Genomic DNA, 140,991 nt, shown 5'->3' on the forward strand with positions numbered 1-140,991 from the left:
AACTTTCTGTCACATCAGGGTAAGGAAACCAAGGAGTACTGACCGGTGGTCCAGAGCACATTAACAAAAAGACACAAGAATGGATTTGACGAGTGCAAAATGTCTGGGACAGAACTGTAAATTCAGTTCGATACTCAAAAGCCAACACTAGCACTTGGCATCACTTCCAAAATAGCTCACTGAAGTAGTATTTCATACTATTCTAAGTGACCAAAAGGTGCTAAGTGAAGTTATTTATAGATAAAATGGTTGTACAGTATCTTTGAAGCCTGCAATTAGAGTTTCAGATTTTCCATTAGAAATTAACTGCCCTGAAATTCTACAAACTGTACTTAAGCAATTCAGCTATGAGAGTTTACAGCTAAGAGCTATATCCTGCTATCCAAACTGTTCATCGCGGTTTAACAATCATCTCAACATCGGCAACCACTGTTGTTACCATCAGACTTGTCTGGGCATCTTCTAGTCTCACTTTCTTCATGGTTCACAAACGCATCACGGGCACAGGAAAAGATCCAGCTTTCATCAATGAGTAGACTGCACGTACTAACCTAAAAAAATCACACACAGGACCACATTGCAGCTCTTCCCAGTGTGTTTTAAGTTAAAGCACTCATTCAAAAAAAAATTAATACCTAAGGCCTTGGGATAAAATTCTACTACCAGCTTTATAAGCCTGAATTTTTAGGAGCAACTGTCTAGGAAACTTGGTTTACTGAACAGTACCTTTTGCAGAAGAGACACGAGATTGACTCCAAATTCAACACTTCGGTGAACTTCACTGTGCCCTTGTGGCCAGGAAATTGCATTTTTCTTTTTTTCTCAAAGGAAGGCAGTCTTTATCTTTTGGACTCCCAAAGCGTGATTTATAGTAACTACAAACAGCGCTACTGTTGGAAGGCTGTAGAAAAATTCTTCGAAAAAATAACAATTTCAAAGATTAGTCACACGGTTGAAATACTCATCCAATAGTAATAATTTGTTCTTTAGTAAGAAATAGAATTCTTTGGGGCACGTGGGTGGCTCAGTTGAGGAAGCGCCTGCCCTTGGCTCAGGTCATAATCTTGGAGTCCTGGGATCCAGCAGCCCCTCGCCCTGGGCTCCCTGCTCGGTGGGGAGTCTGCTTCTCCCACTCCCTCTGCCCCTCCCCCCTGCTTATGCTCTCTCTTAAGAAATAAATAAAATCTTAAAAAAAAAAAAAGGAAATAGAATTCATCACAGCAAATGCCCCAGAGTTGTTTCACTCAATTACAACCGTCATTAAAAACCAAACTGTTCGCTCAGTCGACAAAAAAAATGTTTTTTTCAGCCTTACTGAACACTCTGTCTTCTGTTGTCTCAATGGGCCCCACATTTATCTGAGTAAGTAACAGCAGATTGCACCTGACAGATACTAACACTAAGCCTATACACTGTACTGGAAAAACCCTAACGCGGATACGCGTCCTTGCTATGTAATAGCACATGGTCTGATGCACATAAAAGTAGATCAAGTTAATGCCCTTCGGGGACATTCTTTGCCTTGACTGGTTCTCGTTCTAACCAGTGAACTCTTAACTTTTTGGGCACAATGATACTCTTTCAAAAAATCCTGCAGCATGATTGGTAAAGGGAGCCATCGGTTCCATCACACGTAGGGCACCTACAGACCACTGCCCGGCAGATATATGGCAGGCTGAAAGGGAAAGTCCTCTTTAGTGATAGAGTAAGCAATGGTTCAAAAAACATGCAAGAACTGGGATCTTCATAACGTTCCCAGAGTCCCGTTACAGTGGAGGCCTGAAATATACACGGGTCTCCGGCACCCAGACTGCACTTGGGACTCCAGTGTTTTTTTGTTTTTGTTTTTTTAAATATTTTATTTATTTATTTGACAGAGAGAGAGATCACAAGTAGTCAGAGAGGCAGGCAGAGAGAGAGAGGGGGAAGCAGGCTCCCCGCCGAGCAGAGAGCCCGATGTGGGGCTCGATCCCAGGACCCCGAGATCATGACCCGGGGACTCCAGTGTTTAATTCACGGAAGCTCACAGAGGTTCTGTGGTCTCAAGAGGTCGTCCTCTTGCGTAGAATGTGCAAGAACCTGCCTTCAGGTTTCCCTTCAAGGAAGGCTTCTGCTTCGTAACGGTCCATCTCTTCCCAGGAACAGGGATTCCCTTGAATTCAAAGCAAGTCGGCACGTGGCAGTGCCTGTAATCAATTTGCGGATGGACTTTCCAACCCCCTGTCTGCTAACGTGGACACGGCTGTCTCCAGACACCTGATGTGGCTTCTGCCTACGTGACTGCAGGCACAGAGTGACTGTCCTCTTCTGAGTCATGGTTAGCTTCTAGAATCACAGTAATGTCCCCATTTACTTCAGTCATTCCAGGAGCTGACTTTGGTCCCAATTTATATAACGGGTTAACCTGTGCGGTGCCTTCAAATGTGTGTCTTTGTGCCTTGGGAGGAGGGTCACCCCCTCTTCGATACTAAGCCATCTTCCCTCTCGAAGCCTATCTTCTTCATCTCCTGCACAAACCAACGATGGATCGAAGAGATCAAAAAAGTTGAGTGTGGGCTCACGAGGGGCTCTGTGCTGTTTAATCAAATGCCATCGGGGAGCTACATCTGAGCCAGCAGGAAATGGGCATTTCTCAAACCTTAATTCAGAAATATGTTTTTGTTTTTTATTAGAGAAGAAGGGTCTGGACTGCTGGCTGTAAGTTCTCATGAGGAAACACAAGCTCCCAGTGTCCTGCAACCTCTGTCTCAGAGAGTGGCTTCCCACGGCTCTGCGGACACCTGTCCCCATCGAGGACAGAGCTTACGCCATACCGCCGCTCTCTCCTTTGAAGTCCGCAGAGTTCTACCCGGCTTTTTATCAGCATCTAATGAACTCTATGTCTTTGTAGAACAGGAATGTTTTCTCTTCCCACCCCACGGAGCATGTCCAGAGTGCGGATCTCTTCTTGCAAGTCTCTTTCCTGGGGTGACACATGAATCATGACCCTTTTCAGTGCTTACTTGAACAATCTAGCAATTTCGGTGGCACAGTTTTGGGTTCTCCTAGGAGGATTCTTGGAAGGGCTTAATCTCAGTTGCAAGGTAAGGTTTTCTCCTAAGGGGCTGCTTTGTTGTTAGGGAGCTTAGTACAGACAAACATCTGTCGGACTCCATGTCCACATCTTCTCCCTCCCTTGTGACCAAAGAGATTCTGACACCTGTGTTTAAAGTGATTCTGCATCTTCCCCACTTTATCTGTTGATTATAAGATCAGTTTGGGCACGTGGAAGGGCCTTACCTGGGGGCACCTGAGGCCAGGAAGAAGGTTCCGTCTGTCCCTTTCGACTGACCAGTCAAGCACAGTCTCGCTTCCTCTGGACTAAGCCGGGGGCTCCGGGACCCCAACTCTGCCAGATGCTTCCCCACCCCCTTCCCCAGCCACCTTTCCCCCTTCACCTTTTCCCCTCCCCCCAAATCTCACAGGAATGGAAAATACCTCCCCTCCATACCAGTTTTAGAGTAATTTTGTCTATCTCTATCCTCAAAACATTTTGCTGGAGTTTTAACAGGAATTGTATTAAGTCCATATGCCAGTTTGGGGAAAATTGACATTTTACTCTGCTGAGTCATCTTCATGAACATAGTATGTCTTTCCATGTCTTTGCCTTTGTTGATTTCTTTCATCAGCTTTCCGTCAGTTTTCAGCACGCCAAGCCCTGTGGACGTGTTTTGTTAGATTTACACCTCAGCATTTTATTTTATTTGAGCAATTGTAAATGGTATTTTAAATGTTTATATCTTTTGTTTCTTGGCTGAGACTTTTGTTTTCATTGGTTTCAGATGTGTTCGTAACACTTTGCTTATCTTGGTGTGGGCATCTTTGCTCATTCGGCTTGAGATCTTCCTGGCTTTTGGCTTGACGAGTGGTTTTCTAGTGAGACCTGGATATTTTGGGCATTATGTGATGAAACTCTGTATCTTGTGCAGCCTTCTGCTTTAGCTAGTTGCCCGGAATGCTTCTGGAGTAGGGAAGTGGGGGAAATGCCTCATTGCTGCCAAATAGGGTTAGAAGTCCGAATTCCCCACTTGACCTCTGTTCGTGCTAGAGTTGGTGAGTTTCCCTCTTGCTGCGTAGGTGGAGAGGCAAGTCCCAGCCCCCTTCTTGGCCTTTCCCCGATAGCATCCCGGCACAGAGATTGGAGCACCTTATACACTGCTGAAGGGAGAAGTCTAGGTTTCCCACGTGGTCTTGCTGGCACGGATGGGGCCACAGATTTTTCTAAAGGCTTTGGCTGGAGTACACCAATTATTGTGTAAAATTTTTCTGTCTTGCTAGCTGCCTCTTTTCTGGTTCTTTGGCTAGATAGAGTAGGCTTTGTTGTTTTTTGGGGGGGGGTGTGAATATCCAATCCCCTTGGCATTTCCAGATTGCTGGCTTCTTCAGCTTCAAGTCTGAGCTATATGAGGCAAATTAAAAAAAAAAATATTCCAACAACAGAAACTCATCGCTGTGTTGTTTCTCGGGTCCTGTGATCCCTGGCTAATCTGCCTTCTTCTCCCCTCCCTTCAGAGCCTCCTCAGGCTTGTTTTATATACTGTGATTAGGGTTTTAGTTGCACTTAGTGGGAGGAATAAGAAAAAGTACATCTTCTACTTCCTCTCAGAAGCAGTCCAGTTTAAATATAATTTTACTTTTTATGTCAAGTGGAGATTGTTCCATTAACTAAAATCTTTTGTTCTTCATATGCTCTCACTGTCCATGCAGGGCCTTTAAAAATTTTATATAAAGTGTGTGTGTGTGTGTGTGTGTGTGTGTGTGTGTGTGTGTGTGTATCTCCCCTCATCCCTGAACCAAACCCTATTCCCCTCCCTCCAAAGACTCCTCTTCAAATGTAGTCATGATATGTTCTTTTTTTGTTTTGTTTTTTGTTTTTTTTTAATTTTTTTAAGATTTTATGTATTTATTTGACAGACGGAGATCACAAGTAGGCAGAGTCTGGCAGAGAGAGAGGGGGAAGCAGGCTCCCCGCTGAGCAGAGAGCCCGATGTGGGGCTCAATCCCAGGACACTGGGATCATGACCCGAGCCAAAGGCAGAGGCTTTAACCCACTGAGCCACCCAGGTGCCCCACGATATGTTCTTAAATAAATACATGCCCTCGGCAAGCAGGCAGCTTTGGGGGAGTGTGTATATCCATTTTAAGTTTACACCAGTGGGATCATGTCCGACGCCCCATTTTATTTATTTCCTTTTTTCCCCCCTCAAAACCAGGTCTTCGGGTTTGACCCATGTTGTTTTACAGATGGGCTAAGTCTTCTCCCCTCCACCTGCATCCCCCACATTCCTCATCCATTTCCCTGGTGAGGGATGCCCGGTTGCCTTCACTTCACAATTGCCGCAAGCGGGGTCGCGGGAAACTTCTCGGGCATGGTCCCTGGAGGGCTGGATTGTAACGCGCTCCGAGTGTTACCCCGAGGGGAGGGCTGGCTGTCTCTCGGGGGGCACACGCTGTCCTAACTTGCTTCTGCGAGGACAGTACCTGCTCGTGCTCCCGCCACCAGTGTCTGGGACATCCCATGGGGAAGACGAAAATAGCATTGGGAATTCTCTGGTAAAGCAGACATAATTTTGGTGAGGTGAACCACCGCCCTCTAAATCATGTTCGGGCTTGTAAACAGACAGGCAGACAGTATAACCCAAGATTCCCTGGGATTTCCCCTGGTGATTGCGGGAGAGTCCTGCCTGGTCCAGTGCATAGGGACTGGGGTACGGGGTGGGGAAGCATCCAGAAGCAGGGAGAGACCTAAGCCCCCAGAAATCCCAGAAGTTGAAATAGTCCCTGGGAAATGGAAATGAATGAGCGGTGAAGGGAATAGCCCCTCCTATAGAGCCTGGCACACAATTCCTACTCAGTTAATATTTACCAATTGCGAGAACCAACCAAGGAAGGAATGATCGGCCCAGGCCTCTGCACGCTCACTGCTGGTGTTGGTGGGGTCTGTGCTTCCAGGAACCCCAAACTTTATTTCCGGTATTGACTCTCCAGCCAGAGGTGCGCATTTGTAAAGGGGAATCTGGTGTCCTGAAAGCCCCCAAACCCTTGCCTCTCAACATTCAGTCAGTCCCTCATTCACCCCTAAAATCCTCCCAGACACCTAATGGGCCCAACCCTGTGCTCCTGGGGACTGAGATGAGAAATCACGGACATAGATATGTCCCCCTCAGACAGCCATGGGTTAGAGCTCTCAGTCTGCAGGGTGCCCTCAGCCTAGAGACTCCCCACTGCAACCCCCCCACAGCCCCCCGAGCATTATTCTCCACTGACTTCCTGGACTTCCCTTCCCAGCATACATGTGATTTGTCAGTGTCTATTTCTGCAATCATTTAATTTTTATTAGTGTAACCTATTATTTATGACTGTTTATCCAAAGTGTTATGTGCCTGACACATAACAGGAGTTTGGTAAATGCTGTGGCTGGACCATCAGAGGAATTAGGGCCGAAATGAAGGTGCCCATGGCTCTTTGAGGACAGAGAAACCGCCTCTGTCTGGGGCTGGGAGGGAGGGCTTCCTGGCGGTGGTGGTGATCCCAGAGCAGAATGTTTGCCAACTGGATCAGGGAGTTCCAGGCACAGAGAACTACATGGCGTGTCCTGGGGACGGAAAATAAGTTGCTGGGAACCACCATGGGGGACTTTGGGCCGTGTAGGTGGAGGAATTTTTTTTTTTTTTTAACTTTGTATTGAAGAGCAAACTATGTAAAGAAAAATGCCTGCATCACTCAGTGTCCAGCTGGATAAGTTTTCCTAAACACACCAGCGTAACCAGTGCCTAGATCAAGAAACAGGACATCATCAGCATCCAAGAAATCCTCCTTTGCCCCCCACCCCACCCCAGGCACTGTGCCTCCTTTCCCCACAAAGATAACCACCATCTTGACTTGTTCGATTCTGTCTGTTTCTGAAATTCACATAAATGGAATCCCACGGTGCGGACGCCGTCGTGTCCAGTTTCTGCCTCTCAACACTTTTTGTGATGTGTCCATGTGGCTGCCGTACTTGTCCCTCTTTGATTTTTCCTCCCTTCCACTGTTGATGGATATCCGGGTTGTTTCTGGCCTTTGGCCACTGTGAATAAAGCTGCAACAAATGATCTTGTCCATGTCTTTCAATGGCCGTCTGCATGCATTTCTGTTAAACATAAACCCAGGGGGGTGGGATTGCTGGGTAGAGGGCAGACAATGCCAAACCACTTTCCCAAGAGCTTGTACCAGATACCCTCCCTTTTGCACCCGTGTTCTGGGAAGCCCCAGTTGTTCCACATCTTTGCCAACACTTGATAGTTTCTATACTTTTCCTTTTAGCAGTTTGGGTGGGTGTGCAGTGATACCTCATTGTGGCTTTATTTTGCATTGCCCTGGTGATTAATGATGTTTTTGTGGACTCATAGGTCACTTGCAGAACCTCTGTTGTGAAGGGCCTGCTCAAAGTCTCCTGCTCCTTTTCACTTGCTGCTTCTCTTTTTCTTATTGATTTGTAGGAGTTCTTTACATATGTTGGAAATGCGTTGTATGTTTTGCAGATATTCACTGGACTTGACTGACGCCAGGGACTGATACGGTTGAACTGCATTGCTAAAAGCTCCCCCTGGCTGAAAGGGAAGGACAGACTGTGAGACCCCAGGAGGGAGGGGGAGCTGACCAGGGCAGCGGCTGTGCAGTTGAATGGCAGGGGCCGGGGTCTAGAGAGACTTCAGCAGCACAATTGACAAGCAACATCTGTCATATCGTGTCATGACAAAAACAAGACGTGAGTGGTGATGGAGTGTGGGGGAGGGGCAGCGAGGCTGACTTCCAGGTCTCGCTGGCTGGCGGATGAGCTGACGCACTCTGCCCACCCAGCTGCCAGCGGCGAAAGGCGGCTTTGTCCTCCGAGGCCCCACCCAAGCCTGCTGGTCTGGGATGCTCTGGGGTCACCGTCGGGACACTGGACAGAGTGTCCAGTGGTAGAATCTGGGTCTCCAGTGGCAACTGGGGGACAAACACCACCTCCCCCCAACCCCGCATGGCTGGGCTGGTCCATGGAGACCCTGTGCCCCAGAGGGGTTGGCAGCGGCAGGATCTAACCCCGCCAGGGCAGACAATGCCCCCCGTGTCTGCAGCCTCCTCACCCCTGCTGAGTCCAGGCTCAGGGGATGAAAGTCCTGCTCGGGTCCTCAGTCCCCAGGGACAGGGTGGAAACAGATTCTGCTGTGTCTGGACTTCTGCCCAGCAGCGGGGGACAACGCTGGAATTGGGCCTGACTCTCTCCCAGAAAGCGAGGAACCCTGCGTCTGTACCGCAGGTTAATTTCTCACCAAAGTCCCACCCCCATTCTGTTTCTCAGTGTTTACTTGGAAGAGTTCCGCGGGCTCCATCTTGCAGCATTGGGCTCAGCAGATCACAGCATTTCTGCTATGATATTGTAATTAAACCTTACAAACTCCTTCCATGATGGGAGGAGGAATATAACACTCGCCACCGGCTGCACTGTGCTAGCTGCTATACATACATGATGTCAGTCATTCCTCCCCACGACTTCTAAGGGAAGTGCTCATTTCTTCATTTCGTAAAGAGTATACTGACTTGCCCACATTCACACAGCAAGCGCGGCTAGAGGCTGGACTTGAACATGGGCCAATTGGACCCTGCAGCCTCCCTTTCTCTATCTTCCTGCCTGGCAGACAGTAGGGGCCATGGGGGAATTGAACGTCCCCCCCCCACAACCGGTGGCCTCACCCTCATATTACTGTGTGTGGGATGGGCCTGACTCAGAGCTGAGCTATGGGAAGGAGGGTAGGGGAGGAGGCTGGCCTGAGAGAGCTCAGGTTCATATTCTGCCTTTGTCCCACCTCTCTGGGTGACCTTGGGTGAGCTACATTTCTCAGAGCCTCGGCCTCCCCATCTGAGCAATGGGGTAATCCCTGCCCAGCCTTGCTCCCTGGGCTCTTGGGTGAGCAAGGTATGGAAAGACCCAGCCGAGCTGAGCCCAGACGGGGCTGTCTGTTTTTGTCACGCTACTTGTTTGGATCCCTCCCGGAGCCTAAGCTGACCTTTCCTGTTCCCTTTTTTGGCGTTAGGGAAGAGTCGGATGGCTCCCCCGCCCCAGCCCTCTCCAGCCTGCACTTTTCCCAGCTTACTCAGTCCCCAGCTGCCCAAGTGTCCCAGGCAGGCCCTGGGTTCTGGCCAATGGTGGCTGTCCGCATCCCGGGGCTCCAGGCTGGCCAGATGGGCAGATGGTACTGGAAATAGCCTTGATAGGAGATTCCCCCCTTTCCGGCGCTCAACCACTTCCTCTCTGACAGAGCGCGCCCTCTCCAGGAGGTCCTGCTAGGCGGGCCAAGGGACTTGCCTGGGGTCCTCGTCTTTTGATCGTGAGTCTCGTGAGTCTGTCCTACCGTAGCAGGCGCTGAGTGGTTCCTTCTCTGGCACCCATTCCCTCCCCTCCCTCGGGATAGGACCCCAGGTTTCCAGGGCTAGACGCGGTCTCTGCCCCAGGTGGGCCCTGATTGCTTTAAACCAATTACGATGGGGCATCGCATGGCTACTGTGATTGGCTCATGAATGGACACGTGACTCAAGCCGTCCAATCAGAACAGAGACCTCTACTTACGCTCCCCGGGAGGTGGACCTTCTCTCTCTGCGGGCTGTGAAGACAAGGTAGACCCAGACCCAACTGGGGGCCAGACTGAGAGCCCCAAGGGAGAGCCAGCGTGGGACAGGAGCCAGAACATGGAGCCAAGACATGGAGGCAGAGAAACCAGGTCCTGTCACCCTGTTTGCAGGGCTGGGTCCAGCTCTGCTTGAAACCTCAAATACTCGTGTGCTTTTCACTGTACTACACAGCCCCCAGGTTTTAGTTTTCAAAGTCACCTTGAGTGGGGTTTTCTGTGACTTAGAACCTAAAAATCCAGAACAAGGCCTACAGCGTAATGACGGCCAGGCCTCCTCTTCCTGCCTGTCCGGCTCACATGATGGAGCCCAGGGCAAGACAGACAAGGTGTCCGTGGAAACATGTGCCTGTGGCATCTTCAGTCTCAGAAGCAGAAGACCACTTAGAGGCCTCGAGTGGATTTTCCAGATGGGGGAAACGAGGTTCCCCGATCTTCAGCCCTTCTCCACTCCAGTGTCTGTGTACCTCAGATGGGAAAGGCTGAAGACCCAGCCTGCCGCGTCCCCACGCCTGTGGGAAGGCTCCTGTCTTCCCCTCTCCTGCTTCATCTGAGGATAGAGGCTGTGTTCTGTATTGGTAAAACCAGAGAGAGCCTGGCAGGTGCACGGAAGGTAAATACCTCTGATTGGGTGTACTCTCAGTAGCCTCCAGGGTCAAGTTCAAACACCTTAGCCTGACATCCAGGACCCAATGCCCTTGACATTTCCTCTTCATCCTCTGCTCCTCCCTGGAGGCATGGACGGAAGCTTGGGGCCGCTGTGTTTCTGTCCCTGCAGAAATGTGTTGAGTGCCATCAGGCCAAGGGAGGGAGGGTGACCTGAATGTCATGACCATAAGTCTCAAGTTGGCCCTTAGTGTTTGTTCTGATGACCTATTTCTGGGTCATAAAGTAAAGGCTTAAGACAACTATGATTTTATCATCTCTTGTGGATTCTGGGGGTCATGGAGTTGGGTGGGGCTCAGCTGGGTTGTTCAGGGTTTCAGAGAGTGGCAGTCACGTGGTGGCTGGGGCTGAAGCATCCGGGGACTGGCAGGACATCTATCCCTCTCTGTGACCTCAGATCTTTTCCTTGTGGTCTCTCTGGATGGGCTGGTTTGGGCTTCCTCACAACGTGGTGGCCCAGGGCTCCAGCGGGAGTGTCTTACATGATGGGAGTGTTTCCTATGTCACTTCAGAAGCGTGGCAGCATCACTTGCACTGCATTCATTGCCAAGAACTGAGTCACCAACCTGCCCAGGTTCAAGGGGATGGGGAATTAGATTCTGCTCCTTAGTGGGAGGGTGGAAGGTTCTAGAAGAGCTTGTGGGATTCAAAATGTTGCTTTGGCCCTCTTGGGAGAATGCATCTGCCAGCATGCTGTTGGGCAGAGCAGCTATATTTCTCAGGTCCCCTGGCTCCCCTTCCATACATGAGGGCTCTTTCAAACCTTCTCCTCCCTCCGCAAACCTCCAGGGCCCTCTGCCCTTATTTGTAGCCCACGGTGATGCTCCTTTTGCACTGAAATAGCAGAAGGAATCATGGGAGAACATCCACGTGCTCCACCCACCCTCCTGCTGGGCCCTGCACCTGCTCAGGCTGCCTTCCCAGCTAGTCTCGTGGGTGGGGTACCTGTGAGTCTCCAGCGGGGCGATCCTACACACGTGCGCGTGCACTGGACCCCCAGCCCTCCCACAGTCCAAACTCAACCTGCTCCCTGGGTTTCCCCTCTCTGGGGCTCTTTGGGAGGGAACGCTAGTTCTTCTCCCATCTTAGAAACCAAACAAAACCTGAACCAAACCAAAAGACAACCCTGTCTTCCCCCCACCACTCATGCTGTCCGCTCCAGGACAACCCTAACACTGGCAGGCTCTGGGGCCAGGGTCCAGATGGAAGTCTGCGTACTGAAAGTCAGTATCCAAGTGGCATAACCGCGTGAAACACGTGTGAAGTCAAATAGAGGCTCTTTCTCCGTGAGAAGCAGATCTTTTTTTTTTTTTCTCCCCCTTATTCATACAGTATTGTCTTCCCTCTGTCAAACCCCGAGCCGAGCACTTTTCCCCGGCTGCCTGGGGAGGCATAGGAAAAGAATATACAGGGCAGACGAGACCTATGGGAGGTGGACACGACTCCTTCCTGTGGCAAAGAGGAGAAGAGAGTCTACCAGCAGGCACAGGAGCGCCATGGCCTTCGGGAGGGCCAAGCTGCTAGGCTCTCATCGGTCAGTGTCTCTGGTGGTTTTAGCACCGCCACAGACGGTGTGATGGGCGCAACAGCCGAGAGGCGCTCTCCTGACCAAGAAGGCGGTGGGGGCCGGCTTGGCCCAGGCGTCCATTTTCAGCGGATGCGGGGCTGTGGCAGGAGAGCTGCTCCCCAGTGCAGAGAAGACAGAGAGGGAGAAGTCGATCTTCTTAATGAAGCATTTGGATTCAGAATTCTCCCACTCCTAGAACATGGCGGCGCGTGGGGAGCCAGCCTTGGCCATGACCTGGCACGTGGCCCTGGCACTGGTGTCCGCTCAGGTCTCTCTCTTCTCTGACCCTTGGCTCCACATTGACTGGCCCTGAGCACCTGTGTGTGGACACCAGCCCAGACCAAGAGCTCTGGCCACCGTCCCCCGCCCTCCAGTAAACAGTGGCCCCTTGGCCACTGCTGGGGAGGGTCATGGGAGGATGACCTGTGGGGCCCTCTGAGCCTCTTGCTTGGGTTTTGGGACACCACTGAGGCTCCCCTGTATAGCCAGGTTCCTGGGAAGAGTAGTCCTGACTCCCCTTTCTGAGTTTCTCTCCACTGTTGCTAGCCTCAGCCTCTCCCACCAGGCTCGCACCCACCTCTCTGCAGGAACCGTGTTGGTCCCACTCCTCTCTTGAGCCAGGGACCTGGACTTCAGACTCCCTGGTCTGGCTGCTTGCTCTGCTACACCGGGTGGATGTCTCAGGTTCGTCCCTGGGGTTCGCAGCCTTTGTCCATCCAGCCTCAGCGCCTGCTGCCTCTGTTCCCTTACTTGTCGCAGCCCCGTCCTCCCAAGAGCTGGGACCCACGTATTGGAGTCTGCAAGCACCATCACTCCCGGCTGCAGAATACACTGAGATTCCCGTTCCTTGTCCCCACCCCCACACTGCCAGCCCGGCCTGGCGCCCCCACCTCTCTCGGCCCCTCCCTGCCCCCCACCCCAGGCCGCCACAGAGTAGCTCAAGTCAGTTTGTGCACTTCTCTGTTCAGCCCCTGCCCAAGGCTCCTGCTGTCTCTTGGAGGAAAAACCCAGGTCCCCACCACAGCCCCACACAGACCTATGGGTCCCCCTCTGACCTCGTGTTCCCTGTGTTCCCCTGGGGCCCTGCATGCGCTGTCCCCCTCCCCTTTTCTGAGCCCCTCCTCCTCAGGATTCCACACCTCCCTTCCTTTTTCCTCCCATCAGATGCCCCACTAGGGAAGCCTTCCCAGAGCTCCTCACATAGAACCAACCCCCGCCTGCCCTGGCCTCGTCCTTCCTCATAGCACCTCTTACCATCCGGCATGTCAGATCTTTTACTCCTTAATTGTTCAATTGCCTGTTTCCCCTCCATTGGGATGGAAGCTGCACTGCAGGACTCCCCAGGTGGTGCGGGGCACATAGTAGGTCTTCAACTATTTCTTGAATGAATTGCTAATCAATCCTTGCCTTCTTTCCCTGTGAGTGCCCGCTTAGCTTCAGAAGCGCTGAACCCAGAGCTCAACCCAGCACCGCAGACTTGGGGTGAACTGCTGCCTGTGTGTCACGCCTGCTCCAGACAAAGGGTGGTCTTCTGGCCACCCACTGCGCTTCCCTCCATTACTGCATGCCCTCCCTGAAGCCCTGGGGGGCTCAGCTGATCACGTGGCTGACTCTTGATTTCTGCTCAGGTCATGATCTCAGGGTCCTGGGATCAAGCCCCGAGTTTGGCTCCGTGCTTAGTGGGCAGTCTGCCTGAGGACTCTCTCTCTCCCTTTACTCCTTCCCAACTCAAAGAAATAAATATTTTTAAAAAGTCACCTCCTCCCTGAAGCCCTCCTGATTCACCTGTCACTTTCTCTCTTTCTCTGGTGCCCTCTGGGGCTAGGGGGAACTGCAGTGTATCTGTGTCTATGTTATCGATGACTGGTGATTGTCCCACCCTCCTGATGGACAGTGCTGTCACCAGGGAGGGCTACATCTTGAGCATTTCCATAACTCCACACTCAGCGGAGCCTTGGTACTAAGTAGGTGCTCACTCAGTGTTCGCTGTCTTGAGTTGAATATTTGGCTTCGTTTTATACTTAACATTTTCCACTAGGCCTTCATTTCTTTTTATCTTAAATCATGTTTGTTTTCTGCTTCCTCTTTAATTTGTTTTTTTATTACCTCTTTTTCCTTTTTCTGGTTAAAAACAAGTGCGCCTTGCAGAAAATGTTGAAAATAGCCAAGAGTATAAAGGAAAGACAAGATTACTCATAATCTAGCAATCTAGAGATAACAATTATTAGCGGTTGCTGTATTCGCTTCCACTTCTTCTTTTGGGTGCACTTTTTTTTTTTAACTAACTCTTAAATTGTGACAATTTTTTATGTCTTCACGATTCTTCAAAGGCATCATATTTAATGGTTGCCTAGTACTCCGCCCATTCCGCTCAGTTTATCATAATCCATTTCACCAATTATTCCACACACACAAAATCCTGACACACACCCCGTGTCACCCTCCCCCGCCACACGCACACACCACGCCCGCAGACACGCCGGCGCACACTCGCGTGGCTCCCAGTCGCCACAATGGCGGTGATTTCCCAGCGGGGGTGAGGAGTGCACTGGTCACATGGACCCAGCGGGGTGTGTTCCAGCCTTTTCCTTTTGTGGTCCCTCAGACAGACAGAAGTCGGGACAGACACACACAGGACGAGCAGGCAGGAAGCAGACAGGGGCCCCGGCCACGTGGCGGCAATGGCTTCGGGGGTGTCTGGGCTGTCAGGGGGATCGAGTGATGGGGAAGGTGGGGTTGTTGGGAACAGGACCCTGGCTGCACTGTGAGGGGCAGGTCCCGGACAAGGGCAGGTGGCAGAATGGGGCTTCCTCTGTTTAATGCGGTCAAGGGTATGCAGGGAGGGGTGGGGCATGGGAATTTGAATCTCAGAATCCTGGGACCACCGCGGGTCTCAGTGGGACTGGCCCGGAGGGGCCACCTTATCCAACTCTCCAGCAGTCATGCAAGGGCTGAGGTCCAAGCGTAGGGATGTCTTCCGACTCCTAACTTGGGCAAAGAGCTTTTTCTTCCTCCCCATGTGGCCTGGACCAGGTTCCCCAGTCTCTGTCCCCAGAGTCAGAGTGAGCTCTTGAACTCTGCAGTGGGCATCGAGGGCAGTGGAGAGCCTCTAGGATGGGGCCAAGGGGCTTGGGGTGGTCCTTGAGCCGCAGGAGAGGAGATGGGGAGGGAGACTGGCACCCAGGCAGGACCCCAGAGGTGCCCACCCCAGAGCAGCCGCTGTGCCTTCCCTGCTGGGCCCGTGTGACTCTGCCGAGCCCCCCAGCTGCAGAGAGCAGTGCAGGGAGAGGAGGGGGTGCCTGTGTCTGGGGCCACCTGCTCACAGGCTTAGCCTCCCCGGGAGAGGAGATTTCTGACATGGACCCCTGGGGATCTGCCCTGTTGGGCTCCTTCCCAGACTGCTCCGGCTCTCACGGTCTGAAACCAGAGACTGTTTGCAGGGAAACGTGGAAATGAAAGAATCAGCTCTGGGTGGCTTCCGGGAGGAGCAACAAATGCGGGAGGTCCCGAGTCAGCTCAGCCCGGCTGAGTGGGCCCGGGATCTTGGACGAGTTATTTCCCTCCCAGGAACCCCAAGACATACCCAGGGAGGAGGGTCTGGATGGAGCAAGACCACCCCGGGACTGTGTTGTTTCCGGTTCTCTGGGTCTCAGAAGCCTGCGGACCGTTGCCGTGGATGGAGCGGCAGGTGGTCCCCGGTCAACGGTCAACAGTGAGAACCACTTAACCTGCACTAGGCCAGGCTCCAGGCAGGGACCGACTGGGTTTCTGCCCTTGGTCAGGGGAAGAGGCTCTCCGGAGTGATCACTAGATCACGACACCACAGTGTAGCAGGGCCGAGGTTGCTTAAAGGAGGGAGCCAGCCCTCCCCTTTTGTAGATGGAGAAACTGAGTCTCAGAGAAGGAAAATGACTGTCCCAGCCACGGGAGGCTGGAAGCCAGGTGCCCTCTCCCTGTCCCTTCTTCACCCATCCACCTCTGTCCTCTGGCAACGCTCCAGAGTTTCCCTGGGGGGAGGAAGCAGGCTGGGGGAGATCCCAGAAGGTAGAACCAAAAGCTGAACCCCTCTCCTGTTGACACGACTATCCCCAGACCCCCCAAACCACTCTTTACAGAGTGGGGGTTTATCTGCTTCTGGGACGGCATGGGGTGAGTGGGACTGGGACCAGAGGGTCCCCTAGTACCCCTAGCCCAAGGGGCACCCCAAGGGGGAGGCCGTCCCGTCATGGTCATGCCGAGACAGCCTGGACCCGGGCCAGTGCCCTGCAGTGGCAGCTCAGGGCAGCTGGACGGGGCTGTCGCCAAGAATGCCAGGAATGTGGAGCGGCTGCATCCTTCCCGCTCCTCTTCCTCCCCCCACTCCCAGAACAGGATATTCCCCGTCAAGGGAAGCCCAAGTCCAACCCCCTTATGGGAAAACCTCAGGGCATGTGTGGAGCATGGCTCCTGCCCTGGGGTGGGCACCCGGGGCCGAGGGAACTCAGGGCTCTGGCGCCGCAGGGCAGGACACAGTGGGTCTGTGTGGGTTCAGCATGGTGCTGAGGACCTACTATGTGCTAAGTCTCCTCCGTGTATTCGCTCACGGAATCTCACAGCAAACCCTGGGAGAGGCCGTTTTCCAGATCAGGAAGTTGAGGCTCAGAGGGGCTAAGGAACTTGCCTGAGCGCCCCAGCTGGCAAGCGGCAAAGCCAGACTTGATCCAGGCCAGCCTGACGCTGACGTCCTTACTCTCAGCCATGAGGCTAGGTGGCCTCAATGCCACTGTGGCTGCTAGGGACCATCTCCGGGTGCCGCCCCCTTGGCAACTGCAGGGGTTGGGGGGCGTGTTGCAGAAAGGCAGCCCCTTCCTCTTGGCAGCTGGTCTGTTTTGCAGCGGAGGCTTGTCTCTGAGACACGAGGGCTGGAAGGTCCGCTCTAGGCCTCTCCCTGGCTGATCTTGAAGGATCCCAGCACCAGTGAATCCCAGAGTTTGACAGGGGTACATCCCCATGGCTCAGGAGGGGCTCCTCCAGACCTGTTGTGATGAGCGGGGGAAGCTGTCACTCGGGGGGTTCAGGAATAGGAAGTGGGGCTCTGGGAAGACTGGAGGGAGACGAAGTGACTGGGGGGAGAGCCTGAGCTGCCCTGACTCCAGCCCTGTGACTTTGCAGGAGCCTCGACCTTTGCCGCCGTGCACCCATCTCCTCCTTACGGAGCCCAGCTTGTCCCTGGCCCTTCGGCGGGGCTGCACCGTGGGGGGCATCACCCCGTGGGTGCAGTGCAGCCCTCCTCCGCTGGCCCAGGAGTCTGGAGTGCCTAGCCCTGGACAGAGGTCTGTTGGCAGGTGGGGGACAGAGAAGCCTGCAGAACATTAGGCTGTGCCCAGCCCCTGGCCCACCCCATGCCAGCCCCCATGGGACTGGAGAACATAGCCATCAACACAGGGGGATTAGCCCATGAGAAAGAGGGTAAACTGAGGCTGGGGGGAGTAGTCCAGGTGACCCGCTCAAAGGCACAGAACCGTCACTTAGCAGAGCTGTAATTTGAATCCCAGTCTTGTCTTGGCTCCCACCAGCCCTCTTGAAGGGTGTCTGGGCTAGAGCCACTGGCCCCTCACCTTCTCCTGGCCTTCCCTCCTGTTCCCTTAGCCCCCGAGGTCTGGCTGGTTCTGTTCCAGTGTGTTGTCCCGCACTGGTTCCTGGTCCCCCGGGGGGCCAGGGTCAGGTAAACAGGATCCCAGCCGCACTCCCTGACCTTGTTTACCTCCCAAAAGAATGTGAGGGCATTCTTCCCCTTCCCAGGCTGTGAGTCACCCCTCAGCAATGCACCAGGCTCCCGCCACTGCCTGCCCGGCCCCCATTCAACCCCCTCCGGACGGGACCCTTGCCTCCTTACCCGGTGATGTCAACCATGTTAGCCGCCCCCCCCCCAGGCTCCCCCCCTACAACCCCATGGAGCCCACCAGGGCCTTGAGTCGTCATGGTGACTGCTCACAACAGGAAGCAAGGCCCCACGGAGGCCTGTGCTGGGGCAGAAACACAGGAAGCAGCGCCCGAGCACCGTGCAGCATTGTCAGCCTCGTAAAAAACAAAACAGGACAAAAAGATTTAATGAGAACAATTAGCCCGAAGAAAAAGGAAAAAAAAAAAAGGCCAAAAAAACAAACAAAGCCAAACAGGCTGAAGGCAGGAGGCTGGCTGAGTTCCAGGGACCCCGTGTTTCCCCTCCCAACACAATGTCGGTTAAATAATACTTCCTTCTCAGCAGAAGGCTCCTGGGGAAGGAGAGTCCTGCCCAATGGTGCCTCTGCTGAGTCGCCTCACTTCTGAGCCCCCCTCAAGGTTAGCCTGGCTCCCCCTGCTTCCCCTCGATAACCTTGACCAAATCCAGCTCTGTAACCTCCACTGAAGGCTTAGGGGGGACCCGATGGGTGACATCCCCATGTCTCCCCACGCCGTTGTTACTCCCCAGGTCCTATAAGGGGAAGCACCTAACTCAGTGCAAGACAGAGCACAGGCCCTCCGACCCTCAGAGGGAAGCTCACGCCTGCCTCGCTGCTGTGGGATTCTGTGCAAAGAGAGCTCTTGGAGGACGCTTAGTGGAGACTGTTGGAGGCTCAGGGCTGACCCCGGCCATCAAGGAGGCCACACGGAGGAAGAGGAAAAAGCTGATAGGAGTTTATCTGGAGGTGATGAAGTGGGTGGCCGTTCTGGTCAGGGCGCAGCTCGCCCAAAGGTTCGCTGATGGGAAAGCCCACCGTGTTCCCGGCATGGGAACTGGACCCACGTGACCGCAGTGGAATTTGGTGTCACAAAAGAAGAGGAGACCTGGTGGGAAACAGATGTGGGAGCCAGATCACAGGAGGCACAGAGGGCCACCCCCAGGAGCCAGCGCCTGGTACTCGAGGCACCCGTGCCCCCTGGTTGCCTCTGAGCAGGGCGGTGACGGGACAGTTGGATAATCTGGGGGCCCCTTCTAGACAGAGTAGGAACGTGGGGCGGGGACATACCCGGCAAGAGCCCAGAATGGGAGTTCGGGGAACCTGGGGTCTGCTGACTTGGTTTCTTCCTTTTTGAATTCAGCATCAATGACACATCGTAAGCGTTCAATCAGTATTTACTGAATAAATGAGAGATAACCGCCTTCTACTGAGATATTTAAGTTTGCGTACATCGTCTTACCCATTCTTACTACAACCCTATGAAATAGGCCTCGTTTTCCCCAGTTTTTACACAGGAGAAACAGAAAGCTCAAAGAGGTTGAGGAACTAGCCCTAGGCTGCACAGCATGTAAGAGCAGAGCTGGATTCCAGCCCAGCTGATTCCACTGCCATCTCAGGCAGGCCATGCTGCAGAATTTGCGCTGGCTCCATGCCAGGTCTTGGGGACACACAGAGGGTCAACCTCCAGCCATGCCCCCGAGGAACCCGTGGGTTAGCAGCCTCAGTCTGCCCACTCATAGACTGAGCGGTGGTGGAGGAGGCCCTGGGTCCCTCCGAGCTCCCGCACAACCGGCCTCAGTGAGGAGCTGTGGCACTGGGGAGAGAGGTGAGCACGGTGGAGAGCAGCGAGGCTGTCCCGGGCCGGCTGGGGGAATGGAAGGCTGAGACGGACAGGGAAGGAGGGGTACCTGAGAAGAGATGAGGTAACCGTAGTGTGTCCCTCAGGAAAAGGAGCAGAGACGTGGGCTTGGTGAGCGGCAGGAGCAGGTGTGCTCGGAGGCCGGGAGGAAATGAACATCGGTCCCAGGCCCGGCCCTTGCTTGGGCCCTCGGCCTTCTCAGCCGGAAGCTGAGCTTCGAACACAGCGGTTGGGGTTCTGGCTATACCTGAGGACCTCAGGTGCACCCCGGAAAGGACACGCTTGCCCACACCCCGTCCTCCTGCTTCCTCATCTGTGTCCCTCACCCACCTGCCGCGGGGGCAGGGCAGGACCAGGATGTCTTCCAATCCTGCTGGAAATCCTCGTGGGGGCTGTTGAAACGGGATGCAGGAAAGGGACAGAGTCCCGTGGGCGGTGTGGTGTTTCTGGAGCAGGTGGGCCACGCCGGGAGGGGCCCCAGGAGGCCAGATGGGACCCAGGCTGGCCTTCTAGGACAGAAAGGGACAAAGGGGGATCAGAAGTGGCTGAGGAAGAGGCAGTGGCCTTGAAGCTACCAGGCCAGAGTCCAGTTTTGGTTCTGCTCCACACCAAGACTGTTGAGTTATCCCCCCCTGAGACACAGTGTCCTCGTCTGTGGCATGAAGGGTTCTGTCAGAGGAGGCGGCAAGCTGGCCTCGTGCTTGAGTCTGGACCGTCAGGCCTCAGGCCCCTTCCGACAGCCTGATGGCGAGGGGTTTCCGTAACACAGGACATAATATGCTCACAGGGGGCTAGTCTGGCCACAGGAGTCACTAGCTGAGTGCCTTGGGCAAGATGCTTGGTCCGTGCCCCTGTTTCCCTGCTTCTACAAAGAGGATTGTGAGAGCACCCATCTTCTGGGGTGCCGGAGGACCCCGAGAGTTCACATACCCACAAGGGCACAACAGTGTCCAGAGAGCCATCCTAAGATGCCTTCTAACTGCCGGTCCCCAGGACAGCTCCGCTTCTGGCCCCTAGGCGTACCCCGGCCCTCAGGACAGAGGTGGGAATGGCCAGAGGAGGAGGGAGAGAAAGTAGGGAACTCACAGCTGCAGAGGTTGGAACCACCTCCCTTGGCTTCTGTCTCCTGGTAGTGATCTTGGTCTTGGGGCTCAGATATTGGGTCCTGCTGTGTTGTCTCCCTCCCTGGACTGGTCAGAGCTCGGCACCCAGCAGGCGCTCCAAGGGGAGCCGAGGTCCCAGGATGGAGAGCATGGCCCGGGTTCTCAGCGAGTCCCCCACCCTCTCCAGACTTCAGTGCGCGCCTCTGCAGAACAAGAGTGGACACCGGAGGACCCAAGGACATTACACTGCGGAAGCTGCTGGTTTTCCTCTCTCCTGCCTTCTCCTTCCGGAATCACCAGCTGCCCTTCCACCAGTCTCCACCTCTCTGTTGGTTCTCCCCCAGCAGTCCATCCTCAGTGTCTGCCCTAAAACAAACCAACAAACCCCTTGACCGAGCTCCGCCATCCTTCTCCCCCTCCCTCTTGTCCATACCGCCTCTCCGTCTGCCCCCTCACCCCCCGCTGTGGCCAGCACTCTGGAAATGGCCACATCTCCCAAGGGCCTTCAGCACCGCTTGTATCTCCCTCCTGCTTGGCTCCAAGAGCCTCTCTCTACTGGCTTCTCCTCGGTCTACGTGGCTTCCCCTGCCAGCCTGGACCCTCTGGGTCATTCTTGGGGCCTCGGTCCCACCCTCTTCTCCCCTCCCAGCCCGACCATCCATGTCTAACCCCTCCCTAGCAGGGGCTGGGGGTGGGGGGTGGGCAGGACCCACAGCCTAGCTGTGTCACCTTTAGTTAGCTACTTACCTTCTCTGTGCCTCAGTTTCCTCACCCGTAAAATGGGGCTAATGGTGGTTTCTACATCTTAGGGTGATGGAAGGATTAACTGAGTATTAAGTGTAAAGGGTCAGAATGTTCCCGTACATGGTGAGACGGAGCCTCTGAGTACCCACGTCACACAGCCAGTAAGTGTCAGGATGGGGACTGGAGCTCCGGTCTTCTGGACCCAAGTTCCGTTCTCTTCGATTTTCCTTGTGACACACTCATCACCCCCATCCTCCCTGAGGGGTTTGGCAGCCAAGGGCAGGCATCCCATCTCCAGCGGTGGAATCTCTGGGGCAGAAAAGGAAATGGGATAAGACGCCCTGAGGATCTGAAGTGACACCCAGGACCTGCGTAGGGGACCCTCTTCTGTTGCTGCTGTGGTCCTGAAGGTCCTGGCTCTGCCCTCTTTGGGGTTCCATCCCTGGAGGGAAGTTGGGGAGCAAAGCCTCCGTAGCCGGACGCCTGGGAGCCTGGCGCCACCTGGTGGTCACAGTGCATCCCACTGTCCCCCTGAGCTCAGGATGAGAACTCTGAAAAGGCACCTTGGACGTCCTGTAGCCGTCTCTCTCTCTCGGCAATCAGTTTTTCAGCTGAAGCTGGCCCTTTAACAGCCCTCCCAGCCCCTCTTGTGTAACTCCTCGTCTTCTGCCCTTTTCCCCATGCATTGCTTGAGCCAGCTTCTCCCTGAGCATTCATTCGCTCACTCAACAAACACTGACCCCCTATCTTGTCCTCACTCTAGGCAGAGCGGAGGCTGGTGAGATGAATTCGATGTGTTCCCTGTCCTGGAGCAGCCTGATGGGGAGACGCGCACAGACAAACAGTAGGATCAGAGCTGCGATTGGGGGAAGCCCGGGGGTGTTGCTGGGGGTCAGGGAGAAGGGTAGCCTGGGATGGAGGAGGGGATGTTTGAGCTTCATTTTGAAGGATGGGCACAACAGCGGCTGGTAGAGGTAGAGGTCCATGGGAATCACAGGAGGGGGTGTGGGGAATGTCAAGGAAGGAACCTGCATTGGCAAAGTACGGAGGTCCTGAGCCGAGAGCCACTGAAAAGCGTGGTCCATTGTGTTTCCCAACACCACCAAGCAATTAACTCAATTCTGTTTCTGTCTACCTGGAGATAGTGTTGGATCCCACAGGTTAAGGGTCCCTCAGTCCTACAAGTCTCCCCCACACCATACCCCACTTCAGATGCCAATCACAAGTCCAAGTTTCTCACCTGTGCTTCCGACCAACTGACTTGCTGTAAGTGGGAGGTTCTCATGACATCTTCCTCGGGTTCGATTAATTTGCTAGAGCGGCTCTCAGAACTACAGAAAATGGTTTCCTCACTAGATTACTGGTTTGTTGTAAAAGGATATCGCTCAGCAACAGCCAGACGGAAGAGATGCACAGAGCAAGGTTTGGAGAAAGGGGTATGGAGGTTTTTTAAAGTTTTTAAAATTTTTTTTTTTTTTAAATTTTTTTTTTTTTAAATTTATTTATTTGTCAGAGAGAGAGACCGAGAGAGAGAGTGAGCACTGGCAGACAGAGGCAGAGGGAGAAGCAGGCTCCCCGCCGAGCAAGGAGCCCGATGTGGGACTCGATCCCAGGACGCTGGGATCATGACCTGAGCCGAAGGCAGCTGCTTAACCAACTGAGCCACCCAGGCGTCCCAAGTTTTTAAAATTTTTAAAAAGATTTTATTTATTTGTTTGACAGAAAGAGACATAGTGAGAGAGGGAACACAAGCAGGTGGAGTGGGAGAGGGAGAAGCAGGCCTCCCACCAAACAGGGAGCCTGATGCGGGGCTCGATCCCGGGACCCTGGGACCATGACCTGAGCTAAAGGCAGACGCTTAACCCTGGGGTGTGGAATTTTTATGCTCTCCAAGCACACACTCTCCTGAGACCTCCAGGTGTAAACCAATCTGGAAGCTCTTTGAACCCCATCCTTTTGGGTTTTTATGGAGGCTTTATTACACACGCACAACTGATTAAGTCACTGGCCATTGGCTACCGATTCAACAATTCAATGTCCAGCCCCACTCCCCCTCCCCCCAGAAGTCAAGGGGCTGGGGCTGAAAGCTTGAACCCTGTAATCACCTGGCTCGTTCCTCTGGCAACCAGCCCCCATCCTTAGTTGCTTCCCCAAAGTCACTTCATGAACATAAACTCAGATGCAGTTGAAAGGGGCTCCTTAGAAATATCAAGACAACTTTATTGCTCTTATCATTTAGGAAATTCCAAGGGTTTTAGAAGTGCTGTGCCAGAGACGGGAAGAAGACCAAATCCATATTGCTTATTTGGAATCACAGTCTCATAAGTGGTTAGTAGGAAATGATGCACTGGCTGTAAGTGCTGGATGGAAGAGACAGCAGGGACCAAGGTGAGGGGTGCTGGTGGCTTGATCTGGGAAGGAAGGTGGTGGCATGGTAGTGACCATAGCGGTTGGGAGAAGAGGAAGGAATTGAAAGGTGGGCGGGAGCTGAGCCAGACGGAGGGTCTGAGACACCCTTTCGGAGGCTGAGAATCTGCATTTTTATATTTCAAATGCAAACTGTAGACGGTATGTCTAACTTTATTAATGATCTTAAAAATCATATGTTAATTCACCATAGTAGTTAACTTGATAAGAAAAACCATATGATTATCTCAATAGATGCAGAAAAAGCATCTGATAAAATTCAACACAGTTATAATGAAAACTCTCAGCAAACTAGGAATAGAAGGAAACTCTCTCGATCTAATAAAGTGTGCCTACCAAAAAACAAAAAAACAAAAAAACCCACCCCATAGCAGATATCATTAATACTGGTAAAACTCTGAGTGCTTTCTCCTTAAGATCAGGAAAAAGACAAAGATGTCTGCCCTTCATACCTCCCGTCGACATCACACTAGAGGTCTTAGCCAGTGCAATAAGGGAAGAAAAACAACGGCATTCAGACTGGAAATGAAGGAAAACTGCCTTTAATCTCAGACATGATCATCGATATAGGAAAGAGAGTGGAATTTATAAAAAAGATAATAAAACTAATAAGTGAGTATGGCAATTTTTGTAGGATACAAGGTTAAATTTAGTTCCGTATACTGGTCATGAACAATTGGAAAGTGACATTTAAAAATGCCACATAGTGCAGCAAAGAAACACTTAGGGATAACTCTGACATGACCGGGTAGCAACAATACACCCCAAGGTACAGAACACTGCTCAGAATGTCAACATTGTTGAAAGAAATTAAACAAGAACTAAATATTAACTGTTGTTAAGTGAAGAGTTATAATATTTTCATGAATTGGAAAATTCCATATTGTTAAGCTGTCAGTTATTTCAAAATTGAGCTATGGACTCAACATAATCTCAATAAAAATTCAATCAGTCTTTTTGGGGGAGGGGAATTGACAAGATGGATAACCATATGGGGAAAAAAATGAGCATGGATCCTCACCTCACATCATATACAAAAATTAACTCATAATGGATCATATACCTAAAAGTAAGAGCTTTCATTCTTGGAAAGACACAGAAATTAAAAGACAAGCCACAATCTGGGAGAAAATATTTGCAAGACATTTATCTGATAAAGGACTTGAAATGTATAAATAAATGAACAAATTCTTGAAACTCAGAAATAAGACAACCTGCCTTTTTAAATGGGCAAAAGATTTAAAAACACCCTTTACCAAAGAGGATACAGAATGACAAATAAAGAAGCGAAAAGATACTCAATATCATTAGTTGTTAGAGAAAGGCAAGTTCTCTACACTCTATCAGCACAATACAATAAACAGATAGAATGGAAAAAACTTACCATATCAAGTGTTGGCAAGGGTGTGGAGCAACCAGGAACTCTCCCGCAGTGTTAATGGAATATAAAATAGTCCAGCCCGTGTAGAAAACAGTTTGACAGTTTCTCTGAAAGTTGCCTTTTACAACCCAGTGATTCTGCTCCTAGGCAGATGCCCCAGAGACATGAAAATTGCTTAATAGGCATGCCGCCACCGGTACCCTTCCACTGGACTCCTGGATAAATCCCTTTGTTTCTTATTTCCTACACTTCTCTCTGATTTGATTTCGACCTCTTGTACTGACAGGTGCTCACCAGAGTCCATAAGCTCCTCTGGTCCCTCGGTGCCTTGACAGATGACTCAATCCCTTGCATCCGTTCTTTGCACCACGACTAGTTCTTGCCAATGAAATGTGCCTGGAAGGCGTGTTATTTCCATGGAAGTGACATGCTTTCTCTATCCCTTCGTGCAACGACTGGATGTTCCCATGGAGGGATCGGAGGCTCCAGGGGCTGGTAGAACAGCCAGGCAGAAGTCTGAGTCCTGAATGACTGTGTGGAGCAGCCTACCCTTCCCCGCACCCCAGCCCCACTAACCTATGCTGGATACTAAGGTGGTCGGGAGATGAACTCTTCGTGCATTTAACTACTGAGACTCTGTGTGTGTGTGTGTGTGTGTGTGTGTGTGTGTGTGTGTGTGTATTTGGTCTAAGAGCTAGCATTTTTTTTTTTTTTAAGATTTTATTTGCTTATTTGACAGAGAGAGTGAGAGAGAACAAGCAGGCAGGGAGGAGGCAGAGGAAGAGGGAGAAGCAGGCTCCCCACTGAGCAGGGAGCCCGACAAGGGGCGGAGGGCTCCATCCCAGGACCCTGGGATCCTGACCCAAGCCGAAGGCAGACACTTAACTGACTGAGCCACCCAGGCGCCCCGATAGCTAGCATTATTTATCCTGATCCACTGCCATTCTTGCGGAGGTAGATTCTGAAATAACTTCCTAATGAGGGACGTTCAGGAGGCGGGTTTTCAGAGCTCTTGCATGTCGGAAAAATGTCTTTATTGAGCCCTCATAGTTAAGTTTGGCTAACGAGGCTAATCTGCTCGTTGCCTACCTGATATCTACTCCCTGACTTATTTCTTGCTCACAGAACCCCTTTCCCAAGTACGGGGCAGCAATGTAATTTGGCTAACTACCTGCTTCCTTGGGCTCTTTGGCAGCCAGGACACATTTCTGGCAACTGAACTATAAGCAGAAGTTTTTTGGGGGTTTCCTGGTGAGCTTTGTTTCCCTGATAAAATCAGGGTAAAAGGGACCATAAGCTTGTGGGACCAACCTTTCTCTTCCTCCTCGAAAGGAGGATGTGATGTCTGGAGCTGTAGCAGCTATCTTGTGACCATGTGGCAATAAATATAAGGTAAAGGTCCGTGGAATCACAGAGAGGCTTGCCCTGATGTCTCTGATCTATGGAATAAGCAGACACTACTTCCTACATATGTCTTCTTCTTTTTTTTTTTAAGATTTTATTTATTTATTTGAGAGAGAAAGTGTGAGAGAGAGAATGAGCATGAGAAGTGGGAGGGTCAGAGGGAGAAGCAGACTCCCTGCAGAGCAGGGAGCCCAATGTGGGACTCGATCCCGGGACTCCAGGATCACGACCTGAGCCGAAGGCAGTTGCTTAACCAACTGAGTCACCCAGGCGTCCCCTACATATGTCTTCTTAGGTGAGAAAATGACCTCCTGTTCGTTTCAGGTGCTGTCAGTCATATTTCCTGTTACATAGACCATTTTTAACTGACCCAGAAGGTATATAATTTTTGGTTCAAAGTAATTTTCCCTTAGAATTTGAATTTCTTTCTCCGCTGTCTTCTGGCCTCTGTTATCGGTGATGTCAGACTGATTGATACTTCTTTCTTTGTGATTTTGTTTTATTTTATTTTACTTTTTAGAGAGACAGACAGAGTGGGGGTGGGGGGGAAGGGGAAAGGGAAAAAGAGAGTGGGAGAGAATCCCAAACAGGCTCCACATCCGGCTTGGAGCCTGACATGGGGCTCCATCTCACGATCCTGAGTCCATGACCTGAGCTGAAATCAAGAGTTGGATGCTCAACCAAGCCACCCAGGCACCCCCGTGATTTTGTTTCAAACAGAAAGTTTTTAATTTTTAAAATCCTAATGTTCAGACATTTCTTAGCATGTATAGGTGCCTTTTAAAAATTGTGGGGGTACCTGTGTGACTCAATCAATTAAGAGTCTGACTCCTGATCTCAGCTCAGGTCTTGATCTCATAGGGTCATGAGTTCAAGCCCCACCTTGGGCTCCATGCTGGTCATGAAACCTACTATAAAAAAAACAAAACAAAACAAAAAAAAAACCATCCTTCTCATCCGTTGACAAGCTTTTCAATTCAGTGATGCTATCTCTGTTTGGTGCTAGAAAATTCTTTTTTATTTGGCCATTTCCTCCCCGTTAGCCTCCTACTTTCTCTTTCTGAAACACCCGATAGCAGATGTTGGACCTGGATAGACCCTTTATACCTCTTGTTTTTTGTTTTCATGTTTTACATCTTTGTGCTATATCCTAGGATCCACTGGCTCTTTGTTACTTTTGAAAATTTCAGCAATGTTTTTAAACTTCCAAGAATTTGTTCTTATATCCTGATGGCTCCTTTCTCAAAGTTTTTTTTTTTTTTTTTCTTGTTTTGCTCATGGAGTGTGAGGAGCTTTCAACCCAAATATCCTGGGTTACTCTTATTTTCTTTTGAGTGAGTATTTTATTTTAATTTATTTGAGAGAGAGAAAGAGAGCAAAAGCGGGGGTGAGGGGCAGAGGGAGAAGCAGATTTCCTGCTGAGCACGGAGCCCCCGTGGGGCTTGGGGGCTCCATCTCAGGACACAGAGATCATGACCTGAGTCAAAGGCAGATGCTTAACCGACTGAGCCACCCAGGGCCTCCTCTATTACTCTTAGTACTTCTCTTTCAGCTGTAATTTCCCCTTAAACTATCTGGTACTTTTAGGATAAAGACAAAAATCCTCAACATAGCCTACCATGCCCTGTAGAGCATGGCCCCCTAACTACAGTTCCAGAAACATTTCTCTTAGATTTAATAGAATTTTTGGATTGTGACACATAATACATGTAAGGGTCTATAAAACATATGAACGTTCAAAGAATAATAATAAAGCAGACACCCACATAAACAACTTCTAAATCAAGAAAGGGTCCATCATAGGGAAGCTCTATTTTTAATTTCCTGAGGAATCTCCACACTGTTCTCCAAAAATAGAGCTTCCCTATGACCCTGCAATTGCACTACTGGTTACTTACCCCAAAGATACAGATGTAGTGAAAAGAAGGGCCATCTGTACCCCAATGTTTATAGCAGCAATGGCCACGGTCGCCAAACTATGGAAAGAACCAATATGCCCTTCAACGGATGAATGGATAAGGAAGATGTGGTCCATATACACTATGGAGTATTATGCCTCCATCAGAAAGGATGAATACCCAACTTTTGTAGCAACATGGACGGGACTGGAAGAGATTATGCTGAGTGAAATAAGTCAAACAGAGAGAGTCAAGTATCATATGGTTTCACTTATTTGTGGAGCATAACAAATAATATAGAGGACAAGGGTAGATGGAGAGGAGAAGGGAGTTGAGCGAAATTGGAAGGGGAGGTGAACCATGAGAGACTATGGACTCTTCAAAACAACCTGAGGGTTTTGAAGGGGCGGGGGGTGGGAGGTTGGGGGAACCAGGTGGTGGGTATTAAGGAGGGCACAGATTGCATGGAGCACTGGGTGTGGTGCAAAAACAATGAATACTGTTACGCTGAAAATAAATAAAAAATTTTTTAAAAAAAGAAAGAAAGGGTCCATCATCAGGACAACGTGTTCCTCTGGGTTCATACTTCCCTCGCTCCCCAAGGGGGAATCATTATTTTGATCTCTGCAATAAGAATTTCCTCATTTCCTGGGTGCCTGGGTGGTTCAGTGGGTTAAAGCCTCTACCTTTGGCTCAGGTCATGATCCCAGGGTTCTGGGATCGAGCCCTGGATTGGGCTCTCTGCTCAGCAGGGAGCCTGCTTCCTCCTCTCTCTCTCTCTGCCTGCCTCTCTGCCTACTTGTGATCTCTGTCTGTCAAATAAATAAATAAAATCTTAAGAAAAAAAGAATTTCCTCATTTCCCATTGGCTTTACCATCAATGCGTGCATCCCTACACAAAATAGTGTTAGTTTTGCCTGGTTTTGAGCTGTATATAAATGGTACCATATGGTTCGCCTTCTTATTTCTTTGATTAAACATTATTTTGGAAGATCCATCCAAGCTGATGCATATCGCTGCTGTTCCTTCAGCCCTGATGCTGAATAAGAATCCAGCGTGTGAATATTCCAGGCTTCACTTGCTCAGCCTCCCGGATTTGGGGGCGGGCGGGTTCCAGTTTCGGGTTTCCACAAACACCGTTGCTATGAACATCTAAAAACAGATTTGGGGTGCACGTGTACAGGCATGCCTCTGAGGCGTGTCCCTAGGAGACAAACTGCTTGGCTCATAGACTCTGGGCAGGTTTAAATGTAGCTAGGAGTGCCAACCTGATTTCCACTGTGATTCTCACCAATGGTGTGTGAGCCCACGTGGTTTCTACACTCCCATCAGGACTGGCCATTATAGGACATTTCAATTTCTGCTTACTGGGTGGGGGTGAAGTGGTCTGTCTCACTGGGGGTTTGTGTTTGCACTGCCTATGTGGTTGGGCGACTTGTCACGGTATCGGTCATTCGTGGCTCCTCTTGGTGAAGTTAGGGTTCAAGCTTCTTGCCCTCCTTCTCTCTCCCGTATTTCTGTTCCAATTGGTCTATCCTCCTTCTCGATTCATAGGAAGTCTTCACATACTTTCCTTTGTCAATTAATGAGTATTTTTTTTAAGATTTTATTTATTTATTTGACAGACAGAGATCACAAGTAGGCAGAGAGGCAGGCAGAGAGAGAGGGAGAAGCAGGCTCCCCGCTGAGCAGAGAGCCCGATGCGAGGCTCGATCCCAGGACGCTGGGATCATGACCTGAGCCGAAGGCAGAGGCTTTAACCCACTGAGCCACCCAGGTGTCCCAATTAATAAGTATTTTAAATACTTTCTTCCTCTTTTAACTGTCTAGATAGTGTTTGGTAGAGTTTATAACTTTAACGTAGTCGGAGTTATCAATTGTTTCCGCTGTGACTTGCGTTCTTTGTTTCTCATGGAAGAAATTATTCTCTACCTCACATGAATAAAGATATTGTAACATGTCATCTCTGAAAGTTTCAGAGTTCTCCTTTTCTCATTAAGTGTGAAAGTCATATAGGAAACATTTCTGTGATGTAGAAGACCTAACCGCATTTTTTTTCTCATAGGAGTAACTAATCATCTCAGCACCATTTACTGAAAAGCTCATACCCACTGACCAGCCATCTCGGTCTCTCTCCCTTCTTCCCTCCATATCTATTTGTTGAGTTATGTCTTGCTATCTGCTGGGGACAATTTCTCCTCCTGTCTTCTCCCTTCTCCTCCCTTCTCCTCCTTCAGGGGTACCCTGGCTAGTCTCAGCTCTCTGCACTTCCATATACATGTCACCTACAGCCTATCCAGTTCCAAGAAGTTGGATAACTTTGATTAGGATTACCGTGACTCTATAGATCAATTTAGAGAGAATGGACATGGCGCCAGTACTGAGGCTTTAAATCTATGAACATGGCTTAACTCTCCATTTCAAAAAAAGTTTTAATTCTGGTGTAGTTAACATACAATGTTAGGTTATTGTTGGGTGTACCTTATGGTGATTCCACGATTCTATACCTTACTCAGTGCTCATCGCGATAAGTGCACTCTTCATGCCCTTCACCTATTTCCCCCCTCCCCCCCTCCCCTCAGGTAACCACCTGTTTGCTTGTTTGTTAAAGATTTTAGTTTTAAGTAATCTCCACACCCAGCATAGGGCTCGAACTCACAACCCTGAGTTCAAGAGTCATGTGCTCCACCGACTGGGCCAGCCAATGGCCCCTACCTGTTTGTTTTCTATGTTAACCCTCCATTTTTATCTAGTCTTTAACGTCTCTTCCTATAAAGTTTTATTCCATAAGGACCTTGTGTATTTTCATTTGGTTTATTCCCAGGTACTTAAATATTTTTTTCTAAAGATTTTATTTATTTATTTGACAGACAGAGATCACAAGTAGGCAGAGAGGCAGGCAGAGAGAGAGGGGGAAGCAGGCTCGCTGCTGAGCGGAGAGCCTGATGCAGGGCTCGATCCCAGGACACTGGGATCATGACCTGAGCCGAAGGCAGAGGCTTTAACCCACTGAGGCACCCAGGCTCCCGGTACTTAAATGTTTTTTAAAAGACTTTATTTATTTGAGAGAGAGAGAGTGGGTGGGTGGGAAGAGGAGCAGAGAGAGAGGGAGAGAGAGAATCTTTATTTTTCAGAAGTTTATTTATTTATATTTAAGATTTTATTTATTTATTTGTCGTATTTGTCAGAGAGAGAGAGAGAGAGAGAGAGACACTGAGCAAGCAGGGGGAGGGACAGGCAGGGGGAGAAGCAGGCTCTCTGCTAAGGGAGGAACCTGATGTGGACTCAATCCCAGGACCCAAGGATCATGACCTGGGCCAAAGGCAGATGCTTAACCGGCTGAGCCACCCAGGTGTCCCAAGAAAGAAAGTCTTACGCAGACACTGCACTGAACATGGAACCAGACATGGGACTTGATTTCACGACCCTTAGATCATGACCTGAGCTGAGATTGAGTCGGATGCTTAGCCAATTGAGCCACCCAGGCGCCCCAACATATTTTTATTATGCTACAAATGATATCTTACTGTACTTCATCTTTTTAAAAAAGATTTTACTTATTTGTTTGACAAAGATCGGTAGAGAGAGCACAAGCAGGTGAAGCAGCAGGCAGAGGGAGAGGGAGAAGCAGAGAGCCCGACACGGGGCTCCATCCCCAGACCCCGGGATCATGACCTGAGCCGAAGGCAGACAATCAACTGAGCCACCCAGGCAGCCCTATATGATGTTTTTTTTAATCCAACAATTTTGTAAATTCTTTTATTAAGTTGAAAAAAAATCTGAAGAATTTCTTTGATTTTCTATAAAGAATCCAAAAATAATGACAGTTTTGTTTATTTCTAATCCTATTACTTTTGTCTTCTTTTTGTTGTCTTGCTGCCTAGCTAGGACGGCATTGTCCAGGAGAAACCTAATGTGAGTCCTATATGCCGGCCACACGCATAATGTGAAATCTTCTAGTAGCCACGTTAAAAAAAAATCGAAAGAAGCAGGTGAAATTAATTTTTATAATATATTTCATATAACCTTAATTTATAAAATACGTAATCAACATAAAACTATTAATGAAACATTTTATGATGTTACGGGTTTTTTTTTGTATTAAGTCTTTTTTTTTAAACTTATTTTTATTAACATATAATATATTATTTGCCCCAGGGGTTGTACTAAGTCTTTAAATCTAATATGTACTGAATTTTGCTCCTACATCTCAATTACGACTAGTCACATCTCAAGTTCTCATTAGTCACTACTTCGAAAAACACAGGTCTAGGATATCTGGTACAGTGTTTAATGGAAATGGGGATTGTAACCATCCTTGCTTTGTTATCAGTTTCAAGGGGAATGCTTTCAATATTTCCCCATTAACTAGGATATTTGCCGTAGGTTTTTTGCAGATACCTTTACCAGGATAAAGACATTCCCTTGTATTCCTAGTTTGCGACATACTTTAAAACAAACAAGATGTCAAACTCTTCCGGCATCTATAGAGATGACCATGTGTTTCTCCTTTAACCTTTAATGTGGTAAATTACATCAACTGATTTTCAAACGTCAAGCCAAACTTGCATTTCTGAACAAGACCCAATTTTCTCACAAGGCAATATCATTTTGCGATGCTGCCAGATTTGGTTTGCCAAAGTTTTGTTTAAGATTTTTCTATCTAGGGCGCTTGGGTGGCTCAGTCGTTAAGCATCTGCCTTTGGTTCAGGTCATGATCCTGGGGTCCTAAAACCGAGCCCCACATTGGGTTCCCTGCTCAGCCGGGAGCCTGCTTCTGCCTCTCCCACGCTTCCTGCTTGTGTTCCCTCTTTTGCCATGTCTCTCTCTTTCAAATAAATCTTAAAAAAAAAAAAAAAAGATTTTTGTGTCTATATTCACGAGAGACATTGGTCTATAATTTTTTTGTATTGTACTTGTTACAAAGCATTGGGAAGTATTCCCTCTTTTTCTGGTATGCGGAAAAGTTGGGGTGAGACTGGGATTATTTCTTCTTTAAAAAATTCATAGGTAGGGGCGCCTGGGTGGCTCAGTGGGTTAAAGCCTCTGCCTTTGGCTTGGGTCATGGTCTCGGGGTCCTGGGATCGAGCCCCGCATCGGGATCTCTGCTAGGCAGGGAACCTGTTCCCCCCACCTTCTCTGCCTGCCTCTCTGCCTACTTGTGATCTCTGTCTGTCAAATAAATAAATAAAATCTTAAAAAAAAAAAAAAGAACTCATAGGTGAAATTTTTTTTGTGGGAACATTACTGGTGATTGATTCAATTCTTCTAACTGTTATGGGGAAGTCTGATGCTCAGTTGGTACCACGGGACATCAGGGGGACATCGAGTTGCTAGAATATCAAGATGTTTCATACCAGCTTGTACAAAGCCACCACTCCCAACCCCCCAAGTGGTTGCGTCAGATTTCCCAGACCTTCTGATGACATACAGATTAAAGCATTAATGCCTGACATGGCCAGAGGTCTCTCGGACTCTGTTCAGTGCTAAGATCGGCCCCTGCTATGAACGCTCAGTGTTCTGTTGTTAGATTCATTGCTATTACGACCACGGATGCTCATTCAGGTTTTCTCTCCAGTCGGTTTTGGTAAGTTATGTTTTTTTCTAGGAATTTTCCCAGTTCATTAAGATTTTTAAGCTATTGTCATAAAATTACTCATAATTACCTTTTATCTTTTCTTTCTCTCAATATTTGCAGACTCTCCGGCTTTTCGTTCCTGACACTGGTTAATTGTGCCTTCTCTCTTTTTTTCTTGATAAATTTCACCAGAGGTTGTCAGTATGATTAGTGTTTTCACAGAAATAATTTTTGGTTTTGCTGATCCTTTTCATTGCCTTCTGCTCTTATTTCCCTCTGTCTTTCTTTCTGTTTTCTTTGTTTTACTTTACTGTTCTTTTTCCAGCTTCTTGAGATCGGCACTTACTACTTTCAGCATTTTCGCTTTTCTAATATAAGCATTAAAAGCCATAAATTCCCTTTAAGTCATGCTTTAGCTGTGTCCTGCAATTTAAAAAAAAGATTTTATTTTTTTTTAAGATTTTATTTATTTATTTGACACAGAGAGAGAGAGAGATCACAAGTAGGCAGAGAGGCAGGCACAGAGAGAGGAAGGGAAGCAGGCTCCCTGCTGAGCAGAGAGCCCAACGTGGGGCTCGATCCCAGGATCCTGAGATCATGGCTTGAGCCTAAGGCAGAGGCTTTAACCCACTGAGCCACCCAGGCACTCCGGGATCTTATTTTTAAGTCATCTTCACACCCGGTGTGGGGCTCAAACTCATGACTCCAAGATCAAGAGTCGCAGGCTCTTCCAACCCAGCCAGCTAGGCACCCCTGCAGTTTTTAATATGTGATGTTTTCATCCTCATTCAGTTACAATATAAAAGTATTTTATAATTTCCATACAATTTCTTCTTCCATTGGTTATTTAGAAATATACTTCTGAATTTCCAAACACATGAGGCTTTTGAAGTTATCTTTTTGTTATTAGCTTCTGGCTTGTGTTGTGGTCAGAGGATGTACTCTCTGATTTCAAACTTTACAGATTTCTTGAGATTTGCTGTCTTGGTAAACACTCCATATGTAATTCTGCAGTTGTCACTGCCGTGTTCTATGAAAGTCCATTAGTCAAATTTCTTAGACTCTTAGTGAATATATTTCTGTTTCTTCTACCAATTACAAAGGGGTGTGTTTTTAGGTCTCCCACTAGAATCGTGGATTTGTCTATTTTCTGTGTAGCTCTCTTCATGTTTCCTATATTTTAAGATTATGGAATTTGCACACAAATTTGAAATGGTTTTATCTTTTCTGGTGAACTGGATCCTTCCTTTATCTCTAGCGAGGGTTTTCACAGAAGTAATTTTTCTTTTTGCTGATCCTTTTCATTGCATTCTGCTCTTATTCCACTCTGTGAAATAAGAATTCCCCCTCGCCCCAGTATTAAAGGAGCTAGAAGAGCCTTTTTTTCGTTAGCCTTGGCATAATGTCGTTTCCTGTGCATTTACTTTCATCCTTTCAGTACCCTTACATTTTGGGGATGTCTCTTGTGGATGTCTCTTCTAAATTGCATGGAGTTGCATTTTTATCCAGTCTGATAGTCTTTGTATTTTAACTACAACATTTAGCCCACTTGCATGTATGACTCCTAGCACATTTGAATCTGTATCTGTCATCTCTTTGTCCCACCTGTCTTATATTGATTCTCCTCTCTGCTCTTGCTCAGTTTAGGATTGCTTGGGTGGATCTTCTCATTCTATTTTCCTCCTCTAATAATTCAGATAAATGTTATATGCTGCATTTCCATTCTTTTAGTTTATCCTGGTAACCACAACTTACATTCTTAACTCGGCCAAGTCTTAAGTGTATTTGGTATCTCCGCTTGCCTCCTGACAAATATAAGGATCTTAGAACTCTGCTCATCCAAGTTATATGCTATTGTTCTTGGGCATTTTAATTCTGTTTTTATCCAGGAGACATTGTTATTGTTTTATACTGTCAATGTTCATTGTTCTTTATTCCCTATTGCATCAGACCTCTGTCTGTGATCATCTTCCTCCTGTCTGAAGTTCTTCCGCTGGAATTTCCTTTAGGGAGGGTCTGATAGTGGCAAAGGCTTAGTCTTAGCATTTGTATATGTTATTATTTCTCCCCCTCCTGGACAGATATTTTTACTGGGCACATACTTTTTGAAAGAAATTTGCACTGGGTACGTAAGTCTAAGATCACGGTTATTTTCTCCCTGGACATTAGATAAATCATTCCAGTGCCTTCTGGCTCGCTTCCGTTGCTTCTGATAAAAAGTGGAGCGTAAATCTATCATTTCTTTTTTCTGTGCTCCAGACAGAGGCGTTTGGACTTTACTCTGAGGGGAATAAGGAGCCGCGGGAGGTGTTTAAGCACGAGGGTGACCCAGTCAGATCTGCATTGGAGAAAGCGCTCTCTGGCACCCTGTGGACACGGCTCCGAGGGGGCGGCAGCTCAGTGAGGAGGTTGTCGCTGCAGTCCCGCGGAAAGGACGAAGGGTGTCAGGGAAGCAGGGCAGGGAGGCAGGACTTGGGATCCATGCAGGTAGGCGGTGGGAGCGCGAGGGGCGCGGTGCCGGGCGGGCAGGAATGGTGGCGCCGGAGCGAAAACAGAAGGGGGATGGCGTGGGTGAGGCAGAGTCCGTCGGGGACCTCAAGATCCATTCATTCCACAAACAGTGGGACAACTCTTATGTGCCGAACGCCAAGTGCTTGGCGGCAAAGCCCGCCCGGTCACACCTGCCGCGAGTTACTGCTACCGGGGGCCTCCGCACAGCCGCCCACGGACGGACGGACGGACGGACTAACATGCAGGCGCCTGCTCAGGACTGGCCCAACCACGCCGCTCTGGAGCCCGGACCCACAGGCCTCGGTCCGCAGAAGCGAATCTCGGCCGGCCCCGCCCTCCCGCCGTTCGGGGGTCCGCGCCCCGGCCCCGCCCGCTCCGCTGTGGGAGGGGGGACACATGGCCTCCGCGCTCGGCCCGTTTCTCATCGGCCGAACCGGGGCGTGTCGTTTCCGGCCTCCCAGAGTCACCGGGAGCGTTTTAAGAAACGCGTCTCGGTCTTGAGATTTCGTTCCGCCCCGATACCAAGCGACGCCCGCGCCAAATAAGTCCCGCGGGCCGGCGCCGCGGAGCAGCAGCACGCGGCCCCCGGCTGGCGGCGGAGCGGGGCGGGGCTCCATCGGGGGCGGGGCGGGGCCCTCGGGGAGGGGGAGGCCCAGGAGGGAGGGGCGTGACCTGCCGGGCGCGAGCCGAGCCCCCGCCCCGCCCCCTCCTCGCGCGCTCGCTCGCTCGCTCGCTCGCGCAGAGGAAAACGTTGCGCAGGTTCAAAAATGGAACGTCGGCGGCGTGAGGGAGCGCGAGGGGGTGTGCGCGCGTGCGCGTGCGCGTGCGCGCCCGGGCGAGGGTGACGGGGTCCCCGCCGGCCCGAGCATCGCGCGCCTCAGCCGCGGCCCCGCAGCTCCGCCCCCGGCCCGGCCCGGCCCGGCCCCGGGCCCGCTCGCCCGCCGCCCCGCATGGAGCTGTCAGCCATCGGCGAGCAGGTGTTCGCGGTGGAGAGCATCCGGAAGAAGCGCGTGCGGAAGGTGAGGCTGCCTGGGGGCGGCTCCCAGGACCCCTGTGGGGTCCCCTGTTGTCCCCAGCACCGTCCCTTCCACGCTGGCGGCGAGGGGGAAAGTGGGGCGGGGGCCCAGGCAGCTCCACGCTGCTGGGCTCGTCTCCCCAGTCTGTGCCTCAGTTTCCCCTGCCACCTTGTAGGACGAGTAGAATAAAAGTTGTCGCCCCGGCATCCTGGAGGTAGCTGAGCCCGCCAGAGCTGGAGGTTGGGGTCAGACTGTAGGGATCCTGAACGCCATCCTTCCTCAACCTCCCCTTATTCTAAATAAGGGGAGATGGAGGCCCAAGTTAAGGAAAAGGCTCGCTGGTGTGTTAGCGTCGGAGCTGGGTCTCGAACTCAGGACTCCGGGCTCGGTACCGAGACCTTTGAAGTTGGAGGCGGAGCTTCAGCCTCCTGCCTCTGAGGTCTAACTCTGGACTTCGACCTTTTCGGATCCCTTCTACCCCCACCTCCGGCTTTCTCCCCGTCTTGCAGCGCACACCTCTCTGTCTTCCCCACCCCAACTCTCAGCCCCGCCCGGCCAAGCTCAGTGAAGCCGCCTACAGCGCTGGGGCATCCTCTAAGCTCCTCCCCCTTCCATTCGCCTCCAAAACATGCCCTGCAATTGAAAGAGGCATCTGTTCCATTGGGTTCGGGTACCCGCGCCTCGGGGTTTCACACTTCCTGTGCACCTGTTTGCGGAGTGGTCTCCTCAGACGAGAGGTGGGGGGATGGAAGCCCTTGGGGAAAGTCCTTCCGGCGCTCACCACCATCCTTTCCCCTTATCTCCCCTCTGCAGCCCCTTGGGAGGCTCCAGGGGCAGGGCTGGGAGGGGTCTTAGAGGTCACCGGCTCCTGTTTGACAGAGGCAGAGACTGAGACCCAGGCAGCGGAAATGACCTGGTCAAGGTCACACAGCAAGGCAGAGATGGGGGTAGAGCAGGAGCTCAAGTTGGCGAATGGCTAGCTCATCTTTGGAGAGAGGAAAACTCAGTCCTGGCATTGAGAGCCAAGGGTGAAGGTCGAGGTGTGCCAGGGGCTTTTCTTCCTTCTGCTCTGATGGGGTTGAACTCTTAGGGCTGCCCCTCCTCCTTCTCCCTTCCTCCAGGATTTCCTCGATTTTAATTTATTCCACAAAGCCCAGTGCTTTCCACGCACAGTAGCCTAAGCAGATACAGTGGTTATCCTCCTTCTTCATGGTAGTGCCAGAAAGCGAAGGACATCATTCCTTCAGCTTTTCCCTCAAAATATATTTATTGAGGTTCTGTTACGTACCAGGCACCATTCTAAGCCCCAGGGAAGCAGACATCCCTTCCCTCGTGGAGCCAGCATTCTGGCAGAGGAGACAAGTAACCAACAAGGAAATAAACACAGATGCCTTCCAGGGAGGCTGTGTTCTATGCAGAAAGAGAACTGGAAGGTGGGAGGGATGGCGTAAGAAGGGTTAGTCAGGGCGGGCCTCTTTGAGGAGGTGACATATCTTGGTCTTAGAGTTCTGTGCCCATGGGGTGGGACTGGAAAGCCAGGCCCCTGTCAGTGAGGAAGGGAGGGGTCAGACTCTATTTTCTGACAAAGTCTCCACCTTCAGGGGTGACCATCACTCCTGAAGGTGGAGACTTTGTCAGCCTTTTCTGGGGTCCTGCCAGGGTCTTTTGAGTTGAAAGCCCTAAAGTCATCTGCCTGTCAACCCCGGGGCCAGAGGCAGCCTCTCCCAGGGAAGCGGCTGGTGGGGCTAGAGCCATCGGAAACATGCCAGTGAGGAATTTTCTAGAATTTGGAGAGTCTTCTGTTCGAAAAAGTTAGAGGAGTGATGGTCTTAGCCCTGGGACTCTGGGCACTGGATCTTTGGCGATACATGCCCCATGTAGCCTTAGTTTCCCCATGTGTGACATGGGCTCTAAGCTGCCACAGAAGCCCCAGAAATGTTTGGGGCCAGATGCCCTCCTGTGCTTTCACAGGTGGGGTAGTCATGCAGCAGCCAAAGGTTGGGTGTCTCTGTGTTGGTGGGGATCTGGTGCAGAGTGAGCGGGGGGGGGGGGGGTGGAGTGTCCCTGGATTGTGTATGTCTTGGGGGAATATCAGTCTGCAGAAAGTACTGGGCCTTACTGTCCTGTGAGTGGTTGTTGGGGCAGTTGTGTATCTCACTGTGTCTGCTTCTCTCTCTTCCCAGGGTAAAGTCGAATATCTCGTGAAGTGGAAAGGATGGCCTCCAAAGTAAGGCTCCTCTGTGTGTCTGTGTCTGCCTACCTGTTCATCCTTCATTCGCCTTTTGCCTCTCTCCCACCTAGCTTTTAGCTCTAGCTGCTTTAGTGGCATTCGAAGCTTGATTAAGTCTTCCTCCTCTCTGGGCCTTTGTTTCCCCTCTGCCAGCTGAGGGGCTAGAGGGACATGAGGGTCAGAGTGGGCCCCAGGCTTCTCCTCTCTCCTGCTGCCCTCTGGGTTGAGCTCCATCTTCTGGCTGGAGCCTCCCCTCCCCTCTTCTGGCTTTTCCTGGCACCTAGGAGGTGAAGGCCCTGTATCTTGGCTTCAGAGATGGCTGCTGGCCAGGCGGAGGTAGAGCAAATACAGAGCTGAGTGGGGTTTGGGGGGCTGGATAAGACAAGTCTAGCCGGTGGGGCATGAGTCCGCAGTACCACAGAGCTAGGGCCAGAGCCTGAGCCCACTTTGCCTTTGCACAGCACTCTGCAGTCTACCAAACAGGTTTCCATACAGCCTTGTAAAGTAGGTATGATGGTGATCTCTAAAGAGGAGAACACATGCTCAGAGAAGGTAAGCACCTTGCCTTAGGTCACACAGCAAGTAGAGGCAGAGGTGGGACTTGAACTGGGCCTCCCCAGTTTCGGGTATCTCCTCCATGCCTCCTCCATCTCAGAGTTGGGGGTAGATTGCTGGGTCTAGGACCTCTCCCAGTGGCTCCACCTCTCCTGCTGAGGTCCAATCAGGAACCTTCTTACTAGCCAATCACCTCCCAACAAGGGGGTGGCAGTGGGAGGGAATGAACCAGTCGTGGGGCCTCTTCATTGGTTTGTGGGTGCCCTGCCTCCCTGCCCTCCCTGCTAGGGACTGACTCCTGGAAACCCCCGTTGCCCAGAGCGTCTGCTGCGTGTGCCAGGGGCTTTCTGCCCTGCTTGTGTTGAGGGCTGACCTGGTCCTGGGTTCTGGGAGCATCTTGGGGGCCTGGTAGGGAGACACAGCAGAGGGAAATACAGATTGTGTTCCCTCAGCTTCCCGATCTGCAAAATAGACTCTAGAGGGCAGGCCCAGCTCTCCTCTCTCTCGCTCCTTCCCCTTGTGGGGTGCAGGTTCTGGGTGCAGGTGTTCAGGGCGACCTGCAGGCATCCTGAGGTCGGGCTTGGAGACTGACCAGCCTGAGAATGCACTGGTCTACTCCTGCTGCCTCCCCCTGCCAACACCCTGGACCTGGAGGAGGATCCCCTCCTCCTTGGGGCACATGAGAAGTGGTATCCTAGGCTGGGTGAAGGAGCAGTAGGAGTTGAGGCAGGGCTAGGAAAGGAAGGTGTCTGGGGTGGGCAGCAGGAGCACAGACTCCGTGGGTGTGCGCTCTCCCTTAGCTTCTGCACCGGAAGGCAATACACTGGAGCATAATGACCAGCCTGTTGGCCTTCCAGGCACTGTTGGCAATTTTTCCTCTCAAAAGACTCCAGCTTTTAAAAGATTTCCTTCTCTAAACAGAGGTATTATCAAGGAAAAGTTCCTTCTTCTGCTTTTTCAATCCCACATGGATATGTCTGCCTATCACAGCTTTAGCCAGGAGAGAAGGGCCTAGCACTCCAAGAGCACTCCCTCATGTTTCTGCCGGCCTGAGCCCCTGGCCCTGATGCTGCTTGTTTTGTCACATGCTGAGACCACCAGGTGGGCCCTAGTGACAGCCTCTTGTGACTCCCCGGAGGGGTTCTGGGAGCTAGAACCAGATGACCTGGGGTACTGCTAGCTCCCTTGCACTTTGGTCCTGGGTTCCTGGCTGGCTCACAGCTGTCCAGGTCCCCAACATGGTGGGGCCTCTGCTTCCTGATTTACAAGGCGGAATAATGAAGCCTCTATCACAGCGCTGTTGTGAGGACTGGGTGATGGAGATAGGTACCCAGTGCATTGTCAGATGGCCAGGCACTTAGGAAATGTTTGCTGTTAATGTGAAGTTACACAGCTCAGCCTCTAGGTCTCCCTGCAGCCAGGAAAGGGATCTGGGAGGTTCCATTCCTCATAGGAGCTCAGAGGAGGCTTAGAGATGGCTTAGGTCAGTCCCAGATGGGGAAACTGAGGCCCAAAGAGGGGAAACCATGATAAGACTATAACTTCCAACCCCATGGTGTGGTACCTACTTCTGCCACCCACTGCATCACCCTACTTCACTGGGGGAAAACAGGTTCAGTTTGGGGAAGAAGCAGAAGAACCCCGGGCTTCTTTGTAATCCACTTGGGTTTTAGTCTCCCCCCCCGGGGGGCCCTTGCTTGGAGAAGAGGCTGTGAAAGAGGGGGCGAGTGGGCAGTTGGGCAGGCTGTTCCCTGCAGGCCTGGGAGTCTCGGCTAGGGTAGTGCCAGCCTTGGCGGGAAGGAGAGTCGTATTCTCCTGCTCAGCAACACCTTCCTCGCCGTGATCAAGGAGGCTTATATTAATAACAGAAAGCATAATTTAGATATATACTCACTCTGTGCCAGGCCCCTGTTAGACCATTACATGCTTTGCCCATTTTCTGTCCCCAGCTGCAGACAAATGACTGCCCTTCCTCCCCAGCAGATGGGGCGGAGGAGCTATCTTGTTTGTTCTGGAAGGTACAGTAAATTGCCCAGGGAGGGGCTGGGGGCACAGGGCAGAGGATGTCAAATCGGTAGTTCCAGGCTCTCTGACCCATACAGACCCTCAGATACCCTGCTGATTTCAGCCTGCCCAGGACTGCTGTTCCTGCTTTGGAAATGCATTCCTTGCTTCTTTTCCCACTTGTGAATACGACCCCATCTTTTAGGGAGGACTGCCTCCGTGGAGATTTGGTAATGATATAGTCAGTGGGCACAGCAGGCTGCTGACCTTGTATGAGTCAGGCATTGGCCCATTTTTAATTGCCTCATGGCAACCCATTTTACAGATGGGCACACAGAAATCTCTAGCAGAGGAGTCTGTGCCCAGGGTCAAATACAACTGGGATGATTTGCACTATGGTTTGCCTGATCCCAGGGCTCGGGGTCTAGAGCCTGTGATACACCATCAGCTCTGCAACTGAGAATCTTTTGCCTGTTCCTCTCTTGACCATTCAGAAGGAAGTGCTTAGGCTTTGGAGCCAGACCAGGCTGCCTTTGAACCCTAGTTCTGTAGCTTTACAAAGCCCTCTACCTCCGCACCTCCGTTTCTCCACCTGTAAAGTAAGGCCATAGCCTCACAGGACCCTGTGGAAGGCTGCCTGAGACAAAAGTTTCATAACCCAGTGCCAGGGACGGAGGAGGCGCGCCTTCCTCTTCTAATGCTGGGTTTGGGCAGCAGCAGCAGCGTCCAGGGCTCTGGCCTGGCAGGTTTTCGCACTCCATTGTTACTGATTTAATTAATGCGTATCTGCTTTTATTATGTATCACACTGAGCTAAGTGCTTCACGTGGCTGAGCACATCTAATGGTCACTGAAGCCCCAAATACAGGGACCTTTGGTAGTCCCACTTCACGGATGAGTAAACGGAGGCCCCAGCGGCGGACTAACCTGCGCACCGCCGCGCCCCTCAATCTCGGACCTGAGCACGTCGCTGCTGCTTCTCATTTTGGGGAGCTTTAAGTCGGCCTGGGGGACTGGGTTGGGCCTGGCTTTGGGGGACCCCGCCCCCTGCACCGCGGGAGCCTGCGCAGCGCGGCTCAGGCGGGGCGGCCCGGAGCCTGTTTACCCGGTCTCGGGGGCGGGGCGGTCGGTCACGTGGCCGTGTTTACCTCGGGGCCGGCGCGCTCCGTCCCCGCCCCCGCTCCCCATTGGCTGGCCTGGTAATCCGGGGCGCGCCCTCCTCCGTGCGTGCGCGCGCCCGGCGGCTGCCCTGCAGGGGGCGGGGCGGGGCAAAGTAGGGCTCTCCGCCCCCCACGGAGCGCTCCGTTCCCGCCCTGACCGCGCAGTCCCTCTGCTCGCTCCACCTCGTCCTGCCGCCCGCCCGCTGCGCGCCCTGGTCCTCCCTGCGCCCAAAGCTGTGGCCCCTGGCTCCCCGCATCGTGGAGCGGTGTTAATGGCCTCCACTTTAGGGGGCGGAGATGTCCGGAGAATCGAGACCGTAGTGCAGACCTCCAACCGTTCCTCTCCCACAGCATGGAGCAGGACCAGGCCTCCTGCTGCTTACATTGTCTGAGCCTGTCAACACGCCTCCAGCTGCCCGGGCCCTGTAACAATTCCCCCTGAATCCACTGAGCCTTTCTGTGCACCCACTGTGTGCAAGGTCCCGGTCAGACACAGGACGTAGTCAGGCACTCTCTGTCTCCCAAGGACATCACAGACCGGTGGGGAGCCAGATACAGTGACAAGTGAGAGACCCAAAGGTAGAGTGGCCAAGATTCAGCAGTTCCAACCACAGACGGGCCACTTACTGTCTCAGTGACCTTGGCAAGATGCTTACCTCTGTGCCTGTTTCTTCATCTTTAAAGAGGGTAACCTACCCTATGGGGGTTTTATGAGGAATAGATGAGTCCCCGGCAGTGAGTGGTGCTCTTACCATGATGGTGATGGTGGTGATTTTTAAGATGAGGAAACTGAGGTCCAGCGAAGGTTAGGGACTTGCCGGGAACCACACAGCACCCACATCAACAAAAAATGGGCAGGGCAGCGGGGAAGTGGGCAGGACAGAGAAGACTGGAACACCGTAGAGACATCTTAACAGCTAGAGGAGAGAGGGCGAGGCAGAGGACATAGGAGGAACACAAAATTCCTCCTTTCTTGTAACTAGTTACTGCTGAAGAAATCTAACCTTTGTTTTGCAAGAGGAAGTTCTGGAGTCTCTGCCAGTCTCTGGTTGCTTATACTTTGGGCTTTATGCAAAGTATCAGAAAAACCCGTTTCACTCTTAGCCTTTCTTTAGGGTGAACAGAACTCTGCAGTGGCTTCTATATCATTCCCAGAGCACCCAGGGTGTGGGGCTGGGCACCCTGGAGAGGGCTTGCAGTGTGCCTGCCAGGATGCCAGCTGGATTCATCAGAAATTTTGGCAGGTGTCAAGTGCACCAGGCTGTGGAGAACAGCAGAAGGGAGGGAGAATTCTGCAGGGAGCTTGAGGAGGCTGTCAGGGGAAGCTCCTGAAGGATGAGGAGGAGATCATGGAGGGACTGACTGGCCCTCAGGGGGAGAGCACAGCCTGTACAAGGGAGGTGTGACTGTGCCTGATCAGGCTGGGCGTGGGGCGCTTAGGTAGGGACTGTGAGGTCCTCAGGGCTCAGACCTTTGTTGCTGAGTGCACAGAGCCTGACGCGGGGTCCAACACAAAGTCGGTGTGAGGAAGTGCCGGTGGAAGGAAGGAGGAAAGGTTTCTGTCCTCGGGTAGCTTGTTCTTCGAATCCAGATTGGACTACTGGTAGCTGCCAGTTTAAGATGAAGGTTTTAGCTCAGTGGGTTAGGAGACAGCAGGAGCAGGGTCTCTACCCAGCCTCTTTCTGCCTCCTAACACCTCCCTGATACCTGCTCACCTCCCTTGTTGCCCAGCAGAGCTGGGTGCAGCCTCGCCCAGAATCATAGTCCGTTGCTTTGGTGTTGTTTGTACATATACGTGTATGCACATGAACATACTCGTGTTTATATGTTTGTACGTATGTTGTATATTCAAATATGTGTATATACAGACGTATTCAGGTACGTGTTTTAAAACTTTTCATTTTCTATTTATCAGCATCTGTTTATGGTGAGTGACCCTAGTTTTTCCATTTATGGAAATCATAAAGGGTTTTTTTTTGGTAAGTTTATTTATTTTTTTTTAGTAATCTCTACACCCAACTTGGGGCTCAAACGCACGGCCCAAGACCAAGAGTTACATGCTCCTCTGACTGAGCCAGGCAGGTGCCCCTAAAGTTTGTTTTTATTTGTTTTTTAAATATTTTATTTATTTATTTAACAGATAGAGATCACAAGTAGACAGAGAGGCAGGCAGAGAGAGAGAGGAGGAAGCAGGCTCCCTGCTGAGCAGAGAGCCCAATGTGGGGCTCCATCCCAGGACCCTGGGATCATGACCTGAGCCGAAGACAGAGCCTTTAACCCAGTGAGCCACCCAGGCGCCCCTAAAGTTTGTTTTTAAAATAAAATTATTAAACAAAACAAGTGAGCAGCTTTAGAGGCAGATATTAAGTAAATAGCGCAGGTGGAAGGAAGATGGCTTGAGCTGTGAAGTGCTGAGCTGTCACTCCCAAATCTGGCCCAACAGGGGGCGCTCTGTGGTCTGGGGTGTTGGAGGATTCCCCTTCGAAGTACCAAGGGGACCTTCCATGGGATCGTGGCACCATTCAGTCGCCAGCCATCTACCTGGTTCCTGCTACATGCCAGGCCCAGCAAGGGAACTTCAGGCCGGGCTGGGAAGGTACAGCTGTGTGCCAAGGAGGGAGGGAGCAGCTCAGCCCAGTCAGAGGAGGCTGCACTGGGACCAGGGCTGGAAGGGTGGGCAGGGACAGCCGCCGGAAGCACGGAGCACTTCCTGTGCACCAGGCACTGTGCTAGGCACTTAGATGAACACGTTCAGCAGGACAAGAGTTCTTTACAGATGGGTAAGTGGAGGCACGGGGACGTTGAGTAAATCCTTCAAGAGCTGGGATCTGAAGCCAGGTTGTCTGGCGCCAGTGCCTCTGCCCTTGACCACATGCTCAGGCTTCTCACCAAAAGGGAGCCCCGGGGGCAGTGTCCTGTACTTCAGAGCATGAGGTCTAATTGGGAGTTGGACACAGTTCTTTGTAGGGTGGTGTGATTGGTAATCAGAATGAGGGGAGTTCTGGTGTCATCGGAGCCCCCTGACCTAGCCTGGGCAGCCAGGTACAGGTTCTGGGAGTAGGTGGCAATTATGGGGGCCCAGGCAGGGGGCGAGAGCCTGCAGGGAATGCTGGTGGGGAGCAGGGCAGCTTCTGACCTCCTGCTTCTCTCCCCAGATACAGCACGTGGGAGCCGGAAGAGCACATCCTGGACCCCCGCCTGGTCATGGCCTATGAGGAGAAGTAAGGGGGCCTCAGCCTGCCACCGGGGCTGGGCATGAGACAGGCTTTGAGGTTTCACAAGGAGCCTCATGCTGGGTTGGCTCTGAACGAGGGGCATGGGCATGGGGTGGGGCGGGGGTTTGGCAGGGACATTTGGGTCTAGTCTGCTGCTGGGAGAAGGGGGTGGACATCAGGTCCCAGAGCAGCTGAGGGCCCTGGCTCCCTTTCCTGTTGCTGAGTGATGTTGGCCACTTCTCTAACCTCCCCACGCCTCACTCTCTGCTGTAAAGTGGGCCATCCCTCATAACACTGGCTCTGATTCCCCCAAGGTAGGACTTTCAGTTGCTGTGATGGGTATAAAAATGCTTTACAGAGCTGGCCCTGTGCGAGGGGCAGAAATGTCCTTAATGGGCAGTCATGACCTTGGGGACAGATCCGAGAGAGATTCTCCGTAGAGACTCTCACCAAGAGAAGGAAAGTCCAGTGGAAGCTTGAGAAAGGGGAGGGACTGTGGCTTTGGAGCAAGGATGTTTAAGTTCTAGTCTGTCCTACTGGGCCACCTCCCAGCTTAGTGGCCCTGGGCAAGGCTCCTCTGGGCCTCAGTCTCCCTTATCTGCCCGTGCTCTGCTCTGATTCTGAAGGTAGGTCAGTGATTGGTGGCTCCACCGAAGGGCAGTGACGATGCATCTCAGGGGGGAGCTTTTGACAAAGTGTTGTTGCTCCTGATGGGGGAGTCTTTTGAGTCTAGCCACCCCCATCTGCTGCAGGAGCCCCAGCTTTACTGACCTCCCTGCCAGCGGGCAGCCCAAATCCTTGTGCCTCTTCCCAACTGCCCACCCTTACAGGGCAGGATCTTTGCCCAAAATCGTTTCCATTTGGCCCTTTACAGGAACCTCCTGAGACAGGGATGAGAGTCTCATCTGACAGATGAGGAAACTGAGGCTCTGGGAGCTAAGGAGCTTGTTGGGGGGGCACCTCAGAGCTGGGAAGCTGCCTACCCAGGGCTTCACCCGGGCCTCCCGAATCCCAGTCCGGTGCCCTTCCCCTGCCCCTCCTTGCCCCCCTTCCCATTGCTTCTCTGCAGGAAGTGTCTCGCTGCCCATTCCAATTAAAAGTCACCCCTGTTCTTCACTTTAAAAATCAGGGTTTCCCCATCCCACAGCTGTTCTCTGGCTCCTGGGCACTTGGTGGGGCCTTGATCCAAAAGGACTGTGGTGCTTGGGAGAATCCTGTGGAATGTCATGGACTGCATGGAGGAAAGCGTCAGGCCGGTGTCCGAGTCCTGAATTAGAGTCCTAGCTCTGCTGCTCACCAGCTGTGTGATGGTGGGCAAGGTCTCCTCCCTCTCGGGGCCTTATCCTCCTGATCTGTGAAGTGGGGACAGTTGTGCTGACCTTGCAGGGCTCTCATGGGGAGCAAGGAGTATGAAAGCACTCTGTAGATCAGTGAGTGTGGGCACAGGTGTGTGAATTATCTCCCTGACAGTAACTAAGGATCATTCTTTGGCTCGTTCAACAAGTCTTTAGTGAGGTTCTGCCGTATGCCAGACACTGTCCCTGGTGCTGGGGACACAGCGAAGGATCAAAACAAACAAACATCCCTATTTTCATGGTGCTCGAATTCCAATGCAGAGACACACAATAAAAAAAAAAACAAAACAGTAAGTGTATATGATATCAGATGGTCATAACTGCTGCAAAGACAGGGGTGGGGGAGGGGTGCAGGGATCAGAGGGATGGTTAGGCGGGGATGTTTGACCAGAGACCTGAGGGAATGAGCCCAGCAAGTATTTTAGAGACGAACATCCTAGGTGAAGAGAACAGTCTGTGCAAAGGCCATGGGGTGAGAGCCAGTGTTTAGGGAACAGCACGGAGGCAAGTGTGGCTCTGAGTGTGGCTGGCTGGAGTGGAGTGAGTTGAGTGAGGTGTGGGAGCAGAGGCAGGAGTAGGGCAGCTGAAGGAAGGGGGAGCACAGCTCAGGGAGTGCCTCATAAGTCCCGGTGGAGGATTTGGATTTTACTTTGAATGAGTCAGAAAATGTAACAGTTAAGGAACAAAGGAAGAGCTTGGAGACTTACAGACCCACTGTGTGACTTTTGGCTTACTTCTCTCCCAGTCTTGGTGAAGAGGGGTAAAAGAGGGATGACGTCCCTTTAACCCTTGCCTTGCAGGGTTTTATTTTTTATTTTATTTTATCTTCTAATTAAAAAACTTTTTTAAAAGATTTTTGTTTATTTGTCAGAGAGAGAGAGAGAGAGAACACTAGCAGGGGTAGTGGGGGAGGGAGAAGCAGACACCCTGCTGAGCAGGGAGCCCGATGTGGGGCTTGATCCCAGGACCCTGGGATCATGACCTGAGCCAAAGGCAGACGCTTAACCGACTGAGCCTCCCAGGCACCCCAGTCTGCACCTTGCAGGGTTTTAAAGAGACTCAGAAGGAGTCTGGCCAGGGGGCTTCTCTGCGGAGTCCCGCCCGCAGGGAAAGGCTGAGAGGGCATGCCTGGTAGGGTGCCACCGCCCTGCAGCCCTGGACATTGAGGGGCAGGATCCAAGGCTGACAGAAACCAGGCCCCGGGTGGGGAGGACTGGATAGAACGGACCCCTTCCCCATCGTGCGCGCACACACACACGCACACACACACGCACGCTGCAGGTTAGAAATCAGGGTCATGCGGCCTGGGCTCCGGCCCTGCCCTGCTGACCCTGGCTGGACCCTGGGCCTGACCCTCTCTGGGCCTGGAGCCTGGAGCTCAGCGGCAGACGCTGTCAGAATTTTGGCATTGGGCAAGTGACTTAACCTCTCTGTGCCTCAGTTTCCCTGACTCTAAGGTGAGGAGAGTAACTGTGGCTCCCTTATAGGGCGGCCGTGACGGGGCAGTAGAGCGATGCCTTGTGCAGAGTGTCCCGTGTGTGACGTTCGTAAACACCACCCGTGGAGAAGTTGTAGACGCGCCAGCATCACTATTCCTTTCCCTTCAGCCCTTCCCTCTCCCCCGACTTCCTCCTCCTCGTCTCTTCTTTCTCATCCCTCTCATCCCTCTCTCTGCTACCTCACTCGATTATTTCACTTGTCCGCCCTCCATTTTGATAGATCCCAGGGACCTCTCTTGCTCCTCCCGAGAGCCCTGGTGGCCAGGGGAGGAGGGATCTTCTTGCTCCAGACGAGGACACTGAGGTCTAGACGGGAGGTGACTGGCCAAGGTCTCCCGTGGGTCAGGGTGGAGCTGGGCCTGGAACAGGGGGCCCGGGGGGCCCAGCAGTGGCTTCTGAGAGAAGAGTCTCACCCTCAAAGGCCGGCAGGTGCATCCTGGCAAGCTGAGTGGTTGGTGTCACAGTGTGATCGGATGTCTGGCTCCTGGGCCCCAAGGCGGGCTGACTCCACGGGGACGGCGGGAGGGCCCAGTGCACAAGGCGCCGCTCCCCAGCAGGGAGAAGGGCTGAGGGAGAGGGCGAGGGGTGGAAACAGCTGCCCCGGACGGGCTGGACTCCCCGAGCTCAGATGGAGAGACCGCCTGGGGTCACACAGCCAGGAGGGGAAGTAGGGGTGTGCTCCCGGCCTCCACATTCTCTCAGCTGCCCACATGGCCTCTGCAGTGGGGGCCACAGAAAGTGGGGTGGAATGAAGTGAAATCAGCAGAATGAAAATGGCTCTGAAGTTTTCACCGCCTCCGGCACTGCTGTCGTTGGGGTCTCTGTTGTATTGTCTTGTGTGTGTCGTGTGTGGCTTTGTACGCATCCTCGGGTTGTGCCTGTGTGTTTGGGATGTGGGCAGGGCCCCCGGCAGAGAGTCTGGCATCCACTAGGGACTCAGTACAGGCGAATTTCTCTCCGTTTCCTGAGCCAGATGTTACAGGCAAGAGCCTGTCCTCTCCACCTGGGTCACGCACATCCCAAAGGGGGAAAGACCTGGGCAGAGCTTCATTACACGAGGACCATTCCAAGTCCCAGCAGCTCCCCCCAGGACACTGGAGGCAAATTTGATTGACAGGTTTCTGTACCCCTCTCCCGAGAGCGGGAACCGGATCTGTGTTGTTTTGGGGGCTGTACCCAGTGGCACGGAGAGCCAAGCTCTGGCGTGATTCTGGAGCCCAGTAAATACCCACATACTTTTGGAGACGTCACCCAAGTCCCCCCTCTGCAATTGGGACCAGTGGCTGTGCACCTGCCCTTTTGCCAGATGGGGAGACTGAGGCCCTGGGATTTGAACATGGGGCCCCACTGTTACGGTGTAAAGAGAGCACTGGGGAGGAGTGCCTGCCCTAGGATTAGGGGGTGACGTATGGCGGGTGCCCCTTTCCCTGTAGACTGCAGAGCGCGAGGCGGAGTGGACGCTTCACTTTCCCTTAAATGTCACCCGTGTTTGCTTTTCTTCTGCCATCTGCTTTGCACCCCAGGGAGGAGCGAGACCGAGCATCGGGGTATAGGAAGAGAGGTCCGAAACCCAAGCGGCTTCTGCTGCAGGTAACCCCGTCAGCCTTGGTGCCCACCCACAGGTCCCCCTGCCCCCCCGCCAGCCTCCCCCGCCCCGTGCACTTGCACCAGCTAGTTGAGCTGGACCACTTGCCCGTCTTGCTCTGCTCAGGGCACTGTGGGTGGGGGCACTCAGTGGGTAAGTCTCTTTGGGGGGAGGGAGGGAAGGAAGACAGCCTGGGTGGGAGGTGCTCTGGGGTTTGGGAGATGGTGGATATATGGCTGATGGGAGCCTAAAAATTTGAAAGCTTAGAATCTTGTAAATAAGCCTTTATGAGGCTCAAAATCCCCCAAACACAAACTTGTAATATTTGGGGACCTCAGAAACATAAACTTTAGAATTGAGGAAACGTGGAAGCCTGGGATTTTAGAACCCGAGAAAGGGAAACTCAGAATTCTGGAACTGTTGTCATGCGATACCCTAGAAATGGGGAATTTTTGAGGAAGGGGAAACCTACAGGGTCCCCTTTTCCAGTCCTCTGCCACAGGCGGGCGTCTAGACTCCGGGGCACCCCAAGTTACCCAGGTCTTGGGGCCACTTTGCTGACTTCACCGCTTTGCTTGGAAAGTGGATAGAGTTTGAAGTGATGTGATTTGAGGCAAGTCTCCGCCCCTCTCAGCTTGAACTTTCTCATCTGTAGAATTGGGATGGTCTCCCTAATTGAATGAGGTTCACCCAGGGGTTCGAAGCCAAATGATAAGGCTTCTTGGTGTACACACAGTGGCCAGTCTCCTGCCCACTCTTGAGTAGGGATCATCTGAGGCTTTGGGCAGAAAGGTGGGTTTCCCTTCACGCAGTGGGCATTTTCCGTGGGGTTTGGCGTGAATTGGGTCCCAGGACAGAAGGGAGCATCTCTGCGTCCAGCGTCTTCCCCGAACTGAGCAACTTAGAGTAGTAAACACCCAACGTGACACACAGTGTGGGTGGTCCAGAGTTCAGGAGTCCTGTAGCTGCTTCTTTAGTGATTCCAGTTCGGGTTACGGTCATGATGTCAACCAGCGCACGCCGTCTGGAGGTTTGGCCGGAGCGGGACGCTCTGTTGCCGAAGCGGCTAGTCACGTGCCCACAAGTCAGCTCTGGTTGTGGACAGGAGGCCTGGTATTTTCCACATAGACCTCTCCACATAGACCTCACGGTGTGGCCACTGGCTTCCCCCAGAGCGGACGATCCAAGAGCAAGAGCAGGGGAGAAGCACAGAGTCTTTTTTTTTTTTTTTTTAAGATTTTATTTATTTGACAGACCCAGATCACAAGGAGGCAGAGCAGCAGGCAGAGAGAGGAGCAAGCAGGCTCCCCGCTGAGCAGAGAGCCCGATGTGGGGCTCGATCCCAGGACCCTGGGATCATGACCCGAGCCGAAGGCAGAGGCTTTAACCCACTGAGCCACCCAGGCGCCCCAAGCACAGTGTCTTTAATGAGCCTGCCTCGCAAACCCCACGGCACAGCACCCGGGGCCCGAAGGGACGTGGGTGTGACTTCCTTGAGGCGGGCCTTGCTGGGGCTTTGTCGGGGGCTGGCCGCTCTGGTTTCTTCATCGTTGCACTGACGAAGAAAGGCTCTGGGGGGCCAGGGGTTTCCCCAGGGTGTCACAGCCTGGTCTGACCCCGGGGGCTCCGGGATGCCTGTTAGGAGCTGTAGTCCTCTCTTGGTGAGGTGGAGAAGGGCAGAGAAGGATCGTCTTGCAGGGTTGGGGGACTTGACTGGGCTCGAGATGGCTGCCGAGCCAGGCTGAAGAAGCAGGTTTAGGGAACGCTGCAATGGGACAAGCCCTCCCAGCCTCGCAGCGCTGTCCTGAGCCCTGCCCCATAGCCCTCCTCCTGGCCAGTAACACCCTGCACCCGGGGCCAAGTGCTGGGCCTAAGCGGGCAGGATGGGAGAGGAGCCTGTGGGTGTGATCTCTGCTCCCAGCTGGGGAGTGTTTGACCTACAGGCCCCATCTCGCTCTCTTCCTGGGGGCTCTTGGCCTCTGGTGACGGGTGGCAGCAGAAGGTATTGTCCTGGCGGGACCCGGGCCTTAGCACCAAAGATCTTCCTTGGATTTGTGCACATCTTGGCCCAAGTCAGTGAGACAAATCCTGGAGTACAGAACTGCAGCCCTCCGGTGGCAGAACACGTGCCCTCCAGCCCCATCTTAACAAGAGTGCGAGGCGGCATCGCCAGAGGGCTGTGCCGCGGCTTGGGGCCAAGGAGTAGCCCATGGGCTTCGGGCAGAGCCCCGTCCCCGTGGCTGCGTGACACAGGGCACCCAGTGCCACGTGCCCCCCTTGGGTACTTGCCCAAGAATCTCAGGGCATCCACGTCACACCATCTCCTTGGCAAGCTGGCCGTTTCAGCCCTGGGGGTCCTTTGGTAGGCAAACATACCTTCCCCGTGATGAATAACTCCGCAGTTTATCTGCTTCATAAATCCAGATTTGCTTTTTCTTGGTCAGTTTTCAATCTGTCCTCTGGGATGCTCTCCTACTGTGCGGCTTCTGTCCCTGAGCCCCCTGCTACCCCCCAGGGAGATGCGGTGGCCCCAGGCCAGACCTGAGGCTGGGGCTGGTCAAGGGGTGGCTTTCTGGGCCGGGTTGGAGGGGCTGGGGTGATGGCTGGCTCCGGGCCACGGAACACAGGGAAGGGCACTCCAGGCGGGAGGAACAGCATGAGCAAAGGCGCGGCAGCGGCGGGGAGGGCAGGGCTGACCCGCCGTGCCCTGGCTTGCCCCCGCAGCGGCTGTACAGCATGGACCTGCGGAGCTCCCACAAGGCCAAGGGCAAGGAGAAGCTCTGCTTCTCCCTGACGTGCCCACTCGGCAGCGGGAGCCCTGAGGGGGTGGTCAAGGCAGGGGCGCCCGAGCTGGTGGACAAGGGCCCCTTGGTGCCCGCCCTGCCCTTCCCGCTCCGCAAGCCGCGCAAGGCCCACAAGTACCTGCGGCTCTCACGCAAGAAGTTCCCGCCCCGCGGGCCTGACCTGGAGAGTCACAGCCATCCACGGGAGCTCTTCCTGCAGGAGCCAGCAGCCCCGGACGTCCTGCAGGCGGCCAGCGAGTGGGAGCCTGCTGAGCAGCCCCCCGAGGAGGAGGGTAAGGTAGCCCCTCGGCCCTGGCCCGGAGCCCCTGAGAGCTGAGGAGTTCCCTGGAGTCGGCAGGTCCAGCTGCTGCCATGCCCAGAGAGGGCCCAGGGCGCTCCCGAGGCCGCATAGCCCGTGGCGCGCTGGCACCGCCCCAGCCCTTCCTGTGACCCTGCTGCGGCAGGGTGGTCCAGGCAAGGAAGACAAATGCAGTGACCTCCTTCTGGGTGTCCAGCCTTGAGCCAGGCCCAGAGCTGGGCGGGCAGGGGTCTGCATGCCGCCCCCACTTCCTGCTCCCGCCTTCCCAGTGCTGTGGTCAGGGCTGTCCTCATCTCTCCATCTTTCTCCCATGCCTGCCGCAGATGGAGACCTGGCCGAGGGCCCCCCTCCTTGGACTCCTGTGCTCCCCCCAAGTGAAGTGACAGTGACCGATATCACCGCCAACTCCGTCACGGTCACCTTCCGCGAGGCCCAGGCGGCTGAGGGTTTCTTCCGGGACCGCGGCGGGAAGTTCTGAGTCATCATTTTTACTCTTCCTAAACTGTTTGCTTTTGGGCTTGGGGTGGGGACTTCCAGAGATGGGGAGGGGTTGGGGGCAGGGTAATTATTTTATTTAAAAAAAAAAAAGGAACAGGAGCAGGGGGCAAGATCCCGCCACTTTCCCGCCACTTTCCCGCCACCTAGCCCCCTTCCTCTGCGCCTGACGTTTACAGAAAGGCTCGGTGGTCTGCTTTGGGGGCCGGGGCTGGGGTGGCCTGGCGTGGCCTGGCATTACCCTGCCAGGCAGGGGGTCCTCTCCGGGCCAGGCCGGAGACCGGGCCGCCTGTTCTTGGATGCTTCCCTCACCATTCTCTAGAGACGCAGCAGCTGGTCCCAGGAACCAAAGGAGAATGGGAGGGCCCAAACCCTCTCCCTTGAGCCCCCCACTCCTGCCTTTCTGGGTGGTTTCCCTTTTCCTTTTTGGGGGTGGGGGGAGTCCTTATTTTTAACTTTCCACTCCAGCTTTGTGGTGGGACATGGAGGCTGGCTTCGACCAAATATGACCTGGTCAAGACGAGGGAGCAGGAGGAGGCCTTTGAGGTTGTGGGGTGCATCCCATGCCCTTCCCTGGGGGTGGCTGCCAGCTGAGCCCCTTCTCCCCGGGAGCCCCCCCCCCCATCACCTGGCCTGTGAGAAACACTCACGTGCACACCCAGCCACACGGGCGTGCACACACAGCCCCGGGACCCCGGGACCGCAGGCATTGTGTCTGCACATGCGCACAGTGGGTCTTGCAAACCTCCTGTTTAGAAACCCCAACCTGGTGAATTTTGGGGTGACTCCAAGCGCCTCAGAACTTGTCTCGGGCAGCGCACACTTACTAGCCTTGTTCAGCACGTCCCGGGACAGGGTCTCTCCCCGGGACAGGGTCTCTCCCGACGCAGTCTGCTCGCAGCTGTCCGCAGAGGGCCAGGTGGCCTCCGAGGCTCCGGGCATGCGGTGCGAGGCTGGGACTTCACCCGGCCAGCTGCAGGGGTGCCGAGGGTCAGCACCGGCTCTGAGGCACTTGGGCCCCGTCCTTCCTCTCCTGAGGGGCTCTCGTTTTCTCTGACTCAGGTGACTTTTCAACCCTACCCACTCTTCTCTTTTGCTGTCCTCCCAGAGAGGGAGGGAGCGTCCCACCACCTTCTCAGGGCAGCCTGCAACTCCTGAAACCCTTCCTCCTTCCCTTCCATGTCCCCTCCCCATTCAACCTAAATGCCACAGCCCGGAGTGACCTAGTGTTCCTGCAGGGGAGGGGACCTCTGCCATGTCTTCCTGCAGTGGGGCTGCCCTGGATGGTGGGTCAGGCTGTGTATAAGCCCAGCCAGCAAGGGGCTGTGGCTGCCAGAGGAGGGGCTCTCGTCTGCACAGATGTGCCCTGTGGCCAAGAGTAGTTTCCCAGGTCATGAGGAGGGGCTGTTCCCCTGTCCCTTCTCCAGCCCAGTAAGGGAGAAAAAGCCAGGTGGGGCTGGGCACCAGGGAAGCAAAAGTAGAAGGCCGGCTCCCTCCACTTCCCCCATCCTGAGTTGGGGCACTAGGAGGTGGGGCCTGCCCTCTCCGGGGGCCCTCCCCCAACTCTGCTTTGTCCTGAGGAAGTCAGCAGAATCCTGCTGAGAGGAGGATAGGGCGATTCTTCCCCCAGACCCCTTCTTCCCAAGTTCCCAAACCAAAGACAGCCTGGACCCCATTTTTGTTTGGGGTGCCCTGCTGGCAAGATTCCTAAATCCCTGAGTCTCTCTATCTCCCCTTCCTCCTTAATTGTCCAGGGTCAATTCAGTGCTTCCATTGGGGGGTGGTCCCCTCTGGTGGTTCCTCCCAGCCCAGGAAGTTGACTCTAGAGGAGTATATGGGGGCGGACCAGGGAAAGAGGGGCAGCAGAGTTACCCCCGCCCCCGCCCCGTCCAGCTGTGAGACCCTGGGTCCGGGAAGGGCAACTTGGAGTTGGGGGTCTCTCCCAGGACACGGGCTCCCAATAGACATGAGGGTGGTGGAGTGGAGGTGGCCCAGCGGCAGGGGCAGGGGGGTCCTCTCTGATCGAATGCTGTTGGCCGTGGCTTTGGGGCTGGGCTGGCAGCATGCAGAAGGCCTACAGCCCATCCCCCAGGGGATGTGGGACCTCATCCTGCCTCACGGGCTCTTTCAAAGAGCTGTTTGTGCAATTTGTGGGCTGGGGGTGGTGGTGCTGGGGGCCATTTGTGGAGCGAGACAGCTGACTTTCTGTCTGCTGCCGCAGGACAGATCTTGCCTCTTCCTCAGCCCTTTGTGACACATGGGGCATCCCGCGGCTCAGAGAGGGCAGAACCCTGTGAGCCAGGGCTCCCCACGGCTCCCCAGGACAGAGACCTCTATGAGGGGCTGGGTGTGGTCTTGCAGACCTTTGTCCAGCCCTGAGCGTCCCAGCGGGGCCTGGGACACTGAGCTCCCACCCCACCCCACCCCTCCCCAGAAGGCCAGTACTCGCCCGGGTGGGGGCGCTTAGAACGAGTTGGACGGCCTGTCCTTCCCTCCCCAGCCCCCGCCCATTTTGAATGTAGAGAGCACGGTTGGTACTTTCCTCTTGCTGTGGGATGGGGCCAGGAGAGGATTCCCCCAGCCCTGGCACAGCCACTTGCCATGCCCAGCCGAGCCCTGTCTTCCCTCCAGGGGGATGGTCCCTTTGCTGACTCCCCACCCTCAGGGGGAGGTGCTGTGCCCCTGGGGGGTGGCTTAGCTTCCCTTCGGAAGCTGCCGGCCTGGCCTCCACGTCTCAGCACAAGAACGCTGCCTTTGCACGGAATGAGCGTCGAGCTTTGTTCAGACAACGTGAATGTATTTGGGAGGGTTGGGGGTGCGGGCTGATTCCAAGCACATGCCTTTTCCGAGTGTGTGTGTGCTGGGAGGGCTAGAGCGGGTGCAGAGCGCGGTTTATTTTTGTACTGATCTTGGTAAGAGACTGTATAGCATCTATTTATTTAGATGATTTATCTGGTAAATGAGGCAAAAAAAAATTATTAAAGATACATTAAAGATGATTTTGAAAAAAGCTCTTGCATTCGAGCCTTCGCTTTTGGCAGTGTCACAGCTGGGCCTGGGGAGGAGCTCCAGCCCCCACGGTAGCAGCCTGGGACAGTGGTCCCAGGTCCGCCAGTTACCGACCATGATCTTAGACAGGCCAGCCCATTTCCAGAGCCCTCCAGATGTACAGTGAGATGAACTGGGGCAGCGGGGTGTAGGGAAGTGGAAGCTGGCACGTAGAGGGGTGGTGCCCACCATGGGGGTCCCCACAGGATATCATCCGAGGCCCAGTGGTGCTTCTGATGTCTTCACCTTTTCTCTGCTTCCTGCCAAGTGTGTTCTATTCTAGAACCCCGGGGGTGGTCAGTATCCGGGGTCTCAGTAATTGTAGGCTCTGGAAGCCAGGCCTGTCGCTAACGCGCCTCTGCTGTGTAGCCAAGCTGAGCACAGCTGTCTGAGCCCAGAAGGTGGTGGTCGGGGCCAAAATGAGTGACAGCTGGCAGAGGCCTCTAAGCTTCTCTGCATTTAGGTTCTCCCCGGGCTCAGGGCAGAGGCTGGACAGGGGCGCGCACAGGGTTGGTGACAGCAGGTAAAGAATCAGCTCACGTCCCGGCCCTCCCCGCAGCCACCCAGACAGGGAGTGGTGGTGGCCACAGCCGGGGACATGTCCGTGAAGGAGGGAGAACAGAGAGGCTGGAGGTCGGCTTAGGTGGGAGACTTGTCAAGACTTGGGCAGTGGTTTGGTGGGACGGTGAGGGAGGTGTCACGATTATGCCCGGGTTTCCAGTTTGGACCTCTGAGTGGATGGTGGTTCTTCATCTGGACGGAGGCTGAAGGAGAAGCAGGTTTGGAGGTACCTCGGTCACCCCCCGAAGCAGAGCCCAAGACGGGTTTTCTTTGGGGAGTGATCCCAGGAGCAGGAGTGAGAGGGTAGCACGGGTGGGGGAAGGAAGAAAAGTCATGGGAAGGTGCATTCCTGAGGTCACCATTATGGGCAGCTGTGTCATTCCACTTGAGATGACCCGACAAGTACAGCCACATCTCCCAGAGTTGTCCATTTGGTGGCCCAAAAACCAGAAATATATCTGCTCATGGTTGCGGAGGCAGGAAGTCCGTGGGAGGTGGGGGGAGGCAGGGACACAACAGAACCCACGGCAGATAAGGCACAGGGATGGTAGAAGGGGTGGAGTGGGGAGTGAGGCTTAAAAGCTACCAGTGGCTAAACATCAAAAAGGGGCTTCAGACCCCTCGTCACAGCCTCTCCATCCCGGAGTGGGCTGTCGTAAGGCCCTGACCTCACAGGGCCGTCGTGGCAAGGCGCAGGGGCCGGCGGCAGGAGTCCTGGTCAGGTGGGAAACCCCCAAGTCGGTGGGGGGGGGGGTACTCTCCTGGGCCGTTTATCGCCCCACTCAGTCCGCAAACCCCCAACCCCCCCCCCGCGCGTACCCCTCGTTCCTGCTCGGGGGTGTCCGGCTCCGGAGCGCTGGGGGCGGGTGAGTGATTTCTTCCTGGGCCGGGGAGGGCTTCCCTGCTGGGTCCATGCTGGGGTCAGGAAAGGAGGCGGAGGTGAATCTTGAGAAGGAAAAGTGTAATCAGGAGGGGCTCCTGCCCCGGGCGGGGCCTTCCCATGGTCACCAGGCAAGAGGCTGCCTTCCCCAGTCAGGGTGACCGGCTCCCCCTGCCAGCCCCAGTGGCCAGAAGACTCCTCAAACCCCTCATCCCAAATGTTTTCATGCTACGGCTGAGGATCCTGTTCCTTCCCTGTCAGTCCCCAACTTGGCGTAAGAGGCCCGTCCAGGCAACAAGCGGCCCCCTCTGCTCCTCTCTCGGCTAAATATTGGGCCCAGTGGTCCGCGAGATGTGCCCCATGTGGAAAAAAATATGGAAATAATTCTATTTTCCCAAACAAAACCCCTCCGAGAGGCTCTCTCGAGTTCGCAGCATAGCCTGAATCCGTAGCGGCTGAACGGGCTGTGATTTTCTTCCTCCGGGCTTTCCCGCTGAGCCCACACTGTCCCCGGGGTTCTGTGGCGTCCCCGCCTCCCCCCACCTCCCCAGATTCATACACGAGAGCCCTAACCTCCGGTACCTCAGAATACGACTCTATTTGGAGGCAGGTTCTTTACAGAGATAATGAAGTGAGAGCAAGGTCAGAGGGTGGGCCCCGATCCCACGTGACTGATGTCCTAATAAAAGGGGAAGTTGGGGCCCAGAAAAGGACATGAGGACATGAGGAGGGGACGACTGTCTCCAAGCCAGCCTGGAACAGGTCCTTCCCTCACAGCCTCAAGGAACCAACCTTGCCAACACCTTGATGGAGGGTTTCCAGGCTCCGGAGCCATGAGCAAATAGACTTCCGTTGTTTGGGGCCGTCTAACCTCCCCCTCCTCGTCGTGGCGGCCCCAGTGAGCTGGTACCGCGTCCAGGGGAGTAGAGTCGGAGGCTAGGCTTGGGTGCGGATGCTTTATTTGGGAGGTGGTCCTTCCAGGAAGCAGGAGTGAGGGCTGGGGGCTGTTGAGGTCGATGCTGTGGGCAACGGGGGCTTGATTCCACGTGGACTTTCTGAGAAGCTTTCAAAAGCCTCCTCCAGAAGGACCGAGGCAGACCTGCTTACCCACAGGCTTCTGTCCCTCAGCGTCCAGGATGCTCGGGGCGTCGAGTCGCTCGTACTTCCGAGCTGTGTTTGTGCAGAGGGCGAGAGAGGTCCCACCCCGGGTCCGAGGAGCTGGGGCATCGGAGGGGGCGGAAGCTGGACGCTGAGGGACCAGCGCTGGAGAGGCTGCATAGGGAACGAGCTACGGTGGAGAAGTGAGAGGAGGACCACGTCCGCGGGCGGTGGGGGAAAGAGGGAGGCCGGCCTTGCTGGGACTCCGCTGGGGCAGCCCGCAGCTGTCCTGTCTTTTGAAGGTCTCCCAACGGTCCTTGCAAATCTGAGTGCAAAGGAGAAGAGACAGCCGGGTCCCAGGACTGCCCACAGTCCTGCATCTCACAACAGTGCCTTCGGCTGGCTCCCGGTCCCGCCCTTCTTAGATGGAATCAGATGCCGTCTGAGCCTGGTGTGATCCTACCGGCCCTGCGCTCTGGTGCTCCTTCCCGGAAGTTTCATCTCTCCTGCCCTCAGCCAGTGGCTTCAGGGGTTTTTTCCACCTCTCCACACTGGGTGCATCCAGGCCTTGGGAGGGCGTGAGTGGGATGTGGACCCGGCCCACCCCCATACAGAAAGGCGTCTTGCCGAGGAAGCCATGTGGCCCAGGGAGTCTCGGGGCGGCCAAGAAGGGCAGGCAAAAGTCTGGTTGAACGACTTTTGGAGCCGTCCACCTGCCAGCCCTCAGCTACTAGGCTGCGCTTTGCCCACGAGGAAGAGTGAGAGTTCTGCATCCGCTTGGCTCTTCATGTCCTTTCCCATCTTCTTCCATCTGTCCAACCGTCCAGCCAACACCACCCGCATTTCTGGCTCAAGATGGCAAAGCTGAGCCAAGGCTTTACCTCTCCCTCCTCCTAAAATCCCAGTAGGATGACAACCGAGCAACCAATCAACAAAATGAAAACTAAAACAAGAAATGATGGCTAGCAGAACTAGAAACCTGGAAAGGCGAGGCCATTCAACACAGGACAAAGGCTGAAGTATTTCCAGAAGGTGTAAAGGTGGCCAAGGGCAGAGTAGCAGAGGGAACCTCAGAGCACACCAGCAGAAGGTAAAGGGCACATCCAGAAAGACAGAGAAGGAGGAGGTGGCTGGCTTGCCAGCGACTGAGTCGAGTTTCTCAAATTGACCTCGAGAACATTCCACACTCTGGCTGATGTGACCTGTTTGTCTAGGGCCTTATGATGCACAAACAGAGAAGTCAGCTGGGCCAGGAGCTCCCCAAAAGTGACTGGCCGGGGGGGGCTCCTACGGTGGGGGGCATCCCCAGTGTGCTTCTGATGAGGACATCAGGGTCAGGGAACACAGCAGGGAGGAGGGAAGACAGTGGCTCCAACAGCTGAGAAAACCCCCTTCACCCCGTCTTCGGCTTTGTACCTACTTCTCATTGAAGGGCCTGGGTGCATGGACTCTCCCGAGTCCCGCCTTCCCCCAGCCAGCACCTTGCTGCAGCTGACACCGGCACTGACCGTAGTCATGTGCCAGGGCTGCTAGAACTGATTGCTGGGCTTCAACAACACGTAAATTCTCTCCCAGTCCTGGAGGCTAGAAGGCCGAGATCAAGGTGCTGGCGGGGTTGTTTCTTCTGAGGCCTCGCTCCTGGGGTTGCGGGCGGCCACTCTCCTTGTATCCTCACCTGGTCTTCCTTCCATGTGTGTCTGTGTTCTAATCTCCTCCTCTTCTTCTTTTTTTTTTTTTTTTTTCAAGATTTTATTTATTCGAGAGAGAGAGCGAAAGAGAGAGCACAAGCAGGCAGAGGGTGAGGGAGAAGCAGGCTCCCCACTGAGCAGGGAGCCCGACGCAGGGCTCCATCCCAGGAACTGGGGGTCATGACCGGAGCCGAAGGCAGACGCTTAACCCACTGAGCCATCCTGGTGCCCTGGTAATCTCCTCTTCTTATAAGGACACAGATCCTATTGGATTAGGGTTCACCCCTATGACATCATTAACTTCAACCCCTCTTTAAAGGCTCTGTCTCCAAATGCAGTCACATTCTGAGGTCCTGGCAATTGGGAAGTTGGCATAGGAACTTTTCAAGGCCTGGCTCGCTCAGTGCATAGAGCCTGTGGCTCTAGAACTTGTTCTCAGGGTCGTGAGTTCCAGCCCCACATCGGGCGTGGAGCCTACCACCCCCCCCCCAAAAAAAAGAAAAAAAAAAGGAATTCTTCAGGGGGCACGGTTGAGCCATAACACTTAACCACCAATGCCCAACTCGCCTTCCTGCGTACAGAACTCTTCATTCATTTGGGAGGAGAGGAAGCAACAACGGACCCAGCGAAATGCCGCTCCCCACCGCTAGGGGTGCTATAGGACCAATGATAGGCGAGGGAGCAATTTGCAAGTCCGCCGGTGAATTGGGGCTCATCCAACGTTTCCTCTCCATGAGATTCAGGTCCTGCATCTTCAACGGGGACATCACCAAGGTGATGCTGTGTTCTCACGGCACCTCGGGACATCATAGCACACGATGTCTGTTGGCCCCATTGTTCATCATGTCCTCTGGATCGTTTGATTAACGGGGTGTCCACTAGTTACTCCTTTTTCTGTTGAGATGAGGAACTATTTTCCGAAGTCCTTTGAAACTACGTAACTATCCCATTCTTCACATTTTCAATGTAATTCTGTGTTTATATTAGTACGGATTCGTGGTCTCCTATTTCATTCAATGGGCTTTCGTTCATTATATCATTACTTTCTTGAATGCTCAGAATTTCTCAGATTTGGCTAGTGGAAGCCCTTGTAAGCTAGTTTAACTCTTCTAGCTTTAGGGTATGTTTGATATTCAATATCCTTAAAGTTTTAAGATACTTCGTAGGCACACCCTCTTCCCTCCCAACATTGTTACTCTTTTTCGGAATTCTCTTGGCTGTTCTTACAGATTTTCTCTTTTCATATTGAGACTAAAACTGACAGGCCAAATTACGGAAACAGATTCAAAGGAAATTTTGGTTAGGACTGCTGTGAATTTATAGAAGAAAAAGAAAAAAGAATACTTTCTGTAAGGATATTAAATTTTTCCTCGCTTCGTGTAGCTTCAATTTTTATGTCCTTTATTCACATTTTAAAATTATGTTCATAGAGGTGCCTGGGTAGCTCAGTGGGTTAAGTGTCTGCCTTCGGCTCAGGTCACGATCCCAGGGTCCTGGAATCGAGCTTCGTGTTGGGCTCCTTGCCCCTTGGGAACCTGCTTCTCCCTCTCCCACTCCCCCTGCTTGTGTTCCCTCTCTCGCTGTGTCTCTCTCTGTCAAATAAATAAAATCTTTTAAAAAATAAAATAAAATTATATTCATAAAGTGTACATCTTTCTCCTTAGGGCTTTTCCTATGCATTTCATAATTTTCATGACTGTCAAGCATCGTATCCCTCCACTAACCCCACATAAATACCCGTAAATTGGAGATCATTAATTCACAAGAACGCTATTTCTATGTACACTGTGTTCATTTCCAGGGCGCCATGACCAAGTACGAGGCAGCAAAAATGTATTCTCTGGTTCTGGAGGCTAGAAGTCTGATATCACGGCGTCCGCCGGCCGTGCTTTCCCTGAAGGTTCTAGGGGAGGATCTTTCTTGTGTCTTCTACAGGTGGTGCCTTTCCCCTTCCGGTGTTGCTGGTGATCCTTGGCGTTCCCTGGCTTGTGGATCCAAACTCTCCTTCGGTCTTCACAGGCCCTTCTCCCTTCTCCCTGTGTCTGGGTCTCCCCTCCTCTCGTAAGGACACGGGTTGTATTCGATTAAAAGCCCACCCTACTTCAGTGTGACCTCATCTTAAATAATTACATCTGCAACGGCCTTAGTTCCAAATAAGGTCACATTCTGAGGTTCTGGAAAAGGACACGCATTTCGGAGGGGATACGATCCGGCTCAGCACACACACATTTCACATTTATTTTTAGATACTTTCTCACTTATGTGACAGAGACTAATTGTTCCACTCTATTCTCTTTTTTGTCAGTGTATAACCCTTGACTTTCCCCAAGTTATATGACCATCCCCAAGAAAGGCTACATTTCCCAGAGCCCTTTGCTGCCGGATGGGGCCAAATGACTAAGTCTTAGACAATGGGATGTGACAATAAAGGCCAAATGACAGCTTCTGGGACCCTTCCGAGGAGACAGCCAGCTGGGTCCTTTGCCCCTTTCTTCTCCACTTCCCCATCCGAGCTGACAGAACTCAGATGTTATGACTGCGCTACATTTTGGGGACACGAGGACAAAGACCGCACACATCCCGAGAACGAGAATGGAAAGCTGGAAACAGCCTGGGCCATCCTCCTTCAGCAGCTCATATCTGGACTTTTTCTGTTTGGGATAAGCGTCCCTCTGGGGCTTCTGTATTGCACAAACCCAGGGGGATCCTTCCCACGACAGAGCACGTGAACAGAGACCTAGGAACTTGGCGGTGAACAGACCCTGCTCAGAGGCCCCTGCTCCTAGCTAGTTTCAACCCCTGGTTTGGGGGCTTCCTTTTACTTTCAGGGAGTCTCAATTTAACTAATACAGTTTTGATAGTTCTTTAATATCCCTGAGGTTTCTGTGGCTGGAAGGCAGCACTCAATTTTACCCGTACTTAGTACCATTGAACAATTTATGAAAGTAATAGAACTCTGGAAATCAATTTCCTTGAACATTTAAACATTATTACTAATGGGATTAATTACGGTTCCTCAAAACCTAGGTGCCAATTACAAGTCTAGTGTGATTGATTCTTTTGACCCCTCCAGACATCTTAAATAACAGGCCAAACAGACACAGAAAATTTCAGGCCCGTCGAGAGGGCAGGTTCTGAGTGGTCTAGACTGATTTCCTTACTGAGAGGCACACTTGAAGGAGATTTAAACTGAAACCTTCCATCATGAGGCTCGGTCTCTCTTTGTTTTTGTTTTTGTTTGCAATATTTATTTGTGGCATTGGGGACTGTTAAGTTTTCCTTTGTCATACAGATTTTTAATTTTGGAAACTTGGCATCTTTCTCCAAACTTCTGCGTTTTCTAAGTTTGGATGGCAATTGGGGGGCCTCTTAATATTTCATAGGAATTTTAGGATGGTTTTTCCCATTTCTGCAAAAAATGCTATTAAGATTTCGATGGAGATTGCCCTGAATTTGTAGATCACCTTGGGTACTGTGAACATTTTAACAATGTTAACTTTTCCAAGCCATGAACATGAGACATCTTTCCTGGTATTCGTGTCCTTGATTTTGTCCAGTAATGTTTTATAATTGGCCATTTACAGGCCTGTGCCTGCTTGGTTAAGCTTAGTCCTAAGTATTTTCTTCTTTTTGATTAAATGAGATTGTTTCTTATTTAGTTATTTATTTATTCGAGGGGGAGAGAAGAGCAGAGGCAGAGGGAGAATCTGAAGCAGACTCCCTGCTGAACGTGGAGCCTGACACGGGGCTCGATCTCATGACCCTGAAATCATGACCTGAGCCGAAATCAAGAGTGAGATGCTTCACCAACTGTGCCACCCACGTGCCCCAAAAGGGATTGCCTTTTTTTTTTTTTTAAAGATTTTATTTATTTATTTGACAGACAGAGATCACAAGTAGGCAGGGAGGCAGGCAGAGAGAGAGAGGAGGAAGCTGGCTCCCTGCTGAGCAGAGACCCCGATGCGGGGCTCGATCCCAGGACCCTGGGATCATGACCTGAGCTGAAGGCAGAGGCCTTAACCCACCGAGCCACCCAGGTGCCCAAGGGATTGCTTTCTCAATTTCCTTCTCAGACTGTTCATTGTTAGTGCATAGTAGTACAACTGACTTTTGTGTGAGCTGGGGTTAATACTTTTTTTTAAGATTTTATTCATTTATTTGACAGAGAGAGAAATCACAAGTAGGCAGAGAGGCAGGCAGAGAGAGAGAGGGGGAAGCAGGCTCCCTGCTGAGCAGAGAGCCCGATGTGGGGCTCCATCCCAGGACCCCTGAGCCAAAGGCAGAGGCTTAACCCACCGAGCCACCCAGACGCCCCTGGGCTTAATACTTTTTATTGCTATTTTAAGTGTAATGTTTTCCCCTTTTCCATTTTTAGATGATTGTTGTTAATCTAGAGAAAAGGGTTTTATATATTTATCTTGTATTCAGCTGTCTTACTTACTCTTCCCCCACCCTCCAAACTGGGGTCTTTTGGGTTTGGAAGATGTCGAATCATCAACAAGAGAAAATTTATGTTTTTTTTTCCAACGTTCATACTAATTATGGAATTTCTTTGTCTTATTGTACTCATTAGAACTCTAAGACAATGTGGAATAAATGGTGATAGGCGCCCTCGCTGTCATGTCCCGATTTAATTGAAATGGTTTGAATGTTTTACCATTTATAATAATATCCTTGCTGCCTTTTCCATAAAAATATTTTATTTATTTTGATTTTTGATTTTTATTTTTGATTAATATTTTAATGATGGCCAAATCCCATGAAGTTCTGTTCAGCGTTTATTGTTACGATACCACATAATTTTTCTTCTTTAATTGGTTATGTAATGGATTGTGTTGATTTTTTTCCTGATATGTAACTCTACTTGCATTTTTGGGGTACACCTTATTTGGTTGTAATATATTATTATTCTCTTAATTGTTGATTCTATTTGTAGTTTTTTAAAAAAAATTTATTTTGGGGATGCCTGTGTGGCTCGGTTGGTTAAGCGACTGCCTTCGGCTCAGGTCATGATATCTGGATCCTGAGATCACGACCAGAGCTGAAATCAAGAGTCAGCTGCTTAACTGACTGAGACACACAGGGGCCCCTAAATAAAATCTTTTTAAAAATATTGCATTTTTTAAGTAATCTCTCCACACAACATGAGGCTTGAACTCACAACCCCGAGATCAAGAGTTGTGTGCTCCACTGACCAAGCCAGATTTATAAATATCTGATTTAAAATTTTGCATCTACATTCATAAGTGATATTGACTTGGGGAATTTAGTGTTCTTTGTTTTGAGGCATTATCTTTATCAGTTTTTGCATTAAGGCTGTTTCCTTACAACATGAATTAGGAGAAATTTTCCGTATTTTCCTATAACATAATCTCTTATTAACACTGAAATTATATATTCTTTAGAGGTGTGCTTAAAAGACTTGTGAATACAATTTGTCCTGGTGACTTTCTGGTTTGTTTGTTTGTTTTAGTGATAGATCTTTAATTATTTTTCCAAGTTCCTCCATGAGAATATGTCTATCCAAGTCTTCGATTTCTTGGGTCAGTTTTGTTATTATTTTTTTTTTTTTGGCCAGGCAATTATTCATTTCCTCAAGTTTCCAAATTTGTTTCTATAAATTCACATGAAATATTCTCTTATAATTTTTCTAGTCTTTTTTATACCTGAGTTGTATTTCTTTTTTCATACTTTATCTTGTATATTTTTGTTGTCTTTATTCTTTTATCAGGTTCTTTCTGGATTTATTTACTTCATTGGTCTTTTCAAGGAACAGAATTTTGGATTTATTTGTCCTTCCTACGATTTAAAATTTTCTAATTAACTTCAGCTTTGATCTTTGTTCATTTCCTATCTCTGGTTTCTTTCACTGCTTTTTCTAATTTCTTAAAATGGATAGTAAATTACTATATATATTTTTTGGTAATGAAAAAATTTAGTCTATTCATTTTTTTCAGGTATAGTTTCTATTTTAAAGCATTTTTTTAAAAAGATACATTTATTTATTTTAGAGAGAGAGAGGTGGGGGAGGGGAAGAGGGAGAGAATCTTCAAGCAGACTCCCTGCTGAGCACAGACTCCAATGCAGGTCTCAATCCCACAACCCATGAGATCATGACCTGAGCTGAAACCAAAAGTCGGACACTTATCCAACTGAGCCATCCATGTACCCAAAGCCACTTTTTATAAACAACCCTTAAGTCAAGCCACTTAGTCAAGTTTTTTTTATAAGTAAACTCTACTTCCGACATGGGCTTGAACTCATAACCCCGAGATCAGGACTTGCATGCTCTGTCTACTGACTGAGCCAGCCCAGTGTGCCTCTGAGTATAGCTTTTGCTGTGCTCTCTAGCTCTGAGTTTGAAGTTACATTATTTAGGGTGCATTCAGCTCTAGATAACAAAATATCTGACTAACAGTGACTTGAATGATGCAGGTATTATCTTATTTAAAGGGAGATGGGAGGTAGGTATTTCTAGGGTAAATATTATTCCAGTGGCTTAACAATGTTATCTGAGACTCAGGCTTTGTCTGGCTTTCTGCTTCATCACCCTCAACATGTTGGCTCTTTGTCCTCTTGTACATCATCTTAGGTTGCAAAATAACTGTCACATGTTCTCCCCCACTCACAGGCAGGAAAAACAAGGCATGGACAGTGCAATGAGACCCTGCTTGCCTGGAATGTCTTTAAGAAACAAAAACAAAACCAGAGAGCTCTCCTAGTAGATATTTTCTTACATTTGATTCATCCTAACTGGATCACGTGGCCACTCCTAGCTTCAAGAGAGGCTTAACAAGTGGCAAAGGGTGGGTAGGATTACATGGCAGACTCAGGCCAACTGTGATTGCCACACCAAACACAGTTTCCAATCACTTTTTCCTTTATGTATTTGGCTGCTACATTGTTTGGCACATACAAGTTTATGATTATCTTATTCTTTCGTTGTGCCATTATGCTAAGTCCCTCTTTGATTCATTAAAGTGTACCTTGTGTGATAGTGCCACTATTGCTTTCTCCTTAAATTTTGATTTCCCTGGTATCTTTGTTCAACCCTTTTTTTTTGTTTCCTTTTTTTTTTTTTTTAAGAGTGCTTCTTGGAAACAGCATGGAAGAATTTGTTCCGTTCATATTTAGTGTAATACACTTGCTTTTCATCTTATACCATGTTCTTTTTTTTTTTTTTTTTTTTTTTTTTTTTTTTTGAGAGAGAGAGAGAGAGAGTGTGTGCATATGTGAGTGGGGTGGGGGGTGGAAGGGAAGGACAGAGGGAAAGGGAGAGAGAGAGAATTTTAGGCAGGCTCCCCGTCCAGTATAGAGCCTGTCTCAGGGCTTGAGATCATGATCTGAGTGGAAATCAAGAGTCTGAGGCTCAATGGACTGAACCATCCAGGTGCCCCTGCTGTATTCATTATTTATAGTCACTCCTTCTCCTTTTCTTTTCTCCATTCTGGGCGGGGTTGTTGGCAGTGGAGGAAGCCAAGGCAGGGGCTCTGGGTCAGCATCCAGCTTTGAGGTGTGGCTGATATGGGGGGAGCATGCTGCCATGGGCAATGCCACCTTCATTAGACCAGCCCTGCAGCATAGTTTGGGGGCTCCTTCCTGGCTCAGAAGCCTCCAAACCTAGTTCTTCCTCTTTCCTAGAACTTCAAGGAGCCACCCAACATCTTTTCAACAAATCTTTTTTTTTTTTTTAAGATTTTTTAAAAAAGATTTTATTTATTTATATGACAGACAGAGATCACAAGTAGGCAGAGAGGCAGGCAGAGAGAGAGAGAGGAGGAAACAGGCTCCCTGCAGAGAGCCCGATGCGGGGCTCAATCCCAGGACCCTGAGATCATGACCTGAGCTGAAGGCAGAGGCTTAACCCACTGAGCCACCCAGGTGCCCCTTTTTTAAAGATTTTACTTATTTATTTGACAGAGAGAGTGATCACAAGTAGGCAGAGAGGCAGGCAGAGAGTGAGGGAGAAGCAGGCTCCCCACTGAGCAGAGAGCCCGATGCGGGACTCGATCCCAGGACCTTAAATCATGACCTGAGCTGCGGGCAGCCGCTTAACCCACTGAGCCACCCAGGCGCCCCCTTTTTTCTTGTTTTAATCAGCCAGTGTTGGGGCTTTATTGCTTCAATGAAGAACACCAAATAACACTGTTCCAACTGGTTTTATTCAGTTCAGTGAGCAACTGCATGCCCTCAACAGTTTCATCTTATTTATTCAGACACACAGTAGATACTGAGAAGGAACAGAGAATACTGGGAATTCCAGAGGGAACTCTCAAACACATTTTTTTTCTTGGTGCAGTAGGATAAAAAGGCCTTTGTATTCATTTTTTTATGGGGACAAGTCCTGATTTCCCTTTTAGAAAGGAACCCAACTTCTATGGACTTAAAAATTATGTTTATTTTTTCAGTTATAAAAATATGTACCCACTTATTAAAAAAAAAAAGAAGAAGAAGAAACAAACAAACAAAAGAACGAAGGAGGAAGGGAAGGTTTTCCGGACTTGGGGGAGGCTCAGGTGTGCCCGTGGAGCTCACAAGTTGCTGCTAAAATCAGCAGTTTGTGAAGCACTGAGTTGCTCCAGGAATGTGGTAGGGGATTGATGGTTCTCAAATGTGCAAATTTCTGAAGTCATTCTCTAAATTATTCTGGGGGTGCTAGGAGAGAAAGAGAACAGAAGTGTCATTGGCCGGCAGTGGTGTGGGGAGCAAGCCAAGGCGAGGGGACAAAGAGGTCAAAGAGGGACAGGGAGGCCTTGAGGGAACCAGAGAATGGACAAGATCCTAACAAAAGGGAGACAAAGAAGGAACTGGGAGCTGCTGTTGGGGCGAGGGGAAGGGTGTTGGGAGAAGAGAAAGCTGTGGGGGGACAGTGGGGACAGAGAGCAAGGAGAGGAGGGACAGAGACAAGGGGGCGTTAAAGCTGGGAAGAGGGGGTGGCCGGTGGGGGGGATACAGGTTGCCTGCAGCAGAGACAGCTTCTCACCTCAAGGATCCTCTGAAGCCGACGAGTGATGCTCCCACTGTACTGTTCCAGCTTGTTCCAGGGCTGGAAAGGCTCGTCCTGGTTGTCCACAAAATTCCTCCAGCAGTCCTCAAACTCTGAGATGAAGAAGGAAGGCAGTCAGGCCCCAGGGCCAGGGGAGCGTGCACCCTGCAGTTCCAGGGACCCCGCATTCCTTTGCCTTTCCTGGTGGTGTCAGAGCTTGGGCCTCAGCTAGGCCACCCTTCGGTCCAGCCACACACCGCCCCCCCCACACCCCAACAAGTGACTTTTCCCTCTTGGAGCTGCAAACCCTTCCATCCCCTGACAGCTCAGCCCTTTCCCTACCCTGGAGTCTCATGACGGCCACTGGGATCCTGGATCTATGCAGAAGCCTCAGCCCCTCCTGATACTTCCAGCGCCAGTGGAAATACAGGCGGGAGGCAAAGAGCCGCAGGCTGATGTGGGGATGGTCTTGGACAAACACAGCCAGTGCCTCCGCACAGGTGGGGCAGGGGCTCCACGTCAGGTAGCAGGTGATTTCCAAACTCTGGGACCGGTCCAGCTGCAGCGCCCTGATACGGTCAATAAAGCGGATTTCTGCATGGCGCTTTTTCTAGAAAGGATCCCAGACAGAGAGAAGAGAGGTTTGGTTACAGCACAGAGGCCAGAGGTCACGTAGTGAGGGCACCACTGGGGATAAGGGGCTCTGCCCTGTGAACTTGCCTAGGACAAGAACCTTCCTACCTTCCTTCTCTCACTCCTCCATTAATTCGGCACCCCCCAAAGCACCCGCAGCTTGATCTGAATCAGACCCAACCCCCCCACCCCGGGAGGAGATGGGTTGGCAGACAGACACCGCACGGCCACAATTCCCAAATGCTCAGCAGACCCCGCCTTTTGGACATCAGGGGATGTTGGAACATGGTTCCCAAGGAGCAGGTCAGAAGGGGAGGGAGGCAGGACGGGGCAGGTGGGAAGGTGAGCACCAAAGCAAAGGGCAGGTGTATGAGGGAGTTCTTGGACGTGGGGTTGAGCGGTCTGTCCTTGGAAGACCGCTTGGCTTCTCAGAAGCAGCGACTGAGCTGACACCCAGAGGACAAGAAAAGATTGTATTGTATGAGGGGCAGGAAGAGCGTTCTGCTGGAGAGAACAGCTTCTGCGGAGGCCCAGGGATGGGAAAGCCTTGGAGAGTTCCCAGGAAGCAGGGCGGAGACCTGGGTAAGCCTCAGTATTCACCCCCAAGGCCCCCCCAAAGGCCGCCCCCCCCCCCGGCTCCCGCCCACCCCTGTCCAGACAGCCCCTCCCCCGCCCCCACCTTGTTTTGAAGGACTCCGTTCCGGTCCCTTTCCCTTATGGGGCCCTCACGTGACCTCAGCTGGTAGCACAGGTAGGTCTTCCTCCTGCGATAGGGCTTCGGGGCCTGGGGCTGGTTGCCGAACTGATGGTAGAATATTTCTCGTCGTAGTGGATTCATTGTGCTTCTGCGTGAGAGGAAGAAAACCAAAGATGCTCAGAGTGTCTTCGGGTGTCAGCCCAGGCTCTGCCACTTCCTGAGCCCAACTCCGTGGGTCCCCTGAGGGCCCCTGGGGTGGGGAGGGAGGAGGAAGAGGGTGAGCTCTCTCAGCCACACCCGGATCCACCTCCTGGGTGCCCCATAGGGCCTGCCATGCCCATGCTGGAGGCCACTGCAGCCACATGCCTCCGGCTGGCTGGCCACCCCCCACCCTCACCAAGAACTTGACATCATAGGTCCTTCTGTGGTTCACCCATCTTTGTCCTGTGCCCCAGACCCCTCTGTTCAGGTCCCACGGACATCTCAACCCCAATGTCCAATGCCACAGCCCTCTCTTTGGGGAGGGAGGGGCTGGCTGCCCTGGTACTTCTTCTAACTGTGCCCTTTGCTTAGGTGTGGGCATCCCAATCTTGACTGTCTGTACAAAGCGCAGAGAGGCTGGTGGACAGGAAACACTATTGTCACCAAGGGAGTGTTGTGACAGTGACTTTGGCTAAAGGACTCACAGAGCTTGTCCTACCCCCAGTTGTGATTATACTCTAGAGAACATTCCAGTTTGTTTATCAGCGGCACAGGGGCCTGGCTCACGTAGGCATGTGTGCACGGGATTCTTTTCCATAAATGCTCTCAACGCAGCAAAGATACAAACAGGTGGATGGAACTACAGCCTTCCTGCCTGCCGCGGGGAGGTGCATGAGAGCTCCGTCCGTCCTGCGTGTGGAGGTTACTGACCAAGCAGATGCCGAACAGTCCGAAGGAGCGAGGGAAGCTTGATGGGGCCCCAACCCACTCGCCCGCTGAACACTCCACTCCAAGCTAATGTGACCTGGCCGACCGCAGAGTCTGGCTCAGGTGACCACAGACGCTTGGAACCGGGCACAGGAATCAAGCCGAGGGTGCCATGCCTCGGGGCACAGACTACGGGATACCCTGTTCCTGCAAAGCCAGAAATGCCTCCCCCATACCTCCAGCCAACTCGCTGAAACATCATGGATTCTACCAACAAAAGACCATTTCTGGGGGCGCCTGGGTGGCTCAGTGGGTTAAGCCTCTGCCTTCGGCTCGGGTCGTGATCTTAGGGTCCTGGGATCGAGTCCGGCATCAGGCTCTGTGCTAAGCAGAGAGCCTGTGTCCCCCCCGCCCCCCGCCTGCCTCTCTGCCTACTTGTGATTTCTCTCTCTGTGTGTCAAATAAATAAATAAAATCTTTTTTAAAAAAGACCATTTCTGTCATCTGTTATGCTAATTAACAAAGCCACTAATTTCATCAACGGAAACCCATCTCTGCTCCCCCTTACGCTCATCAGTAAAGCCTCGGGTGCATTTTGGTGACTGTCGTTGAAAAAGCCATCTCTGGATTGTGGCCTTGGATTACCTGCCAGTGACCTCCCCTGAAACCGGTACTCTCTGGGCACTTGGTTGCCCTCAGCATGAAGGTTAGAACGGAAACCTCCACTCATAGCACATTTAGGACAACCAACTGCTCCCTGGCTTCCCAGTTTTGACAATGAATTTCCCATGCCCCAGGAAGCTCCCCAGTCCCTGGCAAACCAGACACTCAAGGCTGACATATTTCCAAGTTTAGACAAGTGCATTGTCTTAATAGCACAAATGTCGAAGCTTGACCTTGAACAGCTAAAATAGAGGGATGATAGAAACAATTCGTAAGAAGCATTTGAAGACTAATTTAATTTTTCACACTTGGTAGCATCTTCATGGGAAACAATTTATCTTCTTATCTTGGAGATGATTTTTCCCTCCACAGAGCAGAAATGAAACCAGCCCCAGAATCAAGTCTGCAGAAAGGCGTGTCGCCCTGCCGTTAAAGATTGCTGGGGAAAACACCCAAGGCAACTTAGAGGATGCTTTGCTTAAGATGATGAACATTCGGGGGACATGATCTACAGTGGTCATCCTAGCTATCAGGTGCTTGGTTTCTGCTTCTGCTAACAAAGCCAGCATCACTGATACGCACTGCTGAGCTGGTCTTCAGACCTGGACAGGGGAAAGAGTAGGGCCGCTGACCACAGTCTGGATGAAACCACACCGTTGGTACCAGAAAGACAGTTCATCAACCTTGAAGTGTATCTCATTCCCGATCAATCAGAAGAACTCACGAGCCTGGACCCCTAACCCTGAATGTTTGCCCTACAATGCCCTTACTTGCAAACCATTGGGGAGTTCAGGACCTCCCAGCATGAGCTCCTGGCTCTCCTGGGTGGCCCCACACCAGCAACTAGCCTGTCTCTTCAGCACAGAAACCCCATGGCATTTCTTTCTTGGCTCCCTGAACATCAGGCAGATGAACTCTTGCTCCTGTAGGTTACAGAAATTAGAGCTTTCTTTGCAAAACTGTGCAAGTCTTTAAAATAGAATGTATAAATAGGCTTTGATCGTTGACTCCAACGATTGTCTCCATCACCCTTGAATCCGAAGTCTATCACTAAGCTTAAATGAAGTGTTTTAGGAAGACCCAGGGGCCACACCTAGGGGAGAGGCCCCGAGAGGCAGACAGGATGCTGGAGGCAGTGAGATCTGGGTGGAGGTGGGGGGATGGGCACCTGCCCAGGTGGTACCACAGGCCAGAGGCAGGGAACAGACCCTGCATACTGAGACAGATAGAATGAAGGACGAGGTGTCAGAGAGGGAGCGAAGTAGGGCTAGGGGCAGAAAGGAGGCAGAGAGCCTAGCGAGCAGGTCCCTATTGGTCCCTGCAGCCCTGCCCCAGGCTTCTTGGCAGGCTTGCCTCATTCTGGCCCAGGCCCTGTACTCTCCGGCTCCATTTCCCTCTCACAAGGCTGCTCTTGGCCTTGGGAAAGCCCCTTCTCTGAGAGTGTCCTCCCACAACAGTCTGAGTGGTAGACCCACCCCTTTCCTGCCAGGCAAAAGCTGGGGTGGGAGGTCCTGGCTTGACTGTTTCTTTGGGCTCCCACCCACTTTCCCACTTTCTTTCCTCCCGACTTACCTGACCTTGGGGGTGCCTCTGCCGCTGCCTCTCCCGAGTGGGCTTGTCCCAGCCCTGCCCTTTGTCTGGGGCACTAGGGCTCCATTCTTCTTACTGGCCTGGTTTTAGGAAAGCCCCCATCTGGAGTGACCTTCCCGGCTGGCTGGCTGGCTGGCTGGCTGCCCGGCTGCCTCCCCTCTCCCCTGGGGCCCCACCTCCTTCCTGCTTTGGTTTCAGGGGTGGGAGGGCCCTCGGGTGGCGGCACTTCCTTGGGCTCCGACCCAGCTTCTCTCCTTCTCTGAGACAGAGCTGCCCTCCGGGGGAGACAGGCCCCACTGGGCAACAGGACCCGGTTATGGCAAAGAGAAAGAGAAAGTAGGATGCCGGTGGGGGTTGGGACAGCCTGGCTGGGGAAATCAGGAAGGAGGCTGGCTGGCGGGGGCAGGCTCTCTGAGGAGTGGGGTGAGCCCTTTCCTCATGACCCCTCTGTTGCCATTAGGAGTCATTCAGTATCTTGTCAGGACTCTTGGGCATCTGGAAAGTGAGGTCTATGGGTCAGATCTTCATCTCCAACCCTGGAGAAGGCAGGTGTGTTGAGCAGATCCTCTACCATAGCCCCCAGAAGCTTTGGGAGGGGCCTATCATTATCCTGACATCTTCAATGGGGTTCCAGCACAGAGAGGCTAAGCTACTCTCTGGAATCACACAGCAAACAAACGGCAGAGCTGGACGCCTTCCAGGGGTACTGGCCTGGCTCCTCCCACTTCCTCCATGTTCCAGGAGTGGGAGTTGGAGGCTGGGGTGCAAGAGGAGGGATCTTGCCGCCCCCACAAGGCCTCCCAGGTCAGGGATCAGGGATCTGGACTTGAATTGTGCGGCCTACAAGCTATCCACTTGCCTTTCACATGTCCACCAAGACCCCCCGGGTGGAAAAACAAAGAGCACCTGGGATAAGTTGAATACTAGAGAGGTCGTAGAACCGCCACCTGTCACCCACGGTCCAGACCGCAGACACACAGAGTCCCTAGAGAACTTCTCCCACCTGGCGGCCCCCACCACACACACCTGGTTTTGCCCTACAGGCTGTGGGACTGCCCTGAGGGGGTAACAGGAGCACAGGCAAGAGACGGAGGGTCTGAGGGGATGACGTTCCCTGTATTCCGATCTGTTCTCATGTCTCCGGCTTCCAACTTCTGGAAGAAGCTTCCAGAATGAGCTGGGTCCGGGACCTTCCAAGAGAGCGGTCAGATCTGTGTACCCGGGTATTGATCCATTTGACAGCTAAGATGCCTCTGGCCCAAGAAGCAGGAAGCGTGGGGGGAGGGCTGAATGCTCGCTGGCCATCGGAGCTGCGCAGAGAACAGGGTGGGCCAGAGCAGGACGGTGGCGGTTTTGGAGGGAATGTCCTGAAAGCCCCCACAGGTCTCTAAGACTGGCCTTCTGCTTGGTTCTTTTCTCCAGAAGGAGGGGATATTCTGAGCTAGCCACTTTGGCCCATTTTGACGACGCAGGCAGTCAAGAGGGGTGTCTCCCCACGGGCCTCCTGCATGGGCAGCAGGGCAGACTGGGGGGGGACAGCCTGAGTTCGTCTGTGTTGTGCCCTCGGCCCCCGGGCAGCAGAACAGACAGGGAGCCTCAGGGAGGGACGGGGGTCCGTGGCCACCAACATCTCACACCTAGTCAGCCAAGATCAGAGAGAGAAACAGCTGGTCTGAATGGGACCCGAGACGTTCTCCACAATGATTTTAAGGATGTCTTCCAAACGGAACACCTGGCCTCTTGCCTTTCCTGCCTCTGCGTGCCTGGAATCCCACCATCTCAGGTTGATCTCTTGGTCCTTTTCACCGTGCCCTGGTCCAGGCCACCCCGTGGCGCCCTGCCACCGACTCCTCCCCCCTCGTCCCTGCCGGTGTGTTCACGGGGTCTTCGGCTCTGCGGGCAAAGAACCAGATGGTCCCTGTCTCACCTCTACTGCTCATGTTTCCCTGTCTCCCCGACTTGATTCTCGGCCACCTGCCACTTTTGATTCTGCTTTTTTGGAAAAGTTCTGAGGACCTCAGTCCTCCCATACCCCATCCTACATTTTAAAAAAAATTATCTAAATGTAAACTGAGTAATTAATGTCTTGCTCACTTTCCATGGCTGTCTCCAGGTTGCAACCTGCTTGAAGCTTCCCCTTTGGCTGCCATGTGGGAAGGGGACAAGGGACATGGGAGTGAGGGCAGGTGCAGTGGCAACCTGGAGAGAGGTGGTGGCGCTGGGGAGGAGGGGTCCAGGGAAGTGAGGGCTGGAAGGGAAGCAGGGGGAGGCAGGGGCAGCTCGGGCATAACCCAGGAGACAGATGCGCAGAATAAGGATCCTGCTTTTGCCGCACACCTCCAGCTCAAAAAGGCCCTCGGTCATTGTCTGGGCTGAACCGTGTGCCCCCCAAATCCATCAGCTAAAGCCTCAATCCTAGTGCCTCAGAACGCGACTACCTTTGAGGTACAGATTTTTAAAAGATGGTTGTTAAAACGAGGCCCGTTAGGATGGGCCCGAATCCAATCTGCCTGATGTTGTTAGGAGACGGGGAGACAGGGACAGGCTGCGGGACAGCAGGGGCTCCCCTGCGGTGAGCGCAGAGGACAGACTGCAGACGCCCTCGCCCAGCAGCTCACTGTCAGCAAGGACCCTGCTTCTCTGAGAAGTCACATCCTCAGGAAGGATGCCTCTCACAGCTTCTGAGTTTCACACTTAGACGTACTCATGCCCATTTACTTTCAGTTTATTAACAATTTGATTAATGCGGTGAGATGGGAGGAATCGGGTTGGGGGACCCTCAGGGGGGCAGAGGGAAGACTTGAGGGAAGAGGGAGGATGTGCAGGAGGGAAGCGGGGAGGCTGAGGGACTGCAGGGGTGGGGGGTGGCGGTGAAGGTGGCTGGAGCCCAGGAGGAGGAGTGGCAGCGGCAGGGAGAGACCAGGAGCCTGAGGATGCCCTCACCTAAGAATATTCTCGAGCTCTGCGGCCAGCAAATCATTATCTCTTAATAGATCCCAGCTCTGGAAGCGCATCCCCTTGTGGTCCACAAAGGTTTCCCAACAGTATTCATAATCTGAGGTAAAGAGGGAAGAGGGCTGTCAGGTGCGCCCTGGGGGCCTTCTTCTCATGACCCCCCCGTGACCTCCCTGCCAGGCGCCACCAGTCCTGCCTCAGTTTCCCAGGCTCTCCTCCCATGCACTCTCCCTAGGGACATTCTAGGTCCTCCAGCACCCCCTGCCCGAGTCCTACTCCCTCTCGCAGTCCTGTCTCCCCAGCTCCTTCTGCTCTCACCTTCAAAGGACATGATTTCCAGATGGACCCCTGCACACCACAGCTTGTGGAGCCCGTCCTGGAAATCTGGGTCCCAGAAGTAGTAGAGGCGGGCGGTGTAGATGCTCAGCGTCACGTTCCTGTATTCCTCCAGGAACTCAAGCACATCCTCTGCACAGCTGGGGCAGGGGCTCCAGGATAAGAACCAGGTGACACGGTAATGCTCTTCAGGGGGCAGATTCTGGTCACGGAACCAAGAGAGGAAGCAGGCTTCTGCGTGGCAGGGAGCCTGGCGATAGACCTGGGAGAGTCGGAGAAGAGAAGGGGGTCCTCTTGGCTGGCAAGTATGGGGGTCCTCTTAGCAGGCGGTATGGTCGGGCTGGTTGCCATGGGAGGAAGGGTGAGAGGGCAGGAGTCCCAGGGGCACGTTGTTCATTGATTTATCCCTCCTTTCCATCGCTCCCCACGCTGTCATTTATGACTGGGCCGTTCCTTCCACATCATCAATTCCAACATCCATTCTTCGTCCATCCATCCACCCATCCATCCATCCACCCATCCACCCCTCCATCCACCCATCCATCTATCCATCCATCCACCCATCCATCCACCCATCCATCCATCCTACAGGCATCCTACTGGCCCCAGGCCAGGCCCACTGGGGTCCACACTGGTTCCATGGGTGCTGTTTGCTGGGGAGGGCCACACAGTCATGCTGCCCGGCAGGGGAGCCTCTAGCCCCATGCGTCTCCAGAACACTTGACACGTGGCTTGTCTGAATTGAGATGTGGGGCAAGTGTAAATACCCATCTCGTTCCAATGGACAGTAAAAATCATGAATGTAAAGGACCTCGTGAAGAATTTTTGTATTAATTATAATCTGAAATAATCTCTTTGATCTATTTCCCAATACATTACCAATACTAAGCTTATCAATTTCTCTTAACTCTTTGAACACTGGTACTAGTAGACTTCAAATGACATATGGGACCCTGATGTTTCTATGGGTTAGTACTGGGGTACCCCTGACCCAGCCCACAAAGGCTCTCTCCTGCAAAGAGGCTTTGAAAAGCCTGCCATGTCAGGAGAGAGGAGAGGGCAGGGGTGTGGTGTGGTGGGAGGTCTCTCGGGAGTGACAGGTGGTTAGGGGGCAGGGCAGGGGGTGGGGGTGGCCTGGCTCTAGCACCTGCTGAAGCTGGTCATGGGTGCAGTGGCAGCCTTCCAGGGAGCAGGTCTGGGAGCAGACCTGGGACGGGCAGACAGACAAGGGGTGCAGGCACTCCCCTGAGGGACCACAGGTCCAGACGGGTCCAGATGGGTCCAGACGGGTGCGTGGTGTGGCGGGAGAGGACCTGACCGGCAGAACCATTACTAGGGCAGAAAAGGCTCTGGTGTCCAATGGCCCTGACTTTCTAAAGATGTTCTTTGGTCCAAGATTGCTAGAGGCCGAGCTCCATGAGAAGACTTGGAGACGGATGCCAGCGGACACTCTCAAAAAGGCTCACGGGCTAAGTCAAACCTATCCTGTCTCCAGTTCCAGGAGGGTCAAGCAAGGAGCTCTTGGGCCAAAATCGTAGGAAGATGTCAGGGGAAGGAGGAAGGAGCATGCCCACGGAGAGCCCCGTGTGACATCTCATTCCATTCTTTCCTGCCTTCCCAGCTGACTCAGCTCCTGCTTGTCAAGGGCCTTACCTTGTTTTGAAAGACCCCCAAGTCATACCAGGAGTCCTCCTCCCCCTCTCCTTCCACTTGGAAACAGAGGTAGCAGAGTTTCCGCCCTGAAGCGTACTGCAGGCTTGGGAAGTGGAAGAAGAAAGTTCGAGGACTGATCTTCTCCAGTGGGTCTCTGGGGGCAAAAGAAAACAGAAAATGCAGAGCGAGCTCCCTGGAGTTATCCCAGGGCGGGGTGGGGGTGGAATTGGGGGTGTGGGGGGAGAAGTGGGTGGGGCTCCCAGCCCAGCTCCCCACTCTGGGGTCCTGAGCATTGCCTTCTGCTTTTCCAGGCTGGATGGGGCAAGGGGGTGGGGAGGGGGCTACTGCCAGGGACAGCAGGGACGGGGACCTCTCCTGTAGGGGCTCGTGCGGTCCTGCTCCTTCCAGCCACGCTGATTTTCCTGCTCATGCATTGCCCAACCCTTTAGAAAAATTGCAAAGAGAAATAGGAACCCCCCATCCCCAGAGAACAGCTTTTCTAATTCTGCAATGCAATTCCTTCCTGATTTTTTAACCAATGCATTTTTTTTTTTAAACGTTATCAGGTTAATGGATACCTTCAGAAGTCCAGGTTACTGTTCTAGGTGCTTTAAATATCCGGACTCACAGAGTCCTCCTCAGATCCCAAGGGAGTCACCCCAACTGCAGAGGGAAGGAGGAAGGGGCAGGAGGTGGAGTATCCTGGCCCCGCCCAGGGCTAGTGAGTGATGGGGCTGTGGTGGGTCCCCAGGCCGGCTCTTTCCAGCAAGGACCTCCCATGACTGTGGTGGCCGCAGTGTGCTGTCCTCAATGTGCCTTTTTCTCCACTTCACTTTAAATATGCGCATTTCTCCTGACTGTGGCATCTTCCCCCCCGCTGTGTGAAGCTCGGCTGGGAGTAAGTTGAGAACAGGCTGCATTTACGTGTCTACCCGAGATTGGGAGAGCCCTGCAACAGGTGACGTCTCCTCTTGCCTCCAAGAGCTAGGCTCACATCGTGTTTATAACGGTGTACGTGTACGTATTCCGGAAAATCGATCGAAGTGCTTTAAACTAAATCCACCCACTGCTCCGCCCATCCTTTAGTTAAATTCTGAGTGTAAACAGAGCACAGAAACTTCCAGAAGAAAGCCGGCACAGGCCGGGAGGGGCAGGCCCGACAGACTTTCAGACCGGGAGGCTGGTCTGGAGGACCAAGCGGCTGGATAGAGGCGCGGGAGGGGCATGTTCAGAAGCAGTAGTGGGAGCATCCCCAGAAAAGGGTGAGGACCCGGCAGGAGTGGGTCCTGCAGAGAAGAAGCTCAGAGAGGGAGAGCGGGGAAGCGGGACTGTGGGGAGGAGGAGGAGGCCAGGGACAGAGGCAGACACAGGCAGGGCTACCAGGAAGGGGGTGGGAGGGCCGCAGACAGGGAGACTGGTGGCCGGTACCTTGGGTCGTGGTGCCAGGGATCCATTCCTCTCACCGGCCTTGCTTTAGGGAAGCTCCCAGATCTGATACCTCCCAGGCCGCTGTGGGGATGCCCCACCTCCTTCCTGCTTTGGCCTGGGGGGGTGGGGTGGGAGGGCCCTCGGGTGGCTGCACTTCCTTGGTCTCAGACCCAGCATCTCTCCTTCTCTGAGACAGAGCTGCCCCCGGGTGGAGCCCCACCATGCAACAGGACCCGGGTTATTGCAAAGAGAAAGAGAAAGAGAAAGTAGGATGCCAGAGGGGGTTGGGACAGCCTGGCTGGGGAAGGCCGGAAGGAGGCCTGGCGGCCAGCTCCCAGAGAGGCAGGCTCTCTGGGGAGTGGAGTGAGCCCTCACCTCATCACCCCTGCACCCCCAAGTCTGGGCCCAGATGTTGCTCTCCACGTGTCTGCTGAATGCGTGGAAGAGAAAAGGAGTGTGGATGTGGCGTTAGGACTCTGGTGTTTTCTCCTGACTCCCCAGCAGGGAGGGCTCAGGTGTGCTTTGAGCTCTGAATTCTGCAGTGGGTCCTCTGCCTAAGGTCCCTCAGCCTTCATCTGACAGAGAGGGACGGATGGAGAGGGAGGCAGAGGGAGAAGGAGGGACAGCTTTAGCTTCTCTTCCTCTTCTTAGGACACTAATACCCTCATGGGGTCTCACCCTCATGATATGGTCTAAACCTAATCACCCCAAAGACACCCCTGCTCCAAATACCACCACACTGCGGTTTAGGGCTTCAACACAGGAATTTAGGGGACACACACATTCAGCCCATAACAGTTGTGACTGATGGGATTCCTTTCATTGGCTCAGGGACAGGATGGCTGACCTTGTCACACTGCCACATGAGGGGTGAGTGTTGGCTTATATGGGGAGCTGAATCTCCAGGCTGTGTGGCTGCCTTTCTGGAGATCGGAGGTCATGTTCCCTACTAGGTCACGGGAGGCCCAGAATGTTACTGATGGTAGCTGGGCCAGTGCTGCCCCCAGTGGGATGGGGATTTCCTGGTGGGAATAAAAGAAGCAAAGCCTTGTTGGCTGGGAAGTAGATTTATAGCAGGTGCAAATTAGAGGAGCTGTCCCTGGAGCTGGTGTCTCAGGTGGAGACTGTGGGCAGTCCTCACCCTCTGGCCTGCGGGTAATCCTGACAGAGGAGTGATAGGCACTGGGTCCCTCCTGCTGCCTCCCTAGCCTGGGCTCTTTGGCTGTGCAGGTTCCCTTGGCTGCTACTTTACCCTTTATTGTAAGGCCCAGCCTTGACAGGGGGCATTTCCATGCTGTCATGGAGGTACTTCCCCTTGGGTACCATCCTGCCTCTGCTAGAGAGAGAGAGAAAAAGAGGGAGAGAAATGTTGGGAAGCATAGACATCTTTGTGGCACTGAGGTCCTATCCATTAACATGGTATATACCTCAATTTATATAGGTCTTCTTTTTATGTTTTCAGTGATTCTTGCACTTTTTCATAAAGGTGTCACACATTTTGTTAGGTTCACTTCTAGTAAACCTTTTGGGAGCTATTGTAACCTTCATCTACCTTCATACTTTTTATTTTTGTTGTTGCTAGTATCTGGGAACACTATTAATTTTCCTATATTGAAGTTGGATTTACCCACCTCACTGAGAACTTGCTTACTATTTCTAGTAGTTTCTGTTCTTTTGCAATCCCGAGAGCTCTTGTCCTTTATTGTGGCTCCTGGGACATTGACTTGGACAACAGCACAGTGTTGACCAGTGGCAATCATAAGGGGGACTCTTCTATTCTTCCATTTTAAGGGAAATTCTTCTAAGAGGGAAACAGAAAATTTTAAGTCCCAGGGCGCCTGGGTGGCTCAGTCAGTTAAGTGTCTGCCTTCAGCTCAGGTCACAATCCCTGGGTCCTCTGATTGAGTTCTGCAACAGGCTCTAGGGAGTCTTCCTCTCTCTCTGTCCCTCCCCCCACTCATTCTCTCTCTCACTCTCAAATAAAAATAAATAAAATCATCAAAAAGAAAAGAAAATTGTAACCCCCATGTTCTTTATCTTTTTTTTTTAATAATTTTTTTTAGTATAGTTGAAGAACTATAGTCTTTAAATCTTTCTTGGTTTGAATATTTGTTTGCTAACAGTTTAATTATGATTTTTGCATCTATGCTTATAAATAAATATGGCTATTATTTATATTTATATATACTATATGTAATATATATATATAATCACAAGCACAGTACAAAGGTGCATACGCGAGTTGTCTTTCCGCAATGCCAGCTTTATTCAGTCATAAAGCAAGGTTAATGTAATTGTAAAGCAAGTTCAGGATTTAAAACTCAATGGCATTTATATGCATTTAACTTGACTTCATATATGTCACACCAAGCAAAGCACGAGACAAGGTTACACAACACACAAGATACAAGGGTTAAGAAGTTAATGAACCAAACTCGAAGCTGGTCTGTGGGAACACAGTTGAGATGAGGTCTCCATCTAGTCCAGGTCAGCTCTTGGCACTTGCTGCTTGCTATGGTCAAGCAGTGGAGGATCTGTGTTATGTTCAGAGATGAACTGGGTGGAGCCTTTAGCCACAGTTGCCTTTTTGATGCAGCCAGATGTAGAAGGATCCGCACCTGGAGAGACGGACAGTTCACGACAGTTCGTTTTAAAACTCCTTTGGAGTTTAATCAGCCTTTGGTCTGTTGGTTATCGGTGCTGGGTGCTGTCAACCTGTGCTGGTTTGGGGGATATTTGTTCTTATCTGCAGTGCCTTTGGCTGCTTACATCACTGCTTGACATGAGTCACTGCTTGACACAAGTGACTTCATCTTGCTCTCTACAGAGCTATCTTGCTCTATATTCCCAGAGGTGGGATTGCTAGATCATATGGAACTTACAAGGACTTCTTATGGGACTCTGACTTTATGCCATTGTAGGGGCAGGTTAAGCGGTGTCAGTAAGTTGTTCTCTTCACGTCTGGTGTGTAGACATGAAGCCCATGGGACAAGCACTTTGTGATGGGACGTTGCATGTAGAGTGTGAGAGAGCAGGGACAAACTAGAACCTAAAGGATGAGCTGTAGAGCTTGAGAGGATGGGCAGAAACCCATGTCCTTGTTCTTGGCCCTGACTTTAGTGGTCTAGGTGTCCTGTTAAAAACAAACCTCAATTGAGTAAATTTGAAGATCTAATTGGCTTCATTAAATGCTTCATCCCACCTAGCAAGTAGAGATGCTCTGAGGCATTGTACCACTGAAGGTTTTCACAGGTAGAGTATGGAACAAGGAAGTTGGTAGCAAAACAAAAGAAAGGGTTGTTTCAGGCCAGAACATCTTCTTTTTGTGGGGGAAGGGCTTTTATCAAGCGGATGACTTCATTAGTGTTGATTACAAAATTTCCGATTGACTGTTAAAAGGTCACATTTTTAGGATGGATTGAGCCTGCAATGGAATCGTGGCTTGCTGTCATGGGGAGCAACCGACTCCATTTTGTGTTTGTTTTTTCTTTCTTAACACTTCCTTTGCCACAGTGCTAGCAAACACGCCTGGCTCCAGCATGGGAGAAGCCCAGGAAGGATGTGGGGAAGGTTCTTACAGCTGTGGTTTCACACGAAAGAGGTGAGTCAATTCAGCACCTCAACACAGGAGGCTGTTAGAAAAGACTGCTTCTTCACAGCATCCCACTCAGTTGGCCAAACTAACCTCTCTCATGGCCCACCCTTATCTAACACTACTGTAAGGAGAATTAGGGTAAATGTAGCTCAGCCTGGCCAAGTCCATGCATCAGGGCTGCTGCAGGGAGGCAGAACCCTGAGAATGCATTTGGGATTACATGGAACCTACAGAATCGACACTTCAACAATATAGAGCCTTCTGATCCATGAACATGGTATAGCTCTCCTTTTTTTTTTTTTTTTTTTAAACACCTTCTTTGCTTTTTTTGTAGTTTTCAGTGTATGGATCTAAGACACTTTTGCCAGATGATGTTTAGTGTTGTTTTCAGAGACAGATTTCTAGTAATAATAGCAAACCCTCCTATCATGTTTATTATAGGTCAGGCACTCTTCATAATATATGTAGATATAAATATAAAGAAATTAATTTAAGCCTCACAAATACCTAGGTGAAAGTTCTATTATTATTCCAATTTATATGTCTATAATTTGGCTAAGGAACTTGCCATATGTCATAATCCAGTACATGGTAGGGGCGGGATTGGAACTCAGGCAGCTGGCTTCCAGAATCTCTCCTCCCGCCACTACTCTATACTGCTGGGTAACAGCTGCTGGTGTTCACACAATAGCACAGAAAATCAACACTGATGCTCTGTGAATGTAAGACTTCAATCTTCAGATTTGTTGAACTAGTTCTATGCATTGATTTTATAACCCAGCAAGATCTCTCTCCCTCAATCGCTGTGGTGGCAGGGAGGGACATCTTCATGTCTATCTTACATTATTATGTATTTATGGGCCCAGCACGCTTCCGCTGCGCAACTCTGCTATATTCTGTATTTATGAGGATTTGCAAATTTTTTAGAATGAGGCTGTGACACATTATTAGTTAGTGGGAAGCCACTAGAAGGCTGGTAGAGCCAAATATTAGAAAACTAAAGAGAAGGAAAAAGGTGGATAGAATTTCCCTTGAAAAGAATCTAAAGCAAAAACCTCACATTTAACTCCTCCCTGGTAGTCAGGGAGTACACACGAGGACCAACAGCAGAGCCCATATCTGATTGGAAAACATCAAAGAGACTAACTGAATGAGTCAATGAGGGGTATTCTGGGGAAGGAGTATAACTCTGGTGAAGCTCAGCTTGGATGACCTCAGTTCCTCTTACATCCCTTACATTATGGCCTCCTGAGCTCTGTCACAGTCTCCTGCCTGCAGCCAGGGCCCATGACAACAGAGCTGATAAAGGAAGTGCCTTGTGCTCATTGAATGGAATATTCTGCAGCTGGGAGAACTGATGATCTACAACCACAAGAAACAGGTCACCCCTAAAGGGTTGGGCGGGATGGGCAGGAGGCATGGAAGAAGAGAATTTCATCTTACTCAACTCCTTACAAGATGCTTGGGTGTTTTACTAGATGCCAACCTTATTAAAATTTTTTTCAAAATATATACAAGGATGGGTTCCTAATGAGTTTTGGGGTGGTGGTAACTAATACACCCCATGACTATATTAAGGAGTCCTCTTTTTATGGTCCCCAACTGAAAGGCAACCAGAGTTGCTGAGCCAAGGACAGAATGGGCAGTGGGATGGGACAGAGCCTCCATCCGTGGTCTCCATAGGTGCATGCTTTTTCCCAAGATGGACTGAGCTGGGCATCTGAGGGCAAGTGGGCTGTGGCTGTCACTCCAGTAGCAGCTGGACATCAATGTCAGGGAGCAAAGGATGCTGTTTCCTCCTCTAAAAGAGCAAGGATTCAAAGACAGACTCCAAATTCTACTGAGGAGCCCAGAAAGACACCCGGAAAAAGGGACACAGTAGGGCATCATCTGTCTGTGGGGAGCCAGGGATGTAGCTCAGGGTCCAAGGTGGCATCTCAAGGAAGGGCTTTTTCAGGCCACGGTCATGCAAGGTGACTCATGCCAGGACATCTTGGAGAGGAAAGTCCCAGAGGGTCAAAGGAAAAACTAAAGGCCTTAATTCATGCTGGATCTAAGAGAGACAAAGAAAAGTCATGTCTAGTAGTCAGAGGTGAGGCTTCAAGGGAAGGAGAGAGGCAACCATGACGGGGAAGAGGAGACACTGGAGTGGGAGATAAGAACCAGGGTCAGAGAGGAAGATAAAACCCTCTGGGCAAATGGAGAGAAGCAACGGATCCATGAGAAAAGAGATGGAAGGAGGCAAGGGGAGAGGGAGGGAGATACAGAAGAAGGAAGGGAGGGACACAAGAACAAGTGACTGACCAGGGACAGCAGAGCTCAGCTGAAGTGAGCACAGGGACTAGAAAGAGGCAGCAGGAGCCTGGGGGAGAAGGAAAACCTACAGAAAGGAGCATCTCCCCCAAAGGGAGGAAGGGCCAGTGAGGGGGCAAATGGGAAGGAGAGGGGGCGCAGGGCCCAGGGCGTCCCACCCCTGGACCCTTCCTGCACCTGGGGGCGGGCCACACCAGGACTCACAGGCCTCCCTGGGGTCCCTGAGTCCTCCCCGCATCCTGTGAGCTCTGCGGTGGGAGAGGAGACAAGTACCTTCCCTACAGGGTGCAGAAGCCGTCCTGCCACACAAGCCCCCTGTCTGCCTCTTCGACCCACAGGGACTCTGTAATTCTCTCCAGTGTCACCTACCCCAGGACCCTGCCCCCACACTCACCACAGGCCAGAATCCTCCCCCTGGGGGCTGGCTGGGCACTCCCCACCTCCCCTGCCAGGCCGCTGACCCCCGAAAGCCCCACCCCACCGTGCCACCCCCCTCGTCGGGTGCCAGCCCCTGCCCATCTGCGGGGATGACCTGTGATGGGGTCCTGGCTGCAAAGTCGTCAGGGAGGGGTGTCTGTGCTCAAGTTAGGGACGTAGGCCATCGGGGCACATTCGGAACCAGGGTTCCGGGAAATGGCCCATGGGACCCGGCAGCCCCTGTGTGCTCTCAGCTACCCCAGAATGTTCTCCAAGCCTGTGTGCCCCATTTCCACGTGGCGAGATTACCGCACATAGGGAAGGCAAGTCTGGGTCAGTCCTTCCCTGTGTCCCCCAGCCACTGAACAGCACCCAGGAGCCCCGCCTCCGGGACCCACCCCGGCGGGAACCAGGGAACAAGGATGGGCAGGGCAGCGTCCTGCCCTCAAGGAGATCGCAGTCTGAGGCATACAGGGGAGGACCCAGGACCCCACTTCTCCATCCCACGGATCCCCCTCTATCCGCCCATGGACCCCGCAATCTGGACTTGGCCCCCCAGCCAAGGGGACAACTCAGAACAGGGCATGCTTCCTCGTTGTCCACACCCACCGCACGCCGCCAGCACGTCTGTGTTACACATGCTGGGAGGACAGGTATGGGGTTGGGAAGAGCCCCCGCCAGCTGCACTTCTCTCCCTGCCCATTGGGCGTGTCTTGGCCTGTCCCCGCCTGGTGCCTGGCTGTGGAGGACGTCCTCGGGAAGCCACATGGCCACCACTGGCCAGTTGCATGGCTGGTAACATAGGTAAGTCTTGTGACAACTGTGCCCTGCCCGAGAAAGATAAAGTCAAGTCTTCTGGGGGCAACTGGCTGCAGGAGGCGGGGGGTGGGCAGGAAAAAGGAAGGTGCAGAGGGCTTTCTGGGGTTGAGGCAGGAGCTTTTTCCTCTCTGTGTCTCCAACCAGTGGCACCAGCCTGGGAAGCTTTGGTGGCCTTTGCTGGCGGCCCCTGGGCTGCCCAGCCCTGAATTCAGCTGGTCCATGAGGGCACATCTCACGCTTTTCTCTGTTGGAGTTGGGGACACGGTCACCCCTGAGACCCAGAGGCTGCCTCCTGCCTTCCTCGGGCCCCCTATGTGTGATGACTGTCCCCAGGGCCCCCGCCTCAGGTCACCGATCCTCGGTCCACACGGCCACTGGGCTTCCTCCCTGCCCATGGCCTCTGACCCCATGGGTCCCAACCCAAACCCCTTCTCCGTTAGGGGCAGCTTAGGTGGCCAACATAGGACTGTCTAACAGGGTGACTCTGCTGACCCCACTGTGGAAGGTGGCCCTTCCTCCACGGTGATGTGAGCTCAATGTCACAGGGATTTTGTTCCAGAAGAGAGGCCAGGACCTGGTTTGGGGCTGATCTGCTCCCAGGCGGAGGGGGGGTCCTGCTCCTGCCCTACCAAGAGCCCCAGATGCAGCAGAGCCGGGGGCGAGGTGGGGGGTCCCCAGGGGGCTCTCTCAGCCTCCAGTGGGAGAGGGGCTCCAAGCAGCTTGTCACAGGGACGACTGTCCAAGTGGACCGAAGCTTCAGCATCCAGTTCTTGGGGACTTCCTCTGGCCACCTGTCCACAATGCGTGAGCACCGCTAACTCTCAGCGCCGCGGCTTCCTTGAGAACACGGCACACTGGGACCGACCCTACACGTGCTCGTCGGGGACTGGTGGGATCGAGGGAACCGGGGCTCCTGCCCGCGTAGAACACCGCGTGTCCTTTTGAATATCGAAGCTGTCCTCCCAGTCTTTGAAGAGTGAGCATTCCTTTTATGACAGGTTTCAGCCTTAGGGCAGCAAGTATGACAGGCCGGGGGCAGAAGGGGGCCGGCAGGTGCGGATGCAGTCTGCCCTCCAGTGCAGGGCAGCGGACCCCCTGTGGGACAGAGGCCCAACCCGCTCCCCCGCCTGCGCCCGTCTTCCTCCCCGACTGTTGGCCCCTCCCGAGTCTGAGCTGGAAGTCAGGGGTGACTGGTTTTCCAGAACCTTACGGTGGGCAGGAGAGGGGGAGCAAGGTGAGGGGGGGGCCCAGGTCGGCAGTCTTGGGTCTCTTTCTCAAGTCCGGACGTGGCCACTGGGTGCTCCCGTGGCGTCCTGTTTAAAGCTTGGCTTAAGTAAATAAGAAAGCGTGTTCATGGTGGCCTTAGTGTTTGACAGGGGAGCGGTTTAGGTCGTTGGGAAAGTTCTGTCTGTGAAAATGAAGGGCCAGTGGGCTTCCTTTCCGAGAAGTAATTGTTTCCTGTGGGAGCCTATCTGACTTCCTCTTCCAGAAGGAGCCCCTTTATTCTTCCGAATAAGGGCATCTGCGACTCGGCCATCGCTGGTCAAGCTGCATAAACTCCTGTCCCCACCACGCCCCACCCTGGCGAGGCCCCCGCTGCCCGCGCACACGGCCTCCCCCGCGCCAGGCTGCTCAAGCTGGGAGCCGGAAGGGGCAGGACGGGCAGGGGGAGGATTTGTGGCCTGAGGGTCCCCAGGAGCCGAGACTGCCCTCCGTTCCGCACCCGCATCCTCTCGTGTGCGGGGACAACCGTGTCACACCTCGCCCTGAGCCCTGGACAGCAACCAGTCGCACAGCCCCGCCCAGTCCCGGGCCCTCTGCATCCGCTCTGGGTGACAGGCCTCGAGGCCCTTCTTGTTCCCTCTGCAGCACAAAAGAGTCTCCAGAGGAACCCCCGGTGGGAACCGTGTTTCTGGGGTCTCCCGTCGGCCACCCACCAGGGACGGCCACAGCTCTTGTCCACTGAAGGAAGCACAGGCTCCGAAGTTGTCGGGTCTGTTCCCTCTCTCTCTCCCGCCCGGGACTCATCCCCGTGGGCCAGAGGAGCTGCTGTCTGGGGCGGGGGGCGGGGGCGGGCTGCCACTGGGGCCCCAGGAGCCCAGCAGGAGAAGACAGGAGATGGGAGGGGAGCTGGGGGGCAGGGCCCGGGGCCAGGTGCTCACAGCAGCCTGAGCTCCCCCACTCCTGTCTCCTGGGAGAGAGCCCCGAAGTCCACAGCTGGGGGCAGCCCTCCCAGGCGGGCAGCACCTCTCCCCCAGCGCCCTGTCCTTAGGGTGCTGTCCTGTCCTGTCCTCCCCTGGGTCCCTCTCCTCCCCATTCGACCCTCTCCCCGGTCCCTTTGCTCCACCAGCTCCTTCCCTGCGGGGTGCAGCCCTCCCTGGCTGAGCCCCTCCTCCCCCGGGGGGCCACGGCCCTCTCTCCCTTCCTCTCCGTCCCTCCCTTGTCTCCACTGGAGTCGGGACTCTCCCCAGCCCCTTCCAGTCTCCCTGGGAGGCAGGACACCCCTTGGGCCCTGACAGGGGTGCAGGTTCTGAGAGGAGGGACTGCGGACCAGCTCTGGGCCTCAGGAAGGCCTCGTGCACACCCACCGGCTGCCAGGCCTCCCCTCAGGGAGTGTGGACGCCACGGAGAGCAACGGGAGCGAGACCCCCGGCCTGTGGGGGTCCTGCCCGGCTGTGTGTCCTGTGTGGGCCCCAACCGGGGGCTCTGGCCCAGGTGCCCCGTGTCAGGAAGGGGCAGAGCTCAGCGGCTGAGCAGGGAAGCCCCTCCCTCTGGCTTGCTCCCCAGGGCAGGGCAGTGCAGGGGTGAGGACTGGAGAAACTCCCACCGCCCCAAACCTCGGGTGTGCGCGTTCCTCCCCAGTATTTAGACTCCTTCTTGCTCTTCTCTCCCAGCGCGGCTGTCATTTCCAATCAGTGCCCCCGACAATAGGATCGGTAGGCAGGGGGGAGGTTTCTGATTTCTAGCACCCTCTTCCCCCAGCAAGTCAGGCTCAGCTGGTTCTTCTCCCCACAGAGGGAGTTGGTGGGATCCCGCTGAGGGGCCCCCCGCGAGGGGAGAGGTATCTGCCTGCGGCTCTCTGGACTTGGGGACACATTTCCAGAGAAAACCTTTGGTAGGAGATCCTTGACGTTGCCGCCCATTGCTCTGCATTTGAAACCAATTCCTCACTTCTCTAAATGTGGAAAACTCTCCTGACAGCGATGAGTGTGATCTTAATCACGTTTATTTCAACCTAAGGTAGATTTTCCAGGACAAGTAAATCTACTCGGATTTTTTCTTCCAAGACGACTTCTTCTGGGCTCATGGCCTTTTGCTGGTTTCCGTGCATCAATCTGGAGATGGCGGTGGAGAGCGGGTCTGCATGGCTCGGGAGGACGAGGACGTGTTTCATTCTGCTGCTGCTCACAGAGGCCTCCCGTGGTCTTTGGCGAGACTGAAGTCCATCGTTCGGGCTTTCTGCACAGGGAGGAGAAGTGGACTTGCATGGTACAGGCGGGCAGTGAGACAGGTGGGCGGGGGCAACAGAGAAGGGGTCTGGCAGCCCCAGAGATGGGGAAGGGAGGGGACCCCAGGAGGTGAGGAGCAGAGGAATCTCTCCAAGGGGGCGGGAGGGGTGGCATGGCCCCCAGGAGGGAGCAGGCAACCCAGTGGAGGCTCTGAGAGGGGCAGGGAAAGGCCAGGGAGAGGAGAGGAGGGAGGAGGGCAGGGGAGGTGGCAGGGAGGGACGGAGAGAAGGACCTCACCTGGAGAATGCCCTGCAGGGTCTCAGAGAATTTCTTACTCTCCTCGTCCAGACCCGGCCAGGGCTCGAAGCTTCTTTCCTGGTGGAGCACGAAGGTGTCCCAGCAGTGCTCAAACTCTGCAGAGGGGCGGGGGAGGGACGTGAGCCCGGCTCCGGGGAGGGCTGGGGGCCACCGCGCGTCTGACTCTCAGGGACAGCCTGTGCCCCTCCCAGCTGCACCCCTGTTCTCTCTCCTCTGGGGCACCCCCTGACCCCCCGGGACTCTTTCTTTCAGCCTGAAACCTCAGCCAGCCTGGCCTCCCTTCTTCCTGCAAAGCCCCGTCTCCCTGGCATGCCCACCCACCATCGTCCCTGCCCTTCTGCACACACCTGTCCTGCGCTGACCTCTCTCTTCTCAGCGACCCTGCTGTCCTGTGCTGTCTAGGCCCCCTGGCCTCCCCTCCGCAGGCAGCCCGCAGGGGCCACCTCTAGGGATACTACTCTTGTCCTCCCCCATAGCACGCCCCCAGGTCCCGCTCTACCCTCCACCCACCACCCCCGTGCCCTGCAGGAGGCCCACACTGACCCCTGGCGGTCATGATGGCGATGCTGGCCCCCGCCCTCTTCAGGGCGCACAGTCCCTGCTTATAGGCCCCTCGGCTGTAGATGCGGGAGGCGAAGAGGCTCAGGCTCACGTGACTGTTGACCGTCAGGAACACAGCCAGGCGCTGGGCACAGTCAGCGCAGGGGCTCCAGGAGAGAAAGCAGGTGACCCTGTACTGGAGTGTCGGGTCCAGGTTCCAGGACTGGATCTGCTCCAGCAGGCAGGACTCCGCGTGGCAGGAGAGACTGGGGTCCTGGTCACTCTGGGCACACAAGAGGCAGGAAAGGCTTCTGTCACTGGTGGTGAACATGGGGGAGGGGGCACCAGGGAGAGGCAGGGGGGTCCTGGCCTCGGGCACAACATGCAGGGGGAGCCCTTCTCAGAAGGAGATGAATGGGATCTTCCTGCGATATTCCCAGGATCCAGGCTCCCCAGCACTGGCTGACAGGCCCACGAGGGCAAGGTCCCAGGGACCCGGTGGGCGGCGAGCTGAGCACCTGGCATCGGCCTCTGCTCGCTGGGGCTCTGCAGCCGCTCCACCCGCTGGGCCTTCTTCATGTATCCTGGGATTTGCCTGAAGTTTGACTTTGAGAAGATTGCTTTACAGTATGTTTCAGCGTGACCACCGAGTTTCTAGGGTTGTGCCCCAGGGAAGGGGCTCCAGGACCCTCACCTAGTGGGGCCCTGCAGACAGCCGCAGAGGAGCCCCCGGAAAGGGAAAGGGGGGCCAGGGGGGCTCCGAGTTCCCTGGCCCGGTGCCCTGGCGGTGGAGGCTTCCTCCAGGCAGGGATCCAGCCCTGTCTTCACCCACCGCCACCGAACCCCACTCCCACCTTGGCACCAGCGCTCCTGCGAGCTTCTGCCCTGGGCCTCACCCTGCGCTGAGCCCACGGGGGACACAGAAGGGCTCACTGTGCAGGGAGGAATGGGGGAAGGGGCGCCCAGCAGACAGGCGCCTGGGCGTGGGGTGAAGGTTATTGTCGGGGCTCACAGAGCTGTGCAGGTGGGTGCAACCTGTCCAGGGAGGGACTGTCAGCCCGGGACCGGGAGCAAGTCAGGTCCGCGGTGCAAACTCAAAGATCTGGGCAGAGTGGGATGGGGACTTGGGGACCGAGAGGGCCTCCCTGGGCGATGCTGGAGTGGGGAGCAGTGCCCTGGGCAGGATCTCCAGCAGTGGGCAGGGGTCCTGCCAGGGCCCCCGCTGGTGAGCAGGGGGAGCGTCGAGAGCCAACAGATCTCAGGCTCTGTGGCAGGCGGCTGCCCCCCAGGCAGGGGCCAGGGAAAAAGCGGACCCCTTGTCCAGAAGCCTTTTCCCCTGTCCTAACCCTTCCTCAGGGGCACAGCAGTGGGGGGGTAGGAGTGGAAGGAGGGTCATTCGGTGACAAGAGCCGGTGGTGCCAGTCCCTGGGACAGTGTGACTGCTTTCTGACGTGTGGCTCCAAGCCAGAAACCACAAAAGAAACAGTCCCCACCTGACCCTAGGTTGCGGGGTGGCCGTTGTGGGGACCGAAGGGGAAACGTTGGTGAGACCTGCTCAGGTCCAGCCAGAACCTTCTACCCCGAACATCGCAGGATGGGGAGGCCGTGTGACTGCGGTCCGGCTAGACTGGTCACCTTATTGCGCAGGACGCCCTTGTCCTGGCCCGGAGGAATCCCGGATCCCTGACGGGGATGCTCCACCTCGTAGCACAGGTAGGTCCTGGACGGCCAGTTATCATTGCGGAAGTTGTCGGTGAAGGTGTCCTCGTCCAGCAGCTGCCTGTGGACAAAAGGGTTGGGGAGGGACTGAAGATGTGGCCTCCCCCTGGAGTATGGAGAGTCCTCTTGCTGAGGGATGTTTGGCATAGAAGAGAGATTTTACATTAAAAGTGAAGATACTCGGGGTGCCTGGGGGGCTCAGTGGGTTAAGCCTCTGCCTTTGGCTCAAGTCATGATCCCAGAGTCATGGGATCGAGCCCCGCATCGGGCTCTCTGCTCAGCAGGGAGCCTGCTTCCCCCCTCTCTCTGCCTGCCTCTCTGCCCACTTGTGACGTCTCTGTCAAATAAAGAAATAAAATGAGTTTTTAAAAAAATCAGTGAAGATACTCAATCTTTAAACAACTCAACTGTTTCTTATGGGCTCCTTGCCGTTTGCTGGTGCCCCACGCCCTTTCCCCCTGCACCCCACATTCTGGCCAGACCCACGGAGGACAGGCTTCCCCTGGCCTTGCTGGATCCACCCAGCCTCCCTCTGGGACCCCTTCTGGGAGCTCCCAGGGGCCTGCCCGGTGCTCTGTCAAGGGACCCCCCAGGAGTCGCCCAGGGCGCTCAGACCCTCTGCTGGGTCCTCTCCCTCTGCCCGTGGGAGGCTCTCATCCCATCTCCTGGCCCCGCCAACCATCCTCGTCCCCGAGGAGCTACTCCCCCGCATGGAGGGACACCCCGTGGCTTTCCCCTTTGGTTCAAGGTTGGCCCACTCCGCAGTGCGCACTGGGCCCACACGCCCCCGTGCAGGACCACTGCCAAAAAGAGGACCCAGGAGCCTCGACTTCTTAAATAGTCGTGGGATTTTCCCTAAGGATGAAACTACCAAAGGCCTTTGCAGGCCCGAAATCTTAAAGCTGAAAGGGACCTCCTGGCCCTCTGCTCAGAGGGATCCCCAGGCAGGAAGCATAGACTCCCAAGGGCATTGGGGGAAGCCAAGGCGGGGGACCTTCAGGGACGGTTCCCCAGGAGCCTGGGCGAGGCCGGCTGGACAAGCAGACTGGGCGTGAGCGGACGGGGCTCGGTGGGCGCGGGACGGGCCAGCAGGAACAGGCAAAGAAGAGCAGGGACCCCCAGGGGTCCAGGAGGAGACCTCGAGGGAGTGGCGTGTCCCCACCAGGCAGCCCCGAGGAGGGGCTCGGGAGCAGAGGGGATGCGGCGGGGGCGGTTACCTGTCCCAGGCCTCTGCGCCGGCATCCATGTCTCGGTCCCTTCACCACCTTTGGCTCTGTGTCTGCGGCTTCTCTGCCTCGTCACGCCTCTGCCGAGCTCTCGGGGTGCTCGTCAAGGACCCAGGCGCCTTATAAGCCATCAGAGCTCCTGCAAGTGGCTGAGCTGGCATGGCTGGTACACACCCCTTCCTAGACTTGGGCTACTCATGCCACCCTCATGGGTGTTGACGTAGGAGGAACTTCTCTGCCAGCGGTCACATCCCTAAGTCCTCAGGGTCAAGTTAGGTTTTGGTTTCTCTGCTCTGACAAAGGCCCTACCTGGAAGCCTCGAGGAGCGACCGAGGGCAGATGGGGTGCAGGGAGAGTCTGGTCTCTGGGCAGCAGGGACCAGCGAGGCAGGAGGTGAGAGGACCTGGAGGTCCGGGCCTGGAGGAAGGTCCTGTCCCAAGACACAGTGCCCCGGAAGGAAGGCTCCCGGGGAGCCCCACTCTGGGTCCCCCTCAGCAGCCAGGAGGGGCAGGGCCTGGCCCAGGCTCCCCAAGACCGGCTGGGGGAGACCCCTGCACGCACTTGCACACAACAGGGCTGGGGGAGCTGGGAGCATCTGGTCTGAGAGCCTCAGCAGAGCCTTCGCCCCTGCACCTGCCGAGGGAGGAGGACAAACCCGGGCTGAGCTGCCCTCGGGGCCCGGCACCCGCTAGAGGATGGCAAACTGGCCGTGGGGCATGTTTACCCCATTACCTGCAGGGGAAAGAGAGGCTCCCAGAGGGAACGGGAGGTGGTCAGGACCGCACGGGTGTGGAGGGACGCAACGATACTGTGGGGATGCCGGCCTCCCACGGGGCGGTCCCGGGGCTCTTGTGTTCCCCTCAGGACCGTGCGGAATGAGGGGGGATTTGCATTCCAGCCCCCAGCGGGTCCCTGAGCCCCAGCTGGCCGTTCGTCCCCGTGGCCTGCCCCTCTGTCCCACTGACTCCCCCATTCTGGCTTCCCTTAGAACCCGCAGTCCTGGCCCAGGGCCGCCCCTCCCTGGGAGATGTGTCTGTCCTGGGGTTACCTGGGACAACTGGGGCCTGAGTCACAGCCTGGCTGCCTGCACCGAGAGCCGCCCGGCTCGTCACCCTCCCAGGCTGTCTAATCTCATCCTGACACTGGGAACCTCCACACCGCGTCCCCTCCTCCTGGGCCGTCCCGGAGAGATGGGAGGCTGCCCTCCCCGCACCTGCACCGAGGTTCCTCCCCTGTCCTCCATCCTCTAGACCCGGTCCCCTCTAGCTCTGATACCATGCCCTGGGAGCCCAGGAGGTCTCAGGCACTCGTGCTCAGTACTCATACTTCCCCGGTCCTAGCCTCTGCACACAGTAGACCGCACACACCCAGCCGTCTCCAGCCCTCCTGTCCTGGAGCCCTCATCCCTGCCTGGACTGGGGCTGCAGAGGACAGACCTGGGCCCCTGAGGATTTCCCCGACCCAGTCCCCAGCTCTCGCCTTCCGTGGTGGGGTGGAGAGACCAAGCTCTCCTCCAGGACCCCCTGAAGTCTCTCCAGGCACTCACCCTGCTGGGGTGATCTCTGCTGGTTCTCGCACACCCTCGGTTTCCTTGGAGGGACCCCTGTGCACTAAGGCCCATGCTGGGGGCAGACGGTATCTCGGGGAGGGCAGGGTCCCGCTGCACAAGCCCGTGGCCCTGGGAGGCTCTGGGAGGGCAGGGCCCCCCCGCCACATCTGCCCCTGCCTTCCCAGGGGGCACCAGCGGGCAGCTAGAGCGCCCGTGTCTCTCTGGGCTGGGCCTGCATCGCTGGCTCTCCTGAGCAAAGGTGCCCCTTCAACCATGCTGCCACGTTTGGTGGGGCGACCAATGGGGGCCCCGTGGCGGGGAGGACACTTTGCTCCTGCCTCCCCGGGGGCAGACTCCCTACCAGTCTCGCTCCTCTGTCAGCAGCTCTGAGGCCTCCAGTTCTGGAAAGTTCTCTGGCACCCCGTCCTTCCCGGATCTCCTGACCCCCCACCCCACATCGGGTGCTGCCCGCTGCCACGTGGCTGCCTGCTCGGAGGCAGACAAGACCGGCCCCGGGCGTCTCCAGGTCCGGAAGTCGCCTTTGCGGTGAGCGACCAGAACACGGGCAGAAAGAGGACCCGTGTCCTGGGAATGCCAGAGGGACGTCCTGGGGAACAAGGTTTTGTTCTTCTCCCGACGCTTCTGTCTTGAGTCACCTGTCTGAGTCTGGGCGATGAGGGCCAGGAGCTAGAGGGGACTCTGCGTGGGAGTGGGTGGACCTCCCCTCTCGGTTCTCATGCCCCTGGTCCTTCTGGAAGGACCCCCGCCCCGGCATCCTCCCACCACCTCCCAATCCCCCGGAGCTGGACTCCCCGGCGCAGCAGAGGCCCAGGGACTAGTGTGCTCCCGGGCCCGAGCTCCCCGAGGCCGGGGGAGACCGTGCTTTGGTAAAGGCCACAGTGGAGCCTGGTCGTGAACTCTGGGTCCAGGAGCCGTGCTTGACACCCCGGATGTGGCCATGACCTAAAAACACGCAGGCGGCTTTCCTCGGTTCCCGAGGCCAGAAGCAAGAGCAGGGTAATCGTGTCCTGGGGACATGACTGCCCTCCTCCCCCAAGTGAGCCTCTGGACCACTGAGCGAACCTGTGAAAAGATCCCTACGGGAGTCCTGCTGAAATTCTCCCTCAATGCGCACGAGGGTTCCAGAAGGGAAGGGAGGGCTGGGTCCCTTGTGAGAGCAGATGTGTGCCCACCCCCAAACCCCGGGCAGGGGCAGGCCATGCCAGGTCTTCTCCTGCTCCCCCGTCAGGAAAACTGAGAACGGGGCGGTCTGCCCCGGGGGAGCTCAGGCTGGGATCCCAGACACAGACTGAAGCCAGAGGGCCCCAGGGAGGGTGCACGCACCCCTGCTCAGCCTGAGAGTCCCAGAGAGCTGGGACTCGGGGCATGGGAGGTCCCATTCGTGTCTGGACCCCAGGCCAGGCTGCTCTGGCCGAGGTCCCAACCCTGTCTCCTTGCGGTTGGCCCCCAGATGCTATAGCCAGGGGCGAGGACAGACTGCCCATGCCCTGTCCAGGATGGAGTAGCGGTCCCAGGCTGTGTCCTGTCCTCTTTCCAGCTCCTCTGGGTCGTCCCTGGCTCATGGGCAAAGTTCTGGGACTGGGGTCCGGGGATGACAGGGTCCTGGGGCGACAGGGCCCCGGGGTAGGGGACAGGTCTTCCTGGAACCTACCCTCTGAAGGCACTGGCTGTGGGGACCCTTCCTCCTGTGAGAGACTCTGTCCTCTACCTGGATTGCCCCCTCTGCCCTGAGTGACTGCATTGTGGATTTTTTGGTGATTTGCTTCTAGCGACAGAAGTAAGGATGGTGTCAGAGCCCGGAAAACAAAACCAAAAGAGTGATTTCATGATGAGTTTCTTTTAACAACTACCCTTCGAAGAATTTCAACGTTTTTGACATTGGTCTGAGCCCAGATAGGAACTTGGGCGTGTCTGGTAATCCTGGGCTGGTTCCCTTTTGTCATGTCGGTTCTTGTAGGACTATTGGTGCTGGGTCATGGGGTTTTGGGCAGTTTGCTCAGGCACAGGTGAATGGGACGCCAGATTTTCGTCATAGCGGTGTGTCCTGAAATCCCAGGGATATCCGGAGGAGGGACCCACTGAACATGAGGTACATGCAAAGTTCACAGCCCGGAGACAGAGGCCGGTGTCCCGTCTCACCTCAGCCTTGGGGAAAGACTTCACTGGTGTGAGCCACACTCCGGTGTCCCTTTCCCTTTCCCCACAGCGCATTCTCCCTGCTCAGAATCCTGTTTCTGCCCCTGGCTATCCGTGCCTGCTCCGGGCCTCCTCCTGGGCTGGGCTGGAGTCCTGACTCTGCTCTGCCCTGGGACCCCCAGCCCAGAAGCTCGCGGGGTGACTGACTCGTAATATTGGTATTGTTCACTTGACCCACATATACCTGCTGCAGAGAGACACAGGTGTTCAGGCGGGGAAAGGCTGTGGATGCGCCCAGCATACCCAGTTTCTGCCACTCCCAAGACACACTGAACCTTGAGGGCCCCTCCACTGCCCACCTCTGAGTTCTCCAAGGAAGGCATCTGGAGGCTGTTTCTGTTTCAGGCTCTGACAACCTGAGCCTTCTGGAAAGCTGGGGCAGTTGCCTGGTCTGGGCCAGTGGGGTTGTCCCTCCCATCTCTGACGGCCCCTCCTCCTAGGGATAGAGACCTAGGTCTTGGGGCTGTGAGATCCTGGATCCATTCCTGGATCTGTCCCCCTCCTTTTCCTGTGCCTACCATTGTGTTCTGCATGCCCGTGTGTGTGTGTGTGTGTGTGTGTGTGTGCACGCGCGTGCGCGCACGCAGACTTTGGGGGTGACAGGAGGTTCCATGGTGGGAAGTAGGGGTCTGGCCTCCATCCTGGGCTCTCAGGAGAGGCGAATCACCAAAATGTAACTGACACGCCGTTTCCGCGTTCCCTCGGCGCTGAGCGAGAGTTCTCTCCCGGGCCCCTGGGTGTCCTTCTCTGTCGCACGGAAATATCCATTTTATAAAGTCAGGGATGCTGCCAGAATTCAGGCCCCCCACTCCCCCAGATCAGCCCTTCCTGTTTGTTTTCCACTATTCTCCTCTGCGACCAGAGGGTTGCGCACCTCCAGGCACCGTGTCTCATCCCAGGGCCAGAGAGGGCAGGGCCAGCCAAACACCCTGGCGTCTGCCAGGAAACTGTGGTTCCCGGGTGGGAATGTGGTCCGAGAGAGACCCCCTTGTTTACGGTTCCTAGTGGTGTTCCATCTGGAGACCCTGTTTGTCCTTCCCCTCTCTGAGCCCTCCTGCTTACCGGTCCCTTCTTTGGGGTGTCCCCCACGCAAGCCCCTTACCCTCCTCTCTCTCCACACCCTCCTCTCTGGCTCTGGCCATACCGCTCACGTCTCTGCTGATGCTTCTTACGTGCAGCCCAGTTCCCCGGACCCCCCTCCAGTCTCCTGGGTGGACCCTCCCTCCTGTGGTCCCGCAGGTGCCCCTCCTGCAGCCCCAGGATCTGAGCAGCAGCCCTGTGGGGTCTCTGTAGGGATGTCTGACAGTCGGAAGAGCCTGGACTTCACTCTGAGCCCTGACTTCTCCATGCGCAGGGGCCTCGGGGTTCTCCCCGGAAACACAGGGACATTGTCAGCAAAGGACCATGGGGATGGCTGTGGCAGTTAAATGACAAAGCAAATGTCAAGTGCTCTAGACTATGTCTGAGATCATTGTTCCTCAACAAATGACGATGTTATTTAGAAAAATGGAGGGGTTATCCTTGTTTAATAACTCACTCAATTCACCCACATCCCTCTGTCCTCCACCCATTCCAGCTCACACCCGAGCAGCCCGGTAAGGTATACACGGCGGGGGGGCAGGGTGAGCCGTGGCCTCAGCATAGCACTCACCCTGAGATTCAGGCTGGGGCCAGTTCCTAGGGAAGGAGCAGGGGGAAGGATGGAGTGTCCAGGGCCGTGCCCAGAGAGGGGCCAGGGGGAAAGGAGCAGCCACCAAGAGACAGAGCCACCAAGAAGGAGAGCTCAGAGCTCCGTCCCAGAGCAGGTGCTCAGAACTGAGACAGACTTAGTGCAGGAGTCACAGAGGGGTCAAGGATGTTGCTTAATTGCTGGGTCTGTCCCCAGGGCCAGTGGCACTGCTTCCTGGCTCTGAGGCCACAGGCTTATGCTGGATTTGAGCTCCTGGTTTCACCAGGCTGTCCTGGGAACTCAGGCGTCTCATATATACAAACACATGTGAGACCTGGCACACAGCTGTGCCTGGGCAGCTGCCCTGAATCACAGATGAACACACACACACACACACACACACACACACACACACACACACACAGTGACGTAAAAAAAGGGAACTTCCTCGGGGTTCCGAGACACACCCAAATCACTCTCACCAAGGCAGGAAAGCAGAGGATGTCAACACTTCCCAAAGGGTAGTTGTTGGAAGAAACTCATCATGAAATCACTCTTTTGGTTTTGTTTTCCGGGCTCTGACACCATCCTTACTTCTGTCGCTAGAAGCAAATCACCAAAAAATCCACAATGCAGTCACTCAGGGCAGAGGGGGCAATCCAGGTAGAGGACAGAGTCTCTCACAGGAGGAAGGGTCCCCACAGCCAGTGCCTTCAGAGGGTAGGTTCCAGGAAGACCTGTCCCCTACCCCGGGGCCCTGTCGCCCCAGGACCCTGTCATCCCCGGACCCCAGTCCCAGAACTTTGCCCATGAGCCAGGGACGACCCAGAGGAGCTGGAAAGAGGACAGGACACAGCCTGGGACCGCTACTCCATCCTGGACAGGGCATGGGCAGTCTGTCCTCGCCCCTGGCTATAGCATCTGGGGGCCAACCGCAAGGAGACAGGGTTGGGACCTCGGCCAGAGCAGCCTGGCCTGGGGTCCAGACACGAATGGGACCTCCCATGCCCCGAGTCCCAGCTCTCTGGGACTCTCAGGCTGAGCAGGGGTGCGTGCACCCTCCCTGGGGCCCTCTGGCTTCAGTCTGTGTCTGGGATCCCAGCCTGAGCTCCCCCGGGGCAGACCGCCCCGTTCTCAGTTTTCCTGACGGGGGAGCAGGAGAAGACCTGGCATGGCCTGCCCCTGCCCGGGGTTTGGGGGTGGGCACACATCTGCTCTCACAAGGGACCCAGCCCTCCCTTCCCTTCTGGAACCCTCGTGCGCATTGAGGGAGAATTTCAGCAGGACTCCCGTAGGGATCTTTTCACAGGTTCGCTCAGTGGTCCAGAGGCTCACTTGGGGGAGGAGGGCAGTCATGTCCCCAGGACACGATTACCCTGCTCTTGCTTCTGGCCTCGGGAACCGAGGAAAGCCGCCTGCGTGTTTTTAGGTCATGGCCACATCCGGGGTGTCAAGCACGGCTCCTGGACCCAGAGTTCACGACCAGGCTCCACTGTGGCCTTTACCAAAGCACGGTCTCCCCCGGCCTCGGGGAGCTCGGGCCCGGGAGCACACTAGTCCCTGGGCCTCTGCTGCGCCGGGGAGTCCAGCTCCGGGGGATTGGGAGGTGGTGGGAGGATGCCGGGGCGGGGGTCCTTCCAGAAGGACCAGGGGCATGAGAACCGAGAGGGGAGGTCCACCCACTCCCACGCAGAGTCCCCTCTAGCTCCTGGCCCTCATCGCCCAGACTCAGACAGGTGACTCAAGACAGAAGCGTCGGGAGAAGAACAAAACCTTGTTCCCCAGGACGTCCCTCTGGCATTCCCAGGACACGGGTCCTCTTTCTGCCCGTGTTCTGGTCGCTCACCGCAAAGGCGACTTCCGGACCTGGAGACGCCCGGGGCCGGTCTTGTCTGCCTCCGAGCAGGCAGCCACGTGGCAGCGGGCAGCACCCGATGTGGGGTGGGGGGTCAGGAGATCCGGGAAGGACGGGGTGCCAGAGAACTTTCCAGAACTGGAGGCCTCAGAGCTGCTGACAGAGGAGCGAGACTGGTAGGGAGTCTGCCCCCGGGGAGGCAGGAGCAAAGTGTCCTCCCCGCCACGGGGCCCCCATTGGTCGCCCCACCAAACGTGGCAGCATGGTTGAAGGGGCACCTTTGCTCAGGAGAGCCAGCGATGCAGGCCCAGCCCAGAGAGACACGGGCGCTCTAGCTGCCCGCTGGTGCCCCCTGGGAAGGCAGGGGCAGATGTGGCGGGGGGGCCCTGCCCTCCCAGAGCCTCCCAGGGCCACGGGCTTGTGCAGCGGGACCCTGCCCTCCCCGAGATACCGTCTGCCCCCAGCATGGGCCTTAGTGCACAGGGGTCCCTCCAAGGAAACCGAGGGTGTGCGAGAACCAGCAGAGATCACCCCAGCAGGGTGAGTGCCTGGAGAGACTTCAGGGGGTCCTGGAGGAGAGCTTGGTCTCTCCACCCCACCACGGAAGGCGAGAGCTGGGGACTGGGTCGGGGAAATCCTCAGGGGCCCAGGTCTGTCCTCTGCAGCCCCAGTCCAGGCAGGGATGAGGGCTCCAGGACAGGAGGGCTGGAGACGGCTGGGTGTGTGCGGTCTACTGTGTGCAGAGGCTAGGACCGGGGAAGTATGAGTACTGAGCACGAGTGCCTGAGACCTCCTGGGCTCCCAGGGCATGGTATCAGAGCTAGAGGGGACCGGGTCTAGAGGATGGAGGACAGGGGAGGAACCTCGGTGCAGGTGCGGGGAGGGCAGCCTCCCATCTCTCCGGGACGGCCCAGGAGGAGGGGACGCGGTGTGGAGGTTCCCAGTGTCAGGATGAGATTAGACAGCCTGGGAGGGTGACGAGCCGGGCGGCTCTCGGTGCAGGCAGCCAGGCTGTGACTCAGGCCCCAGTTGTCCCAGGTAACCCCAGGACAGACACATCTCCCAGGGAGGGGCGGCCCTGGGCCAGGACTGCGGGTTCTAAGGGAAGCCAGAATGGGGGAGTCAGTGGGACAGAGGGGCAGGCCACGGGGACGAACGGCCAGCTGGGGCTCAGGGACCCGCTGGGGGCTGGAATGCAAATCCCCCCTCATTCCGCACGGTCCTGAGGGGAACACAAGAGCCCCGGGACCGCCCCGTGGGAGGCCGGCATCCCCACAGTATCGTTGCGTCCCTCCACACCCGTGCGGTCCTGACCACCTCCCGTTCCCTCTGGGAGCCTCTCTTTCCCCTGCAGGTAATGGGGTAAACATGCCCCACGGCCAGTTTGCCATCCTCTAGCGGGTGCCGGGCCCCGAGGGCAGCTCAGCCCGGGTTTGTCCTCCTCCCTCGGCAGGTGCAGGGGCGAAGGCTCTGCTGAGGCTCTCAGACCAGATGCTCCCAGCTCCCCCAGCCCTGTTGTGTGCAAGTGCGTGCAGGGGTCTCCCCCAGCCGGTCTTGGGGAGCCTGGGCCAGGCCCTGCCCCTCCTGGCTGCTGAGGGGGACCCAGAGTGGGGCTCCCCGGGAGCCTTCCTTCCGGGGCACTGTGTCTTGGGACAGGACCTTCCTCCAGGCCCGGACCTCCAGGTCCTCTCACCTCCTGCCTCGCTGGTCCCTGCTGCCCAGAGACCAGACTCTCCCTGCACCCCATCTGCCCTCGGTCGCTCCTCGAGGCTTCCAGGTAGGGCCTTTGTCAGAGCAGAGAAACCAAAACCTAACTTGACCCTGAGGACTTAGGGATGTGACCGCTGGCAGAGAAGTTCCTCCTACGTCAACACCCATGAGGGTGGCATGAGTAGCCCAAGTCTAGGAAGGGGTGTGTACCAGCCATGCCAGCTCAGCCACTTGCAGGAGCTCTGATGGCTTATAAGGCGCCTGGGTCCTTGACGAGCACCCCGAGAGCTCGGCAGAGGCGTGACGAGGCAGAGAAGCCGCAGACACAGAGCCAAAGGTGGTGAAGGGACCGAGACATGGATGCCGGCGCAGAGGCCTGGGACAGGTAACCGCCCCCGCCGCATCCCCTCTGCTCCCGAGCCCCTCCTCGGGGCTGCCTGGTGGGGACACGCCACTCCCTCGAGGTCTCCTCCTGGACCCCTGGGGGTCCCTGCTCTTCTTTGCCTGTTCCTGCTGGCCCGTCCCGCGCCCACCGAGCCCCGTCCGCTCACGCCCAGTCTGCTTGTCCAGCCGGCCTCGCCCAGGCTCCTGGGGAACCGTCCCTGAAGGTCCCCCGCCTTGGCTTCCCCCAATGCCCTTGGGAGTCTATGCTTCCTGCCTGGGGATCCCTCTGAGCAGAGGGCCAGGAGGTCCCTCTCAGCTTTAAGATTTCGGGCCTGCAAAGGCCTTTGGTAGTTTCATCCTTAGGGAAAATCCCACGATTATTTAAGAAGTCGAGGCTCCTGGGTCCTCTTTTTGGCAGTGGTCCTGCACGGGGGCGTGTGGGCCCAGTGCGCACTGCGGAGTGGGCCAACCTTGAACCAAAGGGGAAAGCCACGGGGTGTCCCTCCATGCGGGGGAGTAGCTCCTCGGGGACGAGGATGGTTGGCGGGGCCAGGAGATGGGATGAGAGCCTCCCACGGGCAGAGGGAGAGGACCCAGCAGAGGGTCTGAGCGCCCTGGGCGACTCCTGGGGGGTCCCCTGACAGAGCACCGGGCAGGCCCCTGGGAGCTCCCAGAAGGGGTCCCAGAGGGAGGCTGGGTGGATCCAGCAAGGCCAGGGGAAGCCTGTCCTCCGTGGGTCTGGCCAGAATGTGGGGTGCAGGGGGAAAGGGCGTGGGGCACCAGCAAACGGCAAGGAGCCCATAAGAAACAGTTGAGTTGTTTAAAGATTGAGTATCTTCACTGATTTTTTAAAAAACTCATTTTATTTCTTTATTTGACAGAGACGTCACAAGTGGGCAGAGAGGCAGGCAGAGAGAGGGGGGAAGCAGGCTCCCTGCTGAGCAGAGAGCCCGATGCGGGGCTGGATCCCATGACTCTGGGATCATGACTTGAGCCAAAGGCAGAGGCTTAACCCACTGAGCCCCCCAGGCACCGCAAGTATCTTCACTTTTAATGTAAAGTCTCTCTTCTATGCCAAACATCCCTCAGCAAGAGGACTCTCCATACTCCAGGGGGAGGCCACATCTTCAGTCCCTCCCCAACCCTTTTGTCCACAGGCAGCTGCTGGACGAGGACACCTTCACCGACAACTTCCGCAATGATAACTGGCCGTCCAGGACCTACCTGTGCTACGAGGTGGAGCATCCCCGTCAGGGATCCGGGATTCCTCCGGGCCAGGACAAAGGCGTCCTGCGCAATAAGGTGACCAGTCTAGCCGGACCGCAGTCACACGGCCTCCCCATCCTGCGATGTTCGGGGTAGAAGGTTCTGGCTGGACCTGAGCAGGTCACACCAACGTTTCCCCTTCGGTCCCCACAACGGCCACCCCTCAACCTAGGGTCAGGTGGGGACTGTTTCTTTTGTGGTTTCTGGCTTGGAGCCACACGTCAGAAAGCAGTCACACTGTCCCAGGGACTGGCACCACCGGCTCTTGTCACCGAATGACCCTCCTTCCACTCCTACCCCCCACTGCTGTGCCCCTGAGGAAGGGTTAGGGCAGGGGAAAAGGCTTCTGGACAAGGGGTCCGCTTTTTCCCTGGCCCCTGCCTGGGGGGCAGCCGCCTGCCACAGAGCCTGAGATCTGTTGGCTCTCGACGCTCCCCCTGCTCACCAGCGGGGACCCTGGCAGGACCCCTGCCCACTGCTGGAGATCCTGCCCAGGGCACTGCTCCCCACTCCAGCATCGCCCAGGGAGGCCCTCTCGGTCCCCAAGTCCCCATCCCACTCTGCCCAGATCTTTGAGTTTGCACCGCGGACCTGACTTGCTCCCGGTCCCGGGCTGACAGTCCCTCCCTGGACAGGTTGCACCCACCTGCACAGCTCTGTGAGCCCCGACAATAACCTTCACCCCACGCCCAGGCGCCTGTCTGCTGGGCGCCCCTTCCCCCATTCCTCCCTGCACAGTGAGCCCTTCTGTGTCCCCCGTGGGCTCAGCGCAGGGTGAGGCCCAGGGCAGAAGCTCGCAGGAGCGCTGGTGCCAAGGTGGGAGTGGGGTTCGGTGGCGGTGGGTGAAGACAGGGCTGGATCCCTGCCTGGAGGAAGCCTCCACCGCCAGGGCACCGGGCCAGGGAACTCGGAGCCCCCCTGGCCCCCCTTTCCCTTTCCGGGGGCTCCTCTGCGGCTGTCTGCAGGGCCCCACTAGGTGAGGGTCCTGGAGCCCCTTCCCTGGGGCACAACCCTAGAAACTCGGTGGTCACGCTGAAACATACTGTAAAGCAATCTTCTCAAAGTCAAACTTCAGGCAAATCCCAGGATACATGAAGAAGGCCCAGCGGGTGGAGCGGCTGCAGAGCCCCAGCGAGCAGAGGCCGATGCCAGGTGCTCAGCTCGCCGCCCACCGGGTCCCTGGGACCTTGCCCTCGTGGGCCTGTCAGCCAGTGCTGGGGAGCCTGGATCCTGGGAATATCGCAGGAAGATCCCATTCATCTCCTTCTGAGAAGGGCTCCCCCTGCATGTTGTGCCCGAGGCCAGGACCCCCCTGCCTCTCCCTGGTGCCCCCTCCCCCATGTTCACCACCAGTGACAGAAGCCTTTCCTGCCTCTTGTGTGCCCAGAGTGACCAGGACCCCAGTCTCTCCTGCCACGCGGAGTCCTGCCTGCTGGAGCAGATCCAGTCCTGGAACCTGGACCCGACACTCCAGTACAGGGTCACCTGCTTTCTCTCCTGGAGCCCCTGCGCTGACTGTGCCCAGCGCCTGGCTGTGTTCCTGACGGTCAACAGTCACGTGAGCCTGAGCCTCTTCGCCTCCCGCATCTACAGCCGAGGGGCCTATAAGCAGGGACTGTGCGCCCTGAAGAGGGCGGGGGCCAGCATCGCCATCATGACCGCCAGGGGTCAGTGTGGGCCTCCTGCAGGGCACGGGGGTGGTGGGTGGAGGGTAGAGCGGGACCTGGGGGCGTGCTATGGGGGAGGACAAGAGTAGTATCCCTAGAGGTGGCCCCTGCGGGCTGCCTGCGGAGGGGAGGCCAGGGGGCCTAGACAGCACAGGACAGCAGGGTCGCTGAGAAGAGAGAGGTCAGCGCAGGACAGGTGTGTGCAGAAGGGCAGGGACGATGGTGGGTGGGCATGCCAGGGAGACGGGGCTTTGCAGGAAGAAGGGAGGCCAGGCTGGCTGAGGTTTCAGGCTGAAAGAAAGAGTCCCGGGGGGTCGGGGGTGCCCCAGAGGAGAGAGAACAGGAGTGCAGCTAGGAGGGGCACAGGCTGTCCCTGAGAGTCAGACGCGCGGTGGCCCCCAGCCCTCCCCGGAGCCGGGCTCACGTCCCTCCCCCGCCCCTCTGCAGAGTTTGAGCACTGCTGGGACACCTTCGTGCTCCACCAGGAAAGAAGCTTCGAGCCCTGGCCGGGTCTGGACGAGGAGAGTCAGAAATTCTCTGAGACCCTGCGGGGCATTCTCCAGGTGAGGTCCTTCTCTCCTTCCCTCCCTGCCACCTCCCCTGCCCTCCTCCCTCCTCTCCTCTCCCTGGCCTTTCCCTGCCCCTCTCAGAGCCTCCACTGGGTTGCCTGCTCCCTCCTGGGGGCCATTCCACCCCTCCCGCCCCCTTGGAGAGATTCCTCTGCTCCTCACCTCCTGGGGTCCCCTCCCTTCCCCATCTCTGGGGCTGCCAGACCCCTTCTCTGTTGCCCCCGCCCACCTGTCTCACTGTCCGCCTGTACCATGCAAGTCCACTTCTCCTCCCTGTGCAGAAAGCCCGAACGATGGACTTCAGTCTCGCCAAAGACCACGGGAGGCCTCTGTGAGCAGCAGAATGAAACACGTCCTCGTCCTCCCGAGCCATGCAGACCCGCTCTCCACCGCCATCTCCAGATTGATGCACGGAAACCAGCAAAAGGCCATGAGCCCAGAAGAAGTCGTCTTGGAAGAAAAAATCCGAGTAGATTTACTTGTCCTGGAAAATCTACCTTAGGTTGAAATAAACGTGATTAAGATCACACTCATCGCTGTCAGGAGAGTTTTCCACATTTAGAGAAGTGAGGAATTGGTTTCAAATGCAGAGCAATGGGCGGCAACGTCAAGGATCTCCTACCAAAGGTTTTCCCTGGAAATGTGTCCCCAAGTCCAGAGAGCCGCAGGCAGATACCTCTCCCCTCGCGGGGGGCCCCTCAGCGGGATCCCACCAACTCCCTCTGTGGGGAGAAGAACCAGCTGAGCCTGACTTGCTGGGGGAAGAGGGTGCTAGAAATCAGAAACCTCCCCCCTGCCTACCGATCCTATTGTCGGGGGCACTGATTGGAAATGACAGCCGCGCTGGGAGAGAAGAGCAAGAAGGAGTCTAAATACTGGGGAGGAACGCGCACACCCGAGGTTTGGGGCGGTGGGAGGTTCTCCAGTCCTCACCCCTGCACTGCCCTGCCCTGGGGAGCAAGCCAGAGGGAGGGGCTTCCCTGCTCAGCCGCTGAGCTCTGCCCCTTCCTGACGCGGGGCACCTGGGCCAGAGCCCCCGGTTGGGGCCCACACAGGACACACAGCCGGGCAGGACCCCCACAGGCCGGGGGTCTCGCTCCCGTTGCTCTCCGTGGCGTCCACACTCCCTGAGGGGAGGCCTGGCAGCCGGTGGGTGTGCACGAGGCCTTCCTGAGGCCCAGAGCTGGTCCGCAGTCCCTCCTCTCAGAACCTGCACCGCTGTCAGGGCCCAAGGGGTGTCCTGCCTCCCAGGGAGACTGGAAGGGGCTGGGGAGAGTCCCGACTCCGGTGGAGACAAGGGAGGGACGGAGAGGAAGGGAGAGAGGGCCGTGGCCCCCCGGGGGAGGAAGGGGCTCAGCCAGGGAGGGCTGCACCCCGCAGGGAAGGAGCTGGTGGAGCAAAGGGACCAGGGAGAGGGTCGAATGGGGAGGAGAGGGACCCAGGGGAGGACAGGACAGGACAGCGCCCTAAGGACAGGGCGCTGGGGGAGAGGTGCTGCCCGCCTGGGAGGGCTGCCCCCAGCTGTGGACTTCGGGGCTCTCTCCCAGGAGACAGGAGTGGGGGAGCTCAGGCTGCTGTGAGCACCTGGCCCCGGGCCCTGCCCCCCAGCTCCCCTCCCATCTCCTGTCTTCTCCTGCTTGGCTCCTGGGGCCCCAGTGGCAGCCCCCACCCCTCCCCACCCCCCAGACAGCAGCTTCTCTGGCCCACGGGGATAAGTCCCGGGCGGGAGAGAGAGAGGGAACAGACCCGACAACTTCGGAGCCTGTGCTTCCTTCAGTGGACAAGAGCTGTGGCCGTCCCTGGTGGGTGGCCGACGGGAGACCCCAGAAACACGGTTCCCACCGGGGATTCCTCTGGAGACTCTTTTGTGCTGCAGAGGGAACAAGAAGGGCCTCGAGGCCTGTCACCCAGAGCGGATGCAGAGGGCCCGGGACTGGGCGGGGCTGTGCGACTGGTTGCTGTCCAGGGCTCAGGGCGAGGTGTGACACGGTTGTCCCCGCACACGAGAGGATGCGGGTGCGGAACGGAGGGCAGTCTCGGCTCCTGGGGACCCTCAGGCCACAAATCCTCCCCCTGCCCGTCCTGCCCCTTCCGGCTCCCAGCTTGAGCAGCCTGGCGCGGGGGAGGCCGTGTGCGCGGGCAGCGGGGGCCTCGCCAGGGTGGGGCGTGGTGGGGACAGGAGTTTATGCAGCTTGGCCAGCGATGGCCGAGTCGCAGATGCCCTATTCGGAAGAATAAAGGGGCTCCTTCTGGAAGAGGAAGTCAGATAGGCTCCCACAGGAAACAATTACTTCTCGGAAAGGAAGCCCACTGGCCCTTCATTTTCACAGACAGAACTTTCCCAACGACCTAAACCGCTCCCCTGTCAAACACTAAGGCCACCATGAACACGCTTTCTTATTTACTTAAGCCAAGCTTTAAACAGGACGCCACGGGAGCACCCAGTGGCCACGTCCGGACTTGAGAAAGAGACCCAAGACTGCCGACCTGCCCCCCCCACCTTGCTCCCCCTCTCCTGCCCACCGTAAGGTTCTGGAAAACCAGTCACCCCTGACTTCCAGCTCAGACTCGGGAGGGGCCAACAGTCGGGGAGGAAGACGGGCGCAGGCGGGGGAGCGGGTTGGGCCTCTGTCCCACAGGGGGTCCGCTGCCCTGCACTGGAGGGCAGACTGCATCCGCACCTGCCGGCCCCCTTCTGCCCCCGGCCTGTCATACTTGCTGCCCTAAGGCTGAAACCTGTCATAAAAGGAATGCTCACTCTTCAAAGACTGGGAGGACAGCTTCGATATTCAAAAGGACACGCGGTGTTCTACGCGGGCAGGAGCCCCGGTTCCCTCGATCCCACCAGTCCCCGACGAGCACGTGTAGGGTCGGTCCCCGTGTGCCGTGTTCTCAAGGAAGCCGCGGCGCTGAGAGTTAGCGGTGCTCGCACATTGTGGACAGATGGCCAGAGGAAGTCCCCAAGAACTGGATGCTGAAGCTTCGGTCCACTTGGACAGTCGTCCCTGTGACAAGCTGCTTGGAGCCCCTCTCCCACTGGAGGCTGAGAGAGCCCCCTGGGGACCCCCCACCTCGCCCCCGGCTCTGCTGCATCTGGGGCTCTTGGTAGGGCAGGAGCAGGACCCCCCCTCCGCCTGGGAGCAGATCAGCCCCAAACCAGGTCCTGGCCTCTCTTCTGGAACAAAATCCCTGTGACATTGAGCTCACATCACCGTGGAGGAAGGGCCACCTTCCACAGTGGGGTCAGCAGAGTCACCCTGTTAGACAGTCCTATGTTGGCCACCTAAGCTGCCCCTAACGGAGAAGGGGTTTGGGTTGGGACCCATGGGGTCAGAGGCCATGGGCAGGGAGGAAGCCCAGTGGCCGTGTGGACCGAGGATCGGTGACCTGAGGCGGGGGCCCTGGGGACAGTCATCACACATAGGGGGCCCGAGGAAGGCAGGAGGCAGCCTCTGGGTCTCAGGGGTGACCGTGTCCCCAACTCCAACAGAGAAAAGCGTGAGATGTGCCCTCATGGACCAGCTGAATTCAGGGCTGGGCAGCCCAGGGGCCGCCAGCAAAGGCCACCAAAGCTTCCCAGGCTGGTGCCACTGGTTGGAGACACAGAGAGGAAAAAGCTCCTGCCTCAACCCCAGAAAGCCCTCTGCACCTTCCTTTTTCCTGCCCACCCCCCGCCTCCTGCAGCCAGTTGCCCCCAGAAGACTTGACTTTATCTTTCTCGGGCAGGGCACAGTTGTCACAAGACTTACCTATGTTACCAGCCATGCAACTGGCCAGTGGTGGCCATGTGGCTTCCCGAGGACGTCCTCCACAGCCAGGCACCAGGCGGGGACAGGCCAAGACACGCCCAATGGGCAGGGAGAGAAGTGCAGCTGGCGGGGGCTCTTCCCAACCCCATACCTGTCCTCCCAGCATGTGTAACACAGACGTGCTGGCGGCGTGCGGTGGGTGTGGACAACGAGGAAGCATGCCCTGTTCTGAGTCGTCCCCTTGGCTGGGGGGCCAAGTCCAGATTGCGGGGTCCATGGGCGGATAGAGGGGGATCCGTGGGATGGAGAAGTGGGGTCCCGGGTCCTCCCCTGTATGCCTCAGACTGCGATCTCCTTGAGGGCAGGACGCTGCCCTGCCCATCCTTGTTCCCTGGTTCCCGCCGGGGTGGGTCCCGGAGGCGGGGCTCCTGGGTGCTGTTCAGTGGCTGGGGGACACAGGGAAGGACTGACCCAGACTTGCCTTCCCTATGTGCGGTAATCTCGCCACGTGGAAATGGGGCACACAGGCTTGGAGAACATTCTGGGGTAGCTGAGAGCACACAGGGGCTGCCGGGTCCCATGGGCCATTTCCCGGAACCCTGGTTCCGAATGTGCCCCGATGGCCTACGTCCCTAACTTGAGCACAGACACCCCTCCCTGACGACTTTGCAGCCAGGACCCCATCACAGGTCATCCCCGCAGATGGGCAGGGGCTGGCACCCGACGAGGGGGGTGGCACGGTGGGGTGGGGCTTTCGGGGGTCAGCGGCCTGGCAGGGGAGGTGGGGAGTGCCCAGCCAGCCCCCAGGGGGAGGATTCTGGCCTGTGGTGAGTGTGGGGGCAGGGTCCTGGGGTAGGTGACACTGGAGAGAATTACAGAGTCCCTGTGGGTCGAGGAGGCAGACAGGGGGCTTGTGTGGCAGGACGGCATCTGCACCCTGTAGGGAAGGTACTTGTATCCTCTCCCACCGCAGAGCTCACAGGATGCGGGGAGGACTCAGGGACCCCAGGGAGGCCTGTGAGTCCTGGTGTGGCCCGCCCCCAGGTGCAGGAAGGGTCCAGGGGTGGGACGCCCTGGGCCCTGCGCCCCCTCTCCTTCCCATTTGCCCCCTCACTGGCCCTTCCTCCCTTTGGGGGAGATGCTCCTTTCTGTAGGTTTTCCTTCTCCCCCAGGCTCCTGCTGCCTCTTTCTAGTCCCTGTGCTCACTTCAGCTGAGCTCTGCTGTCCCTGGTACCCAGTCCCTGCCCGCCCAGGGTCTCCCTTCCCTGTATCTCTGCCTCCCTCAGCCCAGGAGGGGGGCATGGGGAGAAGGGAGTGAGGTGGAGCCTCTGGGGAGACCAGAGTCGAGCTTTTTCTCCTGCCACATGTTCCCCAGGGCCATTTAAGCCACATTTCCTCCACGTCCCATGCATTTCCTATCACTGCTATCCGCAGGTGCTTAACCTAAAGCACTTTTTTTTTTTTTTTTTTTTTTGTAAAATCATAGAGAAAAGACCAGAGATAGTGAAGTAAATGTGCCAGCCCCTCCGCAGAGACAGGATGGCGTTTCTGGGCACCTTTGGGCTGTCCGCTGCAAGTCCCACACAGCGACACAGGAGCCGGCAAGGCAGCCGAGTCTCCCTTGGGCTTGTGACCGTCCCGGGAACATGATGATCACTTGTTCCAGGATGAATCTGGTTCTTGTTCTGTTCCGGAGCCCGGGCTCCTGCAGTCACCACGTTCCTTCTCCCACAGAATCTCTAATCTGGCAACGAAATATCATGCAAAGGAGTAAGGGGTCCCCCGGAATACAGCAACCTGTCATTTCTTTCCTCTACGTGCAAAATAAATGGCAGAGGGGTAGACAGATGACAGACCGATGGATAGATCAGGAGATCTAGTTGCGGTAGCAAACGGCTAAGGAGCGAGCAGGCAAACGTTCAGCTAAAGCACACGGGGAGACTGTTTCCAGCATGTAAATTTGGGTAAGGAGCATATGGACACTCTTTCTATGCAACTTTCTGTAAGTTCGAAATAAAATAAAATGTTTAAACAAATAAAAAATAAAATTAAAATGTTCGCTCTCCGTAGGAGGTAATACGGATCCTTTTCTGTCACAACTTATGTCGGGTCTTTAAATTGCCCACAACAAGCGAGTGTGGTTTTTACAGCCGCAGGAAGAAAAGTCTCCCGAAGCCGTCCTCAGACAGAGCGTGGTGGCCCCGGGCACGGGAGCCACACACACAAGCCACGTTCCCCCCGAGAGCGCGCGCTACCGTCTTTCGGTCTCCTTGGATCTCCTCAATCAAGAAGAGTTTCGCTTCTGTGTTAAACACTTCACGGTCCATGAAGAGAGCATCGCCCTCTCTAGGACTCTACCCTCATGGCCTCATCGAATCTTAAAACCTCCCAGAGCCTCCCCTTCCTGATACCATCACACGGGGACCGGGATAGGCTTTCAACACATGACTTTTAGGGGGACACAAAGATTCAGTCTGTGACATTCCCGCAAGATCCCCAAAGACTTTCCAGAACCCCGATGCCCGGACAGATTTGAGCCTTGCCCCCTCTCCTCTGGAAGTCGGGGGTGGCGCGGCTGGCAGTGGGTGGGGCTTCTGAACAAGGGGGACGTTGGCATGACGGCTGCTGCCCCTCACCCTCAGGCAAGACTTCCAGGGTCCCCAGAACCTGCCCAGGTATCAGCTGAGCTGCAGATGAAAAGGACAGAGGGGGGACTCAGATCCCAGATCGACTCCCAAAGCTGATTTTCAAAAGGCATGTGACCCCCAACTGTCCACTTCCTGATTCAGAAAGGTAAGGGACAGATGAGCCAGGGAAAGAGGACGAGGAAGGCATTGCTGACAAGGAGCAGAGGAGAGCAAAGACGGGGAAGTGAGAAGAAGCAGGGTATGGGAAGGGATGGCCAGCAGTCCCTGGTCCTGCTGGTACGTGACTTTCGAGCCAAGAGGGGTGGAGATGGGACTGAGTTGGCACGGAAGCCAGGACACAGAAGGCCTTTTTTTTTTTTTTTTTTTTGGACTATGGTTAAAAAAAAAAAAAATGCAACACAAAATACCCTGTTCTTAACTGGACAATTCAATGGCATTAAGCACACTCACATGGTTGTGTAACAATCCGCACTGTCTCTAGACATTTTTCGTTATCCCAAACTGAAACTCTGTCCCATTATACGCTGACTCTCCCTACCCCCTCCCCTCAGCCCCTGGCAAAATGTCACCTGGTAAGGAAACCTGAGGGACAGTTTCTACTTTGTGTCTGCAAGTCTAAATTTACCATAATGAATTCTGTTCTGTTTTTTTTTAATTTTTTATTTAGAAGGCATGTAGGATTGTAAAATTAGCTACCCAATTTTATTCAGCCACCATGCAAAACCCACAAAAGACAGTCCCAGCTTTGCAAATTTTTGGAGGATTAGGATAGTAGACTCTATCTGCCACCTACAGTAGTTTCAACTCTTTTAGCCTGAAATTTCTGACTTATTCTCCAAAAAAAAAAAAAAAAGAAATCCCTTTCGGGTCTTTCTTCTACTTTTGCTAGACTGGGCTCCAGAAGCTTCGGGAGCTAGAACCACAAATTCAGAGTGTGACAGTTGTGAAGCGTTCTGTTGCATACACAAACAGACTTGAAAATTTTGCAAGTTGCATTGATGAAAGACGGGCTGTCTCTTAAATGGAATTGAAAAAGCAATCCTGACCCATTTGGTCCTGCTCTGTCCAAATGACCAAAGAATATTCTGTAATACGTTTTTACTTTTGGGAGATGGCAAACATCAATCCTACGCATATGATGTCAGATTAGTAGTTCAAGGGTAAATAAAACAGGATCATACATTCCTACTTTTAAGAATACCATGTATTCTTTTTTTTTTTTTTTTTTTTTTTAAAGATTTTATTTATTCATTTGACACAGAGAGAGAGAGAGAGAGAGAGAGATCACAAGTAGGCAGGCGGAGGGGGGAGGGGGAAGCAGGCTCCCTGCTGAGCAGAGAGCCCCATGTGGGGCTCGATCCCAGGACCCTGGAATCATGACCCGAGCCGAAGGCAGAGGCTTTAACCCACTGAGCCACTCAGGCGCCCCAAGAATACCATGTATTCTTAATAGGCGGCTCAGTCGTTAAGCGTCTGCCTTTGGCTCAGGTCATGATCCCAGGGTCCTGGGATCAAGTCCCTCATTGGGATCTCTGCTCAGCGGGGAGACTGCTTCTCCCTCTCCCACTCCCCCTGCTTGTGTTCCCTCTCTCACTGTGTCCCTCTCTGTCAAACAAATAAATAAAAAATCTTAAAAAAAATACCATGTACATGATAAACCCCCAAGATAAATCTTGTGATGGTTTTTCAGGTAGAAAAAAAATATGGTTTCTCCACTGCTAAGGTAGAGATCTTAAAGAAACCCAAGGGATTAGTGGAAAAAAAAATCTTAGTCTACTAGAGATTGATAGCAGAGATCATGTAGGATTTAAAATGTCTGTTTTTAAAAAAACATCCTGGGGCAGAACGTTCCACCATTTGTGGGGCACGGTACTCCCACAATCTGTGGATTGGTTTCCCTTGAATGAAGAACATCAAATTAAAAACAAAAATCCAGGGGTGCCTGCGTGGCTCGGTGGGTTAAAGCCTCCGCCTTCAGTCAGGTCATGATTTCAGGGTCCCGAGATCGAGCCCCACATCGGGCTCTCTGCTCAGCAGGGAGCCTGCTTCCTCCTCTCTCTCTGCCTGCCTCTCTGCCTACTTGTGATCTCTGCCTGTCAGATAAATAAATAAAATCTTTAAAAAAAATCCAGACTACATACTTTCTGTACAAAGAAAAATAGCAGGTTTCTGGATGACCATATTTAATCATACTACGTGATTTAGAATGAAATCATGTCTTTAGTAAAAAGTTACTTTCGGGGCGCCTGGCTGGCTCAGTGGGTTAAAGCCTCTGCCTTCGGCTCTGGTCATGATCCCAAGGTCCTGGGATCGAGCCCCGCATCGGGCTCTCTGCTCAGCAGGGAGCTTGCTTACTCCTCGCTCTCTGCCTGCCTCTCTGCCTACTTGTGATCTCTGTCTGTCAAATAAATAAAATCTTAAAAAAAAAAAAAGTTACTTTCTACTTCACTCATTTGTTGATTGCATTCACTTGTGAACTAAGGTTTCTATTTAGCTTGGTTGCATTTATGGCACAAGATCTCATTCCCAAAACAGTGGCACCAATTTCCCTGAAGTGTAAACAACACTCAATTTTTAGCAGCCATTATATTTTTTAAAAGGTTAACAACTTGTAGGACAAAACATTTTAACTATATTTACTTTCTACTTTCTACTCACTATTTACCAGCTATAATATTGAAAAGAAGGGGAACGCCTGGGTGGCTCAGTTGGTTGAGCGGCTGCCTTCGGCTTGGGTCATGATCCCAGGGTCTTGGGATCGAGTCCCACATCGGGCTCCTTGCTCAGTGGGGAGCCTGTTTCTCCCTCTGCCTCTGCCTGCCTCTCTGTCTGCCTGTGCTCACTCTCTCTGGCAAATGAATAGATAAAAAATAAAAAAAAAAGTTCGTATTAAAATATTGAAAAGAAGGGTCCCTGGGGGGCTCAGTTGGTGAAGCATCTGCCTTCGGCTCAGGTCATGATCCCAGGGTCCTGGGATCGAGCCCCGCATCAGGCTCCCTGCTCAGCGGGTGCCTGCTTCTCCCTCTCCCTTTGCCCTCTCCCCCCACCCCAGCTCGTGCTCTCTCTCTCTCATGCTCTCTCTCTCGTGATCTCTCTCTCTCTCTCAAATAGATAAATAAATAAAATCTTTAAAAAATATATTGAAAGGAAGAATAATCTACTTCCAGGGTGATCTTTCTCGCTCTCCCATCCCACCTATTACTCAAAGCATTTTCCAGCCCCCCCATTTCGAACCTGGTTGGAGGAAGTGGAGAAGTTTCTGAAAAGACATCTGTGTATTTTGGATGGGATTCTGGATTTCAGGTGAGTATAAAGGCAAATCAAAGACAAAGAAATCCTGAGTTCACAGTACGTGCACCAAAAGTTAGGCATGTGAGAAACAGTACCTATCAAGAACCCATAGAAGATGAGGCATAATATTGCCCCATATGGGCAATATTAGATTCTGTAACAATGGGACAGCAAGAACTTAATCTTAAAAAAAAGTCATTTAGTCAACTAGTCAAGCAAATGACACTGACGGCCAGTAGTAATTACATCTCAGGATGAAAACTGCATTTTGTTAACAATGCCTCCCTGGGGCGCCTGGGTGGCTCAGTGGGTTAAGGCCTCTGCCTTTGGCTCAGGTCATGATCCCAGGGTCCTGGGATCGAGCCCCGAATCAGGCTCTCTGCTCCGTGGAGAGCCTGCTTTCTCCTCTCTCTCTGCCTGCCTCTCTGCCTACTTGTGATCTCTGTCTGTCAAGTAAATAAATAAAATCTTTAAAAAACAAAACAAAACAATGCCTCCCTGAACATCCCTAGCTCTGTCCAGAGATACTTTGTTAAATTATCCTCTTATTTTTTTTTAAGATTTTATTCATTTATTTGACAGAGAGAGATCACAAGTAGGCAGAGAGGCAGGCAGAGAGAGAGAGAGGGAGAAGCAGGCTCCCCACTGAGCAGAGAGCCCGATTCGGGACTTGATCCCAGGACCCTGAGATCATGACCTGAGCCAAAGGCAGAGGCCTTAACCCACTGAGCCATCCAGACACCCCTAAATTATTCTTGACGTAGTAGATGACATAATCACAGCAGGACACTGGTGACAAACTACTACTTCTTATGAAAATTGGCGTGAAGGAGTTGGCAAATTCCTGAAAAGAGCAAATTAAATCACTTGTCAAAAGGAATACTGGACAAGATAAAACTAGCCCAAATCTGAAATTTGCATTAAATTAAGTTTCAATTGTGACCCTATGAAACAAGTTTTGGAGTAGATGTGAAATTTCCTTAGGCCCCCAAATGATCATTTTCACCAATTTCCACCAGAAGGAGCTGTGGAATACGTTGATGCCGTGAAAGAGGAAACAGAAGATATGTGACCACAAGTTCAAATGGGTCTGACTTTTAGAAGCCACCATGAGAAAATAACCCACAGACTGATGTCAAATGGACAAAACACATCTGAATGCTTTGGGGGAAAAAATGACAACCAGGAAACCCAAGGTGGAGGGAGCACAGTTAGGGCTCAGCTAAAATCTTCAAATCCATATGGCTTTGGCCTATCAAAATATTTTACATTATTTAAAAAGGGGAGAGGTCAGAACATCTGGAAAACGTGCAATTTGTTTGAAAACCCCGCATGGCACATGCAGCTTGCAAGCCACATTCAGATGGTTGCCAAGGGACATAAAGCGGCTTCTCCCTACCAATCTTGGGGTCAGGTCCTTCCTCTTCTGTGACACCCAGAGATCAGCGCTCAGTCCCAAACAAGTGGTCTGGAGGGAAGGGGCTTTGCAGAGCTCTGCGTGTTCAGTTTGACACTGGAGAACTGTGATCGTTTCTTTTCCGGGGACTCCATCTCTGCCCTGCCATATCCACAGAATCTCCCCAACCTTCTAATATCCCAGGGGTGCTAAGGATGTTAAGTACGTCCTGCCAGGCATTGGCGTTTTCAAAAGAGACACCAATTTTCTTGAAATGCAACAGCCCTCTATTTTTAATAGCAATCATATTTGTTAAAGGTCAGCAACGCGACGTCTTGGTTCGGCTCGGATCCGCCCGGGGGTCTCCAGAACCTGCCTTTGACGCCCTGGCCAGCACCGCCGGCTCCTGCGGCTCCCTGGGTCCGCGCCCACCCTCCGCTGCTGTTCCGGCGGCCGCCGGCGGGGGGCGATGGCGAGGCGGGGGCGCGGGCGCGCGTGCCGGTGGGCGTGCCCGCTCGCCAGCCGGCCCCTCCCGCCGCCGCCCGCCCCAGCGCCCGCGACCCCGTGGTCCGCGCCGTGACTTATTCTCCGCGCCCCGGAAACCTCTGAATGTTAAACAGATCTTTGTCTTTTCATTACCACCGGGGACTGCAGGCCACCATTACGTTCAGTGCTGGGTCTGTTTGTTTGTTTGTTTGTTTAAGGCGAATGGGCTTATTTTTGTTTGTTGAACATCCACACCGAGAAAGCGATCTACTAAGAGTATTCCTGATTCTTGGTGTGTGATTGACAAACCGAAAATGCAAGAATGGCCACTAGAATGATGAACGCTTGGAAATATACGGGTGTCCTTCTCTGTGAAAAACGAGGGCTTTGGGGAGTGCAGAACAGGCACCCTGAGGACATGCTGCTGGCGGCCCGTCGGGGTCAGCTTTCTGGAAGCCAGTCTGGCAAAGGGACCCGCGTTCATCTACACGTGCACTCCGCCCCACCGCCACTCCCGTTTGGGTCCGCACTGCAGGAACCAGCAATCCTCAAGATCTCGGTGGTTTGAAACAACGAATTCTCTTTCTTGCTCATGCTAACCGCCCACGGCGGGGGATGGGGGAGGCGGGGGACACTGCCTCGTGATCCTCCTCCAGATAGGGGGGCTGACCCGGAGCCTCCAGCCCGATCGCTGCTCAGCATCTTGGCGGGGCCTCAGCCCATTACCCCCGGGCTCTTAAAACCTCCACCTGGAAGTGATGTGACACTTGTGCTCACATTTCATTGGCCAAAGCAAATCACCCGCTCACACCTACACTCGAAGGTGTGGGGGAAGTGGAGCTCCACGAAGCGACAGAAGAAGAAAAACGGGAATGTTCACAAGCAGCGCTGATGGCCGTCGCATCTATCACCACCGCGCTAAGCCAGCTTCCTGGTGAAGGTCGGAGCCAGTGCATCAGCGAAGGAAAGGAAAAGAGGTGTGATCATTGGAAAGAGGAAACAGTTGTCATTATTTCTAGGTTACAGAAAGACCAGAACAGAGGGAAAGAGCTGAAGACAAAGTATTAATGGTCTCACAATCCTGATACACACACACACACACACACACACACACACACACATACATATATGTGTATATATACATGTATATATACACATATACATATATACATGTATATACACACATATATACACACATGTATATACACACGTGTATATACACATACATATATACATATATGTGTATATATACATATATGCACATATATATATATACATACACACACACGAATGGTTTATTTATTCACTTGAGAGAGGGAGAGCAGTTGAAGGGGGGGGCAGAAAAAGAGGGAGAGGAACAAGCAGACTTCCAGATGAGCATGGGGCCCCAGTGTGGATCTGAAGCTCACCACCCTGAGATCATGACCTTAGCTGAAATCAAGAGTCTGTCCCTCAATAGATGTAGTCACCAGGTGTCCCCGGATATATTTTCTCAGGTTTGCAGTGTCTTATACATCTGTTTCCGCCTCCCCTCCCCTCCCACCGCTCCCCCCCCCCACACACACACCCCAAAAACCAACACCGTGGAGCTTCAGAAAGTTAGGAATAAAAATATATCCTAAAAACGACCTGGTGGGAGAGGTATATTGCCTCTCCTAACTGAACACAGATCAGACTGACATAGGGCTTTTGGCTGGCAAGCTGCTGTGTTCGCTATTTTTGAATTTCTGTGGTTATTATTACGTTGCATTATCTCTCCAGTTCACAAAAACAAATCAATGACTCAAACAAGTTCTTTGAATTGTAAACTAATGATGAGAATGGCAATATAAATTCTCAGAAGAACTCAGCACACATCATGAATAAGCGGTTCTCCAGTGTGGCGAAGAAATAGGGAACCATGTGTTCCGGGACAAGCAAATTTTTGGGTAATGATTGCACGCATGCAACCGTAAATGAAAATTGTGAGAGTGAGTCCAGTGGGAAATTCCGGAAATTTTCGCTGATTGTACCAGCAGTGTGTTTGCCCCTAGCCCGCAATATGTTACCAGTAACATTAAAGCTGGAATAAATAGTAGTCTGAAGCCATAAAAAATATTTTCCATTATCTTCCCCCAAAGCGACCAATCCAGTTTTCCCAGAACAGGACAAACCCCAAATAATGCTTTCTGATGTAAGATTGACTGTTCTTGTTACTAAAGATAACAGAGGAGGCCAGAGGTACAGGGCACCATTCGAAATTGCTGTCCTATTCACAAATGCACAGAAAAGCCCGTCGTACAATTACCAAGAAGCCTGTAAGCCAGCTGCAAAAATAATGATAAAGACTGTGCGTGGAGAGCGAGCCAAAAGGACTATTGGCAGAACTCCTTTATCAGATAACACGGTTGGAGGTTACACAACATCAAGAACACACAAAGTAGAAAAGCAATCAGTGCATACACATGCTAGTGGGTACTTGGCTTTGAGGGAGCCAAAACTCTCACGTGAGGGGTTATGAAGCAAGCCCTTGGCACATACGGGGTTCAAACGTGGAGGAAAAACGCTTCCTGGCTTGTCATTTTGTTTGTCGTGCCAAAGTATGATAAGAGGCTTTTCATTTATAGATTATTTACTTTGTGAGTCATGTGCTAGCAATGGTGCTTTGGGACCAGTGCCAGAGTTGAGGGAACCATGGCTGCCCTAAGGAAGGGCTCAGCTCCGTGAATAAAAGAGGTTGCTCCACGCACTGCTTTGTTCACAGAAAAGAGTTGATGGTCAACAAAATGCATCGGGACTTTGATTCAGGGTTAAAGGAAGTAATAATGATAATAATGACAATAATAATAATAAAGAATATCTTCGAATCCTGGCAGAGTTAAATGCACATCTTTTCGGCATGCTGTGAGGAAAAGCAGGTAGTGTACAGGTCAGTATGCTTTCAGTCAGGGATGACAGAAACCTGGTTCCAAGTGGATTAAGCAATAAGTGGAACTAATTAGATCATTTGTGATGTCAGGGCTCTGGCTCCATTTCGCTGCAGGTGCCTTGGCTCTGTTCGCCTCCTTGCTTTGGCTTCTTTTCAGACCCGCTTCCCTTGTGGTAGAAAAATGGTACAGCAGCATCAAGCCCCGCACGTTCACCCCACACCATCCAGACCAATCCCAAATTCCCTGAAAAAGATCTGAAATACACAAGGATTGGATCGGCTTAGGTCACATGTCCACTTTCGCACCAATCACAGTATGGCTGGGGGGGTGGAACCCACTGATGGCTCCACCCCTGTCCTGATGGCAGAGGGCCAGGAAATCTGGAGCAAGAAGGGCGGGAGGGAGACCTTCTCACTGATACGAAGCTGTTCTTAAGGTTTAAAAATACTGTTTTATCTTGTAATTTAAAATTGTTGATGAAACTCTCCTTTTTTTACTACCAATTGGTGATCTGTGGTGTGAAAAACTTGGAGGAACTGTGCCTTACGAGGATGTTTCAAGTATCTGATACCTGACGCACAACCCTTGCCCGAAAACAACTTCTTCATCCATTCCCCTCGCGGTGAATGGAGTCAGTAAATGGCAGGGAGACAGCTGGAAGCACCAGACGGGACTTTCTACTATGCCACGGCTCTGAACTCTGTGCCGACCGGGCACCAGCCCCACGACGTCGTTGTTCCCTGCAGGTTGTCCTTGCCATGACCACGCCCCTGTCTGCCTCTTCCTGTTGGTTTCTGCTTCCCCTTCTTCAGCTCCTTCGTTCCGTTTCCTCATCAGTCTGGTTTCTCTGTTTGCACAAGGATTATCGTGGCTGTCTGTCCCAAAGTGGCTCCCAGGTCTCCCGGACCTTCCAGGTCTAGCAGCCAAAGCTAGACCTGGGGGAGAAAGGGAGGTGGCAGCAAAGGGCTCAGTAAGTACTTCAAAGAGTTTACATATCCTTTGGAAGACATGTTGACATCCTCCTCGAAGTATACCTTTCATGAAAAGACAGTTCTTAAGGGCGACAGGGACAATGTTGCCCAATTAGTGAAAAGTAGCTCTCAAGCAAACCACGTTGGCTCAGGATAAGCCCCCAGCTGACTGGGAAAACCCCTGTTCCCCAGTACTAGGAGGGGAGGGCTGGCCCCATCTCTGGATCTGATTGAATCTGGGCGACTGCCAAGCTGTTTCTTCCAGGAGCTGAAGAAAACCACCTGGCTGTGACTCAGACTGCAAAGCCTTACACTTCATCACCTGAGCTGTATTTTGTGTCCGTACCAGATCCACTGTGTCTTTATGGGCTCTCCTAATGACTTCTTCTGTTGTTAGGAATTACTCCTTAGTTTTGTATGAGGCACTGAGACAGGGGAAAACCCTGGGCCCTGTCAAGGTTTGAGCCCATTTCTTTTCCCTCCTCAACCTTAGACCTCAGCTCCTGGTTCCAAAACCTGATCAGCAGTAGTTACCATCACAAAATCAGCTTTCTAATCATTGACAGAATCTCCAGGCATTAAACAAGATGCTTGTACAGACCGCAAGCCCATCGTTCCCTTGTGAAATTTGTCTCTCCTTGCATAAGAAGAAAATAGCAATGGTGGTGGGAAAAATAGGGCCTGAGTTCAAGCCCTAGAGTCACGCTAGATCAATGGGATCTCACTCAAGATGCTTGTTTCTATGAACCTAATTCTTGACTGAAAAATTTGTGACAAATCTCCCATGAGGATTAAATTAAGGAAACTAATTTCAAATGATGGGCACAGGCGACTCTCAAATGCTAGCCCCTTTGCCCTCCTTCAGAGCAGGGATGAAGTAAACTTGAGTACCTAGTCTAGGCTCTATCTCTTACACACAACATCTTATAAATTCAACCAACATTTACTGAACACCTACTATATACACATCAGAGAGAAATAATGGGGTCATGTGTTTCCCAACAGAGATCTTGGAGAATGTAAAACTTTGTAAATGATGATGGCAAGGGAAAAAAAAAATCCCATTTTCCTCTCTCTAGAAATGTCCCAGCAACACGATTCTCCAAAGGACTTGGTCTGCTTTCTTCATTCTCTCTCACACACCCTTGCTCACCTGATTTGCAATTCCTGGGAGGGGTTGAATAGGAGTCACCAGGGAAAGTGGAGTTAACAGCTCAATAGAGACCAGCAACTGTAGTTCAGGACCATGAACAGCACCAGGCTTTGGTCTCCTGGTGGAAACAGGTGAGTCCTACTAGCCCATGGCCTTACTGCCTCCATTCTGATGGCGGAGTTTCCTGCCTCTCGTAGGACTGGCTCCTGCTACCGCAGAAACAATCAGAGCTTGTGTTGTGAACTATTACAACACTCTCCTGGGGGCTGGGAGATGAGTCTGAAAACCCAAAATACCCAAGAATGCTTTCCATTTGGACCAATGCACGGAGAAAGGGAAAACCCAACTGTCACCTTCTGGGGTAAGCAGATGTAAAGGGACTTGGCATTTGTGGATTTGCCCAAGAGCACTTTCTAAGCCAAGTCACAGTGCTTTTCTGCTTTGAGCCTCCTCTTCAAGCCAGTCAATGATTCCAAGCATGAGAGTTCACAGAGGAATACCCCAGTAAGAGAAGCCCAGAGCCGAGTCCAAGCTATGCCTGATCCTTTTCTGCTGGCCCATATGTGGCACTTGAAAGGGTTGATCTTCCCCTCCTTGAGACTCTGTTTTTAGAGCGCTGCCTCTCATAGTAAAACTGCTCAACCAACATTCCTTCTTCCTCCTACCCCACTGCTGAAGGTCTTGAACAACAGCAAGTCTGGACTACTATGTTTGCTCTCTCTCTCTCTCTCTCTCTGTCCTCCTTTCCTTCTGTCTCAAGCCTCTGGTCTCACTTCCCTGTCTTTGCCACCAAAGTCTGTTTCACCATCCTGGATTCTTAAACTCCAGTCCCTTAGGCTAGCAATACAGAATCACCCGCGGTTCTTCCTGTCCCTCCCTCCCTTGTGAAATCTGCTAATGAAACCTTTCATCCTTTCATTAGAAAAATCTCTAAGTCACCAGTTCCCCAATATTTTCTGAACCAAAATATATGTAGGTTGAAGAATAGAGGGATTTTTTAAAAAATAAAGATTTATTTGCTTATTTTTAGAGAGAGAGCACAAGCGGGGGAAGGAGCAGAGGGAGAAGGAGGGAATCCACAAGCAGACTCCACACTGAGCAGACACAGGGCTCAATCCCATGACCCTGAGATCATGACATGAGCTGAAACCAGGAGTTGGCCGCTTAACCAAATGAGCCACCCAGGCGCCCCTGAAGAATAGGGTTTTAGATGATAGTCTGGACAGCCAGTTGACGTTGATGAGGTTATCACATGCAGCCAGCCCATTTGTCTCTGGAGACTCCTCTGAGACAACAGTAAAGAATAAAAAATGAATGAGCCCATAATTAGGAAGAGAAAGGAAGGGAAGTCATAGAAAAGAAAGTAATCCGAGAGACTGAAAATAGATGGAGAAGAGAAAGCCGGTGATGCTTAGATACACAGAGGGAAATACAACCCAGAAACAAAGCTGATTTGCCCCCCAGGGACTGCTCACAAAACGGAGGGCAGGGCCCAGGCTCCCTGTTTGAGGTCTTGGATCTTGGATGGATTGCCCCCTGCCTGTGAGAAGATCAGGAAGCCTGGGGGTGGGGGAATATGGGAGTATAAAAGAGCAGGGGCACTGCCGACCTCCCGCTGTTCTGTAACTGAATCAGTCATAGCCCAATGTAACAGCAGAACCACAGAACTACCACTGTGAAATGGTATCAATATTGGGGGCCTGAAAGACCCAGCAGCTGAAAAATGCTGATCAAGGAGTACAATCAGGGTGGGGGAGGAGAAGGAGAAAAATACAAAAACAAAACGATTTCCTTTCAAAATAACTCTGCAAACCAGAATTCCCAAAACCTACAAGGAAATGGAATGCTAAGAAAGGAAACCAGCAAAATCAATGCATGAAGACACTACAGATTAAGTAATCTTCTATGACAATGACTTTAAAGAAGTATATTGAGAATATTCAATGACCTGAATGCCTGCTCTGACTCAAAGCTGGGAGACACCTCCTGGAATTTCTGGGAGGCGGGCTTAACGCCAGACCCCACCCTTGAACCATTGACACACACGGCATACAAATCCTCTGCTTTTCGCGGCTTGCTGGACTCCTGCCCTTAAGAAAATTCCAAGAGTCAGACCTCAGTCCCAACAGACTGACTGAGGAAGATAACGAGGCATCCCTGTCGCCAGAGGGAGGAACACCAAGTTGAACCCATGCCTGATGTAGAAGGCTGAATAATGGCCCACCCCTCCAAAGACATTCACAGCCCAGCCTCAGAACCTTTGAATATGTTACCTGGTATAGCCAAAGGGACTTTGCAGATGTGAGTATGCCAAGGATTGTAAAATGATGAGATTATCCTGGATTATCTAGAAGGGCCCAGTGTAATCACAAGGGTCTGTATAAGAGGGAGGTGAGAGGGTCAGAGTCAGAAGGAAGAGATGCGACAATAGCACAGGAGGTTAGAGTGATGTGCTTTGAAGATACAGGGTAGGGCCATGGGCCAAGGAATGTAAGTGGCCTCCAGAAGCTGGAAAAGACGAGGAATGGCTTCTCCCCTTGCAGCCTCCAGAAGGAAATTGACACCTTGATTTTACTCCAGTGAAACATATTTTGGTCTTCGGACCTCCAGAACGGTAAGGTAATACATTCATGTTCTGTTATGGTCACTTTGTGCTTGTTACATGAGCAGTTGAGAATGAATATGCCTAGAGAAATGGAACTGCTTAGTTTTAAAATGAGATCTAAAATCCAAGTGCGGGGGCACCTGGGTGGCTCAGTGGGTTAAGCCTCTGCCTTTGGCTCAGGTCATGATCTCAGGGTCCTGGGATCGACGAGTCCCGCATCGGGCTCTCTGCTCACCAGGGAGCCTGCTTCCCCCCCTCTCTCTGCCTGCTGCTCTGCCTACTTGTGTTCTCTCTCTCTGTCAAATAAATAAATAAAGTCTTTAAAAAAAATAAAATACAATCCAAGTGCTGCGTCCACACACACACACACACACACACACACACACACACACACAACTTCCTGGAGCACAAAACATGATTTTCAACTAAAAACCTCAGCAGGTAAATGAAAGATTCCTAAGACCCAATTAATGACCCTAAAGATGACAGGCAAGAAATACCTCAAAAACATGGAGAAGAAATCTTTTTTAAAAATGTAATTTGTGAGGGAAAAGAGACAGAGTGAACAAAACCAGGCGATCTAATGGACAAATAATAGCTGCTCCAGATGGAGACAGGCATGAACAGATGGGGAAGTAGTCTTAATTGAATACTAGAAGAAAATCTTCCTGAGCCGAGGAAAATACATCCATCAGCTGTTTGAAAGACTAGCTGAGTTCTATCTGGGTTGCTGAGAAAGTCACATATGAGGGCACATCCTGGTAAGACACATGATCTCAGAGAAAAAAAGAGAAAATCTTCCAGGCTTCCAGGCAGGAGAGCTTAGAAGGATGGAATTGTATCTGACAGGGTTCAGTTTATATTTTGGGATAGAAACCTATATATGAAAAAAAAAAAAAGAAACATATCTGGTACTTTCTCTCTCATCACTGGAATATAGGTGTCCAGGAATTAAAGGATGGAAATAGGAGTGAGTCCTCTCACCATTATACCTAGTAACCTGCTCGCAGAATTTTTACTTCCCTCCCCCCAACTCTGAGCCCTGTATATTTGGAAGTCTCGCTTCCTAAGAGAGGAATGTTTCTACCAGAGGGCACAAGTATAGTTTCATTAAATGGGAAGTTGGATTGCTACCAGCCGATTTGAGTCTTCCTTACACTAAACCAAGAGGAGAAGAAAGGGGTTACTACTACCCTAGGTAATTGATCTTGATTACAAGGTGAAATTCGTTTGCTGCTACACAGTGGAGATGGAGGGGACTGTATCTGTAAACCTAGAGGATGTTCTGGGACGTCTCTTCGTACTTCCACGTCCCACTGTAAAAATGAATGGAAAGCTACAGCATTTCAAAAGGCAGAACCACTGAGGATTCAGAGACTTCAGAAAAGAAAATTTAGCAGGCCTCATCAGGTAAGGAACCCTATCCAGCTGAGAAGGAAGGATATGTAGAATGAAGAGGGGAAGAAGGAGTTGTAAGTATCAACCACAGCCTCATGACCGGTCACAGAAACAAAGACTGAATCACCTGTGAATATTTTCTTCCTTGCTTGCTCTATAATATGTGTGTTTATGTATATTGACCATTTCTTCTTCTCCCTTCCCGTTATTACTTTATGTGACTTTTATTGGAGGTTGACTTTCCAATTTCATATTTAGGTAACAGAATATTCAGGCAGGACTGTTAGTGGATTTGAGAAGTTATTAGTTGACCAGAGATGAATAGAGCCCCCTTGGGACTTCATGTCTTCTCATTTTGGGGAGAGACTGAGAATGTCTTTTTTGTATGAAAGTAGTTGTATCAGGTTAAATGGAAACATAGAGTTATTTTCTTATTGCACGAAGGTCAAACGTATGTGTAATGGTGACTGTGAATGCTAAGAAGCCAACGAGAAGGACTGCCACAGAAAGTAATATCTCCCAGCTCTAAACGCACCCTTCTATACTCAGCTTTGTGATGGGGCCATGGGACTCCAAACCATATTACAGCTTGGTCAGCTGGTGCCATGTTAGACTCTGCCAGTAGGGGACACTAGGGGAACAGGAGGAGCCCAGGAGAGGGGAAAAAGGGGCTGGCTACTTTTCATCTGTTTCTTATTTGATTCCCATCAGCTTGTTTTTCCTGCGAGAGTCACCTAGCAGGTCTTTCTACCACAGAGGCTGAGCCCAGTTTGAAATAGGTGCAACACCTGCAGACCGCCCTCTTCATGCTCCTCATGCATAATCAAAGACACTAGCACCAGCCAGCCTGGGTTCCCTCCTAGGAAGTCTGGTTTCCAACCCTGGAGGACTCCTCCAGACTGAGCAACACTTGCTCCAGCCTGATAGGATCTCTTCTTCAGAGATCTGAGTTTCTCCTCTATGGGGCCCCTCCTCTAAGTCACTAAATTTTAATAATTCCGACATCTTCCCTTTGTTTCCCCAACGCTAGGAGTGACAGCTGCATCATAAAGTTACTTCCTCCGTATCTTAAAAGGATCTCTTTACCCTTTCAGTTACCTAGTCAATGCTTTTGTACTTAGTTAACAATTCTTTCTTTCCAGTTCTCTTGGCTCAAATAATGTGTAGTTTTTATTCCCTGAATAGACCCAACTTACATACTATTCATTCAATGTCTTTAATGATTATAGGACTATTCATGTTTTCTACATCTTCTTGAGTCATTAGTAGTGTGACATGTTTTTCTAGGAATTTATCCAGTATAAAATTTCAGATATATTGGTATAAATTTGTTTATAATATTCCACTATTATCTTACAGATATCTGCAGCCTCTGGAGTTATATCCTCCTTCTTCCATTCTTATTATATTATTTGCACCTTCCCTCTTTCTCTTGATCAGTCTCAGCAGAAGTTTATTGAGTTCATTAGTATTTTATTTTAGTTTTATTTTAAATTCTTATTTTACTTCCAGTCAGTTAACATAGTGTTACATTAGTTTCAGGTGTACAATATAGCGATTGAGCATTTCCATACCTCTCCAGGTGCTCATCACAAGTGCACTCCTTAATTCCCATTGCCTGTTTCCCCCATCCCCCACCCCCACCCCTCTGTAACCGTCAGGGAGGCCGATGCAGGGCTTGATCCCAGGACCCTGAGATCATGACCTGAGCCACAGGCAGAGGCTTAACCACAGAGCCACCCAGGCGCCCCTTCCTTCTTTGGGTTTGTTTTGCTGTATTTTTTTTTACTAACTTCTTGAAATGAGCAAATCATTAATTTCAGTTTCTTATTTTCCAAAATGAAATTAAGGCTATAAATTTTCTCCTATATACTATTTTAACAGCATGTCCCAAATTTTAATATGTGGTATTTTTATATTCTCTATCAGCTCAATGTTATAATTTTATCTCCGACTTTCAGATTATGTGAAAGTAAGCATCTTGATTTCCAAATATGTTGATAATTTATTATATTTTTATTGTCTGTTTATAACATAAGCAATACAACCACAAAAGGTGATCTGTACAATTTCAATTGCTGATATATGTTGAGGTTTGCTTAGTGACATATGGTTAATTTTCACAAATGTTCCACAGAAGCTTGAAATGAATGTGTATTTTCAAATTCCTGTTCAAAAAATTATATAAATTAACATTCAGTAATACTTGGTAATTATATTTCGTAGCTTTTACATCCTTACAGGGTTTTTTTCTGCTTGATCTGTCAATGATAGCGAGAAATGTGCTAGCCTCTTCCACAGTGGCGATGGATCTGTCAAGTTTTTGTTGCCAATTTCTGCTTTACTCATCTTTAAGGTTATCTTATAAGATGCATGTAAATTTTGAATTGACTTGACTTCCTGATAAATTGAATATTTGATCACTACGTAGTTACTCTCTCTATTCTTAGTAATGGCTCTTTTTTAATGAATATTTTACCTCATGTTAATATAATTTAAATAGTTTATTTTGGTACACTTTTTCCATCTTTTTTGTTTTTAAGGTTTCTGCACCTTTTTCTATTGAAGACCTCTCTTAGAGAGCTGGAAGGGGATAGGTGGTTAATCCATTTTGAAAATGTCTGTCTTGCTCCACAGTGGGTCTCCCTGCTCAGCAGGGAGCCTGCTTCTTCCTCTCCCCTTGTGCACTCTCTCCCTCTCTCTCTCTCAAATGAATAAATAAAATCTTAAAAAAAAAAAAAAGAGGGGCACCTGGGTGGCTCAGTGGGTTAAAACCTTTGCCTTCGGCTCAGGTCATGATCCCAGGGTCCTGGGATCGAGCCCAGCATCGGGCTCTCTGCTCAGCAGGGAACCTGCTTCCCTCTCTCTCTCTCTGCCTACCTCTCTGCCTACTTGTGATCTCTGCCTGTCAAATAAATAAATAAAATCTTAAAAAAAAAAAAAAGAAAATTTCTGTCTTTACCTGCTGAGTATAGTCCATCTATTTCTGTGATTATTGGTAAATTTGGACTTATTTCTACAATCTTATTCTTTCTCTTTGCATTTTCTATTTGATGCTTCTTTGTTTTTCTTTCTTGGTCTTTTCTTTTCTTTTTTTAATGACTGAGTTTTTCTTTGTTTTATTTTCCTATTCTTATTTTCTATTCCTATTTGTATTTTCTATTTCATGTATTCTCTGATTTATACATTTAATTCTTTTTTAAGGATGATCTTTGAAATTATACCATGCATATATAATTTACAAAGTCTAAAATTAAGCAATATCTTATTCTATCCTCTCCTGAACAATTCAAGAAACTTAGAACCCTTTAACATTGATTTACCTCTCTTTAATTATAAGCTATTGTTCTTCAGTATTATGTGAGTCCTAAACTGTGTTATCCATTAAAGAACCAACTTTCAGCTTTGTGGATTTTTTAATCACTTGTTTGTTTTCTTTTTCTTTTTTCTAACTGTTATCTTTATTTTTTTTTCTTCTGCATAGTTGGGTTTAATTTGCTCTTATTTGTTTAAATTGTTACAGTGGTAGCTTAGATAATTGATTTTAAACTGTCTTTTTATTCCTTTTCCAATATCAGCATGTAAGTTTTCCTTTATAAGCTACATAGCTGTAAGTTTTCCTCTAAGCATTGCTTTTCTTGCACCCCACAAATATTGATAAATATTGATAAAACTAAAAGGAAAATAGAAAAACTGTAAAATGAGAGTTGGAGACTTTAATATTTCATTCTCAGTAATTGATAGAACAAATAGAAAAAAATCAATAAAGATACAGTAGATTTGAACAACACTATCAACCAATGCAATCTAATTGACACTTATAAAACATTACATCCACAAACTAAAATATACATTCTTTTCAAGTGCTCATGGAATATTAACCAAGTTAGCTGTATGCTGGGGCACAAATCATGTCTCAATAAACATAAAGGGATTGGAATCATATAGAGTATGTACTCTGACTAAAATGAAATTAAATTAGAAATCAATGACATAAAAAAATGAAAAGATGGGATTGGGAGGGAGACTAACCATAAAAGACTCAATCTCAAAAAACAGACTGAGGGTTGCTGGGGGGAGGGGGGACGGGAGAGGGTGGTGGGGAAATGGACATTGGGGAGGGTACATGCTATGATGAGTGCTGTGAAATGTGTAAACCTGGCAATTCACAGACCTGTACCCCTGGGGATAAAAATACATTATATGTTTATTAAAATTAAAAAAAAAAAGAAATCAATGACATAAAGAAACCTAGAAAATCTCCAAAATTGGAAATTAAACAACACACTTCTAAATAATTCTTAGAGGAGGTCACAAAAAAATTAGAAAGTATTTTGAACTGGAAGTCGTCCAAAGCCCAGGTAATTTCTCTTGGTGAGTGGAAAAACCTACACATTTCTTGACCAGGTGACTGCCTCTGGGAAAGAAGCTGCCATAGGTTACCCACTCACCTGTGAAGGACCCATTATTTTTTTTCTTTTTATTAAAGATTAATTTTTTTTATGAGAGAGAGAGAGGGAGAGAGGACAAGCAGGGGGAGGTGCAGAGGGAGAAAGAGAATCTCCACCAGACTCTGCACTAAGCCAGGAGTCCTACATGAGGCTCAACCTGAACCAAAACCAAGAGTTGGACACTTAACAGACCACCCCACCTGGGTGCCCCACCATTATTTTCTGTAAATTTGGTTCATTGGGACTTCCTGGCACACATTGCCCTTTGTTAAGCCGGTTTTTAAAATATGTTTTTAATTCTATTTAGGTTTTTATTGTTGTTACTAATGGAATGAAGCCTTTTTTGTTTTTGTTCTTCATTAACAGATGTGAAAGGCTTCCATTGTATTTTTTTTTTAAGATTTATTTATTTATTTATTTGAGAGAGAGAGCATGAGAAGGGAGAAGAGGGGAGAAGCAGGCTCCCTGCAAGCTGGGATCCCAACCCGGGTCTGGATCCCGGGACTCTGAGATCATGACCTGAGCTGAAGACAGACACGTAAACGACTGAGCCAACCAGGTCCCCAGCTTCCATGGTATTTCTTGAATCTGTGGATTCATCTCTTTTTCATCAGTTCTGAAAATTTTATTGCTATTTTCTTCTCAAACTGTGCCTCTCTTTTGAACTCTCTATTCTTTCCTTTGAGACTCTGAACAGACCTTTCTGTTTTATTTCCATATCTCTCAACTCCTCTTCCATGTCTTTTTAATTTTCTGTGCTTGATTTCGGGAAATTTCTTCGGAGATATGTTTCAGTACACTAATTCTCTCTTCAGTTTTATCTAATATGCTGCTTAATCCATTCAATGAATAGTTGATTCCAATATATTTTTCATTTCAGGTTTTATTTGTTTATTTTTTCCAATCCGCTTTTTCATTACTTATAGTCTCTTGACATTCATTCACGTGTGTATGTGTATCCTTCATTTCATCAAATGTGTTAACAATAGTTTTGTACAGAATCTTAATCTGAAATTATATATCAATTCCAATATCTGTAGTCACGAGTGGTCTACAAGTTTTTATGTTTTGTTTTGTTTTTAAATAGATTTTATGTATTTATTTGACATAGAGAGAGACAGTGAGGGGGGGAATACAAGCAGGGGGAGCGGGAGAGGGAGAAGCAGGCTTCTCGCTGAGCAGGGAGACTGAGGTGGGGCTCAACCTCAGGACCCTGGGATCATGACCTGAGCCAAAGGCAGATACTTAACGACTGAGCCACCCAGGTGCCCCTGCATGTTTTTATGTTTGCTCTTTTCCTGACTCTAACTCATACTGCCTCAACTTCTTGTATGCTTAGAAATCTCTGATTGTGAGTTCTTTGGTAAATTTAATCTGTGAAAATCCCACTGAAGCTTTCACTTTGAGCAATTGGATTGTACTTTATGTCCTCTTTGTGGTTGCCAGAGACTCTATGCAGCAACAATGACAAGAGCCAGATAGCTTCAAAGCTAATGTAGAAAGAAACAAATGACCTACAGGGGAATAAGGATGCCTAATTTCTTCACAGCAAACCAGAAGCGTTGAGCTACCTACAAAATCATGAAAAAGAATTGCTTTTCCAGTGAAACAATCCTTCAATAATGGGAGCAAAATAAGGACACTTTTACAAAAACTGAGTTTACCAACAGCATACTCTCATTCTAGAACTTCTTAATCTTAAAAATGCTTATTGTAACATCTGTAATTAGTCTAAAATATTTCATCATAAACAAATTGTCTAAGTCTATAGAAGTGGTCATTTGGCACTGTGTTAGAAGACACATTTCAGAGGCCGGGAACACTTCTGCTGGCCATATCTGGACCAATATGCCAGGCTTGCTAATTAAATTGGACAGCAGGAATTAGTTTTCAGTAACCAAGTTAACAAATCGATAAATAGCATGATGACAGTTAGTAAAAGACTCTCATGGTAAATTAAAGGTATTCAAGTTCCATTAATTTATTTGAGTGACACCCCTTAATCTTGTATAAATAGGATATAGAAATTTAGCATGTCCTGTTGGCTGCACACTTAGGGATGCTGTCTTAGAATGGAGCCCTAAAATGCCCTGTATCGAGGCAACGATTTTTTAAAAAGGTTTTATTTATTTATTTGACAGAGAGAGACATAGTGAGAGATGGAACACAAGCAGAGGCAGAGAGAGAGGGAGAATCAGGCTTCCCACCAAGCAGGGAGCCCGATGTGGGGCTCGATCCCAGGACCCTGGGATCATGACCTGAGCCGAAGGCAGACGTTTAATGACTGAGCCACCCAGGTGCCCTGTATCCAGGCAATGATGAGAATTTCCATACACTTGATACCAGCCATAGAAGTGGAGTATAACTCTGCCTCTGGGGTGGTGTCACATCTACCTTCAATACACATTCTATGCGAGATGATGGCTAGGGCACCTGAAAGGACAGAGTTGGGGCTTCATTTGCATACAGAACTGCTTCGTACCTACCTGCTAATAACTGTTTGTTTATTAAGCATCTATTTTTCTATGTGGCAGAATCTGGATGGGAGAAATAGGTAGCACATCCTCATTCACCTCAAACTTTTAACAGTTACCAATATCTACTAAAACAAAGCTAGGAGCTGGCTTGACCGCATTGGCTTGGTCAGTTCACATTATCTGACAGAGCAAGCAATGGCAAAGACCTTTCATTGGAGCCAAACATGCATGCTGGGAAGGCAGTGTGCTGTTATGCTTCTATTGTATAAACTACAAAGAAGGAAATGCTAGGGTGGCAGGGGGATTACTTAGAAACAAATCCATGACATTGAAACCAAACCATTATGAGAAGTTGGGGCAACTGTGGGAAGCAGCAAGCCAGTCTCTGGATATTTTGGTTGAGTTTGGAGATTGTGTGAAGGATAGTGAAAATAAGATAAAGAGACAATGAGATAAAGGATGTTAAGGAGAGAGTATGAGGAGAAGGATGGAAGAAGAGCTAAAGAGTAAAATCTTAGGAGAAAACACAGGTATATATTTTCATGACTTAGGATTAAGCAATGTTTTTTTTTTTAATTTTTTTTAAATTTATTTATTTGTTAGAGAGAGAGCGAGCGAGCACAGGCAGACAGAGTGGCAGGCAGAGGCAGAGGGAGAGGGAGAAGCAGGCTCCCCGCCGAGCAAGGAGCCCGATGTGGGACTCGATCCCAGGACGCTGGGATCATGACCTGAGCCGAAGGCAGCCGCTTAACCAACTGAGCCACCCAGGCGTCCCAGCAATGTTTTTTTTTTAATTTATTATTTTTTAAGCAATGGTTTTTAAATAGGACACCAAAAGAACAACCAAAAAAAAAACCAGACAAATTGAGCTTCACCCAAATTTAAAACTTTCGTATTTCAAAGGACACTATCATGAAAGTGAAAAGACGAGCCATGGAATGGGAGAAAATACTTGCAAATCACATACCCAAAGGTATTGTCTCTCAGCTCTAAACCCACCATTCTATACTCAACTTTGTCCAGTATCCGAATATGTAAAGAGCTCTTACAACTCAACAACAAAAAGACAACACAAGTTTTAAAACATGCAAAGGACTTGAAAAGACATTTTCTAAAGAAGATAAGATTTTACGATGAAAATAAGCTTAGAAAGTAAATGTCATCTTACACAAATGAAAAAAAAAAGAAGATGTACAAATGGTCAATAAGCCTATGAAAATATGTCCAACATGAATAGTTATTAGGAAAGTGCAAACAAAGTAATGGTAAGATACCACTTTAAACCCACAGAGACATCTATAATTGAAGACAGACAATATCAAGTGCTGGTGAGGATATGGAGAAATTGAAATTATTGTACATTGCTGGTGGGAATGTAAAGGGGTTCAGCTGCTGCAGAAAATAGTTTTTCGGTTCCTCGAAAAGTTAAACATAGAATTACTGTATAACCCAACAATTCCGTGCCAAGGTATATACCCAAAGGCTTGGAAATAAGTATGCAAATAAATATACATGCACTCGTTTCATACAGCACTAAAATAGCCAAAAGGTGGAAACAACCCAAATGCTGCTCAGTGGATGAATCGACAAACAAATTGTAGTATACGATGGGATATTATTTGGCCATAAAAAGGAATGAAATATGGACACATGCTACAACATGGATAAACCCGGAAACATTATCCTAAGAGAAAGAAGAGAGACACAAAAAGTCACAAATTGTATGTGTAAGGACCTATTTAGCCAGAGCAACTTCATCTTGGTTAAATAGCCATTTTGTGGTTTGTGCAGTAAAACTTAAATTGACCCTCCCCACCTAGAGAAACTTACTTAGAAACCAGTAAAATGTAGTCAGCTAGTTCCTGATAACAGAGCCCAGAATACAAGGACGAGTCAGGCCAGATGGAGACATCTAACCAGTACGAAGTACTGTTTGTAACAGTGAGAAGGTCTTGCCCAAACCTAAATGACTCCGTCTTGGGAGGGACGACGATCTTATTATTCACACTGAATATGTTAACTGACTAAGCCTTCCCAGAAAGTACTGTTTGTAACGGTTCCTGGTATGGGGTAATCTTGAATAACACGTCATCAGACCAGATGGAACTAGCCAATCAGCAAGAGACACACAAACACAGTAGATTGAGATACCAAGATATGGGTTGCAGTTTTACCCAATAAAAGGTAGCCTGTAAGATTGGAAGGGGTCGCTCTCTTTGGAAACAGCCCTGGCCGGTCAGTCTGACTTCTAATCCTTAGCACAGAATAGAGCTTTGCATAACTTTCACCTTGTCTCCGTCTCGTTCTCCTGGCCAATCAGTCTAACTTCTAATACTTGTCATGAAATAAAGCTTTAAATAACTCACTTTGTCTCAGTCTCATTTCGTTTAATAATGGACCTAACGGTATGATTGCATTTATATGAAATATCAAGAACATGTAAGCCCATAGAGACAGAAAGCAGACCCGTGGTTGTAGGGGTTGGGAATGAGGGGAATGAGGAGTAAATTCTTAATGAGTATGGGGTCTCCTTTTGGGGTGATAAAATGTTTTGAAACCAAATAGAAGTGGGGGTTGTCCAATACTGTGATTGTACTAAATGCCACTGAATTGTTCACTTTAAATGGTTAATCTTACGTGCATTTCACAACAATAAAAAAAGGCAAGTATTTGTCAAGTTTGGTAGAAACAAAATCTAAGTTTGAAAATAAAAGAATGAAAAATACATAATAGGAAAGTACTAACCCAAAGATAGCTGGTGTACAAATATGTAGGTTTTCAAAAATCTTTTATCAAGCTAAGAGAATTTCTTTGTATTCTTAGTTTACTTGGAATTTTTTTAAAATCATAAATGGAGGTTGAATTTTATCAAATACTTTTCTACGTCTATTGAGATGATCATGTGGTTTTTCTCCTTCTATGGGTCAATGTGATGAATTACATTACATGATTTTTCTGAAGCATTCCTGGGACAAGTCCAACCTGGTCATAATGTATTACCTTTCATATGTTTATGAAAAACTTGACCTACATTTCCTCTATTTACAATAGCCTTTGGTTTAGATATCAAGATTATGCCAACTTCCTTAAAAAATGAATTAGGGAGTATTGGCATTTTTTCTCCTCTCTGGAAGAGTTTCTGTTAGATTGAAATTATTCAATCCTCAAATATTTGGTGAAACTCCCTGTTTTTTTTTTTTTTTTTAAGTCTGGTTCTGGTATTTCTTTGGTATGAAGATTTTTTTTTAAGATTTTATTTATTTATTTGACAGACAGAGATTACAAGTAGGCAGAGAGGTAGGCAGAGAGAGAGGAGAAGCAAGCTCCTGCTGAGCAGAGAGCCTGATGTGGGGCTCGATCCCAGGACCCTGGGATCATGACCTGAGCCGAAGGCAGAGGCTTTAACCCACTGAGCCACCCAGGCGCCCTGGTATGAAGATTTTTGGTCACCAACTTAATTTTCGGGATGGTTCCAATATTGTTCACATTTTAAATTTTTTCTGGAGATAAATTTCATTACTTGTAAATGTGGAAAAACTGTGCATTTGATTTAAAATTTTAAAGTATTGCCCAAAAGTTGCTCATAATATCCTCTTACTATATTTTTAATTTTTTCTTTGTCTGAAGTCATGTTTCCTTTCAATTCCTTTCAATAGTTTATGGGTTCTATCTTTGGTTTCCCATGAGATCTGCCAGATGTGTGGCAGTTTTATTACTCTTTTCTAAGAACCAGGATTTGGCTTCATTATTCACATTTACTTTATGGTTGTTTCTATGTCATTTATTTCTGCTCTTATCTTTTACATTTCCTTTTTCCCACTTTCTTGGGGTTTATTCAGCTGTTCTCTTGCTAACTTCGTAGGTTGAATGTTTGGCTTGTCAGGTTCTCAGCATTTTTATCTCCTCTAAGCCTCTTGCATGTTCTGATATGTGAAATTTTTATTATTGTTCACTTCTGGTATATTCTGAAGTCAATTCTTTCATTTTTACCCAGGAATTATTTAAAGAGAGTTTTTTTTAAATTTCTATATATTCTTGTGATTAACTTCTTGAGTTACATGGTGGTCAGAAAATGTTATTTGTTCAATCCAACTTTTTGAACAGTAACCAAAGATTGCATTTAGGTGAGATAAATGATCAATTTTCATAAATGTTCCAGGTGTGCTTGAAGAGAATGTAATGTCTCCAGTTACTTGGTGAAATGTTCTAGGCATCCCCATTATGTGATCCCTTGCAATTCTGTAACTCCTGTCTTCTCTATCCTCAGACCTTTTGTTTGCTTGCTTGTTAGGGTTGTTTGCTCCAGC

The 140,991-nt window shown here is 52.2% G+C and overlaps 2 protein-coding genes and 1 pseudogene across 5 annotated transcripts; 1 reads left to right on the forward strand and 2 right to left on the reverse strand.

The window, feature by feature from the left end:
- Positions 1-2,042: 2,042 nt before the first annotated feature.
- LOC308347009 (suppressor of cytokine signaling 5-like) lies at positions 2,043-17,814 on the reverse strand (annotated as a pseudogene). Its single transcript has 3 exons — positions 17,798-17,814; positions 16,583-16,728; positions 2,043-3,236 (listed from the first exon to the last, which is right to left on the reverse strand). The product of its transcript is annotated as a suppressor of cytokine signaling 5-like (transcript).
- A 19,471-nt stretch (positions 17,815-37,285) lies between these two features.
- Positions 37,286-54,824, forward strand: CBX7 (chromobox 7). 2 transcript variants are annotated; one of them, XM_080811013.1, is made up of 6 exons: positions 37,286-37,547; positions 39,728-39,771; positions 46,648-46,713; positions 51,085-51,151; positions 54,150-54,222; positions 54,572-54,824. In XM_080811013.1, the coding sequence occupies exons 1-6, from the start codon at positions 37,479-37,481 to the stop codon at positions 54,724-54,726; spliced, it is 474 nt and encodes a 157-aa protein (XP_080667139.1). In that variant the 5' UTR covers positions 37,286-37,478; the 3' UTR covers positions 54,727-54,824. The 2 variants fall into 2 exon arrangements, with proteins under 2 accessions (XP_080667139.1, XP_080667138.1); XM_080811012.1 differs by having other exon boundaries at positions 37,340-37,547; positions 53,871-54,222.
- A 15,335-nt stretch (positions 54,825-70,159) lies between these two features.
- On the reverse strand, positions 70,160-82,028 carry APOBEC3B (apolipoprotein B mRNA editing enzyme catalytic subunit 3B). Of its 2 annotated transcripts, none has more exons than XM_080810734.1 (8): positions 81,869-82,028; positions 80,441-80,594; positions 78,770-79,049; positions 78,440-78,551; positions 72,372-72,482; positions 71,347-71,573; positions 71,002-71,117; positions 70,160-70,673 (listed from the first exon to the last, which is right to left on the reverse strand). In XM_080810734.1, the coding sequence occupies exons 1-8, from the start codon at positions 81,892-81,894 to the stop codon at positions 70,626-70,628; spliced, it is 1,074 nt and encodes a 357-aa protein (XP_080666860.1). In that variant the 5' UTR covers positions 81,895-82,028; the 3' UTR covers positions 70,160-70,625. The 2 variants fall into 2 exon arrangements, with proteins under 2 accessions (XP_080666860.1, XP_080666859.1); XM_080810733.1 differs by having other exon boundaries at positions 71,347-71,614; positions 72,317-72,482.
- Between the last annotated feature and the right edge of the window lie 58,963 nt (positions 82,029-140,991).

Source organism: Martes martes (genome assembly GCF_963455335.1).
Source record: "Martes martes genome assembly, chromosome: 8".
NCBI lineage: Eukaryota > Metazoa > Chordata > Mammalia > Carnivora > Mustelidae > Martes > Martes martes.

Coding starts and splice junctions, on each gene's coding strand:
- APOBEC3B (XM_080810733.1), bottom strand. CDS start 81,894: ATGGATCCCTGGCACCACGACCCAAG. Junction 79,050..80,440: donor TGGGGGTCTTTCAAAACAAG/GTAAGGCCCTTG, acceptor CGACTCTCCCAG/GTCTATCGCCAGGCTCCCTG. Junction 78,552..78,769: donor GGAAATCATGTCCTTTGAAG/GTGAGAGCAGAA, acceptor TCTTTACCTCAG/ATTATGAATACTGTTGGGAA.
- CBX7 (XM_080811012.1), top strand. CDS start 37,479: ATGGAGCTGTCAGCCATCGGCGAGCAGGTGTTCGCGGTGGAGAGCATC. Junction 46,714..51,084: donor GTCATGGCCTATGAGGAGAA/GTAAGGGGGCCT, acceptor TTTGCACCCCAG/GGAGGAGCGAGACCGAGCAT. Junction 54,223..54,571: donor GCAGCCCCCCGAGGAGGAGG/GTAAGGTAGCCC, acceptor TGCCTGCCGCAG/ATGGAGACCTGGCCGAGGGC.